Raw genomic sequence first — 144179 nt, 5'->3', positions numbered from 1 at the left:
CTCGCTAAGATCGCCAGAATGCATGGAGTCTTATAGGAAAATTTTTTAATAAATTAAAAAGAAGGTCATTGAGAGTGAATTGACCAACTGAATCAGTGATTTGAGTAAGTCTTATGTTAGTGTACAGTAATAAATTTTGTTTGGTGTTGCCATGTGTACTACAAGATTGGAAAAAATGAAAATATGGATTGCGACTATGAAAACACAGCATATTTGAGTGCATATACATGCTTAAACTTGTGTAAAGCTAAAAAAACACAAGTAATCCATGGAAACGTAGTATAAATGTGTAAAAGTTAACCTAACCTGTCATTAGTATTAATTTTTATTGAACACTGTGTTGTGAGAAATAGATAAATGTAAGCAGTACTTGTGTTTATCAAGCTCCATACAAGTGCAAGCATGTGTATACACATATATATGTTGTGTTAGCACAGTCACAATCCATGTTTTTATTTTTTCCAATCTTGTAGTACATATGACAACACCAACCAAAACTTGTTACTGTACATTAACATAATACACACTTAAACCACTGATTCATTTGGTCAATCCATTCTTTACACACTTTTTTTTAACTTATTAAAAAGTTTCCCTACAAGGCTGCATGCATTCTGGCAATTTTAGCGAGGGACAATTTCTCTCACTCGACGGCGCCACCTGACCTAGGCGCATAGCGAATATACAAACTAAGCACTGTGTGTGCTATAAAAAATCTTTAAATCACAGAAAAAACTGTTTAACAAGAGATAATGATTTGCTCTCAAACCACATACAGTGGGTCGAGGGACAGTGTGGCGGATAGGGTCACGCGGTGCTGATTGGCTCCACCATTTTCAGCACCTCCCACTATTTTCCATTGTATATAGTGTGACGTGGCGAAGCGAAGGTGTGTACAAGCACGTCACAGAGCCCTTATCATCGCGAATAAACGGCGAGAGTCTCAAAGATAGCTCTCTCTTTCCCTCGTGTATGTGGCTTACTAAGTATAACACGCGGAATTTCGATACAAGGCCCGGAGGCCGTAATAATACAAACAATCTAAGAGCTCGGCTTGACTCTCCCTCCCGTGGTCCTACAAAGGCACCTTAGTAATGTGTACATGAGAAATATCATGAAAGTAGGCTGTATGTCCGTGAGCGATAGCTGTCAGTGTATTGGGAGATAGCTTGGTAGCGGTGGTCGACCGGTGAGGCCGTGTTGGGTGGTGTGTGTGGCAGACCGTAGAGAGTACGTTGCGCCTGCGCGGCGAGACAAGGATAGACACTTGGGCTCGCTGCGAGGCAGCGATGGGATATAGTTCCGGCCAGATTTGGGAATTCTCTAGGACCCAACCTCTCTGACGTGGGAAATCACTAGATCAAAAAAAAAATAGTACCAAAGGTGACGCGCTAGATTCAAATAAGGTCCAATAACACAAGCATCCATCACCTGATGACCCAGGGCGCTTACTGGTAACTCTGTTAAATAAATAATTATTAATAACCCAAGCGCCTATCACCCAATAACCCGGGGCGCTTACTGGCCACTCTGTTAAATAAATAATTATTAGTAAATAACACAAGCGCCTATCACCTGATGACCCAGGGCGCTTACTGGCCACTCTGTTAAATAAATAATTATTAGTAAATAACACAAGCGCCTATCACCCAATGACCCGGGGCGCTTACTGGCCACTCTTTTAAATAAACAGTTATTAATAAATAACACAAGCGCCTATCACCTGATGACCCGGGGTGCTTACTAGCCACTCTTTTAAATAAATAATTATTCGTAAATAACACAAGCGCCTATCACCCAATGACCCGGGGTGCTTACTGGCCACTCTGTTAAATAAATAATTAATAATAACACAAGCGCCTATCACCTATTGACCCGGGGCGCTTACTGGCAACTCTGTTAAATAAATAATTATTAGTAAATAACACAAGCGCCTATCACCTGATGACCCACGGCGCTTACTGGCCACTCTTTTAAATAAATAATTATTAATAACACAAGCGCCTATCACCTAATAACCCGGGGCGCTTACTGGCCACTCTTTTAAATAAATAATTATTAGTAAATAACACAAGCGCCTATCACCTGATGACCCACGGCGCTTACTGGCCACTCTTTTAAATAAATAATTATTAATAACACAAGTGCCTATCACCTAATGACCCGGGGTACTTACTGGCTACTATTGAATAATAAGTTATCAAGTAATTACAAGAGCGCCAATTAAAAAGATCTTTGTTGTACTAGATAGGCAATCAAAATAAATTGTGATATGTTTAATATGTTATCGATCAACTTTTTATCATTTAATAGTGTTGCAAACAAGTGTCCTGGATCATCAGGAAGAAGGTGCTTGACATACTTATGAATAATTATTTATTCACTAGATTTGCAATCAGCGCCCCAGGTAATACGGTGATAGGCGCTTGTGTTATTTATTAATAATTATTTATTTAACAGTGTTGCCAGTAAGCGCCCTGGGTCATCAGGTGATAGGCGCTTGTGTTATTTACTAATAATTATTTATTTAACAGAGTGGCCAGTAAGCGCCCCGGGTTATTGGGTGATAGGCGCTTGGGTTATTAATAATTATTTATTTAACAGAGTTACCAGTAAGCGCCCTGGGTCATCAGGTGATGGATGCTTGTGTTATTGGACCTTATTTGAATCTAGCGCGTCACCTTTGGTACTATTTTTTTTTTGATCTAGTGATTTCCCACGTCAGAGAGGTTGGGTCCTAGAGAATTCCCAAATCTGGCCGGAACTATATCCCATCGCTGCTGCGAGGCTGGTACTGGTGCTGCACGACGTGGCATCGTTAGACTCTAGCCTGCCGAGCCACTAAGTAGTCGCAACACTGCAAGCTAGTGCCAACACACAACCTCGACGACGTTAACCAGGTCGCCCAAGCTCTTCGCTGCCCGTGACGCACGCAGCATCGCCGGGAACAAGACGATTAGTCCGGCCGAAATATTGAACTGGTAGGTGACGCCAGGTTATCTTAGCGTTGTGCATACAGTGAGTGAAAGTGGTCCTCCCATAACTACCCATCCCTAAACGTTTAAATAGAGTCAACCCGAAGCACCCCTACGGAAGTTAGTAACGTATAGCAACACATAGACTAGTAAGCCACATCAGAGGGAGCATCCTCGTGGTGTGCCAATCGAATCTTATATTTTAGTAACTAGGTGGATTTTAATAAACGCTCAGTTCACAACCAGACGCAAAGTGTTATTTCTAATTGGAGGTGCGCTGTGCTGATTGTAGTGGCAGCAGACTAGTGCCGTTACATTGGTCATAAAAAGCTAGTCCACAATACTTGCTATATTGCACTACATGCTGCTGCAATCAGCACTGTACACTGCCAGCTGAATCCCGGTCCCTTTCCCTAGTAGAATCTAAATATAATATTGTACTGAGTGTTGCTATAACTAATTAAAAAGATTAAGGTAAAAACCACACACAGACACGCTAGTCGTAATCCCCGGCTACCGTATCACAATAGATATATAATTCCATGCCTAATTCATTGCAGGGCCTCTTCTATAATTGCGCTGCCCCCACGCACTTGCACACTGCAGCAAAAGCGCGATTGTAGAATGGCATTGTGAAGTGGTGTGATGTGAAATGTTATTTACCATTTTAAATTGGCCGCCACTGACGTGTGCTATAAATGGCGGCTATCCGCTGCACTATCCCTCTCGACCCACTGTAAAAGCACACAAGTAAGGGAACCCTCTAGTGATCTAAAAAAAAAAAAAAAAATCACATAATATATTTTTTACGTGGAACGAGAAGAAAGAACACATATTAACCATTTCGTTAGATAGAATCTAAGTCTGTGTAGAACGAATCGGAACTTGTGTAGAACCTGTTTGTGCTCGTATACAACTAGCAATAATTGTGTACACAAATACCAAGTCGACGCATACTGTTTTTTGTGCAATCCCAACTTTTCAACGTAAATCCTATTTCTACAATGTATAGAACTTAATTGTACTTGTACACAATAGACTATAAATGTGTTGAGTAATTTATATTGATGTTAAACTAATGTTGTGTTCAACTTTTTTGTGCAAGATATGTTGTTGTCTCTGTTTCAGTGTGTTGAGCCTAAAACTGTGTTCAAAAACATGTGTTGACTGCAGTGTGTAAAAATTTTAGGTGCAGATCTGGACCCCTACCCAAACTGAATTACAGTAGATTTCAGTACTTTGAGTTGATGTTAAGTTAGATACTTTTTTCAACTCCTCAGCAGCTGGGACAGATTTATTAAAAAATGTAACAATATCTTTAATTTTACTTTTAATATTTTTTACATCATCATCTGTATCTACGATTTTTGAAGGCACGAGATTAAAAGTATGAGCAAGGCAAAAAAGTTGAGCCTCTCGTCCAAAGTCTTGAGCCACAGTACATTTAATGTTGACAGCATTGTCCGTAACGACTGCAACTATACTTTCTTTTTTTATTTGCCAAGTATAGACCAACTCCTATGGCCACTGTAAAATATTTTCACCAGTGTGTGATTCATTTAAATCTAATACACCTAGATTCACCGTCAAATGTTTATAATCTTGAATGTAGTGGCAAGTCATGCCTAAATAACTCTTAGTGTTTAAAAAATCTGTTCAAATATCAGCTGTCAGAGATGTACAATTTGAGTGCGAATGTTTATTTCTGATAATCGTCGACAACACTTTATACTTGTCTTCCATAAGTTTAGTCACAGTATTCCTATAAGGAATATTGTACAACAGAGCTGCGCACTTCATAAAGACATTAAAACTTTCGTTGGTTACAGTTTCAAAAGGCAAGCCATCTTTTGCCAACATAAATAATAATTTTTGTGTAAGCTCGTTGTGCTTTGATCCACCATCTAAAATAAGTAAAAATTGTGTATAATTAAAGTATTTAGATAATAGTGTAGTCAGAATGATGATAACTACGTATAAATAAAAAAATGTACCTTGAAAAGATTTTTGGTAAGAAAAAGGTTTGGACTAAAAGAAGAAAATACAAAATAATTATCTTTTATTTAGTTTTGTTATTAGAAATCATATACTTACTAAACTTTGATCATTTGTTAAATTGTAGGAATCAAGTTTCACGTTTTTGTGTTTAGATCGTAGGTGTACTTTTAGATTAGTTGTGTTTCCTGCAGTTTTTATGTGATTACAACATAATTGACACTTAGCTCCATCAGGCGTTCTTTTGAAAAATTTCCAAACAGCACTCTTAGGCACTGTAAAATCAAAACAATAGTTTTTAGACTCAATCATTTTAATAATAATTCAGTAAGAAGCATCTTTAGTTGATAAATGGAAAATAATAAATATGTACTGATCCTGTAGGCTAATGCGATAAGTATTCAAAAAAGGTATGTGAGATACTGGAGTCAACAAAACTTTGTTACAAACTTTTACACACTTACACTCGCAAAAAGTAAGTACGGTAGAGTTTTCACGCCAATAGTGAACTTTTAACGTACTGTCTTTATTTCTAACTTCTTCTTTTATAACTCGCTAAATCTAATTGTTCGATTTCCTAGAATTGTATTGACTGTAACTTTGCCTTACTATCTAAAATTATTATATCAATTTTGTACGTAAAAACGTCGATTCGGGGCTGAAAATGCAACGTTACAGATTGTGAAATGAAAATGACACGTGACAAAGTTATTACAGTCGCAAGGCACAAGGTAACGATATGTGAGGTGCTTGGGGATGTCTGATGGTCAACCACACCAGGCTGCACGTATCGCCTAAGGTCCAGGCGGAGGAGCTGTTGGTGTTATTATTCCCTCACGCTCCACACGTTCGTTCCACTCGTTCCTATCGTGTTGTATAAGTGTGTCATGAAGCATAGCTTTAAAAGACTGGTATGTAAAATTGGCAAGGTGATGGGGATGAGAGAGTTGGGAAGGTCTGAGGCTTGGATAAAGAAGGCGTCATCACGTGCTCGAGTGCGAGAGGGGGGGACTATGAGAATAGGATATGGACGGCGCAAAGTACGGTGATTTAAGGTTGATTGAGATGTGGAACGGAATCGATTGGCGAGGTAAGCGAGGCATTAATGACGAATAATGTTAAACGCAAGACATCCCAGGTGGTACTCGCGCCTGCAACGAGCTGAGAGCCATCCCAGTTCCAGCCAGAATGGTGTAACATGTGCTTTTCTCGGGATAGTACCTATTACGAAACGGACGCAAGCGTTGATGGCTTTTTGCATCTTGAGATCCCAAGTGGCATCAAGCCTGAAGAAAACAGACGAAGCATAGTCCAAGTGGGGGAAAGCCAGGCTCTAGACAAGGGATTTTTTCAGGCCACGTGATAGGATGTGTCTGTGGAAACGAAGAGAGCGCAAGGTATGATGCACGCTCTGGTTTATTCTGTTGATTTGGGGAGCCCAATGAAGTGTGGGGGTAAAGACGACGCCCAGATAAATTGCCTTCTCCACAACGGGAATTCTGACGCCATGGATGTGTATGGGGATAAGTGATGATGAATCTAGTTGAGTGATGTAAGCGAAGCTGCCGAAAATCATGGCTTTGGACTTGCTTGAGTTTAATTTGAGACCATTACGACAGGACGAAGATTCTATCGACTCAAGTTCACGATTTAGGCAGGCAACACCTTGGTTGATGGAGGCGTAAGGGCAGTGCAGGTATAGTTGTGTATCGTCGGCATAAATCATATGATTGGAATGAGAGTGGGAGCCCGGGAGATAATTGATATAAAGTGAGGAGAGAAGAGGGCCGAAGACACTGCCCTGCGGGACGCCTGCGGAAGCAGCGTGCCAATCAAAGATGGCATCCCCATTCCTTCCCCCCCCACCCCTATGGCCTGATGACGGTTGAGAAGGTAGCTATAAAGGAGATTTATGGCACTATTGGAGAGGTTGAATTGTTTGAGTTTCTTTAGTGTCCTCAGATGGGGGACTGTATCGAAGGCTTTTGAAAACTCAAATAGGATCATTATGGTGACTTTCTGATGGTTTATCGCCTCCCGTATGTTCTCAGTCATGCCATCTGAGTGCTGTGTCCCTTCCTGAAGCCTGATTAACGTGGGTCTAGTAAGTTATTGTCTGAGATATGATCTGAGAGTTGACGAAACTGGATTCGTTCAAAGGCTTTAAAAATTTCACATAAAGAGGCTATGGGGCGAGTGTCTGTGGGGGAGGTAATTTGGCGAACTTCGGCCAGAGGGAGAAGGAGGGTCCTCTTCCACAATGAAGGAAAGTGTGAATACTGTATGAAACTGTTGAATAAAAAAGTGAGGAATGATAAGATGACGAGGAGAGAAATACGTAGCGTTGGAAATACCATCATGCCCTATTGCCTTTGACGTGGGTGAGATGACTGCTTGATGGATTTCTTCTGAAGAAGTAGGCTTGAAGCTAAAAGGGGAGGGAGATGGGTTGGGTGGAGATGTTCTATTGAGTACCAGATTAATGTCGTTGAAGGTGAGCGGTGATGCTGAGGTAGTAACAAAAGTATATGCGTTTATGAAAGTGTCTGAGGGGGAATAACTGTGTAGGTGATGGTGGTGTGAAATCGGTGAGATTTAGTTTGCGGAGAACAGACCATTTGTCTTCGGGGTTTATGGATGAGTCAATGAGTTGAGCGAAGTATGAATTTTTAGCGGTGAAAAGGCGGTTTGAGACTCGGTTGCGGAGAAGGCGATGACGCTCTATATCTATCTGCAGTCCGGAAAGCCGGGCGTCACGATAGGCTCTGTCTCTATCCAACATCATGTCTCTGATCTGGGGGGTTACCCATGGTTTTCTACGGGATGACAAGGTGATTTGTTTCAGTGGGGCAAGGATGTCAAATGCTTTTAGCAGCGACATTGAGAAACTAGTTGTGAGGGTGTCTAGCGATTGTGGATCTATATCAGAAATGGATGTAGCAAGAGATGAAAGTGAAGCGGAGATGTGAGATGAGAGTAGTTCACTGTTGATGTGCTTGAGATTGCGTGATAAGATGATTTTAGAGGTGCGTGGAACCAGTATGAAACGGAAGACAACCTCAATCCAGGCGTGCCCCGCGATGAAGGGTGTAGTAGACTGTTTGTAACGGATGAGCGCAGAGGGGTCATTTAAGATGAAGATGTCGATCCAAGTATGCGATGGGTTATTGCGGTAAAAGGCGTGATGAGTCGGATGGGAGGGAACGAGGTAAAGTGAATTTTCAGAGATTTTAGTGAAGAGAAATTGCGATGAAAAGGATGAAGTAAATATGTTGATGTTGAAGTCGCCTATGATGATAATCTTTAAATAATCAGGAAGATGATCTGAAAGGGCGTTAAAGAATTGGTGAGGGAGGGTAGCAGAAGGGCGACGGTAAATTATGGCTAATTAGGGCTCTGTGAAATGCTGTTGATGTTTCAAGGATGAGAAATTCTGGTGTGTTGTCAAAGTCTGGGTCCGAGCTTGTAAGAATGATAGTTTTAAAGGAGTCGCGTATGTAGGCACCAACGCCACCCCCCTCGTTTCCCACTCTATCAACACGAAATAAAGAATAACCTTGGAGGCCAATTACTGCATCCAGGGTGTCGGGAGTAAGGAAAGTTTCGGTGATGACGATGACATCAGGGGACGTGTTCGCGACCAAGAGTTTAAGTTGTGCGTGGTAAGGATGATTGAGTTGGTTTATGTTGGCATGTATGATGTTAATGGAGTTGATGGTCTGACGAGAGAGATTGTGTGGGTGGGATGGCGTAATTAGTCATTGTCTAAGTTAAGGGGTTTGAGGTGATAGGTGGGCGAGGTCTTCCTCAGTTGAGAGAGAGAGACAGAGAGAGAAAGAGAGAGAGAGATGCAGGAGACTAAGATAGCTTTTATCATAATTCTTTGAACAAATCAAAATTCAGATTATCTTTGTTGATAGTATACATTGTTATACATTGTTGACAGGTATGTACGTACCCTAAGAATCAATCTAGTATGATCGAAAGGAATCTGAACAAAAAGATATCATGCTTTCAGAGTAAAAAACTAACTAAATCTTACTAATATATAAAGCAAAGTCGTACTAAATATAATAAAAAACAGATTATACCTTACTTTTCCTCTTGATAATTAATCTATCAATATGAAGAAAGAGTTACATTAGCCGTAAAATCCAATATCACAAAAAAATTACCTGAATACAATAGTTACTCTTAGAACACTTTCATCAGTTCTTGTTATTCTGGACAAGGGCACCGGTGAAATTATTATGCAATATCATATTGCAACAATTCACTTAAACTTGGTAAACAAAAATGCTAAGGGTAAAAAATAAAGTTCATATAAAGAATTGTAACATTGATTAGAGTACAATGAAAAACACTGGGTGAAAAAAAAAATTATTCTTGGAGTACTACCATCTCGGTACGTACGTTGTAACAGGTCCGATTGTTGGAAAGTACAGACATATGCAAAAATAAAATTTTTTTATATTTTATAATACAAAAATTGATGGCTTTAATTAATTAATAAATCGAATACTAACCCGAATAGAAATACACATTTTGGCAGGTAGCAGGACCAGCTCCGGTGCCTTAAGCTTGGTCTCCAGACCTCTTCCGGCAGTCTTTCCAGGCAGTATGCAAACTGTTACCAGGTACGTTTCTAGGCAGGTTCAGGCTTCCTTAGGTTCCGGTTGCCAGAAATGGACCGTGGAGTGCCCGTAAGGTACCAAGTATAAATTAAACAAATAATATATTAAACAAAGGTCGGTGACATGAAAAAAGCGTAGCTAATAAAAATAAAACCATGCAAAAACAATGTAAGGTAAATACAAAAGTTTTATTTCCAAATATATACAAGTTAAACATTATCATTATATTTTGTGTGACATGGGTAAAGTAGGATCATACTTTTTCAACTCCTTAAATAAAAAATTCATGTGTCCATTAGCTGGCTTGCACAACCTTGCATAGTATATCAGGACCTTTGCAATAAATGATTGTTCGCATTTTTTTCCATCACTATATTCATTAACATATTCCCTGGCACAGCTGCTGTCATATTTTCGATCATCATTATCATTATCATCACTGCCATTATCATTATTGTCATCATCATCACTATCATCAGCAGGAGCAAAGCGATACTTGTCAGCAAACATTTCCCGTTCATCCTCAACACTTTCACTCAACTCTGATTCATCAATGAATAAATCATAATTTTTATGATTAAAGCAGTGTATTTCATCGGAATAATTATCCACTTCAATACTTTTTTCATTTTCAATAACCAAATTCTGAATGTGTATTGCATCACTCACATTAGTGGTTTTCACAATTTTTTTGTTATTTTCGAATTCTTCGGCTTTCCGTTTTCTTATACTCGCATTTGAACTTTCTTACAGTACAAACGAGATTCAAACTTTTTATCAATAGTATACGTTTATTTGTTACTTTTAAAATACTTATTTGTATACAACGATGATTTGGAGTAATCGGAGCAGAAGCTGTAACCTCAAAGTTGAAGATGTACCTTCAGGGCCAAGCATGGTCAGTACATGGTAACCGTACCTTCAGGTTGCCTGAACCTGCCCGGACAAGCACCTGGTAACGCTACCTACGGGGGCCATAGAAATTAGTGTCCGGTAGCAAGAGATGGCCCTGAAGAAGCCTTGAGGTAAACGGAAAACATTTCTATTCGGGAAGTCAGTGATGGTTAAGTCAAGATGTAGAAATAAATGCATTTCACTTATCTAATTTTATAGCTTTTACCATACTTCATACCAGGCTATCATCCTCTGTTTGATTTACTTTTATTTATTGGCGGAATGAATAATCGGTACAGAACGCTGATGCGTGACTGCTAAGTTCAGCAGAGTTTACAACGTAAAAGTAATACACGAGGATCGTGCTGTCGAGTCAAAAGATATGATGGCGGCTGAGCTGGCCTAACTCGGCGGTTTTCTTCTACTCTCCCTTTTTGACCGTTGATGAGCAGCCGCGCCCGCATGCCAGGTCACCGTACAAGCGGCTGAGAGGGCGAGACGGTAGCAGCCGCGAAATACAAATCAACATCCTCCATTTGGTACACCCATTTCTTGATGTCTTAATAGGATAAATAGTGATGGGTTTAATTAAAAAATTGACAATAATTCTAAGATTTCATTATTTATGTACCTAAACATAAGTGTAAGGTATGCTTTCCACTATTATGTTTGATGAGCTGTGTGCTTAAAAGATTCTGCCAACTTTTAAGTAAGAAGCTTATGATTGTGCGTATGTATAGATATGATAGCATACATTTACTTTGATAAGATCAAAGTTTGTTAGTAAACTAATTATCTCAAAGTCACGCCAGATCACCTGCCACTTTTTAGAGCACTGCACGGATGATCTGTTCGTCTGTTTCTTTTCCCCCCTCTCTCTCTCTCTCTTTCTCTCCCTCTTGCATGCACACAATGGTTCGATGTAGTTACTATACCTATGTATAATAAAAAGTATAACCTTGCTCTAAACCATCTTTTTAAATTTATATTGTAGTGATATAGGTCCGACTCCTATTAAGGGTACCACCCTGGGCACTGAGCACTTGAGAGATGGAAGGGAAGAGGGATACTGGGAGGGAAGTTGGGGGAAATTAGTTAGTTTTACTGCAAGAAGGTCGCCCATCTTCTCCTTCAATACAATTACGTGGTGAAAAAGAACATGTGAATATTCACAGATGTACTTGCCCGAAAAAGTCGCATCGACTGGGAATCGAACCTTTCTTCTTCTTTTTTTTTTTTTTAAGTTTTTATTTGCAGATTAAGACAAATATTGTACATTTTTTGGCGCAAACAAAAATACAAACAAAGACCATAATATATGACGTACAACTATGCAGATACTTGTCCTATTACAAGGCTAGTTCGCGTCTGAAAGATAGCGGGTTTAAACAAATAATCAAGCAGAGTGTATGAGTGACGGAGATAAATTCGTCGATATTCAAACGGATTAACTGAGTATATGACGCGGGAAAAAGATGATATAAAAATCCATGTACAGTAGCTATTGCAAGGAACGAGTGAAGGGGGGAGGATATATATACATATATATATATAGAGGGGGGTGACGTCTTAGAGACAGTGACATTATCGTATGAGTTTAAGTCGCTGCGCGGAAAGCTTACAAAAATGTAGATATATGTAAAGTATATGATAATAGAATTAGCGAGTATGGAGATACACGGTAGTATGTATGACAGACCCAATACTTAGGGCAACAATAGCGCGTACTTAAATAATTAGTTTTTCAAGTTTAATCTGATTTTCTAACGTCTTATCTCGTCTAAGAATATGACGTCATCTGCGAGCCACCAGTACTTAATGCTAAGACGATGAAAGTCCTGTGTGTCGTTTTTTGATATGGTTCGTGAGTATTTAAACGAGGCTGGGTTCAAATCAGTTGGGTTAAATGAGATAAACTTATTGGCTTGGTGCCTTGAGATGATACAGGATAGGGGTATTAAGTTCATCCTGTAGGTAACCGTTCTTGTCAAAGAAGGCAAAGGAATGGGGAGTCAGATAGCCCGATTGGGCCTCATTTAAAAAATCTCTAGCGGCGTCTGTGATGAAACTAACGCAGTAGCAGTTCTCAATTTTGGCAAGATTCGCAAAGTAGTCTCGGTTGATTTTTAGGAGAAAATTATCAATTCGTGGGATTTGAGCCAGATTATAAATGACTTCGTTACTCACGAAATGATCAGAGTCTCTTTCTCTAAAGATGTACAGACAAACACGTAAACAATGACGCTCAAATTTGCGAAGTTTTTCAACTATAGAGGCGCTTAAGTTCCACCAAACAGGTGAGGCGCATGTAATTATGGGACGAGTAAGTAAAAGATAACAAATAATTTTGGCCTTTAGAGAAAGCGTCTTATTGAAGAAGAGCCTGGAATAGGCTTAAAAAGCTGTTTTAGTTTCATCTAGTTGCGTTAAAACGTGTGGGGTGAGTTTAAGTAAATAGTCAAGGCAAAGGCCGAGATGTTTAACCAAATTTTTGCTGTCGATCATGTGAGAGGTTTCATTATCGCTGATCGTAATCTTGAATGCTTTTATTTCGTTTCTAATTCGATTGCGCCCAGACACGCAGATGAGTCTGAGAGACAAATAGAAGAGAGCTACTTCGGTTTTAGGGAGGTTTGTTTTTAAGTTTCGTTGAGTATACCAGTCTTTGATGTGTACTATTACTCTGTTGATCTTGTGTTGAATAACCGGGGGGAATCTATCCGCGATCAGCACAAAAAAATCATCGGCGAAGCAAGCAGAATAAGTTTTGTTGGAGGAATTAAGGCCGGAGAGCATAGGAAGAGAACAAGTGTAAATATTAAACAGCTCTGGAGAGTTAATGGTCCCTTGCATGAGTCCTTCTGGGATGGAGAACGTGAGGGAGGAAGTTTGGGTACCATTTCAAGTAATGAACTCTCTTTCTTTAGTCATAGCCCAAACAAGCTGGATAAAATCAGACGGAAATTTGAGGTCAAAGAGCGTGTAGAGCAAACCCTTAATCTACGCCGAGTCAAATGCTCTTTCAAGGTCAATGAGGCATGCTCCGATTGACTCTTCTGCATGGAGGTGCTTATTAATTTCTGTTATAACCTTGTGAATTGCATGCGTTGTGGAGAGGTGTTGCCTGAATCCAAACTGTTGTTTGGGATGATTTTGAGCTCACGGGTGTAGAACTTCATCGAGTAATTGATGACAGCTTCATAGACCTTACTGATGGCTGGTGTGAAACTAGTGGGGCGATAGCTTGACACACAGTTGCTAGGCTTGTTTTTCTTCAATAGGAAGAGGACTTTTTTCCATTCTTTGGGGTAGTAACTATTGTTTAGACAATTATTGAATAGAATGGTGTAGTCCTTGATGACCTTGGTGAGAAGATGTTTGAGAACGATCGGCGGGATTTTGTCAAAGCCTGAAGAAGTTTTATTGGGCAGATTGTAAAATATAAGGGCCACTTGGGGTACGCTGTGGAAAAATAGTGAGAAAAGGTCAATTGGCGTTGAGTTGGCGTGGCATATTTACCATTTCAAGGAATGCGCCAAGTACGTTAAGAGTGTCTTGGGGCGAAAGAATCTAATATTTATTGTCGATTATATTAAGCTCATCTATATTTGCATTACAGCGTTCTAGAAGGAACAGCTGATCGACATCAAGGAGTATACTATCGATTTTGGGGGCTCCTTTGGACCTGAAAAGCCTGTTAATAGTTGGAAAAAATGAATTAGGCTTCGTATGATCTATGGATTTTAGCTGGGAGCTCCAATACTTATTATAAGAGCCCTTATATTCGTTTTGAAGGTAGTAGTCGATCAAAAACACTTTTCTTACGATTTTTCTAAAATTTTGTGTATTCCTTAAGATTGCTATTATTTATCATGAGCCAAAGTTTGAAGAGGCTTAGCGGTATAGTTTTGGAGATATTAAAGTTTTAATGTTGAACTTTTAACATAGGAGGTATAGGAAAGCGCCAGATTGGGGGTTGATTTGTGAACGAAATTGCTTATATCTCTAAAACGCTTCTTACAATGTTTCGTAAAAAATAGTATGATATAATTTATATTATAAAGCAACTGTGGTTCCAATGTAAAAGGGCTCAGCGGTATAGTTTTGTTGTTCGAGCTTTGCAAAGTTGATAAATTCAGTGAAATTTCAGTAGAACGAGGAGCGTTATGAAAAGCCGGCAACACTGCTTTCGTCGATCTCTACATGTATTCATGAATCTGTATGTATATTCCTTCCAGTACATTGTACGCAAGCTACAGCTGATAGTATAGATGAAAATTAACAATATTTTATTTTGAATCAATAAATTTTATTTAAATCATAATTATTTAACAAACATAGACGAAAATTTAAGAAATAAATTATTTATGCATATGCAAGTAGTAAAATTCAGAATTTTACAACGAACATTTATAAAATATTGTTGTGTTATAAATATTGACTTAATCATTGACTATTTGAGGGACTTGTACATGATTTCAAGTAATCAATAACTTTTTGTAATATCTTCTTGTCTTTAGTAATAAATGGCTTATTATTTTCATCTAATTTACAAAATAAGGTCTTAATATCATATTCTCCTCCAGAACAATAATTATTTTGTAAATAGATAAACGTAATTTTTCGTTTTGCAATCTTTTTTAACATTCCAGAGGAAATATTTTTCTTTAATTTGTTTAATTTTGGTAAAGTATCATCCATATCTTGCGATTCGTTAATGTCGTTCAAAGTTTGTTTGAAAGTTTTTATAGATACAAGTAATATTTCTTCTTTTGCAATCTTAATAACTAATTCTTTTAGAGTCCTTATGTCGAATTCAGCATCGTGCCAGTTATTCTCGATTTTTTCTGGTAAAAAATCTCTAGATAAACTTTGCAACTAAAACGCACCCGGTCCCTTACGCTCAGGCAAACATTTTTAAAAAAAAATTAGAGTATCAGAGAAACCACTGATTAAAGAGAACTCATTTATCAAATTGTTATTCAAGATTGCTCTAACTAATTTACTGCGATCGAATTGAGCGTTATGAGCAACTAGTACACATGATTTTCCTACAGCAACTAAATATTGATGAAAGGCATGTAGCGCTTCAGAAATATTCAAGGTAACTAATTTTTTATTATTGATGTACAATTCTCCGTCCACCGATGTCAAGCCTGTCACTTTAGTTGCATTAGGGTTGATTGTTTGAGTCAGAGTAACGTAACAATTAAAAATAGTCTGTTCATGTAAAGCTGCTATTTGTAAAATATCGGCACATTTTTCGAAACCTGACGTTTCAACATCGAAGTATACAATCGCGTTATTGGACGATAGTGCAGTGGTATTAACGTTAAAAGGAAAATTACTTTCGATGTGGTGACAAGACCTTAACATCATATTACTACATTTAATATCTTTCAGTTACATGTGCTGAGTCAGGATGTGACCTTTATTGTAGATAACTTAACTGTATATACATTTTGACTGATAAAGTTTATAATATTAAGATGATTTAATTATTAATACTCCATTGCCGTAGTTATGACTGACTAGTCTTTATCAGTCATGCTGCGTTTGGCATTTTCATGTTCGCATCTGCATAGTTCCCTGAAGAGGGAGTCAGGATGACTCCGAAATATTGGATCACATTGTCCAACTAATATATGAAATGAATAGCCATGCTCCAAGATTCCACGTTTTTTCATTTAAATTTCCTTAATCATGGTAAAAGAGCAAGAAGACAGTAGTTTTATTATCAAATTGAAAATTACTTTTTTTTGGCAGTTTTGTTTCTGTACTCATTCCGCAGTTTGGTTTATTTCGCACACCCTCAGATTTTTCTTTCTGTTTTCGGAGTAACTCTCGTTTTTTAGACAAGGTTTTTCGGCATAATTTTTGAAAATGAGATCGTGCAAGAACGGATCTTTTGAATCTTAGAGAGTCCGTTTTCAAAGCGTGCTTGGAGGTGTGTGTGCCAGGTGACAAGGTCATATTTTCTTTAATTTCAAGTAGCGAAGCCTCACCATCATTTTTTGTGCAGACGGCACTGGCAACTCGATAATCGCACGACACACTTGTACTTAGACACACATTTTTCAGTGCTTTGTGCACGATCGTATTATTCACGCTCTCATTTGCTTGGCTGGAAGCTGCCACGGAAAATTTGTGTGCATTTACAGCATATTTATCAAATACATCGCGCAGCGGTTGCAATAACGCTTCATTCAAAAAAATAACAGTTTGTTTTTCTATTTTTGATGCACGGCAACACCAACTTCCGCACTTCTCATGTTCATTAAAAAAGTGAAAAGGTAAAGCCCTTAAAATTTTTGCAAGATCATCAGCCTGTCCCGTGTTTTGAGATATAGCGTTAGTAAAGCACTTTTTAATGTGACCTATAACACCTTGTCTACTAACTTCTCTGAACGTTTTTGCCAATTCGTATAAATCGTTGACAAAGTGCTTCACTAAATGATTTTTGTCGGCTAACTTAAAAATTTCCAGGTGACTTTCTTTACGTATTGCAGCAATCGTCGAGCTATCTTCGTCTCCAATAACGACCCTCACTTGAAGATTACTCTCTTTTAAAATCGGTGAATTGTTGACAAAAGCAGCACCAGCGTCCGCCTCCATAGCTTTTGCACTGCCTTCGTAGTTGCAGCGACAATCGTGATCGGTTTTGGCACGTCCCATATCGCATGCTTTGCATTTTCTGTTCCTCGTTGTGTAGTCCAAAATTTTGCCTGATAAGAACCCAATTAATGTTCCGTACCCATTTAGACTGTCGTAACTACGACCGTTGCCTCGTTTACTCCACCCCATATCATAGTCACAATAATATTTACAGTATCACCAATAGCTTTGTCGAAGGATTCGGATGGATTGTGAATTCTGTTACTGTAAGATTGGAGGGTTTGATTGTGTGGATAGATGGCTTGGACTATGTCTGTGGGCCTACAAAAATATATAAAGAGATTGTAAAGACAAGAAACTTATCTAAAATTGTGTTTTTTTTTATTTGTAAAACATAACTGTATAACCCATTGAATTCAGCTATTTATTTGATGTATGATTTGATTACTTATGTAATAATAAAGGCTGACAAAAAGATTTATAAGATTAATTCGAGAATAAATCGTGATTATCTGTTCGTACAATCAATCTTGTCTTTCACCAAGCACTGTACTCACGGTTGAGGGTGGTGATAAGAAACGACTTGTATTTGTGAAGTTTTTTTATCTTTGTTGTGACATAGTTAAGAACATTGTCTTTTGGTTTGTATTTGGGTACGACGCTCTCAATTGAGCTGATTATCGCATTATTAATGTCGACAATGAACTTGTCTATCTCGTCGTTAGATAGATTAGTGTTAGTTGGAATTGAAGAGATGTAGTTTGTTTAGAGATTTTTTGAGAATTGTAACCACTTCGTTTTTTTAAACATGTACCTATTGGAGGCGAGTGGGCTTATTCTAGGAATGTCCTCTTGTAAATTCAGATCAATAATTAGGGCTTTGTGGTTGCTGTTATAGGCAGCGGTAGTAATTTTATTAAATAATAGGTTTGAGATGTTTAGCCTATTGTCTGATATACATAGGTCAAGGTAGGAATTGGTACTGGGGAAAGTGGGGGTGGCAAGGGGGATGACCTTAGCCCTGTAGCGGATACCTTTGGTTTGCTCCCAGCGCTTCAGCAGCGCGCCCTTGAGCTTGATCGTGGAGTCACCCCAACATGCATTACGAGCGTGTAGGTCACCAGCCATTATAAAATAGTTGGAATTTTTGTGGAGTTTGAGGGACGAAAAGTTGTTGGAAATTTTGTTATAAAATACTTTTTGTTGTCGTTGTTAGCATATAGTGCTAGGACGAAGAGATTTTTGTTGTTGGGGAGGGAAATTTTGATAATAGTATTCTCCAGTATGGAGTTGCTCGCAGATGACGAATAGTAAATAGCTTCGTGCTCTATTGAGTTTTTAATCCATATAGCTGTGCCACCTCCCTTGAGGCTATTAAGTCTGTCAGTGCGTATAATTTTATGATTAGCAAATTGTATAGAGTGCCTGGCATTAAGTTAGATTTCGCTTATTAGTGCTAAGTCGCAGTCTGAATCCGTGAGATAATTACATAGATCGAATCTCTTGTCCAGCGAGACTAAAGAATTAACATTAATGGCTATTATTTTAAGTGACTTAACAGCTCTTGAAGAATTATCGTTTATACTATTATGAGGATTAAAAGCTATTTTTATTCATTGGAACGATTTTCAGCTTTTCGTAAAGTTTGTTAATCCACTGAGTATTATTTTCAATTAGGTTTTGTATTATATTGAATCTGTTATTAATCGATTCATTGATTTGTTGTTCGATACAGAGGAGAAAGCTTTGTAAGTTAAAATTATTTACAGGAGAATGTTGGCCATTAGCAAAAAGTTGCTGACTAGCATTGGCGTTAAGGGGCCAAGCGGTATGTGAAGTGAGGGAGTTAGGTGTATATTGCCTTGTGCGAAGGGCGGGGAAATCTTTAGTGTAAGATTTAAAGTTATTCGGATCGTTGCTCCCTTTGGGATTAGCAGAAGCGACGCTATTTACAAATGCATCTACTTTATTGACACGCGCAAATTTTTCAGCTTGAGCATCGTTGCGTCTGTTAGTTTGCATATGCTTAGTGAATTTTAAGAAAGGATAGCCTTTGTAGAAGACTGGATGTCCTGTGCTATTACAGTTTGCGAAGTGCGGTAAATTTTTATCAGTCAAATCTTTAGGTATAGAGCAGTTACTGGGCTCATGGTTCTGCCCACACTTGACGCAACGAAACAACGAAACTCTAGTGAACAGATGCGCTCGCGTGTCCAATGCATTGACACTTCGTACATTGAAAGAGTTCTTTTTTTTAGCGGTTTCCAGTGAATATTTTGATACGCAAGAGTTTTAACTTTAATCAAATTTTGGACGATGCTATCGTTGCTTAAGTGAACAAGAAAAAAGCCGGGGCTATTTTTATTTTTGTTTTTGTTGAGACTAGCCTTTGATAGTTTTAAGATTTCAACGCCGGGAACATTGAGTTCGGTCAGTTCGTCCTTTAATTCTGTATCAGAAAAATCACCTGCTATACCTTGAAGCACGAGGCACTTTGGTTGCGAGTTTTTAGGCGTATACGTAAAAAACTCTATTTTATTGTCTTTAAGTACTAGAAGTATGTTATTAAACGAGCTGATCGAATTCAAACACAAGGTACACTCATTTTTATCCAATTGCTTTAAATAAAAGTCGCTTTTATTGAATTTAACTTTAAATAAATTAACTAACTCTTCAATCTTTTGGTTACGCACAAATATTGGAGGAGGACGGTTCTTGCCTTGGGAATGTTGCGTGGTGACGTACTCTGTCGACATATCTGCATTGTTAGTGGACTTGCGTTGATTGGCAACGTCGCTTCCCTGCGTAAGCGTGCGCTGGCGGCTGCTTCTCTTATTTGCTCGGATGAGTGAGCAGTCAATAAGGCAGGGATGGTAGCACCAGCTGCCTGATGCGATCGGTGTTCAGGAGAGCGTTGACCAGTGCTGTTACGCGGCTCTTTCGGTGGTATAGATCGGAGCTCGCCATCTTCGACGCTTTCGTCGATAAACTTGGGATCAGTTGTACTTCTCAGAAGAGAATCTTCGTTCTCTACCTCTGTGTCTTGCAGCAGGGAGAAACGATTACTGGTGAATAGCGATGGCTGCTGGAGGGGTGCGTTGACGCTGCGCGTTTTGAGTGCGCGCTGCGGCTTATCCCAGCTGGCTTGCGTGTGCGACTGTTGTTTAGTGGCCGCACGCTCTAATGGCAATTTGACACTGGCGTCAGATGGCGATACATGCAAAGGCCTCTTCTTTGCGTTAAGTGTATTGGGAGTAAATTTGGTGTTCGGTTGTGAACGAACGCTGAACTCTTTTTTTGCTTGCCGAAAAAGCTTTTCGAGAGATGCAGAGTTGGGCATTTTTTTGCCACGGTTGAAAATCATACGAGAGATTTTCTTCGTAGGAGGTGGGAGTAATCGTGGTTGGAGTGCCAGTGACACGGATATTCAGAGGTGTGGTGTGTTGGACGAGTCGGCCATATTGATGACGCCGCCCATGCTTATATCCTCCAAGATGCTGGGAGAGGTAGGTAGGCTTGCGTCTGCCATACCGGACTCTGGGCACCCGTCTGGCAGGCTGCTCGATTAGCGATATGCAGAGATCATAGGGGAAACCAGCACTGAAAGTTTGCGGCGAAGCACTACCCGACTGTAGGTTAGGTTACACGGCAATAGCTCGTAGAAGCATGACCGCTCGCCATAAGCGCTCGAAGAAGACTCGGCTGGTAATCGGACCTCGGTCTCCCGCGTGCTAACCCATGACCTCGCCAACTGAGCCACCATGGAAGGTTCATCTCTTCGACGTTGTTTTAAATCATGGTAAAAGTTATTTTTCTTTCCAATTTATCCTATCGTATGTAAACATGTACGTAAATAAACGTGCACAAAGTATTAGATATGTATAACACGACAACCTAACCTTTGAAAACTTAAAAAACTCGATTTGTGACGTCTGTTAGTGAATGACTGACTTTTAAACAACATTTTTCAAAAAAAAAAAAGTGATGAAAAAAAATTGGTTGCCGACATAAATTTATGTTAGATGGCCTTAAAAAACCAATGATAAGATGGATTGGTGGTTTAGTCAACGTAAGGATTTATGATGGCTTTGAAGAGGGCCAGTAGCGATACTTTCAGTTAGAAGCTGATCATATTTCTAGCAGATGTAACTGCCTGACCTACGTAAGGTTGTTCTCCTTAACTTGAAATTGTTGCAAGAGGTGCTTGAACAGCACCAGGTTGGTCAGAAATACGGCCATGATACCCTTAAGCATTGGATGTGGTTATGCCCTAGTCAGACGTCTCCTAGTATTAGCGTTAATAACACTTTTGTTTTCACGACACTTGGTCATCTTTACAATCCAGGTCAGAAATCAGCGTAAGCCGTCAGCCCATTGCAAACTGTCAGTGTCGCTGGTAGCCAGGATACTCAGCTGCACGACTAACAGCTCTGTTCTTGACGGACTGGCAGTGAACAACTAAGATAATCGATTTTCTGTTCAGGATTATTATAACCAAACTCTCTGACTTTAATTACAGGTGGCTTTAATTATACTCTGACACTTATACTATGACTTTTATTGCGAATTCTGAGCTTATTTATTACTATTACTTTTTATCAAGAAAAAAATGTGCTAAAACCATTTAGGAAGTATAAAAAGTCAGTATGCAAAATTTTATCGAAATCAGTTGAATAGTTTTGGTAATTAGAGATTACAGCGGTTTTTGAGACTTTGCTTTATATATATTAATGAGATGAGATATTTACGTGGTAAGATTTTTTAAAATAATGACTGATTCTTATCATGTACACCATCTTTTATAAATAAGTCACACTAATTTATAATCTACTACATTTCCAGTTATAGTTCCTATACTGGGCAATATTTCACCACTATCTGAAAATAATTTTGTAGGTAAAAATCCAATTTACGTACATAGATGTGTTTGTCGTAACGGATGATAATGTTCACATTTTTGTAACTTTTATAAGCATTCGCCAATATTTTCATGAGTAAAATTATGCGCACATGTATTGATGTAGAATAATTATTAATGATCCTGATATGATACATCTAAGTAAGGGCTAGTGGTAACTTATTCCCGGACTCTGACAATAAATAACCAAAGTAGGATCAATTGACCGTTTTAATGTAAAAGAATACATCAAGTCATTGAAAACAAAAACAAACAGGTTCAACGCTTTTCTTGATTATGAAGATAATATTTTTAATTTAATTATACATGAAAATACACTAACTACAGTCTGAAATGTCATTTCATCACTGTATTTCTAATCATTATTTACTTAATTTTTGCTTGGTATTTAATTTATTCATTCAAGCTAAAATTTTGTTCCTATCAGTAGGAATTTCGAATCTTTAAATATTTGATCTAAGAAAATAATCAACAACCAAGTTATGTCTTATCTGATAATTTTATAAATTTGGCAAAGCCGAAAAGAATCGATTTTTCGAAATAATATAAATTATAAAATTTCAAAATAGCATTTACAGTGTTTTAATAACTTACAGTTTTTCTTAACTTAACTTACTTCTATGATCGTTGTTAAGGGAGTTCTCTCGGTTACAGAACTAACAATGAGAAAAAGATGATAATTTATCCACGAATGAATAAAGTCATGAAAATGGCATTGTCAAAATTTAAAGGCATGAGGGTTCTTAGGAGCTGAGTAATTAATATTTATACTTAGTTAATTTTTACATGTAGGCTTATGGGCTGATATCTTTTTAAGCGCTTCTATTGCATTTACCTCGCTTATAAACAATGAACTTTAGATGGTAATTTTATCAATGATAAAAAAAAATGTAATGATCGCATTGATTTTTATTAAACATCTCGACGGTCCTTTTGAGAGAAGAGATTAATTAATAAGCGTGGTAAAAGCTACAATAGGATATGTTTTCACAGTAAAGCGAGAAAGACAAACGACATACCAAACTATAGAGAGCGTTGGATGGACTATAGAGAGAGATTGGACGTTCTTAAGCCGCTGCTTGCTCGCACACAGTCCCAAGATCTTACTAGGTTGACCACAATGATGATTTTTATCCTACACAAGGGTACTCGTGGCGATTATGATAATAAGGCTGCTGCTTTTAACGTCAGAACCCAAGTTGACGGTTCTTTTTTTCTTGTTCCTCTTAGATTCACTTTTTAGGCGAGTCTACAGTGGCCTGGTTTACTCGAGCTTTTCCCACAAGCTTTATCGCCAAACTAAGTATTACATTTGCTTGAAATACACGGTTCTAACACGCAGCTTAATCACCGAATTAAATCTTATATTGGCTTAAGGTGTCTCATTACGAAATCGAAATACCTTAAGTATCAACGAAACTTGGAGGAATTATAGTTGAATGTGAACCGAATCACCTCTAAAATTTTGAAGCTGTGTTGCCAGGCAATTTTTTTAAAACAAATCTCTTAAAAATTAATGTTTAACTTATGCTCTGATGGAAGGTCATACAATATTGATTACAAAATTTTCAAAATATACCTTAACTTTTCGTATAAAACTAGGAATTGAAAGTAGAAATCATAAGCTTCTCAATGATATTAAAAAAATTTGGGTGTGCCAGGTGATATTTTGGTATTAGTTATCAAAAAGGTGATTATGAATGAAAAGACACAGGTTACTTGTGCTATGGCAGCGTCATGATCGGATGTTTGTAGGTGTGATGGACTGATGTCATGCAATCAGATAGTACTCGTGTGATGAACCACCTTAAAATACGCAACAAAACTTACTCTCTCACCTTTATAGTTACTTTAAACTATTTAATGAAAAAGAAAAGGCGAGTATTTATATGTGCAAGGAATTTTTATACTCTTACATTTAAGGAGGACATGTCAGGTTGAGGATCTGAACGATCAATCAGAGCTTTACCTAACTACTCGCGATTGACACGGGCACAGTCGTGGTGCAATAATTATACAGTAACTTATAGTTAAAACTGCTAATCTCTCAGATTTTACATTTGGTGTAATTTACTGTCGAAATTGTGTACAATAATTGTTGTGAATTATACGCAGTAAGGAATGTTAAAATTGTTGATGGTTTACATTCTTGGATGTAAGAGTGTGCGAATGAATGTTGTAAAACAAGTCCTTTATAACATTGTTTGAAGGTTGCATGCATAGTTCAAGTTTTGCGATGGTATTTTGTTTCAAAAGAAGTAAGTTGTACGTGATTGCAGAAGCAGGTATGCAGCTCGATGTTCAATGAATGCTAAGCATTCGATTTTTATAATTCAAGAAGAGGAACTAAGTATTTCGAAATAATGAATGTTAAGTATACATGACATGGGATTTCACAATTCCACTAAATATCATTTCAAAATTCAAAAAAAAAAAAAATTTAGTAACAAATTATTAAAAGGACTATTTTCGCTCATTTATCACAATATTAATGGGCTTTTGTAACGTAAAGGCGGTCGTATACTTACTTTATGACACTGTATATCGTCCATATACTTCTCGTAGAGTATATTTCTTACTCGCCAAGACGATGAATTAATGGTATTAATAAAAAACCAACAAACCAGAGGGTATTAATGGGTCATGGGACCCACGGTAAAAACAAAGTTCTGAAAACGTTAGTACTGCATTCATGTTGTTTACTAAAACAAAAACTTGAAAACGAATGAAAAAAAAAAAACAATAAGTAGTTTAGTACTCACGATGGTTGAACTTCATGAGTACTGTATTTACGCACGACGTTCTCACGAAGTTCAACCATCGTGAGTACTAAACTACTTGTTGTTTTTTTTTTTTTCATTCGTTTTTCAAATTTTTGTTTTAGTAAACAACATGAATGCAGTACTAACGTTTACAGAGCTTCGTTCTTCCTTTGGGTCTGGCGACCCCCTTGTTACCTGAGAAATTGTGTCTATACTCATCTCATATTTAAAGAACTTCGTTCTTACCGTGGGTCCTATGACCCATTAATACCCCCTGGTTTGCTGTTTTAATTTCCTTTATAATTTTTTCATTTGTTTTTTCTTTTTTTTTTTTTTTAATTTCTTGTTTTATTTTTTTCTTTATTTCTTGTTTTATTTTATTTTTTTAATTTCTTGTTTTATTTTTTTCATACTTAATTTTATTACATTTTTTTTTATTGTTTTGTATTTCCTTTATTTAATTTCTTTTTTTATTTTCATATTTAATCTTTTTTTTTCATTCCCTTTTTTATTTTATTTTTTTTCATTCCATTGTATTTATTCATGTTTTTTGTAATTTTATTTCGTTTTGTTTTCATATTTCATTTCATTAATTAAAAAAAAAATTTTTTTTTTTAGTTTTTTTTTTTGCGATTTTATAGCCCATTAATACAATTTTTGTTTTATTTTTATATAATTACTCAATGACATTGTGCCATTATTTGTTCATCAAATTCAAAATAAGTGCCCTTAAAAACCATTAAAATGATATGAAACTCGAAATATATTTATATAACGATCTTACATAATTCATTTATAATTGATGTAATTAATTACTTTATTTATGTAATTATGTGATAATGTTACATAATTTGTTTGTCGAATTCGAAATAAGTGCCTTTAAAAACCATTGATATGTTCTTCAATTGATACGTTCTTCAACTCTATGCTACATGTTTATTTTAATTTTTTTTTTTTTTTTTTTTTTTGGATGTATTATTTAGAAAACAAATACATAATTTATAAAACAAACACGTAATTGAATGTATTATCAGTGAATACACTTAAAAATGGAATGTTGTAGTTATGAACCGCACCATAAGTACAAGAAAGCGAGTTTCTATAGCCGGCAGCGCTCGTAGTAGAGTGGGTAAGGTACTGGACTCATATGCAGGAGGTCGAGGGTTCAAATCTCTCTATTGGAAAATGTTTTTTTTTTTTTTAGAATTGTAAAAGAAAAAAATTTAAAGTGAAAAGAAAATAAAATTAAATCATGTTTAAAAATTAATTGCTTGGGAGCATGAGGGGGAATGGTGGGCAAAGGTGTGGAGAAGAGTAACACGACACGGTTGGCAGATGTATATATATATAATATTATGTAGTGGGGAGAGGGGAAGTGTGTAGAGAACAGTTGGTGAGGGGGACGGGGTAAGGGGGGAAACTTGGGAGGAAGAGACTCCGGGTAAACCACTTTCGTTTTCAAAAAAAAAAAAATCTGTCGGTTTTAAAGTTCCAGACCCCCGAGTAACGCGACATTAAGAACTTCGCTCTGAAAATTTATTTGTTACTTGCCAAAATGTGTAGTACACCAATCAAAACAGTCATAATCAATTTTAACAAATGGATGTGCATGCTATTTGCACTTTATATTGTAGTGCTTTGGAACACAGTGAGACGCATCATAACGAATATGCTTTATTTCAGGAGAGGAACCATAGGGAGGAACCATATACACGATAAACAATTTTCACAATTTTACAACGCTGAACGTTGGAAAAAATCTGACACTCCGATATAAATATAAATAAATGTCAGATTTTTTCTAACGCTGGAAATGCGAATCACTTTTTCGGTGTACCATGTGTGCAATGCGCAACTGCACGTGTTGAAACAGAACGGCACAGGTGTTCTGCATTCCTTGAGGATTCTCGATAGTTAAGGAGGCTTTCCAGATATTTGAATAATAAAATTATATTTGATAATTATAAAAAAAAAAAATTTAATAATTTATTCACCGGAAGTCACAGCTTTTTATATCTTCAAGTTGGGTACATGTAAGTATTGAGTCACTGTATAAGAATTAATGTTAATTCGTAGTGTATTTGTATAATCATCCGTGTAATTACTATCACTTGTATCATAGCGTCAGGAAAAAAGTCATGAATCCAAACAACTAATCATTTAGATATCGATAATGAGAATAGTTATCCTGTACGTAGAAAATGTGCTTAAAATTTTTTGTTTATTTTGACAAACAAGTAAAATCGTTGCAATCTTTTGTAACTTTTATCATTTAAATATCATGTGATATTTATTAGAACAACTCTAAAATTACAAACAAAACTATACATAAGACATTATTTCGTATCTATTTTAAATTAAATAAAATTTTCTATATAATTATTACTTTTGAAAAACAAAAAAAAAGTATCACTCCAGATCAGTTTCACGTAGTAGTCCAACTCTATTTTTAAATATTACTGAGTTTAAAGAGATGAGATTCAAAAAAACTCCGCCAAAGATACCACTTGTATTGTATTGTCTGAATCAATTACTATTAATTACTCAACAAATAAAAATCTTTAATCATGTGATAATCGTCTATGATAGAAAAAAATGCATATGCATTAAAAATCATTACTTGTAAGGTATTTATTACAATTACTTTCCACTTAGTACAATTGATATTTCATAACATACATAAATAATCAAAGAGAATTTTTTAACATTTACTTTACTCAACAAAGTAACTGTTACTATACTTTTTCGGTCACAGTATCTTCTTGCTGTCTTTGAATTAATTAATGATACTAGTACGTTTTCATTTCAGTACTTTCCAGAGTGTTTGACTGATAAACTAATGATAGCATGGTTATAAATATATGACTTCATGCACCTCTAAAGGGGATCCCTAACGTACAATCCGTACCAAAAGTATGTATCAAATGGTGTTCCGTCGAGGGACGGAATTGGAGCGGAATCGCATGCTACTCAGAGTCGAACACACTCTAATTTCCCCTGGAGCCTTGCGCGCGCCTGCACCAGCCACTAATTGGCTCGTGTCCCGTCAGTACGGTGGTGGTAGGGGCGGGGCTTCAGGACTTGACAGTTTTTACTTTTTCCGTTGCACGCTCTCTCTCTTGCTTGGCCTGCCGAATTGGAAGCATCTTCACGCTTAGTGTTTTTTTATCGCTTGCAGTCTGCACCGTCAGCAGGAGATTTCACCGCTGTCATCAAGCCCCAGGACTCAGGACATCGACATCGAGACGCTAAGTCTTTTTATCACAATTCATTTAGTTTGTATTTCATCTTCATCTTTCGTTCATTAACTCGACCTCTCATTCTCTCATGACTTGCTTCTTCATCACATCTCATTAAGCACGCGTCGTGCTAGGTCTGTGCCTCTACAGCCTCCATGCTCATTTGCTCATCGTTCATCCATCGATCCCTTGCTCGTACTCACCGTCATCACAACCTTTTCTCCTCTCGTTCGTGCTACTCTTCTGTTCTCTATCCAACCCTTCTCTACCCGAAATCACCTTCACAACCGCTCTCGGCTTATCTTTTTTCACCCGTCTGCACGCCTACGCTTATCCCATCTGCATCATCTGCGCCCTGCTCAATACATATCTCGCTAATTATTTCACCTTACGTCAACGAACAGCTTATCCATACGTCACGTCACCCTACAACCTCTATCATCATCCGCTCAGTATCTTTGTGTACATATATCCACCATCATTTTAGGTTAACTTCTATCCACGCATCCGCATTCAATCACACCATTACCTGCATCAATCATACGTCTATTACACCAATCACACGTCTGTTGTACCATACTCAGTGCATATCGTCATCCCGCTGTCATCACGCCACGTCTTATCCGTTCAATCGCGTTTCTCGTTCTGGATTCAGGGTCCTCACCCGAATACGCCACTCACATAACATCACTACTGAGCTGCCGCAGGTGGTAGTTAATTTCGACTTTCGGGCGTCGGCCCGCTTTCACCAGCCTTGCGCTGACTCGTGCGACCGTGCAGGGCCCGCCGGTTCGCAGAGGAGATCACTCCTCCCTCATTCGCCTTGAACTCACACACACTGGGAGTCGTCACCACCAAGTCCTCCCGCACATCCTCACACATACCCATACTAACACAACATAGGTTTATTATTGGTCCCATTGTTAATGGTATAATTAGTTTAACTGTTTTTTCTTCAATTGTATTAATTCTGATTCGTTTCTTAATAAATCTGGGTTTTTTATGCCATAGGCTTTTTCCCATTAATTAGTTGTTCTCAATTGTGTTAACCTTCCTCTCCCTTTAATTCTATTTAATTTTTAATCACTATTTGTTTTTTTTTGTATTATTTTTTTATTTAACTTAAACCAACCCTCTATACAGTACAAGCCCCCCCCCCTTTATCTATATCTCATTCCTTTGAATTCGAACCAGGCAATCCATGTGGGATCGGCTGTGTTCACACGCAACAAATGGTAACTGCTCTACTATACTCCCTAGTAAGGAGTCCCTACTCCTTACACATACAACAAACGTCTGAAAGTTACTGTACGCACACACGACCTGCGAGATGTGGCTACGCTGTAATTTGGTTACCTTCACATTATTGCCGCACTCCACTCTTGATATTTTTCTCTTCCTCGCGCCGTGGAAACATGAAAAATATTTTAATCTGAAGATGATTATTTTGATGAATATGTCCGAAACGCAACGGTTAACTAAAATTTTAATATGTCCTTATTGAATGTAAAATAATAAACTTATTTTTTTGGAATTTTCTTCGTAACAGATTCGAATTCATAGTTTAAATCGACTGCATTTCCATAAGAGTATGTGCATAAGAGATGAAGTTTGTGATTCAATATCTTGAAAATGATGCGATAAGCCCTTCGGAAATTTCAGTATGTTGTTGAACGTAAAATGATTTTTGACACGCCGTGCACGGGAACCTCGATTATGAGCCATCTGTTGTGACTCTAAAGACCTAGATTTACACACGCGACTCACAACTCGTGCTGCGCACTTGTCGAGTGCGTGTGTACGTTGAGATCTTTAGAGACACATTATATGGCTCATAATCTCGTTCCCCGCGCACGATGTGTCGAAAAGTTGTGTACACCACACGTGCCAGAGGTTAGGTGATTGACACACGCGTGTCTTTGCACACTCGCTAGCGCTTGTGTGCGTCAATCGCCTTCCTCGCGCAGTCACGCACTAGTATCGTAATGTACTACAATGATAAGTACTATGTCTTAAGAACCCCCTCAACTTACAAAATGTGTTTTCACTCATTATAACCGGTGATCATTATACCCTGTTATATGTTGAAATATCTTCAAAGCAAATAGATAAATTATTTCGATACACTATTCATCAAGAATTTATTTACATTATCAAACAAAAATATGTTATCTCTATACTTACAAAAGCATGTACGATTTACATAGAACTACGTACATTTTATAAAGTTTACATAAAATTCTATACGTAGTACATTATATCACATTGACTTTCTACCTTTTAACCTCCTAATACATTTTTCTGGTCTGCTGCGTGCTGCATTATGTACTTCTGAAATAGTATTTTATTAAAATAAATAAACGTTTGAATTTTATTAAGAAATTTAACTATACAAACATACTTTAAAAGGTTTTATGGCATTTGTCAATTGTAAGCCTAAGCTCCTTGCCAGAACAATGGGTGGTGCAGTTCCTTTATATAATCTATGAAGAGCATCTATGCCAAGCATAGTAGGAATATTATGCCACTGCCTCATGCTTTCATATTTGTATAGATAATTTAAATCTCCAATTAATGCACCATTATGCACAGCATCTTCAAGGACTCGAACCATTGCTGAAATATCTCCGAAACCTAAGTTTACACCTTGACCAGCCAAAGGGTGAACTCGATGAGCTGCATCCCTGAAATTTTTTTAAAAAGTCAAAAAATTAAGAAAAAAAATTGTAGATATGTACAAATTCCCATTTCATTGTAGGGACATAATGGCTATATGAAATATAATGATTACTCTCCAAAAACAGCCATGGCAAACAATGTCTTTGAACAATTCTTAAAATAGTACATTACTCACCTACGGAGGAAAAATAGAGAATGTCTCAGATCGCAAGCAATAAACTATGATGCGAAAGATAAACATGCGATCTTAGGGATTCTTTGTTTTTTTCCATGGGTTGTATACGATTTTTCACTAATCCTGCGCTATCAAAAGGAATTTTCATTCTGCGAAGCGGGACGAAAGTTCCTTCTTTCAGCGCAGTCTGGTAAAAAGTTCAGTTTATTCATTTAATTCACTAATTTCTCACATTCTTTACTTTGCTGTTTACTACATTGGCTTAAGGAGCTTATACATTATAAATTATAGGTGTGACATGATTAAAATTAAAATAAAAACCCTATTAATCATAGGGTATATATTTATATTTATAGTAGAGTTGCTAAAATAGCCCTGGTCGTAGAGCTCCTTCTGATATACATTTTTAATAAAAGGTATACATGGTTATAATGTAGTATCATGGCCTATATTATAATATAGTATCATAGCCTATGTTATAATATAGCAAACAAGTTATAATATAGTATCATGATACTATATTATAACCATGCCTACCTTTCATTCAAAATGTATGAATAAAATGCTTTTCAGAAGGAGCTCTACGACCAGGGCTATTTTCGCAACTCTAATTTAACTATACACAACCCTTTTATAAAATGATATTATGTACAAAGGTGGTGCAATTATCGTAGAAATGAGTATACCTACGTTAATTCGGTGTAATATCAATAAATATTTCAATATTTTTCATCAATTAAAGATTATAAATAACATATTACGATACAATAAAAAAAAACACACTATATAATATGCTGGTCAGTATGAGAGTGTGCGCTTTCATTGAATTTTCCGATGATTTCAGAACAACTTTCTACCACCTACGCTAATTAATAACGTCATGCACACATTTGTCACATATGCTCACAAACTTATTCCTAGTCCACATTGAATACCCAAAATATAATTGTATCTAAAACCGTAAGAAAAACTATCTTACTGTAGTACCGATTTCTTCAATAAAGTAGTATTATATGCCAGTGCAGTTACGGGTCAGCAGCTGCAAGGCTAACATACGTCTTATGTTCCTCTGTGTATAACTGTGTCAGACTGTGTTTTGAGGTGTAGTTTTTTACTATGGGTATGGCCCTTTCGGCTATGTGCCCTCCAAATCCATAATTTCATTATTTTATCGAAGTATAAGTGCTCTTTGGCTCTGTAATAAGCCGAATACTAGGGAGCCCTGCTTAAGGGCTTTCATACCTAACCTCTACATGTCTGTACAGGCATCTAGCGGCATCATATGGAAAACCTTAGTCACAAAACTTATGTCAACAACAGCAGTTCAGCCTCAAATGATACTACAAAGAACACAACTGCCGAGCGAGTTGTTTTCACTCATAGTGGACAGAATGCAAATAGGAAAAAGCGTTCATACGTCAATGTCACTGAAAAAAGTTATAAAGAAAAACAAGCAGTAATAATGGATGCCATTGATAATATCCCTATTGCAGGGTACTGCTATGCAATTGTTCAAACCATCGATCCTTTGAAAATCACCCATTTGTAACAAATATTTCAAGCTAGAGTTTGTATGTACCTTAAAACTTTCGATGACGCCAAGTTTTTTTATGACTCAGTCAAACCTATCAAAATTCAAAATCTTATACTACCCATCAGATCTCTAATGTCAAGAGCTCGAAGGATAAGTATTTCCAACAAAAACTTCTGCCCAGCTATATCGGACCACGTGGTCTCACAAGAATTTAAAAAAACTAGGAACCAATCCAGCAAGCAAAATAAATAATATAAAGGCTAGTATTCCTGGTTCTCAGTTTGCACATATACCTAGCTTCAGGAAACAAGTTTACATTTTAGAAAATGAAGTTAAAAAGCTTCCAGCTGTACTAACACTACCCTCTGGCCACACTGCCCGACACATTTAGTTCTCTTCTAGTAAACTTACTTGTTTTATATGCAAAGAGGAAGGTCATATTGCAAGAATCTATCAAGCCAGACATGAACTGCCTTTCATTGAAAGTCAGATACCTCCACTAAAAAAATTTTGGTGATCTCCTGCTAACCCTCAAATTCAAATTTGTAATCACGTAATCAAATCCTCAAAAAACGTTCGCTTATCAAGAGCTACATTTAATTACAGAATGTTCTTTTGTCCTCATTCTGTTAAAATTTATTCCAGATTCTCTCAAGCTCTGAGAATAATTAAATATCTCTGTGGAACCTGGTATGGCTCTGATCTACAAACTTTATTGATACTTTACAAAAGTTATAACCGTTCTATTATTGATTATTGTAGCTTTATCCATCTTGTTGATCAAAAATATGTACACAACAATCTTGCCAAAATTCAAAATCAGGCAATCAGAGCCGCACTAGGCTACAGAAAAACAACAGTTCTCAAAGTCATCTTTGCCGAATCAACATTACTCCTTAGGGGGTTATCGTTTATATCGTATATTTCATTTTCTATAAAATTAAAAAAAAAATTTATTATTTATCACTACACATAACATATTAAAATTTTAGAGGAACTAGTTTTGTAGTTTTCGAGAAAAAAAATCTTAAAGTTTTTCTGTTATACACGGGCTCTTATGGAGAGGTCGTCACGAGCTCGCTGATAAAGATATGCATTCTAATAGAACTCGTTTGATTTTTTATAGATTTTTGTAAAAAACTAATATGTTGAAGCTGACTATATTAAGAAGCGTTGTCCTAAATTTCAGAAGGCCTAGCTTTACAGTTTATGAGATGTTGTAATGTAAAACAGCACATTTTGCCAAAAATTTGATGAAAACAAAGCAAACAGATGACTAGACTCGAACTGCGCATGCGCGAGTCCATTCGTTTATAAAAATTCATCGTTACGAGAAGAGAAGCGTGTACATTAACTCTTGAATCAATAAAATCTTTTAGTAATATCCAATCTAAACATGATTTCAAATCTTTGAATCCCCTTCAATAAGCTATCAAAGAAACTTCTGAATTACTTAGTCAAATAGCTAGCTTTAAACTTTTATAATGGTTTATCTTTGACTAAGAAGATTTGTGTACTTTTTGTCAACATAACATCAAACTTGGCCAAATTTTTAAAAATTCTGAATCTCTCAATTGAGATTTTAAACACTACACTAATAATGCTAACAACACAAACTATCTTGACTTTTTTACTGACGGAAGTAAAACTAACAACTCGGAGCAAATCAACGATTTCAGATTAGTGACCTTGAGAAAAAGTGTAACACAAGTGAATTTTGCTTGATTCTCCCCTTCACCCAGCCCCTCTTGACGTAGTTCCGGTCCCAACATCATCATCCCACCACACATCATTGCACCGCACTATATTACTTCATTTTCTCTTACAGTTAGTAACTTATTTTCAATGTCAATTTTTAGAACGAAGTTCTTTATGTCGCGTACTCGGGGGGCTGGAATTTTAAAACCAACAGATTTTTTGAAACAGAAGTGGTTTACCCGAAGTCTTTTCCTCTCAAGTTTCCCCCCTTACCCCGTCGCCCTCACCATCAGTTCCCTACACACTTCCCCTCACCCCACCATGTATCTTCCAACCGTGCCGCGCTACTCTCCTGCACACCTTTGGCCACCATTCCTCCTCACACTCCCAAACAATTAATTTTTAAACACATTTCAATTTTATTTTCTCACAATAATTTTTCTTTAACTTGCGAATTTTTTCTTTTACAATTCTTAAAAAAAAAAAAACACTTTCCACTTCAGAGATTTGAAGCCTCGACCTCCTGAATTTGAGTCCAGTACCTTATCCACTCTGCTACGAGCGCTGCCGACGATAGAAATTCGGTTTCTTGTAGTTATCGTGTGGTTCATAACTATAATACTCCATTTTTATATGCATTCACTGATAATACATTAAATTCATGATAAATTATGTATTTGTCTAAATAATACATCTAAAAAAAAAAAAAGTAATGAAATATGAAAAAAAATAATAATGAAATGAAATGAAATATAAACAAATAAAATGTAATATTAAAAAATAATGAAATGAAATAAAATTAAATATAAAAAAAACGAGAAATGACAAAAACAAAAAAAGGGAATGAAAAATATAAGATTAAATAGAAAAATAAACAAAGAAATGAAATAAAGGAAATACAAAAGAATGAAAATAAATAGAAAAATAAGAAAAAATGAAGTAACGGAAATACAAAAGAATGAAAAAAAAAAGGTAATGAAAATAAATATGAAAAAAAAAAATTTATAATATAAAAAAAAAATAAAAAAAAAAGGAAATTAAATAAAATAAAAGCTAACAAGAAATAAAAACAAAAAAATTAAATAAATGAGTGAAATATAAAGGAAATTGAAACAACAAACCAGGGGGGATAAATGGGTCATGGCCCACAATGGGACCCACGGTAAGAACAAAGTTGTTTGAACATGACATGAGTATAGAAACACAATTTCTCAGGTAACAAGGAGGTCGCCAGACCCAAAGGAAGAATAAAGCTCTATAAACGTTAGTACTGCATTCATGTAGTTCACTAAACAAAAACTTGAAGAACAAATAAAACAAAAAAAAAATAGTTCAGCACTCACGATAGTTTAACTTCGTGAGTACTGTACTTATGCACAACGTGCTCACGAAGTTCAACCATCGTGAGTAATGAACTATTTTTTATTTACTTTTTTTTATTCGTTTTTCAAGTTTTTGTTTAGTGAACTACATGAATGCAGTACTAACGTTTATAGAACTTTCTTCTTTCTACGGGTCTAGCGACCCCCTTGTTATCTTAGAAATTGTGTTTTTATACTCATGTCATGTTTAATTATTTATTGTGGATTTCTTCATTTGGTTTTATTTTACATGAAAAAAACAAGTTATTTATTAAAATATATTTTTTTGGTACATTTTTTTGTCAAAAATTTAGAACATTCATTTATTTATCATTAATTTGTTACTTTCAAAATAAATAAATTATTGTTTAGACAATTTTTTCACATTTTTTAGAAGTTTCATAAATGAAAAACAAACAGTTCCGTACTGTATAAATACAATAACTGATATTTATTGCGGTTTCTTCTTTCACAATTTTTCCTTTGGAATTAAAAATAAAATTTCTTTGTGTTAATTAAAAAAAATAAAAATATAAATCTATTTGAAAATAAAACAGGTTTATTTAATATTAATCTTTCATACAAACAAAAAATGAGAGCTTTAAATAGATTGTCACGTACGATATCTTCTAAATACAATTTAAAGTGATTTTTCCGTAAGGTTACATGTTAAATTGCAAATTCTTTAAATTAAACATGTGAAAAAGGGTACAGTTGAACGATCTGCTATTGTATAAGGGTATAACTTATTTTCTTTAGAAGTTTTTTTGAAACCATCGGAAGATTCAATGAAATAGCACAATCTTGTACTGGCCAGCCACCATATTGTTTATATTCTACTGTACCATGAAATTTTATTTATAATTGTTCTGTTATTAGATTTTACAATATTTATTTAAACCACACCTAACTAACGTTGGTATACTCTTTCCAACGATAATTGCACTATTATCTTACATAATATCGTTTTATACGAGGTATACTTATATTTATAATTATATTATTTGCCATATAATTTTATAGAAGTATAACTTCTTACTTGGGTACCCAAGCACCCACTGTCCACTGGATTCTTTTATGTTTGATTTTAAGATTTTCTGGCTTAAGGATGTTCATCACAGTTATCGGGGGAAAAGTTCAGAGAGGTGAGATGAGTGCAAATATATGCAGCAACGTTGACAATTGTTTTTCTTGTATGGATGTACTTACATACACACTTGTTCGAATACTCCACACCTTTTCTCTTGGGTTATTAAAGAAAATAACTCGTAAATCTATTTAAAAATTTAATAGGTTTGTATAAAAGGAAACCTATCACACAAACCAGTGGACAGTGGGTGCTAGGGTACCCAAGTAAAAAGTTATACTGCTATAAAGTTATATGACAGATGATATAATTATAAAAATAAATATACCTTCTATGAAACGATATTATGTAGAAAGGTAGTGCAATTATCGTTGAAATGAGTATACCTACGTTAGTCGGGTGTGATTCCAATAAGTATTCTAATATTTAGTAACTGAACAATGATAAACAATATATTATGGTACAATACAATACAAATGATATGGAGGCTGACCAGTAGGGGAGGGTGGGGCGAACGTCGGTATTTTTTTTTTAATAATGCATATTGCGATGTCATTTTTGTTTAAATAGGTTCTTAAATGCATTTACTTAAATCGTCTCAAAAATTTATACGAAAAAACTATTTTAACTTTTAATAAAATCAAATTGAAAATTTGAGCAAAAAATGATGTTCGGACAAATATTTTTCAGCACTGGCTGAATTAACAATGATAAGTTTACCTGTTTTCTATCATAGATGTTTGAAAGCTTGATTGCTGAACTTTCAAATGCATTTTTTTTGTGATGAGATAAATATTAACAAAGTTATTGCAAATTTAAAAAAAAGTGTAACGTGGGGCATAGTTCGTCACTTGTGAAGGGGCATAGTTTGTCACCGGCAAGCGCAGCAGTAGGTACTGATAGGTTAAGTTCTCGTTTTGTTTACTATAATGTGTAATTATAAAAAAAAGTTGCATTCTCATGATTGGACCGATGAGAATATGAATTTAGCGATACAAAGTGTTCGTGATGGAAAATCGATCAAATCTACTGCTGCAGAGTTTGGAATCCCGAGGACAACTCTTCAGTATAAAGTGCAAAACACAATCACAACTGAAGAGCAAACACGTAATTTCGCGTTGATATATTAAGTGTAAAAGTACATAATTTGTTACAAGTGTTCATCAGTATAGTGATAAGTTTAAGTAAGACTAATTTATTTTATTAGTATTAAAAAACTTCATACTGTGATTGAGACTACAGAAAATAAATCTATTTATAAAAAAAAGAAAATTTTTTCATTTTAAGTCAATAAACCTTTCTCTATTTATCTGACGCACGCTCGCCTGCATTTTAAGAGCAATTGAACTCATTATTTGTATTTGAAAAATATTATTTAACAAGTAATTTCAATACAAATAATTGTTTATCACTTGAAATCATAGAAATAAGTGCACTGTACCTAACCTTACCAGCAGTCAGATCCATGCCTAGCGAGTGTATGACGAACTCTTCCCCCCCCTCCTTATGACGAACTATACCCCGCCATGACGAATTAGGCCCCGCTCGAAGATCATTTGATTTTACTTAATGAAAAGATAATTGTATGATTTTTTTTTTTTTTAAGCGGAATTGCTTTCTTGAGATATTTACCTTTAAAATGCGTGTGTGTAAATAATCTCATCAACCATAAGTTCTCTCTAATAAACGAGAACAAAATGGGTGACGACAGGCTCTACCTTCCCTTACAAGCCTGTGCACTTTCATTGAATCGTCCGACAGTTTCAAAAAATCTTCCTACTAAAAGAATAAATACCCCTAGAAAATAGCAGATAGTTCTACTGTACCCTTTTTCACACGTTTAATTTAAAAAAATTGCAATTTAACATGTAACCTTATGGAAGAATCACTTTTAATTGGGTTTATAAGATCTACATGAAGCTTCCATTTTTTGTTAGTATGGAAGAATACTATTACATAAACCTGTTTTATTTTCAAACAGATCTATATATATATTTAATAACAAAAAAGAGAAGGGGTCAAGTATGCGTAAAAGTGTGTTTGTGTGGCGTCTCACATCTCTCGCGCTTCAGGCTCTACTCACCAGGTGGCCAAGCCCCTAATAGTTCTCTCCCATCAAGCGGCGAAATTCCCGCACGATTAATATATAAGCGCGATCGAGTCAATTTGAGCCCACACCTCTCCTATATCTAAGACAGGGAGTACGTCATCAGCCTTACTGATGAGTCCTGGCGTGCTCTCGGGACGAAACACCCTTTTCTCTCTCAAGTAGTTGATATTGATTCCTACATATGTAAGTTCATCCTCATAAGGAAAATAATTTCCAGCGTTGTAGCATATATATTTGCGCTCCTCCCACTTCTCTGAATGTTGTTCTCAATCACAAAGGAAAAGTTGTGGAGAAAGAAAACGCAATTAAAATCAATTATTTTATTTAAACAGTACGGAAATTTAATTTTGTATTTATGAAAATTCTGAAAAATATGAAAAAATTGTATAAACAATATTTTATTTATTTTAAAAGTAACAAATAAATGATAAATAAATGAATGTTTCAAATTTTTGAAAAAAATATATTTTATTAAATAACTTATTTATTTAATGTAAAATAAAACCAAATGAATGAATACACAATAAATAAAAATTAACATTGAAAATAAGTTACAAACTGTAGGATACAATGAAGTAATCGGTTTTCCATTATCGGGCCTGCTCATAGCAGAGTGGGTAAGGGGCTCGCCCTGTGCCCAGAAAAAGAAATAAATTCAAAATGTGTACTGTAGTGAGTGCGGTGCTATGACGTTGTGTTGTGTGGTACATAGGGGACTGGAAATACGTCATGAGGGGCGGCGGAAAGTGGAGAATGAAGGAAAATCCACTTTCGTTACACTTTTTCTCAAGGCCACCAATCTGAAATCATTGATTTACTCCGTAGGGCAGAACGCGCCTATAGAAGTTTACCTTCAAAAATTTTGGAGATTTCTACAGATCATATAAATGAAATTTCACGTGATTGTTCCATAAGATTACACGTTAAGTTGAGATGTTTTAAAATCGAATAAGAAAAAGGTACAGATAAGCGATGTTCCATTTCCCGTAGGTATTTTTCATGCTATTTTGAATACACGTTTGATGTTTACGAACATGTGTGACAAATGTGAGCGTGATGTTATGAATGTAATCAGCAGAGGTGGTAAGACGTTATTCTGAAATCATCGGAAGATTAGATGAAAGCGCCAGTCTCGTACTGGTCAGCCTATATATTTTTCATATTTTATTGTGTCGTAATATATTGTTTATAATTTTTTATTGATAAAAAATAGTAAAATATTAATTAAAACAACACCCAATTAATGTAGGCTTACTCATTTCAACGACAATCCCACCACCTTCATTATACACACATCGGTTTACAGAAAGTATATTTATATATAATTATACTATCTGCCATATAATTTTAAAAAAGTATTACTTCATACTTGAATACACGAGAACTTACTGTCCACTGTTTAATTTTCGCGTTTTACAAGTTTGGTGTTTATTTTCTATTGTAATAACAAGTTTTTTAATTTTTAAAACGTTGTATCCTCACACCGTCCATATTTTGGACTACCCTCTTTTACGTGTGATAAATGTCTTATAATATATGACATTACGAGTAAAATGAGCCGGGTTTCAACGGTGTACCTCAAAAATTTTTTTTTATTTAAATGAGGGACAAAAATGAGATATTTTTTGTTGACTACCTCGTACAGCACTTGAATTAAAGACATAACTAAGAATAATCTTTTTATAAACTTTAAATCTGAGAATTATGTATATTTAACCTAATAACTTGTTTAACAAAATACGAACAGCAAATAACAGTAGTTATTGTACCATAGACGCAAAGTACAGTTAACACGTTTGAAGTACTTTGAAGGGCGTGGTCGATTGTATGTTTATGCTCGAGTTGCGAAAGACATTTTTCTGTCGAGGGTATAAAGTGCTGATTAGCGCTCAAGGGCTCATTTGTCACCCAGAAAGCCAAAAAGTGCTTTTTTACTCTCCAGGCGTTAAAGTCAAGGGCTTGCCATACTTTACGCCTATAGTAAAAAAAAAAAAAATAGTTGTCAACTCAGAATTATTTTGCAACCGTATGGTAGCCCTAGTTAGATGGAACTTATGTGGCGAGTACTATTTGTTCTACCAAAGATGCAGTTAACGCCCAAATATCATGAAAAATTGTATACAATCTATGGGATAAAACAATAGAATCCTCAGATCACTTTCTTGTTACTCTCAGCCCCTCCTTACGTTTGATATGCCTGTAATCTGTGACTTTCTTTATGTCAGTTACCTAGGTGAGTAATGTACTGTTCTACCATATTTATACTAAAAGTTCGTTACAAATTTGTCATTTTAAAAAGTAAAATTAGCCGTTATTCTCTATTATTTGGCTAAGTGAAGCATACTACATAAATTTCGTCGTTTCTCCATTGCAAAAACCAAAGTAGTTATTATAATACGATCAATGAATGAAAATTACATATTAACACTATAAGCAGTAAAAAATAGTGTAGAAAAGAACTCAAAGTTACGTAATAGTATACGTTCATAGTGTCCCACGGTAAAACATACGATAAGTACACTGAAAAAAATTCTCTACAATTTTGGCTGAACCGTTTCAGCGGTGGTGTGTTCAGCCAAAATCGTAGAGAATTTTCATCAGTGTACGTAAGATACGGGATGCTACTACTTACGACTGAGCTATTCGCTGTGAGAATAGCAAGTGATGCCCTCAGCTCATGGCCAGTGCTTGTACCACGGGGGGACGCCAGTGGCATTAAATCCACGTAGTTCATGGATATCTTTGAATGTCTTAAAAGTTAAGCATTTTATGCTAAGATATGAAGCGTAAAAGTTATGGGAAATTCAGTTATGAGTAAGTACCTTTTTCTTTCATGTATTTCAAAGCAGGCGTTTTCGCAATGCTCCTATATATATTATATGATTAAGCAGACACAATGTATAGTTCTTGCTTGAGTTCATCAAACTTTTAACGGTTATAATGACAGAATGCCAGCACTGATTGACATAAGATAAAAAGGCACTTTCTAATAATTCAATTCACTATATGTTTGACGCTTTATGTATCACCATTAAATGCTTACTTTTTTAGATATTTAAAGATATCTACAAATTACGTGCATTTGCTGCCCTGGTAGCCCCCTGTGTTTCACTCAATCGACACCATGGGCGCTGGTGCATATCGTTTTATCTCCTTCAGATATATTATCAGAACGAATAAGAAAACTGACTTTAATTTATTGCACATATTGTTGTAATGGCCTCTGGTAATAGTTGGGAGGATATGTCAAATAAATTAAAGCTGTATCTAAATTATGTTGCATAATAGATAGCTTTGAAAAAAATCAGTACTTAATACAGAAGACTCTGAATTGACTTTTACAAAATATACTAATAAAATATCTGGTAATTTTATAATAAATATCTATCAATTTATTTCTAGTGCGAATGATGATAAAACTTAAGAATAACAATAGACTAGTATTTTACGTGAAGTCAGCACACTGAGAGAAAAAAACTATAATTTTTATCGTTATTGTCCCTACAAAAATTGCCACGTTCACCGTTAAAGTGGGGCAAAGCGACATCACGGGTGCCCAACAAAGTTTTCTTCTACTTCTCTTATCTATAGATAAATGATTGCAATGTAGTATATGTTCATCTCACCTGTAGCTGGAGATAAAATCATGAAACGATTTAAAGAAAACTACACACGTTCCTTATTGTTCTTTGTACAGCATTGTTTAATCAGGTCTCAAGAATATGTACATACATTTTCAGGTCATAATATTGAACGAAAAACATTTGAGAAGCTATTTTGCTTAAGATGCATACAACCAAGTCCGCGTATTTTACGAAGTAGCTTCCAAAATGTTTTGGAATCGATATGAAAATATATGCAAGTGTTTTTGAGACCTGATTGAGAAATGATTTACGAAGAAAATTATAAATTTCGAAAATTCACAAGAGACTTTCATTGACTGAATACGGAAAATGTGTAATTTTTTTCAAATCATTTAATGATTTTATCTTCGAGCGCAGACGAATTAAGCGTAAGGTAAAAGCACCACTACGTGAACACTTTTTCCATAAAGTCTTTGTTTTCTCATTTTTGTTAAATTTCTGATTTGCATAACAACAAAGCATTCATTGCGCCAGTAAGTTTATATCTTTTCCTTTAAAAAAAAAAAACAAAAAAGTTTTTCTAGGTCATGTGTACAATTAATAAATTAATTTTAAAGTTTTTTTACCAATGACCCAGTAGATGAACAGCGTGTGCAGGTATTGGTACCGATACGTATTTTTGACCGAGTACTTGAACATCCCATGTTAATTAAATGGGAGAGAGGTTATGTTAGCTGCCTTCTGCTGATTTCTATTTTTATTATGTATTGCAAATAACCAAATCGAAAAATTTCTTTCTAATTTCATTGGTAACATATTATGAAAACTATAACGACTGGCTTGACATACTATCATTATTGATTAACAGGGATTTCAATCGTTTTTATGTGTTCGAGTACTGGGCATAGGTAAAACCTAATAGTACCAGTACCTGAATAGTCTCACAAGCCACCTCATACAAGTTGCACGAATAAATAATTTTTTTTTCGTTGAGTATAAAGACTTACTGAAATATAAATTTTGTTTTATCTGAGGAGCGATCAAAGGATATCAGAAATTTTTTTTTTTTTATCCACTTGAATTGAAAATAGTTTATTCAAGATGTTCAATCTACTGGTGCAATTTTAGGAAGTGTTCACGTACTGGTGCTTTTACCTTATGCCACATTGCAATAATCTATCTATGTATGTAAGTGGCAGGGAAAATTTTTTTGGGTACCCCACAATTTTTTATGTCATTTTGTTCCCCGATTACAGTTAGTATGGTCATTTTTGTAAGGACACTAACGATAAATATTATAATTTAATAAAAACTTAAGTGATCTCGCTATCCATTTATTTATTAATTGCACAATTAATAAACATATGGATAGCGAGACTACTTGAGTTTTTATTAAATTGAAACTTACAGCTATCAATAAAGCCATTATATGATTAGATAAATATTACAGTTTTTTTCGCTCAGTGTGTGTGTTCAAACTAGTTAAAAACCAGCCGTATTTTAATTTTTTCTTTAAGAAATAAAAAAAAGTTTTACATTTCACATCGCTCATGCGTATTTTTTGTGGTAAATTAGTGCATGGAGTACCGCTGTTAAAAGCGTGCTGAGACCTGCTAAATATTTACCCGAATTTAAAAAATGACAAATATAACAACGTTTCACTCTCACTTTAGTATAATTGCATTGTTCGGTAAACTACTTAATGTTGCAAAGAATGTTCTACTAAAAATCATAACCCAAAGCTTTCAAAAGTATATTAATGAATTATGTAAATACTACTACTTACGAAAAATAAAGTGAGTTAATTAACTTGACTGTTGTACATTATTTTTTAATAATTCTCACAGTTTTTTCTACATATTGTAATGTGTCTTATGCTACAAGAACTCTTATTAATAAAATTTGTTAATTATCACAGCTCCACAAAAAAAATCGAAAGTCTTAGTGCAGAGACCTGACATACCCTCCTATATGTAATCTATCACGCTGAATTCGAATGCGAGGTCAATTTTTCTCTATCACGTCAGGATTTTTCATAACCTCAAAATTTGAGCCCAAAAACCCCATAACACATAAACCATTTAATGCCCGAGTATCTTAACCTAAGTAACGCTATAACCTTATGATTCGATCATCCCTAAACTCCATTAACCCCAAAACCATAAAACCCAATGACGCCATAACCTCTAAACCAGATGAGTAACAGAGGTTTGAGTCTCTAGTGCTGAGATGTCAAGGTCAATGTTGTGTTTCTCCACGTATAGCGAATCTCCTGATTCGTCAGGCCCCTTTACTACATAATTGCTTAAAACATTAACTGTATGACCGTATTACCTCATAACTAACTAGCCCATTAACCCTAAAACGTGATTACCATGAAACCTTAAAAACCAGAAAAATTAGCCCAATAACTCCCAAATCCTTAAGTCGTCAGTCACCGTAACCTTATCACTTATTAAAATATGAACTGTACACCCCCACAACCCTATATAACCCAGTATCTCTGTTTATAAAATATTTGGTTGGAGGGCTAAAAGTTATGATTTATTTTGAAAAGTTAATGATTAGAATAAATAAACATAAATAGATTGATACTGTCAAACAGTCCATCAAACTTACATTCCTGTACTTAGTGTCGTACGCGCTTATTACTCTTTTGGATTTGAGGTTGTTTAACTATAGTGTTATGAGTGAATTGGATCCTACAGTTATTGTTTTATGCAATTATGTAGTTAAATGGCCTGACGAGTTGGGAGATTCGCTATACGTCAAGAAACACAACAATGACTTAGACATCTCAGCACTGAAGACTCAAAACTCTGTTACTGATCGGACTTAGAGGTTACGTTTTAGAGTTAATGGGTTAGTTGGTTAAGAGTGAATAGGGTCATACAGTTATTGTTTAAAATAATTATGTAGTTAAGGGGCCTGGCGAATTAGGAGATTCGCTATACGTGGAGAAACACAACATTGACCTAGACATCTCAGCACTAGAGACTCAAACCTCTGTTACTCATCTGGTTTAGAGGTTATGGGGTCATTGGGTTTTAGGGTTTTGGGGTTAATGGAGTTTAGGGATGATCGAATCATAAGGTTATAGCGTTACTTAGGTTAAGATACTCGGGCATTAAATGGTTTATGTGTTATGGGGTTTTTGGGCTCAAATTTTGAGGTTATGAAAAATCCTGACGTGATAGAGAAAAATTGACCTCGCATTCGAATTCAGTGTGGTCGATTACACATAGGAGGGTATGTCAGGTCTCTGCACTAAGACTTTCGATTTTTTTTGTGGAGCTGTGTTATATTTGTTATTTATTATACCGTGATGGTACTTATGTGGAATGCATTTCCGCCTACCAAGATGATGTTATATTCATACTATATTCTTGTGTTATCTCTTGTTTTCTATTGTACTATCTTATGCAGCTGAATACATTCCGTTGAATTAAGTTAAAAATAGAATTAAATTAATCTGAAAATTTAATTTTTTTTTAAAGAAGACTAGGCACACCTAAGTGAAAAAAATAAACTAAGACTAACTATTTATTACTATTTTTCATGTAAATGCATTAAAAATTTTTTTTTTAAATCAGCCTCTATAGATAAATAAAGTCAGTCCTCGAGTCAGTCTTTATTCATTATTACTCCACATTCTAAGTTATGAAACATCACAAGTTTTTTAGAACTTTAGATAAAAATATGAAATTTGTAGTTTTACTTTATTTTAAAAGTTGTGGAAGACCTTATAAAGAAATATAGCGTAAGTGCAGTTTAGATGTGGTGTAAATTTTAATGCTTGTTAAAAACTATACAAAAAAAATATAAAAAGTCAAGCAAAATAACGAGCTGAGCTTTTAAGAATGAATTAAGAAATTTATCATTTATGTACTCAACAACCCCTTACACTACAATTTTTTTACTTACCCAATCAAAGCAACTCCAGGCTGTACATAATGTACCGCGTGACCAAACCCAAGTGGAAACGCTGCACGTGATCCTTCAATAAGCCCAGCTATTGATGGTTGCAACTGTCTACAGACTCCAGCATGTAGTTGAAAACTTTCAAGCAATTGTTGTAAAGCTTTCATCCCACCTTCTACGATACCATCTTTTGGATACACTTTCCACAAAGCATCATTTAAATTGTCAATAAACTCTTCTTCAGGAACTTCTAATAATCGTTTTGCTTCATCCGTTTTCATAGACCATACAAGAGAACTTTGCGAGTCTGATAACTGCAAATATTATATATTCACTCAGTGTGATTCATCATTAAATAAAATTTTACTTTAACATAACACTTTAATGGAAAAAAAAAATACTAATAACTTAGTAAATTAAAATAATAATAAAAATAATATATATATTAATGTTATTAATCAATGGATGAATAAAAATAATAGAGAAATTCCAGTAAAAATTACCATTTTGCACAATAAATTGGATGCGAGCTGGTAACAAAAAAAAATTATAATTTTTAACAGTAAAGATTATTGTTTTAACAGTAAAAACTATAGTTTAAATAGTTAGAATTATGGTTGGAACAGTAAAAATTATCATGCTGGAACAGTAAATCTTAAAAGAATTGATTAATAAATGTTACTTTCCTGCATGAAAATTTTTACTGTTCTTGCCTTAATTTTTACTATTTAAACCATAATTTTAACGGATTAAGCAATAATAATTATTTTAATATACAATATTAGAATGATGTATTATTATTTAATGTACAATAATAAATAATAATCTTTACTGTTAAAAACAATGATATTTTTTTTCCACTTGCATTCAATTTACTGTGCAGAATGGTAATTTTTGCTGGAATTTCTTAGGATTAGGATCTAATGTCTTCTTAAAATCTTTAATTTTTTGTATTTAATAAATCCTGAAAAGCATTGCATGCATTCAAATATCACTTATTATTTTAAAATATTTTGAGTGATTGTCTAATATTTAAATGAAGTCTTTTCGTTTATTAGTGAGAAAATAGTGTATCAATAACGTTCATTAGTTTTAAACATTATTACAATGAGTAATATTTGGCTTGACTTCGAGTTCGACTATCGAATCAATCTATATCTCTGATGACTCACGATTGACTCAAAAGTCTGAACTTTTTGGTCTTGAAGAATTTTGTTATAAATTATTAGTGTAAAGCCACAGAGATTTGATAACTTTAAAAATTTGAAAAAAAGCGTCATCTGCTGCTCAAACTTGCATGTCATGTGGCTATGTCACGCAACTTGATACCAAATAAATGCGCAATCAGCACTAGTAAGTGCATCCTATTGTCACGCCGTAAGAACTTACCTACTTTAAAGAAACACAGAACTGAAATTTTTATATAAAAAAATAAGTGTTGACAGATGCAACATAATCTTCTAATCGTAGCAAACATCAGTGCGCTCACTTCATAATATATGCATAACTAGAGATAAAAACATACTTTTAGTAAAATGAGTTTTCAACTTACTGGTAAAAGAGCAACAGGTCCACCAGGTAAGAATCTCTGCCATGCAACAACGTTTTCAGTTGACTGAAAAAAAAAATTTGATAAAGAATTACGTTAGAAGTTTGAAAATATTCAGACAAAAAAACAGTTACATTAATAATGTTGAGCATAATAACTTGTATGAACGAAAAATGTTAATTTTTTTCAAACTATTCTGGTAGTAAATATTCACATAAATGGCGTCAGATCTATGAAGAATTTCAGTGCATGAAAATAATTATATTGAACTTATTACATATAATTTAAGTAGAAAACTAGCGATTTTTATTGCACTTGAAAGCATTCATTTATCAGTTGTGATATTTTGAGGAATAAAAAACTAATAATACTGATTTTACATAAAAGTAAAAGGTCGTGGAATTTTGAAGTGTTTAATTCATAATTTCTTGATAACTATTTAAGTCTTTATATTGTTGCAATAAAATGTTTTAGTTGTAGGTATTAGTGCATTATTATCAAGTAAAATCAGAATCTTTAAAGGGTCAAGTTATATTTTGTTTTGGCACAGCATAGTTTTTGTCTGCCACTCGTAGTGTTACAATTCTGAGTACTCGTACGGTAATGGAATCAAACTCACTAATTTTTATTTCAAATTTGAACTAAGTATAAGTGAATCTTCCATTTAATACATTGAAAAATGCCCTAACATTGTTGTATGCATATAATAAAAATTGGTATTAATGTATTTAATGCAAGTAGTACAAATCAAAAGTACACACAGCACAATTTCATCCTGTCAATGTACGAGTACTAAACGATATAATACTACGTGTGTTATACAAAAAGTGCCGATACAAAAGCATACTTTACCTTTTCTAGACTTAAATTTCACAAATTTTCTTGTGATTTGTTTAAAAAAACAGTTTATTGCAACTGTATAAAGACTTCAGGAGTTATTAAAAAATTTTTAATTTAAGACATCAGATATACCTGAACTATTGTTTTTGTTGAAAGTTGAATTTTTGAGGGATATAACTTTTGAGGAAAAAACCTTTTATTGATATTTATACACTGAGAGAAAAATTTGTTTACGATCAACGAACACGTCACTTAATAGAAAATTAATTTACAAGTACTCTATAAGTTTTTAAATTTTAAATGCACACATACGGCATATTCATATCACTGTAAAAAATAACCTGAAATTTTATGTGAATGTAATGTACAATTATTGAAATAATTTAATGTTTTTGAGTACAAAATTTATTATTATTATTATTTATTATAACACAAAATTTTATGTGCGTAGATAAAAATTTCATAAATTAGTACTCTAATTATACTTAATGGAAAAAATTAAAAAATATGTTGATTTGGCAATCAATTTAATAAAAATAAAAGCCAATTTTATGTTTTTATACATTAAGTAATAAGAAAAAAATAAAATTTAATTTTTCAGCATAAAAAATAGACAGATGGACCTGTACATTATGTATTTTGTGACACTCTTAAAAAGTTTAATAAAATACCATAAACATAAAAATTAATTTCTTGAAGTGTTCTGATTTACGAATCAATTCCATATCTTTGCATAAAATGTAAAACGTTTTTTTATCACATTTCATAATTAATATTTGAAATTTTTTATAGATTTCTAAATTTTACAACAATGCACATATGTATTAGTTTTTGTTAACAATCGTATTAAAAATCATCAAAGTAAACATTAAATTTAGTCTTCATTCGATAATATTTTATTAGAAGTTAAAAAAAATAATTATTCAAACCTGCGTATCAAATTTTATGTTAGCATGTATTAAATATTTAGTAAAATAACACGAATTTTTTTTATGATTATTAGCAGAAAATTTTCTTTTTGCAAACAAGTTTCATTTAATTTTCTGGAATTTAAGTCACTTTTTTAATCACTTTTTACGAATGATAGTTGCAAAAAAATTTTATGCAAATCTGATTTAAATTTTATTAAATATTTTATAATTTCTTACATTATAAATTTTTAATGTGATATAAAAAAATACAACTGTATGTACTACTACTGAATTTCATTTAATTAAACGAATTTCAAAAAAAATTTAATGCATTTCACATACTAAAAATGTACTTTAAAACGTAACAAAATATTACAGAAATATTATAAGATTTCCTTATCAATACACTAAAAATAACGTTAATGTTCATAAAATCATGATAAAAAGAACATGAAATATTATGTTCTGCATTTAATTAATTAAATCGAGGATACGTATATTAATATTATACTTACAGTATCTTGAATATAAAAAAAACCAAACCACGAAGTACATTTTTCATATGTGCATTGAATTAATAGCATTTCACTTCATGACAGAAATAAATTTAATATAAGAACTCGGGAAATACTTATCGCATTAAATATTGAATGCATAAATAATACAACTGTATCTGCACATGGCAAAAATGATAAGTAAATGTTATTCAAATTCTTTCACTTTAAAAAAATTAATAATTAAGTCAAAATGTCTTGTAACCTTTACGTAAATTTGCTTGTAATAGGCAAGTACAAGTTCTTAAATTGGGATGGTCATGGTTGGCGATAGCTCAATGGTTAGGGTGATGAACTTCTACCCAGGAGGACCAAGGTTCAAATCTTGAGCGGTGCAGAATTTTTATAATATAACTTTTCTGTTACAGCTCGTCTATGATATTCCAGTGTCTTTTATACTAAAGTAGTTGTAAATTAAAGAACTTAAGTATTATTTCATAATTAAATAATTCATTCTATAGTAAAACAAGATTTTAACCATAGAAACTCTGTGACCATACACCAAAATAAGACCTATAACTCGTAATGAACAGAAGAGATGTAGTTATGACTCCTGATTTACTGCACTACAATAAAACGTTGTTAGTTTACGTTCCTAAAAATTTTGATTACAGGCATCGAAACGATGTGATGTGCAGTCATGAAACTTGTTTCCAGTTTGCATTAAATTTTATGTAAAATGTAATAAAAAGGTCATATGGATAGTGTAATATTTATCTTTATTAAATTTATTATATGACATGATATTTTAGGCATAAACCACAAAAAAATTTTAATGAACGATTATGAAAGTTGTTTCCAGTGCAATTTCATGAAATTTACTGTAAATATTTTTAACAGTGTAGTTAACATGTCATAGTTACGTTAAACCTGCGCCATGTCAGATGGCATCATGCGACGGAGCGAAAAGCTGAATTTTTGATATTATTACATCAATCGCAATTCATAAAAACGGTATGAATTTTTTTTTATACAAGGAATGTATTATGATATTTTTTAATATGCTTATCAATAGTTATGAAATTTTTTCTCTTTTTTCGACGAAAAACGCTATTTTTGCGTGATTTCAGGGAAAAAAGTGCAATATAACATTAATGCACAAATAATTATAACATAAAAACATGCAACATGCACATTCGATCGAAGAAAATCTTATATAAAATGTCGAAATTTACATTTTTGTTTGTACAACATTGTTCAATTAGGTCTGAAGAATACGTGTAGGAGTTTTGAGGTTATAATATTGAGTGAAAGACATTTGGGGAGCTACTTAGAAAAATACACTGGCTCCGTTATTTACAACTTAAGCAAAGTATCTCCCCAAATGTTTTTCGTACAATATTATAACCTTAAAATTCATACACGTATTTTTGAGACCTTATTGAACAATGTTGTACGAACAAAAATGTAAATTTCGAAAATTCATAACAGACTTACTATGATCGAATGTGCGTATTGCATGTTTTTAGGTTAGAATTATTTGTGCATTAAAGATAATATTTTAGATTATCAGATAAATACTCTTGTGACATAGACACTATGAGGAATGTATGTGATTTTTTTCCGAACCATTTTATGTTTTCATGTCAGAGTACGGACGAGTTGAATATATAATGCCACTTTGGCATTATTAAATAAAGTATTATGACGTATCGATAAAAATAATGAACCGTATCCATACCTCTGACAACTTAACAGTGGCTACGATGGCCATCTGGTCATAGTCCCAGTCAACATATTTGACGCCCATTGCCTGGCGAACTATTGATCTCTGCCCATCAGCACCAATCTAGAAAAAGGAAATGAAAATGTAGTATTAATGATGTACTTTAAAACATTATGTAAAATAGTTTAACCAATTATAAAAATAACAGTAATATTGACGAAAAAAAAACTACAACAACGAGGAATTCTCTGGAAGTGCGGAAATACAACACAAAAAAGTCACCGAGAACAACGATGTCAAACAAAAAACCAAAGTAGGCCTAGGAAGAATGCCATGGTGGGCTGTCTATCACAGCTCGATCAAGAATACTATACAGCCAGAATCGAGAATGCTGCACATAAAAACTATTAAAAAACAACTGCAATCATCATAATGGTCCGTAATGCATAATTTAAAATACAAAAGTTACACCAATATTTTAATGTTTATTATAATTAATTAAACACGCCAAAGCCAGTAACATAATTTTGTCCATGACAAAGCAGAACGATAAGCTAGTCGGTACAATAACACAAGTATGACGCAAGTGACTGTTAATGACGTTTTTATGGGGTCATGTAAGCATATTACTCTCTTCTTTATTAATAAATTGTATATATCTGACAATTCGAACAGAATAAAACACTGAATATTCTATTGTCAATCGTACATTGAGTCCTTGTTAATCCAGCAAGCCTGTACTTTTCTCTCACCATGGGCTGTACGATCGCTTTTTTCATCACCACCAACGACTTGTACACAATAAATACGTAGTACAAAAACAAAAAAGTAAAACTGGAAGTACAATCAATACCAGAAAGGATGACGCACATCTAAAAATAGCTGATTTTGTCAGTATAGAATCTAGAATGAGCGTCTTACCTTAAATCCATAACTTAAAAGAAAAATACCAAACATCGTTTTCTATGTTAACATATTATTAACCAATACATAGGGCAAAATGTATGTATTAGTAAGTTGAGTAAGCAATAATACCATACCATTTTTGCTGCTTAGGTACCGCAACTAAGTCTTGCCAAAGATTTGCTACCCAAGAATTGCTAAAGTACCGCACATGTGTTGCCGATGTCTTCCCAAGTACTATCTAAGTACCATCAAAGTTTCAGTCTAGTACCACTGATGTACTGCCCAAGTATTGCTGCTCAAGTGCTACCTAAGTGCCGCTAAAGTTATTTTTAAGTACCACTACAGAAGTGCCGACTAAGTACCGTCGAAGTGCCACCGAAGTACCACCCAAATACTGCTCAAGTACCGCTTCTTTTATGCCACTTAAGTACCGATGCTCAAAGGTTGCCAACGTGCCACTGCACTAGTACCACTTTAGTACCATCGATGTCCCGTTCAAATACTGCTCAAGTACAGTCCATGTGCCACTTAAGTCCGCTGCAAGTTTATTTTACGTGATACAGGTAAAATGAACTCATAAGAACATCTTTAACATTGTCCAACCAACGACAAATTTTTTTGTGATTGTTTCCGTAATCAGCAACCCAAAATACTTCTAATGCAAAAAGCATCTTTGGACCATCAATTGTCTACTACAGAGCTCCGTCGACTGGCTGATCGCGACGTCACGCCACCGCCGCTTATGCAAAAAGTACCCTTTTAGAACGAAGTTCTTTATGTCGCGTTACTCGGGGGGCTGGAATTTTAAAACCGACAGATTTTTTTTTTTGAATCAGAAATCTCTTCCTCTCAAGTTTCCCTTCTTACCCCGTCCCCCTCACCTATATACACTTCCCCTCTCCCCACTATATATGTATATCTGCCAACCGTGCCGTGTTACACTTCTGCACACGTTTACCCACTATTCCCCCTCACACTCCCAAGTAATGAATTTTTTAACAAATTTTAATTTTATTTTCCCACAGTAATTTTTCTTTCACTTTAAACTTTCTTCTTTTACAATTCTGAAAAAAAAAAAAAAAAAAAAAAAAAAAAAAAAAAAAAAAACATTTTCCATTAAAGAGATTTGAATCTCTCCACCTCCTGCATATGAGTCCTGTACCTTACCCACTCTGCTACGAGCGCTGCTGGCTATAGAAACTCGGTTTCTTGTACTTATCGTGTGGTTCGTAACTATAATATTCCATTTTTATATGCATTCACTGATACTACATTTAATTCCTGATAAATTATGAATTTGTTTTCTAAATAATCCATCTAAAAAAAAAAAAAAAAAAAAAAAAAAAATTTAAATAGCATAAATATGGTTATGTAGATTAAATATAATAAGGCGCGTTATTACGCATCCAATATTTGTATGTAATGCATTTGATGCATAAAATACCGACCGATTTTTATTAAACCTGAGGTTTTTTTGGCATTACAGTAATGCTAATAATTACTGTTATAAATAAAAAAAAGTAATGAAATTAAATATGAAAAAAAAGAAACGGAATATGAAAAAATGAAATATGAAAAAAAATTATAATAAAATTAAATGATATTTGGACAAATAAAATGTTATATTAAAAAATAATGAAATGAAATATGAAAAAAGAAATGAAATAAAGAAAATACAAAAGAATGAATATAAATAGAAAAACAAAAAAAAAGAAATAAAGGAAATACAAAAAATGGATAAAAAAAGTAATGAAATTAAATATGAAAAAAAATAAAACAAGAAATAAAAAAAAAAAAAAAAAAAAAAAAATAACAAACCAGGGGGGATAAATGGGTCATGGGACCCACGGTAAGAACGAAGTTCTTTAAACATGACATGAGTATAAAAACACAATTTCTCAGGTGACAAGGGGGTCGCCAAACCCATAGAAAGAACGAAGCTCTCTAAACGTTAGTACTGCATTCATGTAGTTCACTAAACAAAAACTTGAAAAACGAATAAAAAAATAAAATAAAAAAAATAGTTCAGTACTCACGATGGTTTAACTTCGTGAGTACTGTATTCATGCACGACGTTCTCACGAAGTTCAACCATCGTGAGTACTGAACTATTTTTTTTATTTTTTTTTCTTATTCGTTTTTCAAGTTTTTGTTTAGTGAACTACATGAATGCAGTACTAACGTTTAGAGAGCTTCGTTCTTTCTATGGGTTTGGCGACCCCCTTGTCACCTGAGAAATTGTGTTTTTATACTCATGTCATGTTTAAAGAACTTCGTTCTTACCGTGGGTCCCATGACCCATTTATCCCCCCTGGTTTGTTATTTTTTTTTTTATTGATTGATGAAACAGGTGGACATGTTAACGATCTGAAAATTTGGATATTGGCAATTTAACTCCCTCTTAACACGTTGGAACCCAAATTATAACCTTTTTTAAAAATTTAACCCCCCTCCCAGTCTTAGTAACAAAAGGTCACTTTTTTCAAATGTCGACGGTTTGCAAAAATTTACAACATTTCAATCTGTAAATTTAACTGTAGTTTTAAGACCATAATACTGACAACATATTATAATTTTACCTCTGTAGCATTATCAGAACGCGAGATATCAAATAACAAAGTTTTGCAAAAAAAAGGTTTTCTTGCAATTTGCGAGCAATCCGCTAGTCCGATACTTTTTATTTAGGGCCCATTCTCTTCATTCTTTTATCGTGCAGTCAGGGGTCAATAAACACCAGTATAATGTGTGCAATAAACTATTTTGTAAAATGCTTTTCTGTTTTTATAGTAACTCCTAGATGTCATTGTCAACATGAAAAAAAAAAACAGTTTCTCTGAATGATTGCACAACGAAAAAAAGTGAAACAACAAAGACACTTAAAATTTGACATCGAAGACACTCACTGGTGTGGTATTCGTAATCAGCAAACTCAAAACCCTATACAAAAGTACCTATATCGGCCCATTATCCTGCATCTCCAGGAGATGGCATAGATACTGTCTTTCCTGGGCTGCAGATACCCCGAAAACACTCGGTGCTGTGGTATTCGTGACCAGATACCTTATAAACCCCACGAGAAATTATCTATATCTGGCATTGTTCTGCAACTCCAGTACATTACGTAGATACTGTCCACTCTGAGCTCCAGGTACCTCGGAGACACTTGCTGGCGTGGTATTCCTGATCGCCAACCCAAAAACCCCGGAGAAAGTACTTATGTCGGGTATTGTCCTGCAACTCCAGGTTAATACTATCTACCCTGGCCTCTAGGTGACCCAGAGACACTCGCTAACGTGGTATTCGTGATTAGCGATCTTATAAGCTTTCGAGCAATGACAATCGCCTCATTTGCTTCATTATTCATCGATTTGTATTGTCATTGCATTTTGCTTTAAGATGAACTTCGAAACTAATAAACATGAATTACTGCACCCTATAAGACGGTACTGCCATATTACAAAGCATGGCGAATTACGGCGTAGGTACGGCTTACCCTATTGATCGATAATTTGGTTATGGTACGACTGCAGCTAGTCGTCATTATGACTCGATGTTTGGAGCATTACAAGTTTATTTAACTGATTCCTTGCAAAAGCCTATTCATTTTAATAGCTATGATAAAGTGTATTCCGCGTTAAAACTCAACGAAAAACACGAAAAACATAATCAATTTAATATTTAGACAATATTCGTGAAAATTATTTTTTTATTTTTTTAACTACGATCCTCACATTATTTGTATTAATTTCATTGAAAAAAGCATCCTCAAATTACTCTAAAACGACATTTCTGATAGAATATTATTGCTTACTTAATTTACCATAGGCTGTCCATATTTCTTATATATAATGTTTTTTTTAAGTATTATAATCACGTTTATTTTTTACCTACTTTAATGCTGCATACATATTTAAAAAGTTATCTCTAATGTAAATATACCGAGTGACCAGTTTGGAGCGAAACAACTTTGAAAGGTAATATCTCTGGACAGGGTTATTGGATTGAGCCTAAATTAGGTTTCTATGGCTAATGATGCCTTAAAAATCGATTGGTACCATTAAAATTCAATTTGATGTGTAAACGGAAAAAATAAATTTTTTATTTTTTGAATTACGAGATAGAGTGAGGTTATCCGTAGTTTTAATGAAAGCCCTGAACACGACTATCGATATTCAACAGTTTTTATTATGAGTAGTTTTTTAGAAATAAAGTAATGAGCAGTTGAATACCTTTGTAATATCTCAGCGTTTGGTTAAGTTTACGGTATACACTACCGTGTAGATGTCTGACTCGTTCGTTATCGCTATCACTGAAAAAATTCTATTGCCGTATTCAGCGCCATGAGTGGTGCGATAAACGTATTGTGCACATTCAGCGCATGTACTAAAAAATATACAGGGACATTCATAAGGACTTTAGGAGCCGGTAGGGTTTTATAGATTAAAAAATTACGAATTTGATGCCGTTCGTAGAATCTTTTTAAGTCAATTCGTTTTAAAACTGGACGAGATCGAAAATGGACTATTTTGTCCCATAAAGAACACTCGATCTGATTGTTGTGGCGACAAGGCGGCAACTGCTACATAGGTATAGGCTTAGTGGTGGCGCGACCTAAGTGTTTTAAATATTTTTATCATCTGCATGTTTACTGCGCGTGACAGCTGTTGCAATGCAGCCAGCCGCATGCACTAACATCGTTGTTCTTACAAAAAACTAATTGTTTTTCTACTGCTGTCTTCGAATCTTTGAGGAGAAACTTGGTCCCTTGTTAGTTGCATGCTCAGAAAAATTTATGAATGTAGAACAGTTACAATTTTCAGCAGTATCATGTTCTGTTGTTGTTTTTTTTCCTGTTTTTTAAATGATGTTCTTTATTTATACATGATAATACACAAATTTGAGCGCTGCAATTTCAGTACATTCAAACTAACGTTAGTCTGCATTCACTAAACTGTCACAAATTGTCAAAAAATTTAACTCATTACATCATTACAAGTTTAAAGTCCAACATTACAAGCTTAAATACAATATTTTATTCGTGATTAATATTTGTGAAAATGGATTTTTGTTTGGTGTTTTGGGACGGGCCATCAGGAGAATATAGCGTCTTACCCAGTGATCATACGAAATTTGTAAATAACAAATGGTTTGGAAAATGGGGAGAAAAATATTTTCCGATGAAAATATTGATGCGGAGCAGTAAGTGATTCGTAGTTTTTATAAATCAATAGTTTTTATAAATCAAATTTAACATAAAATCTCGCAGAAGATGAAAAGTATCTTGATGGCCTGGAAGTTACGAAAGACCGGTGTATTATTGATACCCAAACTAATAAAGGTAAATAAAAATCAATTTAATAAATTATGTTTTAATAATATCAACGTAAGAGTTTAAGAGGACTTCGCAGTAACAAATTAAAGAGGTTAAAGTCACTTCGCGGTTTTACTTTTTTCTCCCAAAGCCAAGAGTGTCGTGTGTTTCTTCCAATTAAAATTTATTAGAATTAAAATTAAAATTTATTTACATGCTCATAATGCTGCAACATGCCCGTAATGTGTACACCGCTCAATAGGGTGTGGTGTAAGCCTCTCTCTCTCTCTCTCTCTCTCTCTCTTTTTTGCGACGTGTGCTCGATGATTATCAACCGAGGCGTGCACATACTATGTATTAGTGAGTCTTGGCTCAAGCCATCTAGGAGCTCTCAGCGATTCGGAATTGCGGGTTATAATTTGCTGCGTGTTGATCGGATCGGTAAGGGGGGTGGCGGAGTCGCTGTGTATGTGCACGAGTCTATTCAATGCCGAATTGTGGCGCGGTCGCTTCAGCCGGACGTCTATCGTAAGAGACCCGAGTTCCTCTTTGTGTCGATGCGCGTCGGTGCCGTGAAGTTTCTCGCGGCTGCGATGAACCGCACGACTTTACCGTGCTGCTGGGTGATTAAAATATTGACTAGACATGCTCTGCGCCGTCTACACCGCGTATTATACTCCCGAAATTTTTGTCCGAGTATTCGCTGGAGCCGCTGCCCTTTGGCCCTACATATCGTTCCTTGTTGTTGCGCTCAACGATCGACTACTTATGCGTCAGCGACTCCTCTCAAGTGTTATCCTTCGAACAAGTACACTACCCAAGCATCTTCAGGTACGACGCCTTGTTTGCGACTCTCACTTTCGCGGTTTTCGGTGGCAGCGGTACGGTAACTTTTCGCTCTTATCGCAGCTTTAATAGTGAGGAGTTTAAACACGACGTCACGAGTCACGAGAGGCCACTGTCTGTCAACCCTAATGAACTCAATAAATTTTTTGTGGGCTCGATTGCCGCACTCCCCTTGTCTGACGTGCTTCTTACTGTCCGGATTTGCTTCGGTGAGCGGTTCTTTTTCCAACATATAACTGTTTTTTCAGACCTGATCAACGCGATCTGTGCAGCGCATTCTAATGCTCGTGAAGTTGATAATATTCCGCTCGCGGCTCTTCGCCGTTGCCTGCTAGCCATTTTTGCTCAACATTTTCAAATGTTCCCTGCAGTCCAGGGTCTTTTTATCGCTATGGAAGCAGGCAATCGTCAGTCCAATACCAAAATGCTCACGCCCTGGCACCCACAGCGACTACAGGTCGATCATACTCTGCGTCGCATCGAAATTGCTTTAGTCTGTGGCATGGCAGCAGATTACCGGGTTCGTCGAGCGGAATCATATTTTGCATAAGTTGCAGTCGGGCTTTCGTAAGCAGCACAGTGAACACACTGCTCTCGTGAAGATAATCGAGGATGTGCGGCGGGCTGCGGACGTGGGCTGCGTCACGCTGCTATGTGTTTTAAGTTTCAAACGTTGGAGCCCAACAAAAATCCAAAAAAAAAAAAAAAATTGTTTTTGTCGTAAATAACCCAATAAATCAACGGCAAAAGGTGTATAATACCATGAAAAAAAAAAAAGAAATTGACATCTAACCAGTTTAAACATAATTATTAACAATCAGAGTAACATACGTATAAAACGTACACTAAGCACTACACCTCTCAGTAATACATGGTGAAAAAAATCCAAAATAAATATTTCTGCATACCTATGGTTGTAAAAAATAAATAAAGTACTTTATAGGGATCGAAAACATAACCTCAAAGAGTAATAAACTCCTGAAATTAAAAAAAAGTCAGAAAACAGACGTTTTTACGCTACCTACCCTCATTAGGGGCTGCAATAAATAAAAAAAGAACGGATATCCTTACATAGTACTCAAACTAGTTGCTCTGATTTTTTTTAGAATTAGGATACCTAACCTCACCGTGCAAAATGTCAGGAAATTCAAGAAAATAGCCTTTTTTTCTGCCATTTTCGGTCATAGTCAGCCATTAAGTGCCCGTACAGAGTCTGAATGATTTTTATTACTGTCTTTGTATCACATTTGGCACAAACAGTCATTTTTGGCTCTCGGAAACATAACCTCGTTTAGTTATGTGATCTCAATGATAGAAAAAATTTGAAAAAAAGACGTTTTTACGCTACCTACGTCCATAAGGGGCTGTGATGATTGTAAAACGTATAAGTATACTTATAAGGTACTGGAACTAGTTGCCCTGATTTTTTTCAGAATTAGGAAACCTAACCTTACCGTGCAAAATGTCAAGAAATTCAAGAAAATAGCCTTTTTTCTGCCATTTTCGGTCATAGTCAGCCATTAAGTGCCCGTACTGAGTCTAAATGATTTTTGTTGCTGTCTTTGTATCACATTTGGCACTAACAGTCATTTTTAGCTCTCGGAAACATAACCCCGTTTGCATATGTGATCTCAATGTTAGAAAAAATTCGGAAGAACGACGTTTTTACGCTACCTACGTCCATTAGGGGCTGCAATAAATGAAAAAAGTAAAGATATCCTAACAAGGTACTAAAACTAGTTGCCCTGATTTTTTTCAGAATTAGGATACCTAACCTCACCGTGCAAAATGTCAAGAAATTCAAGAAAATAGCCTTTTTTCTCCCATTTTCGGTCATAGTCAGCCATTAAGTGTCCGTACAGAGTCTAAATAATTTTCATTACTATCTTTGTATCACATTTGGTACTAACAGTCATTTTTAGCTCTCGGAAACATAACCCCGTTTAGTTCTGTGATCTAAATGTTAGACAAAATTCGAAAAAAAGACGTTTTCACGCTACCTACGTACATTAGGGGCTGCAATAAATGAAAAAAGTGAATATATCCTTACAAGGTACTAAAACTAGTTGCCCTCATTTTTTTTAAAATTAGGATACCTAACCTCACCGTGCAAAATTTCAATAAATTCAAGAAAATAGCCTTTTTTCTGCCATTTTCGGTCATAGTCAGCCATTAAGTGCCCGTACAGAGTCTGAATGATTTTTATTACTGTCTTTGTATTACATTTGGCACTAACAGTCATTTTTAGCTCTCGGAAACATAACCTCGTTTAGTTATGTGATCTCAATGTTAGAAAAAATTCGAAAAAAAGACGTTTTTACGCTACCTACGTCTATAAGGGGCTGCAATAAATAAAAAAAGTAAAGATATCCTTACAAGGTACTAAAACTAGTTGCCCTGATTTTTTTCAGAATTAGGATACCTAACCTCACCGTGCAAAATGTCAAGAAATTAAAGAAAATAGCCTTTTTTCTGCCATTTTTGGTCATAGTCAGCCATTAAGTGTCCGTACAGAGTCTAAATGATTTTTATTACTATCTTTGTATAACATTTGGTACTAACAGTCATTTTGAGCTCTCGGAAACATAACCCCGTATGGATAAGTGATCTCAATGTTAGAAAAAATTCGAAAGAGTTACGTTTTTACGCTGCCTACGTCCATTAGGGGCTGCGATGATTGTAAAGCGTATATATATTTTTATAAGGTACTAAAACTAAATGCTCTGATTTTTTTTATAATTAGGATACCTAACCTCACCGTGCAAAATGTCAATAAATTCAAGAAAACAGCCTTTTTTCTGCTATTTTCGGTCATAGTCAGCCATTAAGTGCCCGTACAGAGTCTGAATGATTTTTATTACTATCTTTGTATCACATTTGGTACTAACAGTCATTTTTAGCTCTCGGAAACATAACCCCGTTTAGTTCTGTGATCTAAATGTTAGACAAAATTCAAAAAAAAGACGTTTTTACGCTACCTCCGTACATTAGTTGCTGCGATGATTGTAAAACGTATATATATTTTTATAAGGTACTAAAACTAGTTGCTCTGATTTTTTTTATAATTAGGATACCTAACCTCACCGTGCAAAATGTCAATAAATTCAAGAAAATAGCCTTTTTTCTGCCATTTTCGGTCATAGTCAGCCATTAAGTGCCCGTACAGAGTCTGAATGATTTTTATTACTGTCTTTGTATTACATTTGGCACTAACAGTCATTTTTAGCTCTCGGAAACATAACCCCGTTTGCATATGTGATCTCAATGTTAGAAAAAATTCGGAAGAACGACGTTTTTACGCTACCTACGTCCATTAGGGGCTGCAATAAATGAAAAAAGTAAAGATATCCTTACAAGGTACTAAAACTAGTTGCCCTGATTTTTTTAAGAATTAGGATACCTAACCTCACCGTGCAAAATGTCAAGAAATTCAAGAAAATAGCCTTTTTTCTCCCATTTTCGGTCATAGTCAGCCATTAAGTGTCCGTACAGAGTCTAAATGATTTTTATTACTATCTTTGTATCACATTTGGTACTAACAGTCATTTTTAGCTCTCGGAAACATAACCCCGTTTAGTTCTGTGATCTAAATGTTAGACAAAATTCAAAAAAAAGACGTTTTTACGCTACCTCCGTACATTAGGGGCTGCAATAAATAAAAAAAGTAAAGATATCCTTACAAGGTACTAAAACTAGTTGCCCTAATTTTTTTCAGAATCAGAAAACCTAACCTCACCTCGCAAAATGTCAAATAATTCAAGAAAAAAGCCTTTTTTTGCCATTTTCGGTCATATTTAGCCATTAGAAGCCCATACAGGGTCTGAATGATTTTTATTACTGTCTTTGTATCACATTTGGTACTAACAGTCATTTTTATTTCTCGCAAACATCGATATTTTGTAATTTAACTATCTTTTCGTATGCCACTTGATGCTAGCTACTGTTTAATTTAACTTGCATAAAATTATTACGTATATCAAAGTGGTTCATATCATCCTTTACTTCTGCGTGGATGCACCAAGCATATGTCATACATCATAGGAAATTTGTTTAATGCTCACTCCTTTTTTTCATTAAATATGCATGCATACACATTCTTTTATTCGCTAATTACGACTTTTATAATATTTTTGGAGATTTCTATATTTTTATTACGATTATTTTAATATGGCACTGAACACAGAAACATTTTTTGTTGATATTTGCCGATTTACGTGTAATTGTGTCATAACAATTTCTTCATTAATATGTCTATTCATCAGCAAGTTCATTACGTTGGCAAAGTCTACAAATAAATTTCTTTGCAGTTTGTTCAACGTTTTTTGTATCATTCGATAATACTACTTTTTTTTAATTACATGTTTGCGATTTCTAATACTGCTTGTGACTACATTCTTTTCATCATCGGTTGCTCCATCGATTTTCTTTAAGCAGGACTTATGACAATATCTATCACAGGTTTCACATTGCACTTTGTTCGATACCGTCTCAGAAAAGCATACCAAGCATCTCTTTTCCATATTTATCGATTTCAACAGTAATGTACGCGCAACTTTTAATCGGTAACTATTTACATTAAAGTTGCTTGGGAAAGATGCATCGAATCCGATATGATACATGTATAAAAGCACAAAAACTCCGCAGTTATACACATCTCCATCTTGTTGAGTGGGCCTGGCGGGTGGTTCTACAAATGTTAAGTCTTTTCCCTGCAATGTTTTGAAAGAGGAATTGGTAAATTTTATAAATCTATCAAGACATTCACGTACACTGTCCTTGTCAGCGCCGTTTCCATAAGGAACAAAATGCATTATCGTTCCATCTTCAGTGTTCAGTAAAACAAGCTGCCAGTGGTTATGAATTAGATATAGCATGAATATCCGTTTCTTCAAACAAAATTGGACTTTATTAACGTGCCGAAAATTACAGTGTCTTGCATAAGCGTGTTCTCCTTATATATACGATGTACTATCTGTTGATATGCATATGTTACATCCTGCCGTTCGTCAACATAAACTGCTGCATATGCGTCCAGAACTACTCCAGAAAGCCACGAAGTTACTTTTCAAGTTGTTAACTGTTTAGCGGATAATTCACAAGTTTTGGACGTAGGTAGCGTAAAAACGTCGTTCTTTCGAATTTTTTCTAACATTGAGATCACATAACTAAACGAGGTTATGTTTCCGAGAGCTAAAAATGACTGTTAGTGCCAAATGTAATACAAAGACAGTAATAAAAATCATTCAGACTCTGTACGGGCACTTAATGGCTGACTATGACCGAAAATGGCAGAAAAAAGGCTATTTTCTTGAATTTATTGACATTTTGCACGGTGAGGTTAGGTATCCTAATTATAAAAAAAATCAGAGCAACTAGTTTTAGTACCTTATAAAAATATATATACGTTTTACAATCATCGCAGTCCCTACTGGACGTAGGTAGCATAAAAACGTCTGTTTTCCGATTTTTTTTTAATTTCAGGAGTTTATTACTATTTGAGGTTATGTTTTCGAGGCCTGTAAAGTACTTTATTTATTTTTTACAACCATAGGTATGCAGAAATATTTATTTCGGATTCTTTTCACCACGTATCACTGAGAGGTGTAGTGCTTAATGTTCGTTTTATACGTATGTTACTCTGATGGTTAATAATTATGTTTAAACTGGTTAGATGTTGATTTTTTTTTTTTTACGGTATTATACACCTCTTGCTGTTGGTTTATTGGGTTATTTACGACAAAAACAAAAAAAATTTTTTTTTGGATTTTCGTTGGGCTCCAACGTTTGAAACTTCAAACACATACGCTGCTTGTGGCGGTCGACTTCTTGCAAGCATTCGACACGATCGATATTGGCCACCTTTGCTGCAAGCTGGGACGCATGGGCTTCTCCCAGCCATGCTGCCATTGGATTGGCTCGTTTTTGTCCGAGAGATCGCAAACGGTCGTCACGCCAATGGGCGAGCGATCATCCTCGCTCCCTAGAGTGTCCGGCGTCCCGCAGGGCAGTCTCCTCGGTCCGTTGCTCTTCTTGCTGTATATCAACAACGTGTTTGATGTGCTGCGGCACTGTAAGGTCGTGTTTTATGCCGATGACCTGACCATGTACTGCTCCGGCCCCTTCGATGGTGCCCACCTTACTGTTGACCGTGTAAACGAAGATCTTGCACGTCTTGTCGCTTGGGTGAAAGCAAACGGCCTGTATGTTAATGCAGACAAAACCCACGTGATCTGGTTCGGAGTGCGAAATTTTACGAGCCACTTGCGTGATAGCCCCCCCCCCTTGCGTCTTTTTGGGAGACCAGCCCCTGATGTATTGTGGCTCTGTGAGGATACTGGGCGTTGAACTTGACGGGACGCTGTCTTGGGGTGCGCAGTGTGTATCGGTCTCTCGCAAGTGTAAAACTGCACTCTCGAGCCTGCGAAGGTGCGGAGACTCTATCCCGTGCGATACTCGATTGCTTCTTGTCAAAGCATTAATTTTTCCCTACCTAGAGTACTGCATTGGGCTATTCTTTGACATATCAGCTGAGCTAGTAAATCTTAATAAATCTCTCAGCGAGGCTACATACCCGGCGCTCTGGAAACGTGCGTTAATCACGCCACTGCCCAAAATTAGGACCCCGGCGTCTCCTTCGGACACTAGACCGATCTCTAAGCTGTGTGAAGTCTCGAAGATAGCGGAGCGGTTGGTGCATCGGTAGTTTATGGGCTTTATGGAGACCAATAAGCTCTTTGATCAGCACTAAGCAGGTTTTCGTGTGAAATATATTTATACATAACAACCAGAGCAATCGTAGAGGACTGTATAAAAAAAAATTGTTGTTCCATATAAATGGACTCATAAAGATCAAATGAATCACTTTAAATTGGCTGGTTTTAATCTCAAAGTTAACAACTGGGATTCAATCGATGATAATAATTGGTTATCAGAAGGTAAAAATTTCACTACCTAGTCCGTACTTAAGCTTGAAGTAAGAGTGAAATCTTGGGACTAAAATCATCCTTGACTATGAATGTTATAAATTTAACAATTTTAATTTCACAAGAGAATGGAAAAAATCAATTTATTCAGTAACACAATAAATATGTATTTCCTTTTAACACACTGAAATAACATTACATACTCATTTAGTACATGGTAACAAATACAACTTTCTTATTATTATATTAATTGCGTTTGAATAATGTATACAAAAAGTTACTCTTTAATCTTGTATGTAACAGTTAAAGGGTTTTGAAGTAATTATACCGCAATGAAGAAAAGTTCAGAAGATATTCTTTTGTTTCTTGTAAGTGGTTCACCCTTTTTGTTTATACGGAAAACAAAATTATGTCAAGTGTTTAAATTTAGTGATGCGATAATTTTTTAACAGTGACGAAGGTGTATTTTTTCGTAGAACGTGCAAGACTGCAAAAAAACAGTATCTGACACACCTTGCATCATTTTCATTTTAGTTAGTTACTTTAGTCTTTAGTGACTTTATCACAATCTAAGGTTGACAATACTGCACGCTTAGTGTCTCAAGTTACTCCGACGTCCTCTTACTATTTTTCATAAGCTTAAATGAGGTTTATTTATTCTATCACGTATAATTTGTGTCCAGATTTTTTTCCCTACTTGGGCCTTTTTTACCTTGTTCTGTGTCCTCTGTAGGAAAAATAGTATCCGTCACATTAGCGCGATCCAACCAGGGCTACCCTACAGACCCTCGGCCCCTGCTTCGCAGGTCCATTGGGCCGCAAAATAACCCCGGTGGGATGGCACTCATCCGACGAAAACTACTATTAACACTATCTCTTAAGTAATAGTAAATTACACTACTAGAGCACAAAGTACAATTTTGCGCCCTAGGGCCCAAAGTAGTCAAAGGGCGGAAAGTGTGCACAATGGCCCAAAGGCTTACGCTTGAGTTGCGTATATCATTTTTCCTACCTCGGGCGTTTTTGACCTTGTGCTGTGCCCTCAGTAAGAAAAATAGGATCCGTCACATAAGCGTGATCCAAGCGGGGCTACCCTACGGAAAACAGCTGCAAAATAGCCCTGGTGGGATGGCACTTACCCGACGAAAACTACTATTTTCTACCACCTAAGGGTGCAAAGTGAGTTCAACATTCACCATCCGCATGTGTGCAGTGACTAAGGCCGTGTTTAGATAGAGCGGAACAAAGCTATTATTTCAAAAGATTCTTTTACAACATAGCCTAAAAAAATATAAAAAACAGCTATATTTTGAAAGGAAAGCGTGATGGGTCAAACATAATAATTTTTACGGGTTCCCCCGAAGGGGAGAGGAATACAAGGTGCACAAATATAATTAGAATAAGAATTAACTTTATTAATTTAAGCCTTGTGGTAAACCACGTCTGGCTTTCAGTGATAAATTCAAGAAAAAAGAAAAGAAAGGATAGAGAGGTTAGTTAATACAATAACGATTACTTTCTTACTTTGGGCCCTCACTTTGCGCCCGAGAGGTAGAAATAGGGTAGCCCCGGTTACATCGCGCTTATGTGACGAATCCTTCTTTTCCTGCCAAGGGTACAGTATAAGGTCAAAAACGCCCGAAGTAGTAAATAGTAGACTGTGTGCTGTGCCCAGCACAAAGTCAAAAACGCCAAAGGTAGAAAAAAAATTTTTTTTTTTGTTTTTTTACGTAACACCGGCTGTGGTAGTATCATTATTTAAATATATGGGCTTCGGCACTCAGAAAATTTTGTTAACCCTATATAATATAAAAATAAAATAAATTAAATATTGTATAGCTAATGAAAATGATGATGCGGCATCGAGTTTACCTCAGGATCCCGACATACAGGAAGACCATAGAAATATTCAGGCTCAAAATTCAAATCAAGACCATCATTTCGTAGCACCATTTAATAACTCTAGAATCAAATCCCTTGTGTCAAGGACTAAGTTGACATCGATTGTTCAAAAAAACAAAAAAAAGGGGACGTTAATGGCTCGGCGTCTTATGGTGGAAATTGTTGGAAAAGAAACTCTAAAAACCATGACACCTACCGGAAAAATGAAAACAAACAAAATTCCTAAAGATATCTATGATGATGTACTAGGTAAGATTACTATTATTTATTGTAATTAAGTATACCGCCTTACATTCGTAATTAGTGAGAATACATTTCAAGATTTGATTGTTACACGGAGAGCTGCTCTATAATTCTGACAGCATTATAACTAATAAAATAAACTACACTAATCTACATTTCTCCTAACTAACTTTTGGTTTTGCACAGCTGCACCCTTCACCACCTGTGTGAGGCTTACTACTAACATCACTTCTTCATTTGCTATAAAATAACTCATATGCTCAGAGTCATGTCCGTGCAGCAAAAAAAAACATTTATTAATTTATAAAACAATTATTTTCTGTTTCTTTTGAACAACATTATTATATATTATTCTTATGTTATCTATAAAATTTTTTTAGAATTCGTTAACCAAGAAGTGGATGAAGGTTGTCAGGTTTCGGAAGAAGATTACCGCCGAGCTATGACTCTGCTGTGCAACTCTTTGAAAAATAAATGATTATGTTTGATATATGTTGAAATTATTAATTTACAGTCAAAATAATTGTTTAAATGAAATTTTGATACAACTTAAATAAAAAATGTTTGTTGTTTGAAATAAAAGTAATTTCCTTTTTATCGCTAAATTTTCATTCGTCGCAACAAAGTTAATCTAGTCTTAAAATTGTCCACATAAAGTATCAATTTAGTCTCAAAAAAGTCTCAAATTCGTCGCAAAAAAGTCTCAAAAAAGTATCATTTTAGTCTCAAATTCGTCGCAAAAAAATCTCAAAAAAGTATTAATTTAGTCTCAAAAAAGTCTCGAATTCGTCGCAAAAAAGTCTTAAAAAAGTCTTAAATTTGTCGCAAAAAAAATCTCAAAAAGTATCAATTTAGTCTCAAAAAAGTATCAATTTTGTCTCAAAAAAGTCTCAAATTCATCGCAAAAAAATCTCAAAAAAGTATCAATTTAGTCTCAAAAAAGTATCAATTTGGTCTCAAAAAAGTCTCAAATTCGTCGCAAAAAAATCTCAAAAAAGTATCAATTTAGTCTCAAAAAAGTCTCGAATTCGTCGCAAAAAAGTTTAAAAAAAGTCTAAAATTCGTCGCAAAAAAAAATCTTAATAAGTATCAATTTAGTTTCAAAAAAAGTATCAATTTTGTCTCAAAAAAGTCTCAAATTCGTCGCAATAAAGTCCCAAAAAAAGTATCAATTTTGTCTCAAAAAAAGTCTCAATTCGTCGCAATAAAGTCCCAAAAAAAGTATCAATTTTGTTTAAAAAAAGTCTCAAATTCGTCGCAAAAAAAATCTCAAAAAAGTATCAATTTAGTCTCAAAAAAGTCTCGAATTCGTCGCAATAAAGTCTTAAAAAAGTATCAATTTAGTCTCAAAAAAGTATCAATTTTGTCTCAAAAAAGTCTCAAATTCGTCGCAAAAAAATCTCAAAAAAAGTATCAATTTTGTCTTAAAAAAGTCTCAAATTCGTCGCAAAAAAATCTCAAAAAAGTATCATTTTAGTCTCAAATTTGTCGCAAAAAAATCTCAAAAAAGTATCAATTTAGTCTCAAAAAAAGTATCAACTTTGTCTCAAAAAAGTCTCGAATTCGTCGCAAAAAAGTCTCAAAAAAGTATCATTTTAGTCTCAAATTCGTTGCAAAAAAATCTCAAAAAAGTATCAATTTAGTCTCAAAAAAAGTATCAATTTTTTCTCAAAAAAGTCTCAAATTTGTCTCCAAAAAGTATCAATTTTGTCTCAAAAAAGTCTCAAATTCGTCGCAAAAAAATCTTAAAAAAGTATCAATTTAGTCTCAAAAAAGTCTCGAATTCGTCGCAAAAAAGTCTCAAAAAAGTATCAATTTAGTCTCAAATTCGTCGCAAAAAATCTCAAAAAAGTATCAATTTAGTCTCAAGAAAGTATCAATTTTGTCTTAAAAATGTCTTAAATTCGTCGCAAAAAAATCTCAAAAAAGTATCAATTTAGTCTCAAAAAAGTCTCGAATTCGTCGCAACAAAGCGAAAATCTTTTAAAATACGAGTGAACATAGCTTCTGATCGCAGTTGAAACATAAACTCGTATAAAACAAAATGTTATACAATTTCTCTTTTATATAATCATAGACATTTTGATTTCTTGCACAATAGAAAATTTTCTGCTATGATTTATACTGATTTTTAGTAGAGTAATAAAACATCGATTTTTGAAGTGCTTAAGGTGAATTTGCAGAGTATAATCGATCAGAGCACCCTTTTAAATATCGTACATGCTGCATATATACACATCTATACGATATATTATGTGCGTTATAAATATACAAATTACTACTCTACCACCTTGTGATAGAGAACGATATTCTTAACCCTGTTCCTCCATTACCTGTCAAAGGCCGGTATCTTTTTGTTCTTTGACGCAAAAGCCAGGGATAGCTCGGAACACGCACCCTCGTCGTAATTCTCCTGAGCGAAGCGAGAATCATAATCAGCCGAGTCAATATTACCTTGACGCACGTGTATCGTACGATATTTTTCATCTCAATGAGCGGAAAGAGCGATTAAACGCATGCAAAGCATGCAAGAGAAAATTTTATATCTGTATGTAAATTTTTTACATATCTTTAACTAATTTATTGCCTGAATTGTTTAAGGTGTAGCTCTCTTTATTTTTAAAATGACTTGTTAAATATTCTTTAGTGTACGTGCGCCGAATGTGCTAGTACGTTTATCGCACCACTAATGGTGCTGAATACGGCAATAGAATTTTTTCAGTGATAGCGATAACGAACGAGTCAGACATCTACACGGTAGTGTATACCGTAAACTTAACCAAACGCTGAGATATTACAAAGGTATTCAACTGCTCATTACTTTATTTCTAAAAAACTACTCATAATAAAAACTGTTGAATATCGATAGTCGTGTTCAGGGCTTTCATTAAAACTACGGATAACCTCACTCTATCTCGTAATTCAAAAAATAAAAAATTTATTTTTTCCGTTTACACATCAAATTGAATTTTAATGGTACCAATCGATTTTTAAGGCATCATTAGCCATAGAAACCTAATTTAGGCTCAATCCAATAACCCTGTCCAGAGATATTACCTTTCAAAGTTGTTTCGCTCCAAACTGGTCACTCGGTACTAATTATTAAACCATTACTATTATTTCAAAATCAAAATGTTAAAAAAAAAAGATATTCAATGAGTCAGGAATACATGAGTATAATTATTATTTCACTCTGTACATTCTTGTTAAAACTATATTTTTATGGAAGAATTCTGTGTTCCTTTTTTCACACAATATTTTCATTGCTAATTCTTAGTCTATAAGGGTTCTAAAACTGTAATTGGCAGGTTCTTAAGTCCGTTTTTTCGAAGGCATTGATTAAAGCGTATTACACACACACGTACATGCGCACGTGCACAAACACACACGTGGGTACTTACAACTTGATTCATACGAAGGGTATTTAAATTTATATAAAGTAATAAAAAGATTTTTAAGAGTTATATACTTTTCAAAAAAAATTTGCAAAGTGTTAGCTTGTGTTTATTCGCTGGGTATATATCACGCAGCGCCTTCAGTGTAGCGTCGACAAAGTGAAACATGGATGCCAAAATGTGCAAACAACAGACGATAGCTGAGAGAGAAAACTTAAAAAACTTTGCAGGTCCGAAGAATTTTGAGGTTACTTATTAGTATATGTATATATTTATTGTTTTCCTACATAATACACATCCAATTTAATAATTGACACAGATCTTATAATAGTGTAAAATCATATGGGATAAAATATGTTGAATTATGCATGCATAATATATTACCTAGCGAAATACAATATACTATAGTCATCGTAGTGAATAAATTATATTCGTTAGTATAATTATTTAGGTAATATAGAGGTCCTATGAAAGCTTTTGCAGGTTAGATAGACTGACGCAAAACGTATATACGTAAGATAGAAAATACCATTTATTCAATGTCAAGCAGGCCACCTAATACCTAATTTTAATTCAAATTAAATGAAGCACAGATGATCTGTGGGTTATGTGCCCTAAACGTGGAAATTTTTATAAAGTAATTTTTTTTTTATTTTAGACTGTGCAAGTTTTCACTTATTTGTTGTGAATGAAACAGTTGCATACTTCATATAAATACGGTAACGATAGTCCTTGAAACGATGGGGCACAAATTTAACATAAAAGTAAGAAATTTCAAACAGTAAATTCAAATTAGCGATTTGCAATGGATTCTCTACACTAAAACTGTTAGATAACCAGTTCTCGATTTTTTTTTTTTTTTTTTTTTTTTTTTTTTTTTTTTTTTTTTTTTTTGATACTGTTGCTTTTCAGATCGCACGAAGGGCATTTAACATAACTAGTGAAGTAAAAAAAAAAAAAAATTGGCAGCTATAAACTATATAAATTATAACAGCAAAAAAAAATTTTCCCACCCGAGTGCATAAATACAAAGGACATTTTTTCTAAACATGATGATCTTATATTTTTAAACTATATAATAATATATTGCTCATACATTTTAAGTAAAACTTCATTTTTTATTTATATAAAGCTTCTTTGATAAGAAAGTAGAAGCATATATACTATTTAATTATGAAAATTATACCGATTCTTGTTCATATCAACATGTTCGACAGGTCATTTTTCAGATATCTTTGGAATAAAGAAACCTATAAATGAGTCTCTAATTATATTTAAGGTAGCTAAAAAAAAGTTTATAGATGTCACATAAACAATTCACGCGATATACTTATGGTAAGCGGAATAATAACAAATGAAAAAAAAGGGTCAAAGTTTGTGTTTAATAGCAGTAATAGTTAACGACAAATATCTTGATGAGTGTTCTGTATTTTTTTTATAGCCAAGAGAAATCAAAATAAATACATCAAAAATAAAAAGGGATATAATATAGTTCCCAAGCGATTTTACGGAAACGTGGAAAAGTTTGTCGACGGCTGCTATATGCTAAATGCTTATAGGACAAGCGAGCATCTTCTATAGTTGTCTTGTCTTTTCACGGAGTACGAAATACTCTATAAAATCTATTATATTCAAAAGTATTATCCAAAGCTATTAAGTGTCCCTTGATAAAATCTCATACAATCATGCTACCGGCGAAAAGCAAACGTTGACTTATGATTTTCTATTTGAAGTTTTTTTTTTTACCTTAACGTTCATACGTCTGACTACAGAATTTTTTATCCATTTTGTATAATAATGATAGTATTGAAAGTTTGTAAGCTTAAAACTTATTTTTAGGATTTACTGTATCACGATAATCCTTTTTAGAGAAGTCCAGAAAAAGATCAAATTTAAATATTATCGTACGATTTCAGAATAACAGATACATCCATACGGCCTCTTTTTCATTTCTGACTTCACTAGAGCGCGTGCGTTTGGTATGATTTCAATTCATTACTTAGCACCAATTAGAAAGTAAGGATACTGTAAATCACGACTGCTTGTAGTTGAGAACAATCTAATGGACGTATGTTCGGCAAGCAGAAGGTTTTGTGTTAAAATTATACTCCAAGATTTGTTTATCATCGCAAATGATTATTTATTATTTTTAACATCGATATAATTGTAATTAATTCTTAGATTTTTTTCATCGATATGATACTTATTTTTTTGAATTTGTATACAAATAAATGGCATTTATCAATGATAACAAGAGGCTAAATTTATAAAAAAAATTTAGGTCTTGCATTTGAGGCACGACCGATCTACAGCTTGACAACAGAAAGTGTACTTTTAGTTATAGGAATTTAGTTAGAGATTATTCTTACCGTTTAATATAATTTCCAAGTTAACTTTTAATTTTTTCACCAAACGTCAAATAATAAGCTAGTAATACATACTACAAATCAATTTGTCAGCCATTTCAAAATGCTTTTTGTTGTATCTTATGTTAAGAAAACACTGAAGACGTAAATGCCTAACACAGATAAGTATTTTAATGAGATCCAAAAATTTTATATTAAACATTGGGTGAGCAAATGACACATAAAAAAGTTAAATGCTATCTAACTAACTCAGATCACCATTATACTTTGTTAAAAAATATTTTCATACAAAAAAAAATTATGCAAAAGTGGTTACACTTTCTGCTCAGACAAGCATATAAGTCACTCGAATGCAGGTTTACACAAATATTCAATTTTTTTGCTGACAAATATTATAAAAATTATAATAAGAGAGCCTGCTTGAAACACATCAACTTTAATTTTTGAAAAAATGTTTTGTTGATTAATCTGTCTCTTGTAGTTTTGTTTACATGTTATAGTTATAAGACAAAATCATCCGCAAAAATAAGTGCAGGTAGCTTGTTTCAACACTCGAAAATCACTCGTACCATAAAATATCAATAAAAAATACCACAACAAATTGTATAAACTGTAACTTTTTTTTATTTCACTTACACTCTAATCTCCTCTTCCTGTTTGTGTTCCTCTTTTCCAGTTTCATGGGTAAGTATTTAGAAGAGATGCCGAAAGTGTGGTTCGCTAAAAATACATCTGATCTGGTTTATAAACATCTGAGAAGAGAAGCAAAGTTAAGAGAGTATACAAAAACTGGAGGAATACAACTTCATCAGAAATGTAAAGAGTAGAGTAGAGAAAGAGCTGAGAAGAAAGAAAGTCAAGTATAGACATTAGTATCGTGTTGTATTAAAAAATATTTATGACCATAAAAACATCTACACCTTCCTTTTTTTATTTTCTCTTTCGTTCTCTCTTGTCCAATTACATAATTTACTGATTTTAAGCATCCCAGTGGCGAAATTAATTAAAAGGCATCTGTCAGGCCACTACTACGCAATTTACTATATAAAAAATCGTAAAGAAGTAAGTGTTAACTGTTTGATAAATCAACAAATTTAAGCTGTTCGATGCTTCAGTCAAAAAAAAACAGTGATCAAGATTCATCACCAACCAATTACATTCAGTATATTCAGGTAATTGATACTAGTCAGTTAATTAATAATAATGTATACTTAAATTTATCAAAAATACTTTAGTGATAGAAATTTCGTAAAAAAGGAATTTTACTGTTACAAAGAATATTCATAATTATTTTAATGTTGTTACTTTTACCTAGCGTTTGTAAAAGTATCTGAATTTTGAGAAACTTTTATAAAAAAATTTTTTGTAGATTCATTCGTACGAAGTGATTATTCAACATTCTCTCATATATTAAAATAAGTTTGTGAAGTTGATATTTAAATAATTCATTCAAAAAACTTAAATAAAATTACATTGGCCACTTTTAGTGAAACTAACGACCTGGACTCAAAAACAATTTCCTCACTAAAACATATTGATGTTGATTCACTTTTTTTCTCACCCGTTAAACGAATAAAAAATGTGGAATCTTGAGAATAAAATTGAAAAATAATATTACAGTAATTAAGGCTGCCTAATTTTACTAAACCATATCCATATTTTTTACAGATATACATTAAAATATAGCATTTTAAAAAAAATTTGAATGATTGAGTTATAAGTATAAGCTAAGTTTTCATTCCATTTTAATAACAATCAAACACGCTTTCTATCAAAATTTTAAATCCTTTATTGAATGTTAAAATTTTTAAATCTTATAACAATAATTTATTTTCGTTTATGGAGGTTTGGGAATTTTTCGGGAGATTACATCTTTAAAAAACTATATGCTGCACTTGAACACAGTAGAATAAATAAGAACTTTTTTAATACATGTTTATAGACGTTTTTTGATAAATATTTATTCAAGAGAGTACTACTGGATAAGTGCATAATTAAAATGTTTTGATAATATGTACTTGTAATATACTTCTCATAACTTTAAACTGTAATATTGTGCTGAAATTGGGTATTCCAAAACTTCAATCAAACTTTTGTCACCAAATTTAATATTTTACGTACTTTTTTTAGGTTCCTTTTTTTCACTACAATATTTTCATGTTTTTTTACTTAGACCATTGACAACTAGTATAGTCTTAAAATAGGTACCGTAATTTTTGCGTGACACTGAACCTTGAAATCTTTGAATATTGACCAGTCAAATGCAACTTAATTTTCTGTGATAGTCCAGGTGGATGCTTTTAAGTATAGTTAGTACAACTCACTTAAACACACCAGCGCGCGCGCTCTATGGCAGCTTTCACTCTTTTGTTGAGCACTCACATACTGGAAAAGGTTTTAAAACTCTTGAATGAATTTCAAGCAGTTTTTACCACAATCCTTCTACTTCGTTAGAATATTTAACAAGCTAGCTTCATTTTTTAACAAAGTTTAATACGGCAGATAACAGATAGTGTCTTATTTTTAGCAATTTTTTGGACTTGTCGTACAAAATCTTTTCATTTTTTCATGGAGAAAACTTTGTAGAGGTCGAAAACAAAGTTTTTTTAAAAACAAGTCAAAAATATTTTTTATAGCGCAGACGATCAAAATAGGTCACTTAGGAAAATGTCTGCGTGTGCGTCTGTGATCGTGCGTGCATGTCTGGAATAATTTAGATCTCATGAACTTTTAGATATAGTTGAATTTGATTTTCAAATTAATTTTAGCTAAGAACATTAAAAAATGTTCGTTTTGGTTAATTTTTCAGTAAAAGTTGAATCAATAAGAAAGTACAACTTTTATTGAAAAATTACTACGAAAATATGCATAACAGTTTAAAAAATGTGATATGTTTTACATCAGATAAAGACTTTAGTTTTCATTTATTGCTGTAACTGAATTTTTTTTTTCATGAAAAAAAAATTATTTTTGTTTTTTACGGTTACTTGGTGAATACAAAGATAATCATTTAAAATTTAAAACAATATAGTTTTCTTAGTCGAAAAAAAATGAATTCAGAGCCTAACTCAATCGCTCGTCAATCTTCAAAGATATTTTAACTTTCAATTACATCGTATGTATTGTCGAGACAAACTCAATTTACTTAATTTTAAGACCAAATTAGAAATTCCTACTATGATCTTAGGCCAATCAATTTTTTCCTAACTAGATTTAGGCAGAAGTCAATATCTATCTTTATTGGTTGATAAATAATAAAAATATATACTTATCAATAATTTGAATACCTAATGAATTTTATACTGTTTACGTAGAAAGTCTAGTTGTTTTTGTTTCAACTGTAATATTGATACTGTTTTAAGTTTTATATGAACTGTGATTCATACTACAGAGTGAAACGCTTATTTTTTTGTAAGCTAAATATATGTCGATTCCTCTAACTATTCAATTCTCTGATTATTTCTATCAAACATGCTGACTTAAATAACATTAAAACTTTAATATTTCTACCAAGTTTATGAATGGAACTTATTCTTAATTTAGGCTATGATGATCATGTACCTGATATTGCTTTTTCCAGAATTATCGGCCATTATTTAAATGTTGAATCGACGATGCCCCAAAAATAGAAAAGAAAGCTTTTTTTGTTGACCCGTTTTACATAGATTTATAGGTACTGTAATCATCTCTGTAGTAATTAGCATGTTTTTTTCCAGTTTTATAAATTATGCGTTTATAGCCACCGTGCCCCGTGTACGTATATGTGTTGATTGTACAAACATCAAAAATTTCATGAAATAGGAGATATTACTTTATTTTGTTATTATTTGACTTCGTTGTGAGCCATTATCCGCTACTAATATCAAACATATCAAATCCCTTTAAACGTTAATCCAACTAAAATTTTGTTGTCAATGTTATGTTTATACCATCACTTATAATTTCTTACAATATGTTTATGCATAAGCCTTGTACGGAATAATTTATTTAATCATAACCCATACATTACAAGCCACTAGACTACTGTTATTACTCATTTTGGTTCCTAATAATTAAAAATATAGAAATTTCAAAAAAGATCTAGTAACATTAATGAACTCATTCATGAACTAGTAAGTAACATTCATATATATATATATATTTTTTTTTAGTAAAAGATGGTTTTTATAACTTCACCCTGGAATAATGAATATAAAAAAGACATAAACTGCAGCGTTTACATCACTATAAAGTACTTAAAAAGTCTTAAGCTAAAGAATAATAAATCTACAATCTAAATTCTGAAATGTAGTAATCATATTTAGAAATAAACGTATGTAAGAAACATGAAAAAGGTTTTCATATCTTTGAAAATTATAAAAAAATTTAGTTGGGCTTATAACTCATTACATTATTCTCTTCATGCAGAAACTTAAAACAACGCCATTTTTAGGGGGAACGATGTCGGTACTAACCAACTACAATACACAGCATCTTATAGATAATGATATATTACAAGTGTTTATTTCAACAATAATATATATTTAACAACTAAAATAAGTTTTTTCAGTCCCTATGTATCATATTAACAGGAAATAAAACTTTTTTTTAATAATTTCATGATAAATAAGTCCATTTCTCGTATGAAATCAGTATATTATATGAGTGAGCATAATTAATATTACTTTCTAATAAGCTAATGGGAAAATACTCCACGAAATGAATTTATATTCGAGAAAAACTACAATACACACTCACGAAATATAAGCGTATGAGGAGAAAAAAAATTTGTTTCTTAATGCACTCTTAAATCGGTATTTTTTGACTCGAAAGTAAACTCAACCCTTAAAGAAATTACGTCAGTTGTGCAAAGTACATTATTGTTGAGATATACGCTTATAACATATCATTGTCCATAAAATTCTGTCTATTCTTGTTAGTTAGTATCGAAAACTTTTCCCCTGCAGGTGGCGTGTTACACGAAGCGAATCACGAAACACAATATCTCTTAATTTTAAATGCTTTTTTTACTTCTCTTCGTACTTTTTCAATTTTCTTAAAAACAATCTTCTATTGACTTTACAAAGATGTATGTTTATTCAAGAATGAAGATAGTACACATAGTAGAATCAAAAATATGGATGCAGAAAGTATTTCATCAGAAGGAAGCGTTGGAAAGGCTTTCTGTGGTAACAGTCAACCAGTTGTACGAGAACTGCTTTGGGAAAAAGAGAATATCGCTTTGGCCTTAGAAAATTTACCAGCTGGTAAAGCGGCACTAACTATTTTACCGACTGTGGACAGAAATCAATTATCTAGTGTTATTGAGAGAATAAAATACAAAAATTTTCCTCCAAAGGTCGATTCATTAGAATTAATACCAAAATTTGCTAATGGGTATGTAAACTAAAAAAATATTTTCTACAGCATTACTTCGGTCATCAGTTTTGATCAATAATACATATTTAAAACCTCGTTTTTGATATGAACATATAATACGAACAACTTGTGAAATTATGAGATATTTAAGGATTTATATGTTACAGCAGGGATAAGCTTCAGTTTGTGAAATGCAACTTTCATTTCAAGGGTGCAAAATTAGAGAGATGCAACAAATCCAATTGCATTTACAATAGCGCTTTAATAACTTCTTATATAGCTTTAAAAGCATGAAGGAGAACCTCTTTGTTATTTTTTTTTCAGACACCATTGATCGTGTATGATACCATGTATCACATATGGTCAACTGATAAGAAATTTCTAAGAAAAAACTAATTTTCAAACATAAAAAAAGAGAAACTTACAAATAAGTATTTTGATTCGACAATCCTTTCAGGTGTTTTTGAAAAATGAAACTTCAATCTCAACGCTTTACTACGTCTCATTTTAATTATTTTTTCTTCAAACCAACAAACCAAACAACAACGTTTTTATTCATTTTGTTACTTGTACGATAAAAATATATTTTGAAACAAACTTTTTAGTGGGAATAGTTGTTAACTGTTGGCACATCCACGCTTTTAGAGTCTTCGGCACTTTACGAAGTCGCGTGACTTTTTTGAGTATTTCGCACTCATTTAAAATATTTGTACATTTTTTTGTACACTTCTGAACTTACTTGAAACGTCTTCAGCACAAAATTTCAGAGATATTTATAAAAACGTTTACAAAGTCGTGAGACGCTCTAATATTCTAAATACATGGAAGACAAGTGAGCGCCATCTGCTGTCAGCTTATCTTTTCAAGTGGCACGATGGCTTTTCCCAAAATCACTTTTAAAGTTACAATCTGAAACTTGGTGTAGTCCTTTACGAAATCTTGTACTTTGATATTATACCATTAAAATTTTTATTTTCAAAAATTCATGACACACTTTTATCGCAAACATATTATTCGTGTATCATTGAGTACTGATGAGTTAAACCTCCTTAAGCTAGATGGTAACGCATCTTTTATTTTTGTTAGCTTTATGTGTGATTTAGAGGTTATCATGACAATCAGACTAAGTTATTAATTTATTAAAACAGAGCTTTAGACAGGCTAGACGGTATGTTTTGAGCTGTAATGGTCACAATGTTTTATAGCACCACATACACAAATCTTTGCTGAGGATAGAGTTGACAAATGATGAGATAATCAAATTAATTACAATAAAAATAATTGTCTGAAATATACAGGGGACATCAAGTTTTTAAAGTTTTGTGCAAGGGCCATTTTTCTTAAATCTGTATCTTTCCATCTATGATTCAAATATAAAACACCTCTCTGCGGATTGTGGTGTGTGGTTTATAAATCTTTAAAAAAACGAGGTTATTATTTAAATACATGACATTTAAATTTTGTAAAGTACTCCTTTACAGCAATATTGATAATTATGAGACAAAAGTATCGATCGTAATATTATATCAATGATTTCAGTTGTTTACGAAAAGATTCATTCATAGCAGAAAATGAAGAAGCTCTAGCCTCCACACCAGATGAACTACTGATGAAATGGCCAAATACATGTCTTTTGGTCTCTTGCTGGTTTGGACAAATTGATATTGTTAAGCTTCTTCTGCAGAAAGGTGCGCAAGTCAGTTATTGTGACTGTGATGGTAGGTACGTAAGTATAAGATCAGTACTATTTAAAAAGGTAGTGCTTAAATGGAAAAAAAAATTATCATATTTACAACATACTCTTTATTGTAATAACTATTATGAAATTAGGAAGACATGCGTCATACAAAAATGTATCTCGACATTTTTTGCAAATGCAATCAAAAATTACAATAGTTATCTAAAAGTATAATTAAGAGATCTTTTTTTGCTATAAAAGTAAAATATTTCTTTTCATCATCAAAATATTCAATAGCAAAAAGACCATTGAAGTAGATAGTACAGACACACAGATAAGTAGCTGTCTACTGCGCAAGGCGTATTTAATATAAACTTTCTTATTACCAAGAGATCGTTAACAGTAGCGGTGCTAGCTGCAGCTCGTCACTGCAAACAGTCTCTACTTAAGCTCAAAAGTTCTGAGTAGGTGTTTTTAAGTATGGCCAATGTTTTTTGGATTTTGAATGGATTGTAACTTTAACAAAAAGTCTTACAGTTAATTTTTGTCAAGTATTTTTTTCTAAAATTTACTGTTTTAAACGTGAAAAAATGAAAATGTACATAATTTTTACTCATGAACTTTATAAAAAATATTAATGAGTCTTCTTTGAACGGTTTTCTACTAGTACAATAAATTTTATCAAAATCTGAATAATAATTCTATAACTCATTTTATTTTATAAATCAACGTATTGTCTTAACGGTAGTCCGGAAAAAATTGAAGTTTCCTACCTAATCGATGAGGTAGATGTGATTTTTTAGCGCATAACGTTATATATTAAATAACTAGTTATTTCATGAGAAAAAGAGGAGTTGATGCACATTATTGACATTTCTAAGAATAAGTTAAGCCCAGACTCAATAGGATTCATTAAACATTGAATAAAAAAGCCGTAAATTCAGATGTAAAATGAACGACGCATAATTTGAATTTTCGCTTCATTTCCTTAGACTGCAATGTATTGACTAAAATTAATTTTGAATTGTTCTATGGTGTTAAAATGATATACTCTGATCCTTCTTTTGGCATAAAAATGAGCAGAATAAATTAATTACAGTAGATAAAATTAATTAGTTAAAGATCGGTAGAGTATCAAACTGATAGCTCTAACGGATACTAATTTAAAAAATTAACAAAAACAGATAATATTTTTAGAATAACCATTTTTGATGCGAATTTTCTAAAAAAGATGAATTTTCACACATTCTGGTCTCAAGATAATATGAAGCCTGATTTTAGTGCGATAAATCGTGACTTGGAAAAGAAATACGAAAAATCAGATCATGCATCGGTTTTTGGACACCTGATTTTACGTTTCAATTTTTAATGAATCCTACCAAGTCTATACTCAAATTGTTCTGAGAAACGTCAAGAATGTGCATTAACTATTCTCTTCATAATATAACTAGATAATATAATATAACTTTTCATAATATAACTTCATAATATAACTAGTTTTTAAATGAATAATGTTGTAAGGCTAAACAATTACATCTACCTCGTCGATAAGCTAGGAGACTTTAATTTTCTTGAGACTACCCGTATTTTAATCAAAATATTTTGTTAGTTAAAAAATTACTGTAGTATAACAGTTTTACGAAAAAAGTACTACACTTATGTTGAAAGCATCACTGCAGAATGTCGAAGCATTCAAGTGAAACCTACGAAGAATAACAGCAAAAATAAATGCAAAGAATACGATACCCCAACTTTATTTTGATTTAGATTGTAAAGATTAGCATTGTTTTCTCTTTTCAATTTACAAGAGAAAAGTAATGCCAGTCTTGAAGTATAATATATTAAAACTCATATTAAATGATAGCAGAAGAAATATAATTAATGAAAAGGAATTTTTTTATCAGAACATCGCTACACCTTGCAGCAAGCATAGGAGCTGTGGAGATAGTGGAAGAAATACTTAAGTACAATGCAGATCCTAATACCTGTGAATTTGAAAAAAATTACACTCCACTGCACTGTGCAGCTGCAGCAGGTAATGCAGATACAGTTCGGTGTCTTCTGAAAGCTGGCGCAGATATTAATATTGGCTTATCAGGTAAAAGCCCATTGTATTATGCTGTCCAGAATGCTGGACAAAACAAAGACGTCAGCTGCGTTAGGATATTACTAGAAGCAGGTGCATCGCCTAACAATCCACAGGTAAAAATAAAATTTGTTGCTATTAGGTAATAACGTGACACAGTATTTTAAATACTAAATATGAGTAACAACAATCAGTTGATCTAATTTCCACGACCTATTTCCATTCAACATGGCTTTTTGACAAAAACAATTTAGTTATAAAATCGTGTTTTTTTTGCGATTTTTCCAAAATAGTTGCTTTTCCTGCTTGTTATTGTCATTATAGAATATTTTATTATGCAATTTTACAAAAATCTTTCAAGCCGAACCGTGACAGTGGATCTTCCTGTTCGGTGCTTCTCTTACACTTAAACTGGACTGTAACGTACGGAAGAGTACGAAAGTTTGAATGTGTAGGGGTGTATGTGTGTGAATATGCGAGCGTTGCGAGGATAGGCACCATCGCTAACGCAAAATACACTGGTGTACTCCTCTATCGTAAATAAACGAATTAGTGATATGTGAGAATGAGTACTACACATATATTTTATTTCATCATTTTGAATGTGTGATCCTGGTAATTTTCCTCCAGAGCTACCAACTTCCCGATGGGCAGTCTACAGCAGAACCTCCTCTAGGTTTAGAATCATCACCTTTAAAATGCCGTCACATGCAGAGTACGGAATTCACAATACGCAATACGGACTTTTCTAATAGCCAAGAAAACTAATTCTGTGATAAAAACTCTATTCACGTACAGACGGGTTTGTGTATAGAATAGGATCATATAATAGATCATATCACATCATATATTCTATGTATAGGGACACGTTCATAACTTTTATTATCCATTACAAAGTGTCAACAACGACTACTAATGTCTGCATTCATGCTCATTTTTTTTTTTTTTGTTGCTGCTTTGAAATAAATCTTATGCAATTTCTTTATTTACTTGGATGAGACTGTAGAAATAACCTTTTTGAAAGTATAAGGTGATTTTTTCATGGTCAGAAAGAATGTGTAAGAATTGCGTAAAACTCACGCTGTCCAGGCTACCAGGAGAAACATTAATAATTATTATTAAAGAACTAAGCTTTATTTACTAATATCTTCCACATTTAAATCTTTTAAATATATACTTGTTTGCATTGACTCATGTAAGGTTTTATTTTAACACATTAAGGTGGTTCTTCACGATGGTGCCGTATCAAAGCGACACGGGACCCTGGTGGTTTTCTAACTTTCGATTAGCGTATTATTTGCAACATAAAATATGTTGTACTGGCACTTGACCATAATATCATTGCATTTACATACAAATAAAGCTAATAAAGTCATAGTAAGAGTTATAAAAAATTTCTTTTTTGACGCAAGGTTCTGAAAATGGCATGTACGCTCCTACTCAAGCAGACGTTGCCACCGATTTCTGCATGTACATATATATATAATTTTATACAATCGTCGAGCGTCGTCTGCCGCACAAACGTAACCCCTTCACTTTTGTTTTTATTATCCGATGTATCCGAAATATTGATATGCTTCTTGTTATGATTACCTTATGTACGTTTTTAACACAAAAATAAACTCTAATTTTCATTTTCAACAAATATTAATCATAAAATAATTTTACTGATTGTCTTATTACCATATTAGTAAGTGAGTCATTTTAAATTTGCGCGCGCAATCCGAGCGTCTGCTCGTTTACACGGCAGACATTTCGCTCTCGCTGATCAATAACTGATTACGTTTACGATTAAATATCGTATACTATTTCTCTGATTAGCCCAAACTTTTGTTATATTATTAGAAAGCTGAAAAATTCTTCTTTTACTACAATTTTTTTTCTATTACGATCTTAAGTCTACTTTACGGGATATTACATGATATCGTAGTATGGAAAAGTAATCTACATAAGAATACATGTTAAAAGTGCATTTTTTTAATGACTTGTTTTCAAAAATTTGCCTGATAAAGGGACTTAAAATTTTAAGAGAAGATGCCTTATAACTTTAATAACAATCCATCCAAGTTTCCCTGTAAGTTTAAGTAAATGGGTTAGGTGAAGAACCACCTTAAACAACAAAAACGTTTTAAAACGGCGCAAAAAGCAATTTGTAACGTAAACGTTTATAATTTTGCGTCCAAAAATAGAATATTACTATAATGCAAGACATCTGTAAAAGCGGTTGGTTATTGTTTCTTCGAAATTTATTGTATTCCACATCAAAACTGTAATTTTTTTATCCATTATAATCAAATCTAACTAATGCCCAAACATGCACTTAATACTTGTATTAGAATAATCGATGGTTAAAGTGATCGTATTTGGGGTTTAATTTGATTGAATTTTTTTACGAGTACCCTTCGCATATCTAAAACCAATAGTTCGGCAATGCTTGGTTCATTCAAACTTGAGGTTCTGCCAAATCAGTGTATAGACACTACCCTGATATGGAAGACATATTTACGTCGATTCATTTTTTAAATATTTGGTACTTTTTGTACACAGCCCATGAAATAATTTACTTTTGGAAACTGGTGTTGAATAATAAAAAAACAAAAAATTTTTAACTAGATGTCTTTTAGTTTGTTTTATCATACAATTGTTTACAGGTAGTTTAGAGGAGAAAAACTAATTACAGTATTTTTTTTTTTTTAACTAGTAACAACCTGATTTTTTTTTCACCTGAATACACGTATGGGCCAACTTTTTTTTTGTCCTGTTTTAGCACGTAGGGAATCCACAATGTTTAAAAAATTACACATTTCCTTATAAAAGTCATCCTGGTTAAAAATTTCACCACTGGGTAATTCAATAGTAAAATCCTCGAGTGGATTAGCATACACTGGGCACGTAAGACTATCAAAAAATGTATCCAGCAGCGATCGTTTCTCTTGATTGGGCCTGCTCATTGCTGTGATCCTGGTTGGAGGATAAGTTGCTGCTGGGGCGGTTACTTTTGCTGCTACTTTTGAATTTGTTGCTCTTGTTATAGTACATTTACTTGGCCACTATAGTTAGTGCAAATTGCTCTATGACTTTCGATGTTGCAATATAAAAAAAAAAAAAAAAGAAAAAAAAATTGAAATTGAAATTAATGCTTATCTTTTTTTACATTTTTGAAGATAACTAATTGATATCGACATATAAAGAAGTTGTTACACACGAGTTGAAACCACAAACTATTTTTAGTACCAACTATTGTCGAGTTGTCGTCATTATTTCATGTTGAGAGTTAGCACATTGGGAAACATTCAAAATAACATCTTAGAAAGAATTTTTTATAAATAAGATAACGTCATGAAATTTAGAGCAGAAAATGATCATGTAAATCGAAAGATTGTAACTTCAGTGCTTTTTTCTTTGGAGAAATTTATAAATTAAAGTAATAATAAAATATTGTTATAACTAGAGTAATAAGCAGCAACAAAAACATTATGGTGAACCTTGTCGATCGAAGTTAAAGATACCATAGCTCTAGAGCTTGTCAGGTATGACATCTGCTCTGTAACTTCCAGTTGTTGTGTAGCTAAATCAGATAGACGCACAAATGGTCGCTGCTGGATTCCAGAACCGTAGATTGGCTTTAAAGGCATCCACGACTGTTGTCCCTGTGGACAATTCGGAAACAATGGAGGCTGGACATGCAGGGATCTGTAGCTGCTCGCAGATTCTACTGGATTCAGCATATTATGAGCTACCCGTGCTTTTTTAACGATGTTTTCCTTATTTTGTTTCTTCAATTGTATTCGCTGATTTTGAAATCAAATTGTCACTTGATTTTCCGTGAGATTCATCTCTTTCGCCAAACGTAATCGGCCAGCCAGGGACAAGTAATTATTCATGTTAAATACTCTTTCGAGCTCCACAATCTGCGCTGAGCTATACGACGTCCTTTTTTGTTTTCTATTTAATTGGCCTGGAAAATATGAAGATACATATTATATTAGGTACATTTACGTATTAGATACAGTGTGTGACAACCCACTCGAGGATTTTACTATTGAATTACCCAGTGGTGAAATTTTTAACCAGGATGACTTTTATAAGGAAATGTGTAATTTTTTAAACATTGTGGATTCCCTACGTGCTAAAACAGGACAAAAAAAAAGTTGGCCCATACGTGTATTCAGGTGAAAAAAAAATCAGGTTGTTACTAGTTAAAAAAAAAAAAATACTGTAATTAGTTTTTCTCCTCTAAACTACCTGTAAACAATTGTATGATAAAACAAACTAAAAGACATCTAGTTAAAATTTTTTTGTTTTTTTATTATTCAACACCAGTTTCCAAAAGTAAATTATTTCATGGGCTGTGTACAAAAAGTACCAAATATTTTAAAAATGAATCGACGTAAATATGTCTTTCATATCAGGGTAGTGTCTATACACTGATTTGGCAGAACCTCAAGTTTGAATGAACCAAGCATTGCCGAACTATTGGTTTTAGATATGCGAAGGGTACTCGTAAAAAAATTCAATCAAATTAAACCCCAAATACGACCACTTTAACCATCGATTATTCTAATACAAGTATTAAGTGCATGTTTGGGCATTAGTTAGATTTGATTATAATGGATAAAAAAATTACAGTTTTGATGTGGAATACAATAAGTTTCGAAGAAACAATAAAAATCGGCTTTTACAGATGTCTTGCACTATATTAATATTCTATTTTTGGACGTAAAATTATAAATTTTCACGTTACAAAACGCTTTTTCCACCGTTTTAAAACATTTTTGTTGTTTAGTGTGTTAAAATAATACCTTACATGAGTCAATGCAAACAAGTCTATAATATTTAAAAGATTTATATGTGGAAGATATTAGTAACATATAGAGGAATATCAACACAAGTTGAGTTATGCACTTAATTTTATTTAATTTTCTTAATTTTTATAATATCTGTAAAATCTGTACTGGTATAGTTGATGTAGTTAATGGAATTATGATGTTTATAATTGTTATATGGCAAAATACACTTTTTACAACACAAGTTGTTAAATTTTTTTGCCAAGTTATTTTTGACGATGTTAGTTACACTTTCTGCATTTATTATATAAGAAACGTTCAAATACCTCATACGTATCAATTCCTAAATCAGAGATAAGTGATCTTTCTCAAAAGTGATATATTGTTTTTTCTAAAAATCATATAAGTTTCTTCTCAATTAGAAGTAAATAATCTGAAAGACGTGACATTATTTTAAGATAAAAGTACAAAATATTATTATTATTTTTAATAACACAGTATAGAAGTCAAAATTCTTTCAATACTCTTATCTCACTACTGTATGAAGCCTATTCTTAAAAACCTTTAAAAAAAATTTTAGATTTTAAATCGTGTCAGCTAACGGCCCCAGAAAATGGTAACAATGGCCAAAAATTGCTTTTCGCGTCTAGAAAAAACTAAAGAACCAGACAAAAAAGTTACACTAGCGAATAAGACGCACAATTTCAAGATCTTTTAAGTTTTTTAATCTTGCTAAGTAACTCTTGACGAGTACAATGCCATTTAACAAATGGCAATATATTGAAAAACTAACTACGTCTAACTTTTTTGTGGAGGGTTCATTTTTTGCTTCTTGCAACGGATTGGAAAAAGTTTACAACCGATTATCTTTAAATTTGATGATTATGTTAAGGGACACAAAATCTACCTTGTATTCAATTTTGAAGTCACAGTATTTACAGGAAGGCGAGCTATAGATTTTTTTAAAAACGATCCAAAGTAGCACTTTTTTTCCAAATCGCGAAAAACGGCTGGACCGACTTTATCCCACCAGAGCTCATTTTCTTTGTCTTAAAATTACGCATTTTTTTCACCAGTGTAACTTTTTTGTCCGGCTCTACAGTCTTTTTTTCTAGACGCGAAAAACCATTTCCAGCCATTGTTACCATAATTTTGGATTGTTAGCCGATACAATTTGAAGTCTAAAATTATTTAGATTTTTTCGGAAACCATCAAAATTTTTTTCACGTTAGAAGCAATTTTCTGAGAATTACCATGCTTTTTTGCTGAATCCATTTCAACTAAAACGCTCAAAAGCGGCCACAGATGACAGTTAGTGTACATTTTTAGACGTTTCAGACAATTTTTTTTTTTCATCGCAAATTTTAAATACTGTCGTTTCAACGGTTATTTAATTTTTGCAACTGAACCAATGATCTGATTGTTAGCCATTACGAAAAATTTGAAGGTCTTTTGACTATCCACATGTTTTTCTATGGGATTTTTTAATAATTCTCAAAAGAAAAACTCTACAGTCAGAATAATACATTACGCTAAAAGGGACGAAAGTACAATATTATCTTCTGGGTGCGTGATTGCCTCCCAAGCAAAAGGCAAGGATGGCTAACACACAGATTATGGCAAAATACTTTTCTATAAGCAGAGAATGCGAGTTTTTACCTGGGAGGAATATTTCACTTTCACCTCTAAAATCAAGGAAGAAACGTTGTCTGTGCGGAGGGTATGGTAAAAAAGTATTTTTTCTGCATTCTAACCTTAAAATAGCACCTATACCGCTTGATTTTGGGTTTTTAGACGGAAAAATAGTATACATAACTGGTTTGGAAAGGCTTCTTTACAAACTTCGTTACGGCCTTCGCCTTTGATTAGTGCCGTAAATAGAAGCGTTTACAAGCTCGTACGTAATATACTATTAAGAGCCATAATTGGGTAACCATAACACTTTTTAAATAAATTCCGTTGTCCAAAATGATTTATTATGTATAGATACTACTAAAGACTTCCAAAAAAAGGCAAACTACTATTTAACTTTCTATTTAAAAACTAGGGATGAATTAAATCAGTTAACTTATACAAAAATCAAAAAAAATAATGGAAGTTTTATGCCTCTATGTTTGTACAAAAAAGATTAAAATAGTCTAATATTAATTGTCAGGAAACATTTTACATCGATATTAAATTTCTGTTAGGTGTACACGGAAACACCACTACACGTGGCAGCAAGCTTGGGTTTGGCGGAATGCATCGAGCTACTGCTAAAATATGGAGCCGATGTACGAGTACAATTTGGAAACGAGCGATCCACGCCTCTACACCTGGCAGCCGAGGAAGGGAATCTAGAGTGCACACGGCTTCTGCTTCAAGCCGGTGCTTTTCCAGACGTTACCAATTCCCGGGGTCAGACAGCATTACATCTAGCAGCTCTATCGCAATCAGCTGAAACCCTAGATATTCTCATAGGAGCTGGAGCAAATGTCAATGCTGGAGACGACAACGGAAGGTCTCCACTGCACACAGCAGTTGCCAAGGCTGTCCGGGGTAGCGACTTGATTCGAATTTTGATTAGCGTTAGTACAACAAATATATTGTTTGTCGCTGGCTGTACTTCGCAAAAGCTTCCATGGCTAATACAGTGTGAAAGTAGTAAACAACGTTTTCGTGTAATATGGAAAATCATTTTTTATGCAAAGTATGCAAAATTAAGGGCGGTAATTAAATCAATTGAGCTCAAATTCAATATAACGCATTACGCATTCAAAGATAAAAGTCCCATCCTACAATAGTACAAAATTATGGTACTGTTTATGATTGCAGAATGGACCTTTTTTTATTTAATATATGCAATAAATTGTACAAGACCTTGACGGCTTTAATCATTCCTCAAAATACTAGCTTAGTGGTTCTTCTCATCATTTTACGGCAAAACAGTTGTAAAATTTATAAACAATGTAAATTCATTAAAGTGGATCGATCGGTTGACTTGAAACTTTGAAATATACTCTGAGTACCTTTCAACCATACAAAACTGATCAAATATTTACTATTCCGTGAGATATTTCAAAATATTAAAAGAAATGAAAGGTAACGCTCCAAAATCAAATAAGTGCGATGCTTTATTCTTAAACGTACTACACAGATATATCAAAGTATATCACTGAGCAACCCAATTCTTTGAATCAAAGAAAATTTCTTTACCCTCATTCCGTTAAATATTTTCTTGTGAGTAAAAAAATTTAAGTTAATTAAAAATAATATTTTATTAAATCAAAATTTTCTTTTTTTAATTACGAATTTCTCATTTAGTTGTACGAAATGTTTTTTTGAATCAACTAAATTTGTTTCAATTAAAAGAAAATATTTAACGGAATGAGGGTAAAGAAATTTTCTTTGATTCAAAGAATTGGGTTGCTCAGTTATAACGTTTGAAGTAAAATATCATAAAAACAGCACCGCTAGACTTTCCCAAATTCCAATATCACATATTTATTATGATTACAAGTAATAATTAAGTGTTTCAAGAGTTTCCTAATTATACTTTATTTATACACAATTTATTACTAAAGCGATCGTAAAAATAGTGTGCTTTTCAGCGAAAGTCTCACAAAAATGTTTAAGGAAACCACCAATATTGCCAAATGATTTCTCGAGAACTATACCACTAGTCCCTCTGAAATTCGGGTGCGTTATAAATAAAACTAAAATTTTCTTACTTTGTTTTTTTAAAGAAATTATTTATGAAGTTCAATTTCGTCAACACCCCCTTAAAAAAAATTGTAACTCATTCACATATTTTTTTTCTCACAAGTATGTCTTCGATTTAATTGACTCCAACAATAAACACGGTATTATTACTGGCGTCAAAAGTTCATCGGTAGCAGTTTATTTTAATTGTACTCGCATTAGTATAAAAGTAATGACCATATCAATTTAACGCCAATTAACAGGACACGACAGGATACAGGCACGACAATTAACAGGACAATTAACATGTATAGCAGAAAATATTTCTCATAAAAAAGTTGCAAACAAGAATATAAATGTAGTTACTAAAAAAACAGAATTTACTTATTTTATTTTATTTATTTTCTTTCCTGAAATAAAATATAGAAATAGCAGCAGTAGCAAAATAAAACACAATTTTATAATATTGGCTCTTTCCGTATTGCAGTCTATTTCGCAAGGAAGTTCCAGCGCTCACGTATCTAAACATATACTATTCAAAAGTTAAAATTACAGTAAATTCAGTGATTTCTTTTTTTTATATCCGTAACTGGTTAAAATTTCAAGATATTTAAGCTTACTCTTTTAACATGCATTCTCATGGTAAACACAGTAAGATCAACGAATCAGAATTTAAAACAAAAGTTTCAATACATAATGAGTTAATAGGTATTAAAGATTAAAACTTCATCTTTCCAACACCATAGTCAAAAAATGGGTAGTCAGACTTTAAATTGAGAAAATTACAGAAGAAAGGACTGGGTACAAAAAATACTCCATACGACAGACGATTCGCACGCAGCAGACTACGTTTACCATACCATACTCAATCGTCACGCGGCGTACTCGCTCTGTGCACAAACGGCAAAAACTGAGCCTTCGACACCCAATTCGTATTTAAAGTACATGTATTAGTCGACACTAGTGTGTCCACTATCATCAATTCATCTTCGATTATCTTGTTCAGGATTCTTAAAATCAGCGCAAATGGGGGGAACACGTAGAATTCTAAATCAGCCTATAGCTTGTAGTGGACGGGTCCACCAGGCTGGCTTCTGCCTGGCTTCCATGCAAAGAACTTTTGGCAGTTCTCGTCCCACGGACTCGCGAAAAGGTCTACCTCCAGCATGCCTAACTCTCTTGTTATCGACCAAAATACTTTGTTGTTTGGACTCCATTCGGTATCCACGTTATTTATACACAGAAGGTCGTCGGCTACTTTAGTGTCAGACAACGGATGTATGACACGAACAGTCAATTTCTCCGACTTTCAGCCCATTGCCAAATTTTTTAGGCTAGCTGATTGATATGCGGATAGGCTACTCTCTCCTTTTTTTAACGTAGGAGAGGGTTGTCGTATTATCTATGAGCATTATATGCAATAAGACAGCGACTTCCTTGGCTCGATACGCAAGGGTTCTTAAAGTAAGTTTGACTGCAAACAGTTCTTTTCTATTTATTTGATAGCTAGGTGCCGTTGGGTTCTAACCTCGGTTCTAACGACCACACGCGTTACATAAACCAGCAGTAGCTCCCCAGCCTATATCTGACGCGTCTGTATGAAGCGTGATGTCGAACCTATGGGACGTAATATATTTTTTGGCGTTTGGTATCGCGTACAGCCATCATGTCAGGCCGGCTTTGGCTTACTCTGAAATAGTCATAGTGAATTTGTAATCTAAGTCATTACATAGCAGGGCTGTGAGTTTCTCTCTCTCTCTCTCTCTCTCTTACAGCCATGCCGTGTGTACATGCCGTATTCGAATGCGGGTAACGTCACCATTGGTGATCCCAATAGTTTTGCCAGATCTCTTATGATTAGTTTTTTCTTATTACAATTAATTACAAAGTTGACCTGATATTTTTAACCTGATATCTTTTTTTTTTTCTTCTAATAAATAAAAAAAAATTTTAAATAATTAATGGAATGTTTTTTTGAACATCATTTTTTGTTCGTTTTTTATAAATCAGCAAAGAAAATTTCGACTGTCAAAAGTGTCCAACTACTGGGTAATTTACCTTAAAGCTAGCAATTCTTTTTTTTATGTTGATGTACTCATATACATGCTTTCACGCACACCTCATCCCCTCTTTCTAAATTTATTTAAAATTGAAGTTGTGAGTCTATTTTCAAATTTCTAAAAGTAATCTTTTGTACCCAAAAAGTTGGGAGATGCCTACAAATCATATAAATGCCATTTAACATGATTTTTTCATAAGATTACATGTTAAGTATAGACTTTTTTAAACATATATAAAATAATGGTGCAGTGAAACGAGCTGCAACTTTTAATGGTATTTTTTATGCTGTTTTAATATATCTTTATCATATGCATAATATCTTTCAAAAAAAAACCTATGCGTGATAAACATCCTTAAGAGACATTCACTGGTATACAATACTACCATATTAAAGAAAACTATACTACAGGGTGGTTTTTCTTAATTTTCTATATACAATTATATTTTGGGTATTAAATATAGACGAGAAATAAGTGTGGGATCGTACATGATAAATGTGAGCGTGACGTTACAGACGTAATCAGCGTAGGCTGTAGAATGTTGTTCTAAAATCACCGGAAGATTCAATGACAGTGCCCAGTCTTGGACTGGCCAGCCTATATATTATTCTATTGTATTGTGTCGTAATATATTGTTTATGATCGTTAACTCATTAAATATTAGTTAAAATCACACCCAATCAACCTAGGTATACTCATTCCCATGATAATTATACCACCTTCGTACACAATATTGTTTTATAGAAGGTATTTATATACTCAAAATTATATTATTTGCCACATAATTTTATAGAAATATAAATTTTTTACTTGGGTACCCAAGCACCCACTGTCCACTAGTTTTTTTTTTTTTTTATGAGGCAGTATTTTACTTACTTCCTGGTTTTTCTGCATGTATAAGTCTCGTGTCTTTGAGCGTTTTGGTAAGGTAAAAGCTATCTCCAGGTTGAGCTTGGACACCTGAAGAAATTTCAAGTAGCACTTGTACGCCTCAAGGAGAGAATTTTTTTCCTCCTTAGGTAGGCCGTGTTCTACAAAGTAATCTAGTGTAAACATAACAAAATTTGTGAGGAATAAAAACTTACAAGTCAGTTACTTTGTCAACAATGTTACAGGGATGTTTAAAATATACTTTTAATTAACCCATCTTTTACACACGCCTTCAAATTAGTTAATTAATCTTGATTAAGAATAAATTCATTACATTTGGAAGCACTGATTGAGTTTTGAGTCTGTCAAAAAGCCTTCTCTCGCTGCTTCCAAATTCACCAACAGATGGCACAACCGATAGGTTGACGATCCCAATAGGTGTTGTCCCAATATACACACAATAGATGACGACAATACCGACGTAGTTTTTTGAAACATTTACGCAAGTTCACTTTTACAGAATATCTTCTACTTTTTGACAAAATAACATTGAAAAAGAATCGCTTTGAATCCTTGTGATGTAGATGACATGTGAGATCAAAATACCATGTGTAAAAATTTTTATGAATTTTTTTTTTTTAAATCATTTTGAGTCAGTTAAGGCAGAATCACCCTATGTATATATGTGAATAAACCCACGAAAAAAATCTCAAATTCTTACCCCATTAAAAAGTAGTGTATTGTTTACCAGGGGAAGAAAAATAAAGAATATTTCAAATCACATGCAATTGATACGTATGCAATCTGAGGGATTTTTTATGTCTTCCTGTGGATTGTATACAATTTTAAACCAATCTTGTGCAAGGAGATGGAATTTTCGTTTCACGAAAAAAGGAACGGTACTTCCGTTTTCCGGCGCAGTGTGGTATAAACATTTTTTTACCATACTGCGCTGGAAGAAGGCGAACTTAGACTATTTTTTACAATATTGATGCAAAAACTATATACTCATAAATGACACATGTGTTATTATACGAAAAATGGTTTATTTTATACCCCAGTCGATTACAACGTCGTGTAAGGAGATATCGATCTGAAAACTTTTTCAAATAATCAAGGGATGTTTACAAGTGGAAGTACAGCATAATTCAGAGCCTTAAAAAGTATTAATATAGTTTAAGGTACAAAAAAGGCAGTTCTACAGGCTCGCTAATTAATAAATTCGATCTTTCTAAAATAAAAACTAAGAGCGTGTAAGTGCTACAGAATATAAAGTATTTTTAATACTTCTTTTTAAAAATTTTAAATTTTTAAAAATCGGTGTGTAGCAACCTGTTGAAATTCGATCGGGAAGGTGCCAAAAACCACTTTTTTGCTCTAAAAGGGCTTAAAAAATGTCAAAATCAAAAACACAAAATATTGTCATGTAGACCTTATGAAGATAAAAAAAAGAGTTTGAACAATCAAAATCAAACAACAACTTTTTACGTAAAAAAATAAAAACAGCGAAAACTCGCTATTTTCCAATATTTAATATTTAATTTTATATATCCAAGATGTATCCTTCAAAGCTTAAACTATTGGTTTTTGTGTCCTTTATCTGTGGTTATTTTTAAATATGTGCTCTCTCGTCACCTATAGAAGCCGAGTAATTAATTACTGAAATTGGCGATTTTGCACTGTTTTTGATTTTAACGTAAAAAGTTGTTCGATCTTGATTTTTAAAAACTCATTTTTTTAGTCTTTTTTAAGCTCTGCATGACAATATTTTTTTGTTTTTGGTTTATACATTTTTTTAAGCCTTTTTAGTGCAAAAAAGTGGTTTTTGGCACCTTCCCGATCGAATTTTAACAGGTTTCTACATACCGATTTTTTCTAAGTTATTTTTCCCGAAATCCCATTATTTTTTTCCTATTTATCACAGTGAGAAACATCTCTGGAACGAGATTTTAAAAAATCACTTATTTTTCGCTCCGGGCCCTGTACTACAGTTTATATAATAAGCGTTCCTGTGCATGGGCGTCTTAGGGTACCTGTACATGGAAGACTTGCAGTCTGGAGAATGCCAGCCAAAGCTTCGGCAGGTGATTCAATTCAAATTGATAAAGATCAAATTTTATTTATTTTTTGCTTTCAGTGCAATAAATACCTTATTTGCAATGACACTATATTCTGAAGTCGTATTTGGATGTCAGAAACTAATTTTGGTAAAAAGTTATGAAAATTTTATTATTAAATGAAAATATCGTTTTCTATCATACAGTCTCAAAGTGACAAGGAGATTATCGCTAACTCCTTGAATTATTCTATTAAATTCTGTAAAAACTACCTAAGCTGGCTTTATTTTCTTTTTATTTGTTTTATTATGCAACATCGCTCTGTAAATTGCATACAATTTTTTTATTTTGACCTCTATCAATACTTTATCATTCCAAATACTTTTTCTCTTTTTGTGTAAACATAAAATGTGTTTGAGGTTAGATTATGTAACTGGCATGTTATTTAATGAAATACTTTTTTTTACAATAAAAAAAGTTGTTGTGACTTGATTATCATTTGATCTCTAAGTTGGTAGATAAGTGCACCAAAACGTGATCAGCTTATTCACTTTTGTTTACATGGGCGAACACACGGTCGGTTAGTTAAGCCGGATGGGGGTAGGTACCAACCTTATATTTAGCCAACGCATCATTTCCGAACAGAGCCCCAGATTGCAGGTTTCCCATGTACAGGCACCCTAAAAAGTCTTAAGGGCATGCATATGCTCTACTGTACCGGCTTACCTCTATTGCAGATTTTCATTTTACTCTCTGGAAACCGATCCGAGTTGATTTTCCATTTGGGTATGGCTTAATTGATTGAAAATGAAGGGCGCTCTGGTCCCTTTGTCGCGAAATTCAATAATTAGCAAGTGCACTTTTGTGGGTAATAAAGTCGGAAGAAGCACCTATATATAGATGCTTTGTTGTTAATGTTATCTGCTGTTCACTGTCTATATGTATTCCCGCGTCCAGCTGTCCCCCGTTCCGTTCGTTCCTCGATTCCGCATCGTGCATTAGGGCTATTGTGTCGGCGCTGAATTTGAATATTTTGCTGGATAGTTTCGAGGCGTAATAAAAAAGACTAACGTGTTGTATAACGGATAGCATAAAAAAGTGACAGCTATCGATAAACCATCGGTTGTAGGTAATCAGTAGTAATATGTTATAAAAGCTATGCATTATTTTGTAATGCAGATTTAGAAAAAGTGATGTAAAATTAAATTCGTTGGTAAAAAGTCTAATAAAATATAATGAGGAAACAAAAGTCTTGTGCATGATTATGAATATTTACCATTTATCTTTATTGCTTACTTACTCTTTGATGTACTGTGTTCAAAACCATGTGAACGTCTTTTGCAATTAATTAACGCAGATGTGAACATCGAGAGTATTAAAACTAATGTTTTAACTCCAACAACTTTTTTAAACGATACATCTGTAGCCTTCTAAAAAATAATTACCGAAAAAACAAACTTCGAAACATCAAGTACTCTATGGTTAAGTCATCTCAACTTTGTTGATCAGTGCAGTAACGTAAACTTAACCGTTCATACACTAGGAGGAAACACATTCCGTCACTGGCGAGAATATTATTTTGATTTAAAAAATCTGTACGTTTACGATAGCATAAGATGTAATAACTACGACGACTTGAGAGATGAGGAAAAAGATTTCATATCTTTACGTTTCCCAAAAGTTAAAAAACGCAATATCTGCTTTCCACCAGTACAAAACCAAAAAGATAATTCTAGTTGTGGACTTTTTGCAGCGGCCCAAATTACGTATGTGGTTTTGGGTGATGATCCCTCCTTTGAAACTTATAATGAAAATGAAATCCCACTAAGGGAACATTTTTATAATATAATACAAACTAAATCCATATTAAGATTTCCACGGTAGTTAACATTATTAACGTGATAGAAATTGTTCACAAACTTATAACTAACGTAATGAATGAAGTATACTGCAAGATATATGATAAGTTTAAACTATTGGAACAATATTTTTGTAATTTATAGTACATCAGAGAGTAAGTAAGCAATAAAGATAAATGGTAAATATTCATAATCATGCACAAGACTTTTGTTTCCTCATTATATTTTATTAGACTTTTTACCAACGAATTTAATTTTACATCACTTTTTCTAAATCTGCATTACAAAATAATGCATAGCTTTTATAACATATTACTACTGATTACCTACAACCGATGGTTTATCGATAGCTGTCACTTTTTTATGCTATCCGTTATACAACACGTTAGTCTTTTTTATTACGCCTCGAAACTATCCAGCAAAATATTCAAATTCAGCGCCGACACAATAGCCCTAATGCACGATGCGGAATCGAGGAACGAACGGAACGGGGGACAGCTGGACGCGGGAATACATATAGACAGTGAACAGCAGATAACATTAACAACAAAGCATCTATATATAGGTGCTTCTTCCGACTTTATTACCCACAAAAGTGCACTTGCTAATTATTGAATTTCGCGACAAAGGGACCAGAGCGCCCTTCATTTTCAATCAATTAAGCCATACCCAAATGGAAAATCAACTCGGATCGGTTTCCAGAGAGTAAAATGAAAATCTGCAATAGAGGTAAGCCGGTACAGTAGAGCATATGCATGCCCTTAAGCCTATAAGCCACACCTATGGCGGGTGATTTAATTCAAACTGATGTTAACTAAATACCGATATAATTTGTTTTAAACAAGGAAACACACTCTATTTATGATCAAACTATGTAACGTGAATGCATCATAAGATTAGAACGTCTTTAAGTCATCAAATGAAAAGTTTTAATTCATGTTCATACAATAGTTTTGTCAACATAACCTCTATTGTTAACGACTAAGCGTTAACGAAATTTTTTTTAGTTGTGGTGGCTAAATGTCTTTCCAATATTATAATGCAATCACATAACACAGTTTTATTATGAATAGGATGCGTATTATCTTGTTTAAGAAAAATTATATCAGTACTTAGTTAATGTCAGTTTGTATTGAATCACCCATACCATAGGTTTGGCTTACAGTATTAAAACTATAAAATGTTCATGCACAGGCACCCAAAAAATTCATATGAGCCTGTAACGTTCGTAGTTTTTTAAAACGAACTTAGCAAGTCATTAAAATTTTTCTCGAGCAGATCCAGTAGGGTCGAGAAGAATTTAGTTTCTTTTGGCTCGTCTTTTGGAGACAGACAATACAAAAAAAACATTTTACCAATTAAAAAGCTATTTTAAGTGTTTGTCTATTCATGCCCTTGAAATATGCTAGTTTTTTTAGAATGACTCCCATATGGATATGAGAATTGCATTAAAAATCAACAAAAGATTATCACCTCGAATGAAATCCGCGTTCACGATGGGTACCACATAGTTCATGACATTGTGATCAAAATGAGCTCCGTCTCAAGGATATTCTTAAAACAGAATTTTATTAAAACGCGGGGAAAAAAGTTACGATATTTTTTTGGATTTACTTACATGTCTATGCACGCAACTCGAGCGAAAATTGCTTTTTTTATACTTGTTACCTAAGTAATTATTGGTATTTGGTACTATAGTTTGAATTTCTAATGCAAATTATTCAATACGTCTTTTAATTATTGGAATTTCAGGGAGGAGCATTGGTCAACAAGCCTGACAAGTTTGGTTACACACCGCTTCATATTGCAGCCCTGAATGAAAACTCATCGATAGTAACATATTTATTAGAAAAGGGTGCAGACGTGACAGCTCGTACAAAGGGAGACGTATCAGCACTCAGTTTCATCGTCCGTCGGACCCCGGATGTGCTCACGGACTTTGTCACTCGACTGGACCAGGCAGTAGCTCTACATGACCATGAGCTTGGAGACGTCGACTGCGAGCTTCAACTAGACTTCCGACCACTGGTGCCAGGGGTCCGGAGTGAAAGCGATCTAATGATATGCCTTGTGGAAGTTGGCCAGAGGCACATACTGAAGCATCCACTTTGCGAGAGTTTTCTCTACCTAAAGTGGCTGAAAATCCGCAAATTCTTGCTGTTTAGCCTGATATTCCACTCGGTCTTCGTCACAATATTCACAAGCTATGTCGCAGTCACCTACCTATGGGAGATTGCCAGATTGAGTCGTATCCTTTTTTGGTTCGTTCTACTCTTTACATTGATGCTTGCCTCAAAGGAGCTCTTTCAGGTCGCCCACGGCGTATGTTTATACGCAAAGGGCTGGGAAAACGTGCTACAGTGGAGCGTTATTCTGTTGACGGCGACGGTATTGGCCGAGCCACCGGACGATTGGGAGCAACATGTCGTCGCTTTGAGTAGTCTTTTTGTCTGGCTGGAGTTAATGATGGTCGTCGGCAGATTTCCAATGTTCGGCCTCTACGTCCAGATGTTCACACAGGTGGCAATAAACTTCTTCAAGTTTCTCGGTGCCTACTTGTGCGTTATCGTCGGCTTTTCTTTGGCATTTAGCGTCTTACATAAGAACCGCGAATCCTTTTCAAATCCATTTGTAAGCTTTTTGAAAACCGTAGTAATGTTGTCAGGTGAGCTGGAGTTTGAGGACGTGTTCTATGATAATGATGCACCAATACTTTATCCAGGAACGGCACACCTGATGTGGCTTGTTTTCATTATTCTCATCACCGTCATTTTAGCTAATCTTATGATGGGTCTCGCGGTGTCGGACATACAGGAGCTTCGTCAAAGTGCGGGTCTCGACAGATTGGTCAGACGGGCCGAGTTAGTTACCCACTTGGAGAGCTTGCTATTTTCTAAGTTGCTCGATTATGCGCCTAAAAGGGTTGTCCAAGCCTGCCGGAGCAGCGCCTTGTTGTTGCACCGGCCGCATCACTGCGCCTTCCATATTCGGCCCAATGATCCGAGAGAAAAGAGGTTACCTAGGGAGCTCGTTAAAGCGATTTATCGTCTAGTAATAGAGAGAAAGTCCAATAACAAACTTTCTGCTAACTCGTTGACACGCAATCTCAATAGCGACGAATTCAAATCACATCAAATGAGAAGATTTTACAGTAATTCCTCTTTTAACGGCAATAATGGACAAATAGGGGATCTGGAAACTGAGCTGAAGAAATTTGCTCTAACAATTGAGTCAAAATTGAATGAATTAGTGTTTCAGGTAAACAACCTTACAAAGAATAATAATGTTGTAAATGTAAAAAAGTAAAGTCATGATTGTTTGCAGCAATGGAGTTTTCTCGCAAAAATTATTTACTCAAAAAAAGGCTACTTAATAAAATTGTTTTGTTAAATGTACCAAGAAAAAAATACATAAATGTTGTACTTACCAAAAGTTGAGCTTTGAATTTTTCTCCACTTTTTAAATGAATAACTGAGTCAGAACCAAAGGAATTTGGTAAAGCAACGTCTTCAATTATTGCATCATTGATAACTTTCACAGATTTTTTCTCTGCCAACTGAGTACTGACTGCATGCAAGAGTAAGTCATTTTCAACAATGTAAGCTAATTCATCGGTCAAATAATCTTCATTGAATGTAATCATAGCATCTGAGCAAGCATCCCACACCTACGAAAATGAATTATTACAGATATTGGTAATTTCAAATTTTTTTAATTACACAGCTTATGCATTTCATAGTCAAGTTAACTTTTTTGTCAATTTCATGAATAATAATTTGTACAAATAAGAGTTTATAACTTAAGCGTGAATGATAGTAATACATGAGGTAAATGAATTTTTCAAGTTCAAGTACTTACAGTAATTTAAAAAGTATTAAAAATAATGAGATTACCAAGACATTGAAACTTATGTTGAACAAAAACATTATAAGAGTGTTTTTCTATAAACATACCTGTAAATATTAGTTACTTCATTATTACCTGCATTTTTTTGACTGGAGTGAATCGTACTGCCTGTATGTGTCTCCATGCACCGATACTGGACAGTAATATGCGGGTATGTTTATTTAATGCAACCACTCGATTGGAATACCGCTCCTTAGGTACAAACGTTTGATTCTTTCCTCGTTCAAGTAAGAGTATCTTTTTATCTTGAAGCCGTTTATTGTTGGCTGCAGAAATATCACAAGAACACACAGAGTAATATGAAAATTGTAAAATATAAAGTAAAGTAACGTCAGATTAAAAATTTATTTCTTTAATAAATATAGTAGTCATAACATAGACAACATGAAGTTTAGATAAAAAATAATTTTATTTAAGTTAGACAATTATCTGCCAGCCTTGCACGATTTGTTGCAACAATAATAACTCGACTGAACAAAGATCCTAACCTAGAGCGCAGGCCAAAGTGGTGCCGACCATACCACCACCAGCTATTACAATGTCATACTCATCATCAACGATGCTATGGCAACTTCTGGTCATCTGACTGTACCCGATAAACGGCACATTTTCGTTGCTTTTTGAAATCAACGATAAAACACCGCGAAAAAGTGAGCGAGACCCGACAGGAGCAGTCATTTTTGACAGTTTAAATTTCGGACTGAGATCTAGCTGTCTGCTCTGTGCTTGCAATATTAAGCAGTTTTCACGAATCACGATAGTCCCTAGTCCGTTATTGCAACCAAGAGAGCTAGGGCTAGGGTACGTTTTTTTTTGTCGTCGGTCTGTCCAATTCCTCCAGAAAGTATCCGGATTATCTGGAAGTACAAGTCCCGCTAGATGGCGCTGTACTACTACCACAGTGTACTGTTTTCAAAATAAACAAAACATGTATTATATGTATAAAAAATTACTGTTCTCGTCTACGGTGCTAAGTATTTTGGACGATTGCAAACACAGAGCAAAGTATTTATGTAATCCCGTTTTAAAGTTTTTATAGCGACCATATGATAAAACATGATTCAAATTTAAAATTACGCTTCCTTCTTTAAAAGGCTTTACTCCACCATTAGAATATTTTATTTACTTAAATATTTTTATTGTAGGACACGAAATTTTGGTAAACATTACCAATAATATAATAATAATCTACCAACATTGTGAAAAAGTTTTGTACTTGCCACTCTGTATCACGTGCTCTTAGTATAACTTTGAGATCAGCATTAGCGCCATCTAACGGGACTTACCACCGCTCGTCCGCTCTATTCGTATCCCGCAATCCGCAAGGACCGCAAGATCTTGCTTGAGCGTTGTCTTTTTTGTCTTTGTCTTTGTGGTTGGCCTTTGAGGCACCGACAGTGTCGGTTAGTACACTTTACTAAAAAAAACAATTTAAAAAAATTTCCCTACTGATTGATATTTTGTAATCACAAATGTAGTTTCATCTGTATTTACACTTGTAGAGTCACTTGGAATTTTACTTGGAATTCCACTTGGAATTCCACATAGGATTTTGGATTGGAAACTTCAAGAGTCATTCCAAGTGGCATTTCAAGTGGAATTACAAATGACCACTGAAGATACATTTTTTCCTTTTTTAAAATAGTTAAAATTAAAATTTCAAGCAGTATAATCACTGTTGGGTGAGAAGGATATGATTTTGCATTTTTATCACTAGGACCTGTATATAGCTACAGATCCTAGTGAGAAAAATGCTAAAGCTGAATAGGAGGAGGAAGGAGGCCAGTGGTTCTCCCCAAATGTGACTGGCAAACTTGTGGGAAATTCAAATTGGCAATGTGGTGCAAGACGCAAATACCCAGATAACTCGACACAATTACATGCACAATAACTTAATTAACTAATCCCAAGCCATTTAACCCAATAACCCAATGGGCCAATAAGCAGCCTCATGAGTTTGAATAAATAATAAAATTTATTAGTTAACAAAGCAAGCACCAATCCCCACACAACCAGGGGAGCTTACTGGTTGCTTTAATTATTTGTGATTAAAAGAATAATACTGCAAGCGCCTATCCCAACACAACCAGGGGAGCTTACTGGTTGCTTTAATTATTTATGATTAATAAATTAATACCGCAAGCGCCTATCTCCATACAACCAGGGGAGCTTACTGGTTTCTTTAATTATTTATGATTAATAAAATAATATCGCAAGCACCTATCCCCAAACAAGAAGGGGCACTGACTGGTTGCTTTAATTATTTATGACTAATAAAATAATACCGCAAGCGCCTATCCCCACACAACCAGGGGAGCTTACTGGTTGCTTTAATTATTTATGATTAATAGAATAATACTGCAAGCGCCTATCCCCACACAACCGGGGTGGCTTTATACTGGTCGCTTACTAAAATTACTATAAATAAAATAATAATGCAAGCGCCTATCCCCACACAACCGGGGGAGCTTACTGGTCGCTTACTTAATTAACTATCAATAAAATTATGATGCAAGCGCCTATTCCCACATGACCCGGGGCACCTACTGGTTGCTTTGATTATTTGCAATGAATAGAATAATGTGAACGCTAATCCCCACATGACCCGAGAGGCTTGCATTATTCAATTGATTTTAAATATTTATAGTAACCAGTAACCACCCCTGGTTGTGTGGGGATAGTCACTTGCATTATTATTTTATTATTGCATTATTATAGTAATTTAAGTAAGCGACCAGTAAGTGCCCCTTCTTGTGTGGGGGTAGGCGCTTGCGGTATTATTTTATTAATCATAAATAATTAAAGCAACCAGTAAGCTCCCCTGGTTGTGTGGGGATAGGCGCTTGCGGTATTATTTTATTAATCATAAATAATTAAAGCAACCAGTCAGTGCCCCTTCTTGTTTGGGGATAGGTGCTCGCGATATTATTTTATTAATCATAAATAATTAAAGAAACCAGTAAGCTCCCCTGGTTGTATGGAGATAGGCGCTTGTGGTATTAATTTATTAATCATAAATAATTAAAGCAACCAGTAAGCTCCCCTGGTTGTGTGGGGATAGGCGCTTGCAGTATTATTCTATTAATCACAAATAATTAAAGCAACCAGTAAGCTCCCCTGGTTGTGTGGGGATTGGTGCTTGCTTTGTTAACTAATAAATTTTATTATTTATTCAACTCATGAGGCTGCTTATTGGCCCATTGGGTTATTGGGTTAAATGGCTTGGGATTAGTTAATTAAGTTATTGTGCATGTAATTGTGTCGAGTTATCTGGGTATTTGCGTCTTGCACCACATTGCCAATTTGAATTTCCCACAAGTTTGCCAGTCACATTTGGGGAGAACCACTGGCCTTCTCCCCCCTCCTATTCAGCTTTTGCATTTTTCTTTCTAGGATATGTAGTAGCTGTATATAGGTCCTAGTGATAAAAATGCAAAATCATATCCTCCTTATCCAACACTGAGTATAATGGCCAAGTTAGGTGTTATCATCCATATAGTAACACCAAATCAGATGGGTTCAAGTATTTGTTCTCAGATTTCGAAAAATTAAATTTTTTTATTTTTCGTTCAAATTTTCTTGAAATGACTTGAGCCCCTCTGCTTTGGTGTTACTATATGGATGATAACCTTAACCGGGGCCATTAAACCGCTTGAAATTTCAATTTCAACTATTTTAAAAAAGGAAAAAATGTACCTTTAGTGGTCACATGTTATTCCACTGGGAATGCCACTTAGAATGACACTTGGAGTTTTCAATCCAAAATCCCATGTGGAATTCCAAGTAGAATTCCAATTGATTTTACAAGTGTAAATACAGATGGAATTACATATGTGATTACAAAATATTAATCAGAAGGGTTAATAATTGATATGGAATGCATTACATCGAATGTTAGCCTCTGAAACGCCACGCCCTCATTGGCTGCTGTCATGACGCAGCCTTTCTGTTCTCCTCCATGTGCACCATGGATATTTTTCCCTGTGGGAGCGGAATGCAGAATGCGTAGCTTATTAAAAGCGTTGGGGACTGGGGTACTCTTTTATCCTTCATCTGTGACGACCCCAAGTAGAAATTGAAAGTGTGCGAAAACTGGGCCCAAGCTTGGCTGCCATGCCACCCACCTTGGCCGCAACTTGGCACCTGACTTGGTCTCCAGTGTGTTTGTAATGAGGGCCCTACAATCCAACAGATGGCATACTGTAGCTAAGAGTGTGGGGACCCTCATCCGAACCAGGGTTGTAAAGATACCATGAGTATCAGCTAAGGCGCCTTCAGCGTTGGGTTAGGCGGATTCAATATCGGAACTTTTTCCCTAGATCGTATATATAGCTATACGATCTAGGGAGAATGTTCCGTCGAGCAGACAACTCAGCAGTGAAGGGGCATTGCCAAAGACACGCGAAAATTCAAAATTGTAATATTAATAACACAAGTGCCTATCACCCAATGACCCGGGGCACTTACTGGCCACTCTTTTAAATAAATAATTATTAAAATAACACAAGCGCCTATCACCCAATGACCCGGGGCACTTACTGGCCATTTTGTTAAATAAATAATAATTAAAATAACACAAGCGCTTATCACTCAGTGACTTCGAGCGCTTACTGGCAACTCTGTTAAATAAATAATTTTTAATAACACAAGCGCCTATCACCCAATGACCCGGGGCGCTTACTGGCCACTCTTTTAAATAAATAATTATTAAAATAACACAAGCGCCTATCACCTCATGACCCGAGGCGCTAACTGGCCACTCTTTTAAATAAATAATTATTAATAACACAAGCGCCTATCACCCAATGACCCGGGGCGCTTACTGGCCACTCTTTTAAATAAATAATTATTAAAATAACACAAGCGCCTATCACCGTATAACCTGGGGCGCTAATTGCAAATCTAGTAAATAAATAATTATCAATAAATATGTCAAGCACCTTTTTCCTGATGATCCAGGACACTTATTTGCAACACTATTAAATAATAAAAAGTTGATCGATAACATATGTAAACATATCACAATTTTGATTGCCTATCTAGTACGACAAAGATCTTTTTAAATGGCGCTCTTATAATTTCTTGATAATTTATTATTCAATAGTAGCCAGTAAGCGCCCTGGGTCATAAGGTGATAGGCGCTTGTGTTATTAATAATTATTTATTTAAAAGAGTGGCCAGTAAGCGCCCCATGTCATTAGGTGATAGGCGCTTGTGTTATTTTAATAATTAATTATTTAAAAGAGTGGCCAGTAAGCGCCCCGGGTCATTGGGTGATAGGCGCTTGTGTTATTAAAAATTATTTATTTAACAGAGTTGCCAGTAAGCGCTCGAAGTCACTGAGTGATAAGCGCTTGTGTTATTTTAATAATTATTTATTTAAAAGAGTGGCCAGTAAGTGCCCCGGGTCATTGGGTGATAGGCGCTTGTGTTATTAATAATTATTTATTTAAAAGAGTGGCCAGTAAGCGCCCCGTGTCATTAGGTGATAGGCGCTTGTGTTATTTTAATAATTAATTATTTAAAAGAGTGGCCAGTAAGTGCCCCGTGTCATGAGGTGATAGGCGCTTGTGTTATTTATTAATAATTATTTATTTAACAGAGTTGTCAGTAAGCGCCCCGGGTCATGAGGTGATAGGCGCTTGTGTTATTTTAATTATTATTTATTTTAAAGAGTGGCCAGTAAGCGCCCCGGGTCATGAGGTGATAGGCGCTTGTGTTATTTTAATAATTATTTATTTAAAAGAGTGGCCAGTAAGCGCCCCGGGTCATTAGGTGATAGGCGCTTGTGTTATTTTAATAATTAATTATTTAAAAAAGTGACCAGTAAGCGCCCCGTGTCATGAGGTGATAGGCGCTTGTGTTATTTTAATAATTATTTATTTAAAAGAGTGGCCAGTAAGTGCCCCGGGTCATTGGGTGATAGGCACTTGTGTTATTAATATTACAATTTTGAATTTTCGCGTGTCTTTGGCAATGCCCCTTCACTGCTGAATTGTCTGCTCAACGGAACATTCTCCCTAGATCGTATAGCTTTATATACGATCTAGGGAAAAAGTTCCGATATTGAATCCGCCTAACCATAGAGGTATAAGAATAGAGGGGAAAAGCGCTATACTAACCCATTAGCGGCAGCGACAGCATAACTAAGTGAAACGGGGCATCAATCTCATGTATGACTCGACCAATAACACAACTGCCAGACAAAGACAGATGCCCCGTTACGTAGCGAATTCTGCTGTCGCATATCACGTCCCCTTTTCTCCTCTATTCTTATACCTCTATGCGCCTAACCCAACACTGGGCGCGTTTCATCCCGTTTAAACGGCGCTGTTTGGGCTGTCTGCTGGCAAGGTGTTTCAGTTCGTTTAATACCGTTGCAGCGCCCTGTTTACGTTGTTAGCCTTCATGCAGTTTTAGACTCCGAATTCTCTAACCGCTCCGACTGCCCGAACCGCCATAAGTGAATGAATTTTGTGTTACCATATTGTTGTTAATATATTATTATATAGTGAATGTACAAACAGCTAAGCTCTGTTGACGTAAGCTCGGTGCTGTGGTTGCAGGATACAAAGTTTCTTTTAATCCAACTATTAAGTTTCCGCTAAGTCATTTGAGTTACTAACGTTGAAAACAAATATGTCAGATTATTCAAACCAAGATAATTTTTGGACACCACCTCCGCAGAATGTGCAATACAATTTCGATAACACATCGTTTGGTCAACCTAACCAACAGTTCGAATTTGCAAATTATACCGACTCTCAAGCAAACGATTATGAATCCTATCCACCGCAAGATTTTTATAATCCCAATCAGAGCCCATACACTGGTGAACTTTACACTCCGGATAATTACAACAACCAAAGTACTGAGTAATTTTACGATTGATAATCACTTATCTAAGTTTAAACAACTATTCATTCAATTTTTCTACTGCATTTTCATACAGGAACAGCAGCTTTCACAGATGAAGAAGATGAGCCACCTCTACTGGAGGAGCTTGGCATAGATCCAGACAGAATTTTACAAAAAACATTAGCCGTTTTAAATCCGTTTCACCGTCATGGCCAAACAGATGATGCAAACTATCTTTTGCAAGATTCAGATCTAGCAGGACCCCTGGCATTTTGTTTGACACTTGCTGCGTTCTTACTTTTGGCTGGATCAAAAGCACACTTTGGATACGTATACGGGCTAGCTGCAACTTCTTGTATACTGATGTACATTTTACATTCCCTTATGACTAGTAGTGGGAATGTTACATTAGTATCAGTGGCGTCTGTGCTTGGCTACTGCATACTACCAGTAGTTGCCTTAGCAGGATTAGGCATTTTTACAAGCTTGCAAAACACAGGTGGTATGCTTCTTTCTGGCTTTGCTGTTTTGTGGGCAACCACATCTGCTTCTCGACTGTTTTGTGCTATGTCTGGTGAAGAAAAACAAAGACTTTTAATAGCCTATCCTTGTCTTCTATTGTACGGAGTATTCACGTTAATTGTTATTTTTTGATTGAACTCCTTTATAATTGTAATTCTTGAAATAAATTGTACTGAGGAAAAATAAACAGAGGTAAAATTATAGTTACGTTATTAATAATATTTTTAAAGTAGTTTTTTTGTGGTATAATTATGTATACAATCTGGCTTTGTATTTAGAATAAGATGTAGCTGAAAATAAAATATGCTGTTAAAATAGATGCATTTAGTAATATTTACATATTACGACCTCCCTTTCTGTGAGTCTGACCCTGACTATACAGTGTTATTAGAATCGGCTAAGAATTTTGTTTTTCTTTACTAGGGAAAAGTGGTTTTCATTAAATTTTATGTAATCTTGTCGAATAATCTACTTATCCCTGCAATAATTACATTGATTCTGTCCAATTATAACTTTATTAATATTTTGATTTGATAAAAGTAGAGTATACTAATTTCTTTTATTTGTTCTGTCACTCTATATTATTAAAAGAAAATTTTTTAACACCTCTTTGTCTGCCAAGACAGAATTCTTAGCCTCTTTATATGACTTACTTTTGTGGCCGATTTTAGCTCAAAGTAAAAATCTTTCAGTATGAATTTCGATTATTAATTTACAATAAACAACAAGATAATAAATTATCTTATGAAGTAGCCTTTCAATTTTTAAATAAACTCAAAGAATCTAAGGACTCGCGATCACCTGTGGAGGGGCAGGTATATCAAATAAATATCACTAATTCTCTCTTTCGTGCAATTATTCACTTTTATTTTATAAGGAAATTGTATTTCAATCACTATATAGTTCACTAATATTAATCAAACAATAACCTCAATTTTAAATTGATAATCTAGATTCTTTTATTTTAAAACAACGTATTGTAGTCACGGTGGAACATTGTGAATCTCAAGCTTAAATTATATTATAGTTTTAATTTTTATTTTATGTATCTATCAATAAAGACATTTAACGGGTCAGGGTCAACGTGCACAAAACTAGACTAGTAATTTTTTGCCGGAAGGTTACTCATAGAGATATTCTATAATATCTCTATGAGGTTACTACCAACTACCAACCAGTCTGATCGTCTGATGAGAGACAAGGTACATATAGATTTATAGATAGGAATCAGTCAATAAAACGTAACCGTACCTCTCTCTCTCTCTTGAACTAATAGATGGTGCTAGATGTACTAACCACAGGTAAATGCGTCCGCTGTATGATTCCTTGTGCACGATGTTGAAGCTGCGTCCGCAATGGGACTCGCCGTACTTTTATTTTATTTTTAAAGCTGTGTCCGCAGATCAATATGTGGCGGCTCGGCCCAGCGCGCCAACGACATGCCAACGTCGTAAGCAGACGCTGATGCCGAGAGAGGATTTCGACTAGCGCAGTCGGCCTCTTTCTCTCTCACACGCGCTAAGGAACGGGAAGGGCGCCGCGCTTGATCACCGTGGTGCTGTGACCGTCCTGCTCGCTCGCACACGCCAGGGCTTTACCACCACAGCTGAGGCGGGAGAAGAGAGGCCGGAGGAGAAGTCGGAAACTCGGTAACAAAAGGAAGGTCTGTCTGAGCACGGGACGCCGCCTAGCTTGACGCAGAGATGAGTAGAGAGATTGCTAACGCCAATGCTACGGCGTGAGACAACTTTTTTCCACTGATCGGGGCGACCCGCCGCGGCCAGCCGTCGAACCAAGGCGCACATTTTTCGAGAGTGCGAGACTCGTATCGAAGAGCGTGCGCCTACAAGAAGAGAAGTGGATTCGCGTGGAAATGAGCATATAGGCGCACATTTTGGCGACACGTAGAAGGGGTATACCGAATGTGTGCCTACGAGGAGAGGAGTGGAAATGTTGACTATAGCTATATATCTGAACGCACAGCCAAAGCAAGCGACGACACTAGTTTTTCTCTTTTGACTGCAACCGAGTATATGCTATATATATTTAACTGACTCTTGCTCTCTCGCTCTTGCTTGAATGTTATCTATCAATCTTACATTCGATTAATCGTGAAACTAAATGCTCATAATTATATGCACAGAATTTGATATCAAAACATTTTTTTTTTTCCGTACGTTAATACTTAATTCGAAATCTAGTATTATTTTGAAAAAATGTTCAGCTAATTTTTTTAAGGATGACAGTTCAGCTATAATCACTGGTTAATTATTTTTTCTTATCACAATTGTTATGAACTGTAGGACAAGCCCCGGAGGTTATCGATGAACATATGTGACTTTAAGATCTCATACCCTCGAAGTCTCGATAGCTAAGGTAGTAAGGGCTTATGCCACTACTGTTCTCGTTTTGCTATCTGAGGATCGATTCCAACTGTCTGCAAATTTTTTTTTTTAACGTGATTCATCATTCTAGTTTATTTTCTTTTTATTTATGTTTTATTTATGTTTTATAAATAATATTAACAAACCCTTTTTTCCCTATACATCGAAATACATTTTTTTAATACAAATTATATTAAATAATTTCATAAGCTGATACTTATCGTTAGCATGGCCATTTCAGAATTTCATATAAATTCTTATAAATTATCGAAAATTATGTTCAAGGTTAAACTTTTACTTTTTTGAAATTCATAATGTAAGTGACAAGTGGTTGTAACTACCAGGTAAAAATTTTAAGTAACGTAACAGTTAACTTGATAAATAAGATCTGTTTTTCATTACTGTTCAGATTTTTGTTGCATAATTTTCAAAGGTATTAGGTTTTGATATTCACATACGCTAATTAAAAGTTTGGTCTAGAACCAACATTATGTAATTGACATTGAAATTACATATTTAATCAATACAATAAGTATAGCTGCTATACCTAAAATTTTTTTACAACAAAAGACGGAAAATAAATGTTTAGGGAGTTTTATGTAAGTTTTCTTGTGCCTTCGAAGATTATGATTATTGTATAGATAGATAAAAATATCAATCAGAACAGCTTAATCATTTCTTGGAAAAAAAAAATTAAAATTAATGAAAATTATGTATAAGGATTTTTTGTCTCTTACTTTGAATGTTAATAATTTCTTGGAGTTTTAAATGTAAGAATTATACTCATATTCTAAGAAATTATTTTATTATTGTGAAATTCCGAAATGGCCATGCTAACGATAAGTATCAGCTTATGAAATTATTTAATATAATTAGTATTAAAAAAATGTATTTCGATGTATAGGAAAAAAAGGGTTTGTTAATATTATTTATAAAACATAAATAAAACATAAATAAAAAGAAAATAAACTAGAATGATGAATCACGTTAAAAAAAAAATTTGCCGACAGTTGGAATCGATCCTCAGATAGCAAAACGAGAACAGTAGTGGCATAAGCCCTTACTACCTTAGCTATCGAGACTTCGAGGGTAGGAGATCTTAAAGTCACATATGTTCATCGATAACCTTCGGGGCTTGTCCTACAGTTCATAACAATTGTGATGAGAAAAAATAATTAACCAGTGATTATAGCTGAACTGTCATCCTTAAAAAAATTAGCTGAACATTTTTTCAAAATAATACTAGATTTCGAATTAAGTATTAACGTACGGAAAAAAAAAATGTTTTGATATCAAATTCTGTGCATATAATTATGAGCATTTAGTTTCACGATTAATCGAATGTAAGATTAATAGATAACATTCAAGCAAGAGCGAGAGAGCAAGAGTCAGTTAAATATATATAGCATATACTCGGTTGCAGTCAAAAGAGAAAAACTAGTGTCGTCGCTTGCTTTGGCTGTGCGTTTAGATATATAGCTATAGTCAACATTTCCACTCCTCTCCTCGTAGGCACACATTCGGTATACCCCTTCTACGTGTCGCCAAAATGTGCGCCTATATGCTCATTTCCACGCGAATCCACTTCTCTTCTTGTAGGCGCACGCTCTTCGATACGAGTCTCGCACTCTCGAAAAATGTGCGCCTTGGTTCGACGGCTGGCCGCGGCGGGTCGCCCCGATCAGTGGAAAAAAGTTGTCTCACGCCGTAGCATTGGCGTTAGCAATCTCTCTACTCATCTCTGCTTGACGGCCTGTGCGTGTTCTCTGGCCAAGAGTGCGTACCCAAGAAGAATCTAGTTCCTTTATATACATAAACACCTTTTTAAGCAATTACTTTTTATATCTAAATTAAGTCAAAATAAAGTTTACGTAAAGCTCAACGTTGTGGCATTAAAGATACTTTAAGTTACTTGTGTGTTCCCCCTTTTTTTTACATGATCCTTCGCCCACGTGCTCGCGCAAAAGCTCTCTTTTGCGAGGCCCGTACAATGACCTCCAAAGTGGTGACCCCGATCAGTGAACAGTGAAGCACCATACGAACCCGAACACTGACTTTTTCCCTTGTGTATGTGTGTGACCTTAGTCTCCTCGAGCGCCAAGGTGCCCTAGAGTGCGAGACAGTGCGTAGCGTGGCGAACAACATAACCTAAAAATAAAAACTGAATTTCTCTCTTCCGTGCGTGGGTGTTTGCCCAGCCTATGCCAGTAGAAATCCGCAGTTTAGGGCTGGGGCATTCACGCGGCCGTGGGTCTTCTCAACCTGGGAACGAGCGGCGGCTCACAGCCGAAGCAAACAACCAGTCCGTGGTGGCATTGCCTTTCCAGGTTTCTCCTGCGCGCCCAAGGCCAAGGCTGCCGACCAACATTACAGTGCGGCACCCCGACACTTATTGGGACGAGGAAAACCTTGCCGGATTTGACCTGCTGCCGTTTCCTCTGGCACCCGGAGGGCCCCTCTACGGTTTTGAAACCCAGGCCGTTCCGTACAACGTCGGCACGCCGTGGGAGGTTCCAGAAAGCAACACGCACGAGGGGGAGGAGGCCGAAAATACCGCGCCCCCCCCCCGCATATACAAGGTAATCCGATAATTTCCGATCCAACAGACTCACAAAACGAAGCTGAGATGAGCAACAAGCTCAGCATGCTGCCGTTCTGGCGCGACCAGCCACACATCTGGTTTATTCAAATAGAAGGCATTTTCGCTGCCAACGGCGTAACAGACGACGCCCAAAAGTTCTACCAGGTGCTGGGCGTGTTGGACAACCAGACGGTGAGCGAGGTGTCTGACCTGTTGGAGCACCCACCAGATACAGATAAATACAATGCATTAAAAGAGCAGATACTTAAACGTACCACGGACTCCGATGAGACAAAGCTTCATAATCTACTCACAAACTTACAGCTAGGGGATATGAAGCCCTCACAGCTCTGGTACAAGATGAAGTCCCTTGCAGGCTCTCGCATGCAGGACGACACTCTGCTAGTCAAATGGAAATCCTTGCTCCCAATAAACGCTCAAAATCTCTTAAAGATTTTTAGGTCCGATAACACAGAAGAGCTTCTTACAGCGGCTGATGAAATCGTGGCTAACAGCATCGGAGGCGTCATGGCAGTAAGCAGATCACCCCCCGAGAGCGGGCTGGTCGAACGCCTAAGAGCGGTGGAAGCTGCTCTATCCCAGCTGGCCCTCAAAGTCCGCCCAAGCAACATCCAACAGGCTGGATGCCAAGGTCGCAGCCGCTCTCGCACCCGTTTACAGTCCAACAACCGCAGGCGCAGCCGATCAGCCGCGCCAAACCGGGATTGGCGTTGGTACCACAGAAGGTTTAAAGCCAAGGCGCGCAACTGCGAGTTGCCTTGCACGTACTCGGACAACTCAGGGCAGCAGGGAAACCAGTAGGCTCCCCTCCGCCGCAGATGTCGGAGGCAGGGTCTCATCAGGATAAACGTCTGCAAATCCGCGACAGGCGCAGCAACGTCACATTCCTCGTGGACACCGGCTCTGTGGTTTCTCTCCTGCCACTGCATACGGTCAAAGAGCCCCCCCCCCCACAACAGAGTCTCGTGCTACACGCCGCAAACACAACAACAATCAACACCTTTGGCCATAAACAGTTCTCGCTCAATCTTGGCATGAGGCGAGACTACATCTGCGACACCATCATCGCTGATGTGCCGTACGCCATTCTGGGTGCTGATTTCTTGCTGAGGTATGGTCTTTTGGTGGATCTAAAGAATGGCCGCCTCATGGACCCAACAACTGGGCTGACGACTGATGGCACGCTTGCACCGGCTCAGCTACACTCCGTGTCGACCATTGCACCCGTGCTACCAACCAACGACAGCGAGTTGGCACGTGAGTATGACGCTCTGTTCAAGGAATTCGCCGACGTCTTCAGTCCCAACACCAGCCCAATCCAGGTTCCCGGCTTGCCAATTAAGCACACCATCTCTACCACCGGGCCACCCGTATTTGAGGGCCCTCGCAGGTTGATCGGCGACAAGCTGGTTGCGGCCAGGAAAGATTTGCCGAGCTGCTGGACAAGGGAATAGTTCAGCCTTCTTCGGGCCAATGGGCCAGCCCCCTGCACATGGTCCCAAAGAAGGATGGCACGTGGCGTTTTACCGGCGACTATCGCCGCCTGAACGCCATCACCATCCCGGACCGATACCCGCTGCCAGTGATCGAAGACTTGCTGCGGGAGAGCGAAGGCGAAATTTTTTTGACGATAGACTTGCGCAAGGCCTTTTATCAAATTCCGATAGCCAAGTAAGATGTGGAGAAAACAGCAGTAACCACACCCTTCGGCCTGTTTGAATTTTTAGGTACTTCTCTCGGCCTCAGGAATGCCGCACAATCGATGCAGAGAACAATCGACCATGTCCTGCGGAAGCTGCCGTTTGCCAAGAAGTACATCGATGACATACTCATTGTATCCAAGGACCACAAGCAACATCTGGACTATCTGCGTCAGCTGTTGAGGACTCTGCAGGAGGCTAAACTACACATCAACCCAGATAAATGTTCCATAGGACAGCCGCAGGTAGTTTACCTCGGTTACAAGGTTTCGAAGGAGGGTTTTCAGCCTCCGGCTGCCAAAGTGGAGGCCGTTCAGGCCTTTCCCAAGCCCGACACTACATCCGAGCTGCGACGTTTCCTCGGCGTCATCAATTACTACAGGCGTTGCACGCCTCATGCTGCCGAGTTACAAGCGCCACTCCACGACCTACTCAAGGGTCTTCCTAAGAAGGCCAAGCTGTCGTGGACACGTGAAGCAGATGTAGCCTTTCAAAAATGCAAGGACGGCATACCAAATGCCGCGTGCACGACTTTCTACCTTCCCAAAGCGCCGCTGGCGCTCAGAACAGACGCGTCAGATGCCGCAATTGGGGCGGCACTAGAGCAGCAACAGCGAAACGGCATCTGGCGTCCTCTAGGTTTTTTTCTCAGAAGCTGACCGACACCCAACGCCGATACAGCACGTACGACAGGGAACTGTTGGCGATTTACGAAGCTGTCAAGTACTTTGAGAGGATCCTAGAGGGACGCCACTTTACCATCTACACAGACCATACGCAACAACGCTCCGATACAGCGCTCGGAGACAAAATATTTTTTCCGAGGATGCAAGGTTTAAGTTGGTAGCACCTTGCATCTCCGATTCCAGTTCCCAAGTCCAAACCGCTCCCGTTCTAAAGCGCGAGAATTTGAATTACAATTTATAGACACTTGAAAAAAAAAAAAATGTATAATCATAGGGAAGCCAGTGCAAATTGCATTAGAGAGCAGTAATGTATAATTTATAAATATATTTGTATTATTACTAATACATAACCTAATATTTGATTTCAATGAGGCTCTTTTACCGTCAAGCTTGAATCAGATGAAATCAGATATATTTATATTGTTACCTACGACGTTGTATCAAAGTTATTGTTGATTCTGTTAATTTCAAGTAATATTTTTATACTCTGGTGTAAAATGTTTTGCCTTTACTCAAAAAAACCCAACTTGTAGCGATTAATTTAAAACTTATGTGTGTTTAATAACCACACTTGTTTTCTTGGATGACAAATGGATTGATTGTACGTTTGTATATTAAAGCATATATATTTTTGTTATCAGTACAACAGTCACTGTACCAAATTATACGAAAAATTAAATAGCACAGCATGAAATTTTTATCAGATGTGAAACAAAAACCAAAATCATAAGTAAAGTGGTGTAAAATTTATTTTAAAAAAATATATACATATATAAATATTAGACTGTTACAGGATACGTATTCATGACAAACTGTATCGATTGTAGAACTTAATTGGTTTTAAAATTTTGCAAAGACTACTTGTGTTACTAAAGATGTACATCATTTTGGAGCAAAAAACAAATTGCACCAAATCTTACATGTAACGATATACTTTTCAAAGAGTCTTACAATACAATTCAATTATATGACATAGAAAATCACATATTCTGTTTTACAAAAAAAATATATACATATATTAAGTACATCGATCTGTACCGATTTAGTTCTCTTATATTTACATACTATACAAGTCACGCACAACGGGTAAAACATAAAATGTCCATTTTTGGCAACGTGGTCAACAACATTGGGAGACCACTGCCTTGAAAATATCAAAAAAAATCGGATGCTGGGTCGACATTAAATCTACAAAATCCGGCTTATTGATGATATTCTTCGCATTAGTCGCGATAAACCGAAGAGCCCTGTGCCTCAACCTGTCGACGTCGTGTCTATCCGCGAGGACCATGTACTCGACAACGTTGTCGGCGCTCACTTTTTTCACGAGTTTGTCCACACACATCTTTTTCAGCTGCTCGATCTGGTACTTGTCCGCCGCGTACAAAAGGTCAACGGCCACGTCACCCAAACCCTTGACCTCCCCGGTGTACATGAACCGCAGCATTTCCCGCAGAGTTTTGTACTCAATGTCATCGACGTGGATGGTGCTTGTCTTCTGCTCCACCATCAAAGTGCGGAACATGCTGGCGAACACCGGACTCTTCACCGCCAGGACGCACCGGTGGGCGTACATCATTTTACCACCAGCCACGACAACCACGTCGCTGAACTGCTCGTTGTCCAGGAGCATCTTGTAGTCGTCGAACGCCTTGGCTTTTTGCCGCAACAGAGCGTACTTCTTCGGGTGTTCGTCCAACTCCTCCCAGTCGCTTCCCGAATCGTCGTCCTCCTCGACATCCGTCGTCAGATAAACGTCGACCTTGTGGAACCAAAACTCCACCATGAACACCTGTGGCCCGGCCCTCGTGTCGAAGCAATCGCACTCCAGCATCGTGGACTCGCTCGACCATTCGGTCCGTGAGAATTGGAAGCTCCGCGTGCCCGTGTTGATGAGGAACCGCACTTCCACGTCGCCCTCGATTTTTTCCTCGTTTTTCAAATTACTATGCAATATCTGGTCGTATTCCGTTTTTTCGGAAGACTGTGCAAACGGGAACGATTGGGTGGTCAGTTGGAGCTGCTACTTGTAGCCCAGACAAGGGTCCTTAAACACTGGCGACACTACTCTCCCGTTTTGGCTGATGTCGCTCAGGAATACCGTCCACCGGTAGTGCTTTAGTTTCTGACCGATCACGCCGGACGTGCAATCGGTGTCCAAGTTGAATGATGCCATTTTCTTTCTTGTATTGAAATCGCACTGCACAACCAGTCCTTGGTCAACTGTTTGTTTTGGTATTCTTTGACTGATGCCTTTGCGATGATTTTCAAAAAGTGAATATTCGAGGTGATACTCGTGGAACAGATAACTATTCTTTGACACTAACTTATTGTGGAGAACATAAGCTACGACTGACGCCTTTGCAATGATTTTCAACGTACAAATGTAACGAAGTGAAAATGGATATTTATCATCGTTCATTTAGTTGGTCGTTAATAGCCAAGTCGGTCTTGGGATTGGTCAGCTACCTGATAAGCGCTTAATGAATTTGGCCCCGGGGCCTTTCTTTTAGACCTCCGCGTGCGCTTTCGCTATGAGGTGGCGTACAAACTTCATGCGAAAAATTACGTCAACTATTAGTCCGAATTCGCTTCTCGACTTTCTATGCGTTCATCGACAACTTTCTTCATGGCTATACTGATAAATGCACATACGATGCAAACAGCCCAATGCGCCTATCTTCGAATATCTTGTATTCACCAATATTTCAAACTTTTCGCAAGAATATTGAATCTAACGGCCTTTATTTGTACAACTTGGTACAACTGATGGAGTAGTCGACAAAAGATTGGTCTGGTTACTTGCAGGAAACACTACAAAGTATTTATGGAAAAAGATATTAATATAAACTAGAGTTTTACCAATGTGCAAGCTTATAAGGACCATAATATGACTATATTATATAGTCATATTATGGTCCTTATAAGCTTGCACATTGGTAAAACTCTAGTTTATATTAATATCTTTTTCCATAAATACTTTGTAGTGTTTCCTGCAAGTAACCAGACCAATCTTTTGTCGACTACTCCATCAGTTGTACCAAGTTGTACAAATAAAGGCCGTTAGATTCAATATTCTTGCGAAAAGTTTGAAATATTGGTGAATACAAGATATTCGAAGATAGGCGCATTGGGCTGTTTGCATCGTATGTGCATTTATCAGTATAGCCATGAAGAAAGTTGTCGATGAACGCATAGAAAGTCGAGAAGCGAATTCGGACTAATAGTTGACGTAATTTTTCGCATGAAGTTTGTACGCCACCTCATAGCGAAAGCGCACGCGGAGGTCTAAAAGAAAGGCCCCGGGGCCAAATTCATTAAGCGCTTATCAGGTAGCTGACCAATCCCAAGACCGACTTGGCTATTAACGACCAACTAAATGAACGATGATAAATATCCATTTTCACTTCGTTACATTTGTACGTTGAAAATCATTGCAAAGGCGTCAGTCGTAGCTTATGTTCTCCACAATAAGTTAGTGTCAAAGAATAGTTATCTGTTCCACGAGTATCACCTCGAATATTCACTTTTTGAAAATCATCGCAAAGGCATCAGTCAAAGAATACCAAAACAAACAGTTGACCAAGGACTGGTTGTGCAGTGCGATTTCAATACAAGAAAGAAAATGGCATCATTCAACTTGGACACCGATTGCACGTCCGGCGTGATCGGTCAGAAACTAAAGCACTACCGGTGGACGGTATTCCTGAGCGACATCAGCCAAAACGGGAGAGTAGTGTCGCCAGTGTTTAAGGACCCTTGTCTGGGCTACAAGTGGCAGCTCCAACTGACCACCCAATCGTTCCCGTTTGCACAGTCTTCCGAAAAAACGGAATACGACCAGATATTGCATAGTAATTTGAAAAACGAGGAAAAAATCGAGGGCGACGTGGAAGTGCGGTTCCTCAACAACACGGGCACGCGGAGCTTCCAATTCTCATGGACCGAATGGTCGAGCGAGTCCACGATGCTGGAGTGCGATTGCTTCGACACGAGGGCCGGGCCACAGGTGTTCATGGTGGAGTTTTGGTTCCACAAGGTCGACGTTTATCTGACGACGGATGTCGAGGAGGACGACGATTCGGGAAGCGACTGGGAGGAGTTGGACGAACACCCGAAGAAGTACGCTCTGTTGCGGCAAAAAGCCAAGGCGTTCGACGACTACAAGATGCTCCTGGACAACGAGCAGTTCAGCGACGTGGTTGTCGTGGCTGGTGGTAAAATGATGTACGCCCACCGGTGCGTCCTGGCGGTGAAGAGTCCGGTGTTCGCCAGCATGTTCCGCACTTTGATGGTGGAGCAGAAGACAAGCACCATCCACGTCGATGACATTGAGTACAAAACTCTGCGGGAAATGCTGCGGTTCATGTACACCGGGGAGGTCAAGGGTTTGGGTGACGTGGCCGTTGACCTTTTGTACGCGGCGGACAAGTACCAGATCGAGCAGCTGAAAAAGATGTGTGTGGACAAACTCGTGAAAAAAGTGAGCGCCGACAACGTTGTCGAGTACATGGTCCTCGCGGATAGACACGACGTCGACAGGTTGAGGCACAGGGCTCTTCGGTTTATCGCGACTAATGCGAAGAATATCATCAATAAGCCGGATTTTGTAGATTTAATGTCGACCCAGCATCCGATTTTTTTTGATATTTTCAAGGCAGTGGTCTCCCAATGTTGTTGACCACGTTGCCAAAAATGGACATTTTATGTTTTACCCGTTGTGCGTGACTTGTATAGTATGTAAATATAAGAGAACTAAATCGGTACAGATCGATGTACTTAATATATGTATATATTTTTTTTGTAAAACAGAATATGTGATTTTCTATGTCATATAATTGAATTGTATTGTAAGACTCTTTGAAAAGTATATCGTTACATGTAAGATTTGGTGCAATTTGTTTTTTGCTCCAAAATGATGTACATCTTTAGTAACACAAGTAGTCTTTGCAAAATTTTAAAACCAATTAAGTTCTACAATCGATACAGTTTGTCATGAATACGTATCCTGTAACAGTCTAATATTTATATATGTATATATTTTTTTAAAATAAATTTTACACCACTTTACTTATGATTTTGGTTTTTGTTTCACATCTGATAAAAATTTCATGCTGTGCTATTTAATTTTTCGTATAATTTGGTACAGTGACTGTTGTACTGATAACAAAAATATATATGCTTTAATATACAAACGTACAATCAATCCATTTGTCATCCAAGAAAACAAGTGTGGTTATTAAACACACATAAGTTTTAAATTAATCGCTACAAGTTGGGTTTTTTTGAGTAAAGGCAAAACATTTTACACCAGAGTATAAAAATATTACTTGAAATTAACAGAATCAACAATAACTTTGATACAACGTCGTAGGTAACAATATAAATATATCTGATTTCATCTGATTCAAGCTTGACGGTAAAAGAGCCTCATTGAAATCAAATATTAGGTTATGTATTAGTAATAATACAAATATATTTATAAATTATACATTACTGCTCTCTAATGCAATTTGCACTGGCTTCCCTATGATTATACATTTTTTTTTTTTTCAAGTGTCTATAAATTGTAATTCAAATTCTCGCGCTTTAGAACGGGAGCGGTTTGGACTTGGGAACTGGAATCGGAGATGCAAGGTGCTACCAACTTAAACCTTGCATCCTCGGAAAAAATATTTTGTCTCCGAGCGCTGCTCCGATAAGGCATCGCCCCGGCAAGCTCGACATCTGTAGTATATCCTTAGATTCAATACCACTCTGCGTCATGCCCGCGGTAGGGACAATGTTGTGGCCGACGCTCTGTCCAGGATATGCGCCGCCTCATTGACAGCTGTCTCGGACGCGCCAAGCGTCAAGGATGAGGTTGCGGCTCCCAGGTTGGAAACGGCAACAATCTCCATGCCGAGTTCTTTGGACGCAGCCACTATTGCTGAGGCCCAGACCATCGACCCTGAACTGGAGACGCTTGAGGATTTGGCTTTGCGGCTGCTGCGGCTCAAGATGGACGGACACGATGTTTTTTGCGACATCAAGGATAACATCGTCCGGCCGTACCTTCCGGCCCCCCTACGCCGACTGGCTTTCGATGCAGTTCACGGCCTTGCGCACCCGGGAGGCAGAGCCACAGCAAGTGGCTCTGGCAAGTAAGTTTGTCTGGCCTGGCCTGCGCAGGAACGCCATTGCCTGGGCTCGATCCTGCGAACCCTGCCAGCGCTCTAAAGTCGGACGCCACAATCGAGCAGTGCTCGGACGTTTCACGGAGCCCAATAATCGCTTTGAGCACGTCCACATGGATTTGATCAAGCTGCCGGTTGTTGTAGGAATGCAGTACTGCTTGACGATTATTGACAGATTTACCAGATGGCCAGTTGCAGTTCCCCTGTCAAACGTGCAAGCGAACACCGTGGCAAAAGCGTTTTTGGACAACTGGGTCAGTCTGTACGGCACTCCACTCTACATCACGTCCGACCGAGGGGCGCAATTTGAGTCTGAGCTCTTTGTCGGACTCGCCAAGGCCATAGGCGCACAGCTTATACGCACGACTTCGTACCACCCCCAGTCAAACGGCATGGTGGAGAGGTTCCATCGCACCTTGAAGGCTGCGCTCCGGTGCTGCCCACAGTCCTGGCTGAACTGCCTTCCCACGGTCATGCTGGGGCTGAGAACGGCTTTTAAGGAGGACCTCGAGGCTTCCCCTGCAGAAATGCTATATGGCACTACCCTGCGCATACCAGGCGAATTTTTCGTGTCGGAATCAGTGCGGGCAGACAAGTCCAGTTTTGTCGCAAGTCTTCGCAGACTCTTCAGGGCCATCCAGCCGGTTCCAGCAACCAGACACACCACCGCACGCCCTTTCGTGCACAAAGACCTGGAGAAGTGTTCGCATGTGTTCAAGCGAGTGGATAGTATTAAAAAGCCGCTTGAACTGCCTTATACAGGCCCGCACCGAGTCATTAAAAGGACGGAAAATATAACTTATGTGATCGAGGTCAATGGGCTGGAGAAGGTCGTGTCGGTCGACCAACTGAAGCCCGCGTATCTGGAACCTGCGGAGTCCAGCTGTGCGGACCAGACTGCTCAGCAACAACCTCCAGCAACGGGACCGTCTCAACAAATCAACGAGCAACCTCCAGCGACGGAACCGTCTCAACAAACCAACGAGCAACAACAACAGCAACTCCCAGATCCGGAACCAACATCAGAAGCCACCAGCCCGGAGCCTCCAGTGCATACCATACCAAAGCACGTAACATTCCCTTCGCTTCCTGCGAAGGTCACTGGAAGGAGAGTGGTTGTGGCGGCTCGGCCCAGCGCGCCAACGACGTGCCAACGTCGCAAGCAGACGCTGATGCCGAGAGAGGATTTCGACTAGCGCAGTCGGCCTCTTTCTCTCTCACACGCGCTAAGAAACGGGAAGGGCGCCGCGCTTGATCACCGTGGTGCTGTGACCGACCTGCTCGCTCGCACACGCCAGGGCTTTACCACCACAGCTGAGGCGGGAGAAGAGAGGCCGGAGGAGAAGTCGGCAACTCGGGAACAAAAGGAAGGTCTGTCTGCGCGCGAGACGCCACCTAGCTTGACGGCCTGTGCGTGCTCTCTGGCCAAGAGTGCGTACCCAAGAAGAATCTAGTTCCGTTATATACATAAACACCTTTTTAGGCAATTACTCTTTATATCTAAATTAAGTCAAAATCAAGTTCATGTAAAGCTCAACGTTGTGGCATTAAAGATACTTTAAGTTACTTGTGTGTTCCCCCTTTTCTTTACATGATCCTCCGCCCACGTGCTTGCGCAAAAGCTCTCTTTTGCGAGGCCCGTACAATGACCTCCAAAAATATGCGTCCGAAATGGGACTCGCCGTACTTTTATTGTATTTTTAAACCTGCGTCCGCAGATCAATGCGTCTGAAATGAGACTCGCCGTACTTTTATTTTATTTATAAAGCTGCGTTCTCAGATCAATGCGTCCGAAATGGGACTCACCGTACTTTTATTTTATTTTTAAAGCTGCGTCCGCAATGGGACTCGCCGTACTTTTATTTTATTTTTAAAGCTGCGTCCGCAGATCAATGCGTCCGATATGGGATTCACCGTACTTTTATTTTATTTTTAAAGCTGCGTCCGCAATGGGACTCGCCGTACTTTTATTTTATTTTTGAAGCTGCGTCCGCAATGGGACTTGCCGTACTTTTATTTTATTTTTAAACCTGCGTCCGCAGATCAATGCGTCTGAAATGAGACTCGCCGTACTTTTATTTTATTTATAAAGCTGCGTTCTCAGATCAATGCGTCCGAAATGGGACTCACCGTACTTTTATTTTATTTTTAAAGCTGCGTCCGCAATGGGACTCGCCGTACTTTTATTTTATTTTTAAAGCTGCGTCCGCAGATCAATGCGTCCGATATGGGATTCACCGTGCTTTTATTTTATTTTTAAAGCTGCGTCCGCAATGGGACTCGCCGTACTTTTATTTTATTTTTAAAGCTGCGTCCGCAGATCAATGCGTCCGCAATGGGACTCGCCGTACTTTTATTTTATTTTTGAAGCTGCGTCCGCAAATCAATGCATCCGAAATGGGACTCGCCATACTTTTATTTTATTTTTGAAGCTGCGTTCTCAGATCAATGCGTACGCAATGGGATGGGACTCACTGTACTTTTATTTTATTTCTAAAGTTGCGTCCGCAATGGGACTCGTCATACTTTTATTTTATTTTTTAAGCTGCGTCCGCAATGGGACTCGTCATACTTTTATTTTATTTTTTAAGCTGCGTCCGCAGATCTATGCGTTCGCAATGGGACTCACTGTACTTTTATTTCATTTTTGAATTTGCGTCCGCAGATCAGATGCAGAAGATTTCGTAGCTTATATCCTTTTAGGTCCTGGGTGCACAGCGTACGACAAACGAGTTCTTTCAGATAAAAATCAATCAATCGAGAAATTTCAAAGAACTCTCTGTTGCATGGATTGAAAAAAAGGGACAGGCTGTAGCGCTCGATCTCTACTGTAAATGTCTGTCTGCTTCACCGATGTCTATTGCTTGGAGCTTCTACTAATTATCTTCTAGCATAAAAAGTAAGTATCCGATTTTCCTGACAATTTACGCTTATGTTAATCACCTTTGAGCCTGTCTCTTTTACCGATCAGTACAGCTCAGATCGAGCGCATACAGCCCGTCTCCTTCGCAGATCCATTTAGCAGAGATCGAGCGCTGCAGCCTGTCTCTTCTTCCAATATCTGCTGCTTGGCGCTTCCGATATTCATCTTCTAGCATAAAAAGTAAGTTCTCCGTATTCCTTGGTGATTAATGCTTCTGTTAATCATCTACGGGAGCAGAGAGTCAAGTAGTTCTTTAAACTAGAACCTTTTGCGGAATAGAAAATATAATTCTATAATTGTATAAGAAGCATCAGCTTAAGCAGCAACATAAATATGTGAGAATTCTTTAAAATTTCTCGGTTGATTGATTTTTGTATGAAAGAACTCGTTTGTCGTACGCTGTGCGCCCGGGACATAATAGGATAGGCCACGAAATCTTACCTGGTCTACGGATTAACATGTTTTAGTAATACAAATCCCTTTAAACCACCCAAATGTTTAATATTTTTTAAAAAGATGTTACTGCAGTATTATATAATCGTTGAACATAATTTACCTACCTTTAAATAGTTTTGTACGGTACCAAAATTGTATAAAACCTAATATTTGTATGTAAGAAACACTCTTGCTTAATAATCAATTAAGGTGGTTCTTCACCTAACCCATTTACTTAAACTTACAGGGAAACTTAGAGGGATTGTAATTAAAGTTATAAGGCATCTGCTCTTAAAATTTTAAGTCCCTCTATCAGGCAAATTTTTAAAAACAAGTCAGTCAAAAATGCACTTTTAACATGTATTCTTATGTAGGTTACTTTTCCATACTACGATATCATGTAATATATCGTAAAGTAGACTTAAGATCGTAATAGAAAAAATTTGTAGTGAAAGAAAAACTTTTCAGCTTTCTAATAATATAACAAAAGTTTGGGCTAATCAGGGATATAGTATACGATATTTAATCGTAAACGTAATCAGTTATTGATCAGCGAGAGCGAAATGTCTGCCGTGTAAACGAGCAGACGCTCGGATGGCACGCGCAAATTTCAAATCACTCACTTACTAATATGGCAATACGACAATCAGTAAAATTATTTTATGATTAATATTTGTTGAAAATAAAAATACTTACACAAGCTGCAGCTTGGAGAGCTCGTGTTTTGGCCGCCGATGCCAATATTTTATCTCGCCTTAATTGTACTTTCTTTTTAACAAATTTTCCTTTCATTTTCCCGCTCGTACAGCGGGCAGGATATTGAGGTGGCATCACTATTTTCTACGATTACAATTATTTAACTATTTCACTGACTGATAAGAGATACATCGGATAATAAAAACAAAAGTGAAGGGGTTACGTTTGTGCGGCAGACGACGCTCAAAGATTGTATATATATATAGGTACATGCAGAAATCGGCGGCAACGTCTGCTTTAGTAGGAGCGTATACATGCCATTTTCAGAACCTTGCGTCAAAAAAACAATTTCTTATAACTCTTACTCTGACTTTATTAGCTTGTTTATTTGTATGTAAACCACCTTAAAAAATAGTGTAACTGTAATAAACAACAATTTACTTAATTTTTATGATTACCACAGGACATACGAGATATGTAGAATGTTTTTATACTCTAAATAGAATAGTTCATGAAAAAAAGGATTTCAAGATAATCTCATAAATTTTTCCATATTCTTCATGATGCCTTATAGATTTTATAAGAAATTATAATAATCTTGAACAATAATCGATAATATTTAATAATTTATAATAAAAAAGTTCATAAAACAACAATAATTATCATAAATTATTGCATTTTATTTAAAAAAACCTAAAATTTATTACATAATATCGGACGTTATCGAAGTGTAACATCGGTGTATCCACATTAATTTTTTTTTTCCTCTTGCTTCAAAACTTTCCGCGCCGATTTTAGAATACTAAATGCAGAGGCCAATGTGCATCTGCAACGAGGTGAATCACCTGCAAGAATGCTCCTAGCTAAGGTACTACGACCATGCATGACTCACATACATGCACGCTGGCCTATGCTGACCGGAAACAACGAGCAAAGTAAAAACGAAATAATTATGAAAATCAATTGATGCAATAATCCAACTGGGAACAGCTGCGCTTAAGTTTAATATTAGATATTAGTATGATGTTAAGAACTAGAATAACTTAGAGTTAAAACTCATAGGCTAAGCGAAGATAGTAGCAAATGGTAAAATTATTACATATTGCTAATACAACCTGTACACGCTGCACCATTAAACCTGTACACCATTAGCCAGCAACAATATTACATAAACCTACGAAAGCAATCTTATCGACTTTCAAAGAATTATCCGATTTTTACCATTCATGTTCGCAGGCTCATGGTTTACTGTACAACCCTTTTGTATCACGTCAACAATTTCATAAGCATACTGCAATAGCCCAAATTGTAATCTTGTTAAAAACTGTCACTGTTTCAAATGTAAAGGAAAACGGGAAAGTCATGGCACTTCCCACTTTTCCTGACGCAGAGATGTCGAGAGAGAGTCCGCACTCTTGCCCCCAACACGGGTAACGGAATTTCCGATTCCCTAGGGCACCCTGAGCCGACTTCCTCTCCTACGACAAGCAGAAAAACCCATAGTTGACGAAATACTACCAACATTTGGAAATACATTTACAACTAACAATGAATGGAAACTATTGGTAAATTTAAGTAAATTAACAATATAATAGTTCGCAACGACCCCCTACTACTGTTTCTATAGATGTCCGTGTTTTAACCAAAGAAACCGCTGCTGTTAAATAATCATTCATGATAATTTATCAGTCCAATTAATGCTCACGTGTACAGCGGAAAAGCTAGCAATTATTACAATTATTTACTACTACTAAAACTATTATCAATATTATAAAGTACCGAACACTTATTCAATCAAACCTGAATATTAAGCGATTTTCACCGCTCTTTTTGCATTGGGTTCGATTGAATGGGTGAACAACGGTTACTATTAGTTAATACTTATTAATACTACATCTTAACATTAATATTAAGTTATGATAAAATCTTGTAACTTTTGATGTAAAAGGGAAAGGAAGGGCATGAGTAGGTGAATCACCTCCCCTTCTCTTGACGCACAGAGGAGAACAAGCCGGATGTGGGATGTGCCAATTTCTGAGTGGCTAAACTAGAGTAGTTCTAGCCAATTAGATTTTCGGCTATTATCTTTTCTCTAAAATTTTCCCCCGGCAAGTTTTCCTGCGTTTTTCGAGCCAGCGCGTGACCGAGGTCCGCTTCTCGCAATAAAAAGGCCCGTGCGGCCCAGAGAAAAAATCAATTCAGTTTGGCACGCGAAATTCGACGATACCCTTCAAAGTGGACTGAGTAGTGAGAGCCCGACTCTGCTACAACCCAGTCTACTACGAAGCGAGGACACAGTCGAATTTTGTTACCACCCTCGAACGATCAACTGGTTACCAGAGTCCGTCTCTAATGCCACTTGATCTTCTTCGAGCATGGCTTACATCCGCGCTCGTTCAACGCCTGTAGCAACTTTCACGTTTAAATAAAAGTAAGTGACCAAATATCATATTTCTAAAGATTCTTTCTTTTGATCAAGTGTTTCCTTTTGCGCGAATACCATTACTCGCCATAGTATTGGTACCCGTGGATCACCGGGAACTATAAAGTGTTTTGATTGCGCGAACACCATTACTCGCTATAGTATTGGCACCCGTGGATCACCGGGAAGTATAAAGTGTTTTGTTTGCGCGAATGACATATTAGTACCCGCGGATCACCGGGAAGTATAAAGTGTTCGTTTGCGCGAACGCCGTATTAGGACCCGTGGATCACCGGGAATCATAAAGTGTTTTTGTTTGTGCGAACGCCGTATTCGTACCCGTGGATCACCGGGAATTATAAAGTGTTTTGTTTGCGCGAACGCCATTACTCGCTATAGTATTGGCACCCGTGGATCACCGGGAAGTATAAAGTGTTTTGTTTGCGCGAATGCCATATTAGTACCCGCGGATCACCGGGAAGTATAAGGTGTTCGTTTGCGCGAACGCCGTATTAGGACCCGTGGATCACCGGGAATCATAAAGTGTTTTTGTTTGTGCGAACGCCGTATTCGTACCCGTGGATCACCGGAAATCATAAAGTGTTTTGTTTGCGTGAACACCATTACTCGCTATAATATTGGTACCCGTGGATCACCGGGGAAGTATAAAGTGTTTTTCGCGAACGCCATTACTCGCCACAGTATTGGCACCCGTCGGTCACCGGTAATAGCAAATTAGCCACGCACAATCTGTTGCTCTCCGCGGTAATAATACCATCAGAATAACAACGAACGATCGGATTAAGGCAAATACCCACCGTGATATTAGTGTGTCGAGGTCAAATTACGTACGATATCCTTACTCGTGACGGTGTTAACAGTTTTTAGATCGTTAACGAGGTATACACCGCTCTTGACAAAAGAAAGCCGCGAGCAAGTGCATCGGAATATTGCACAGCAGTCAGTCTTAGTCGCGTGAAAGCAATTGTATCCCTTTTTTGAGTAACGCGTCGTTAAGCTGAATTACCCTTTTAACCTCGTGTCCCACCTACGCGCCCAGTGTGAATCCCGAGCTATTGAGCGAAAGCTTAGGCTCAAATAATACGTTGCACCGACGTAACAGAAGATTATCGAACATTACTGGAGATTTTTCGAAGATTATTATTCCCCTTTTAAAGAAACTTTTTCCAAGGTACCCTTTAATGAAAAATAATTTTATCCTTTCTAAATTGTGGATTTGCCTGAACTATCTAAAAATATTCCATATCTGAAAAATCGACCATTTGCCACCTCTGATTTCATAAAGCCTTTTTTTCAATTTTGATGTGCAAAATTTAAGCAACAAAATTTTGTGAAAGGACTTCCCAAAAAAGTATTGTCACTATCTTGTGTACTTATCAACCATTTTTAAGTGTCTAGTACGTGTACTTTCGTAAGTGATCAATAATCGCTGAATACGCAGCTTAAACATGTAAAAAAGTTCTAGAGCTTACTGGCCACTTTAATAACTAATAAACTGTTAATCAACATCACAAGCTCCTAAAGCTCGATGACCTCATATTGCTTTAAAAAATGGCCAGCGAGCGCCCCAAGTCATCTGATGATAGGCACTTGCGTTGCTGATTAACATTTTATTATTTAATAGAGTTGCCAGTAAGCGCCCTTGGTCATCAGGTGATAAGCGCTGGGGTAATTAATTTTTCTTTTATTAATTAATACAGTGGCCAGTAAACACCCCGGGTCATGTAATGATAGGAGCTTGTGTTATTAATGAAGGTTTTAATAATTAACAAAGTGGCCAGTAAGCTCCCCGGGTTACTTAGTGTGATAGGCGCTTGTGTTATATGTTAAAAAATTTGAATTTCGCGCCAGGTTGGGTACCGGTTTTGGGAGCACTAGAGAGAGTATATAAAAACTCCGTGACGGCGTGACTGCATATGTGTGACGACGTTTGTGACATATATATGTGTAATCTTCCATGCTTTACGGCTGTTTCCCCCCCCCCTGATGTACCTGTCATTTGAAGCGCTGTGAGGCCTGTGAGAGACAATGACGAATAAGTACAACGAACATCAAGTGCCGTCTGAACTGATGCAGCAGTGTATACAAATATTATATATAGATACATAAATTTTTCTCACTCTATGTAAAGAGAAAACACAAAGAGACTACGTCTATTTGAGCGACACTTAAAGAAAATTAGAAATTTTTTGTGCAAGTTTGTTTTGTGTAGTGTTGCAAAGAGATATAGTGAAGAAGAGTTTGTAATATCACACGATGGATTTACTTGATCCACGTCGGGAGTTTGCATCCAAGCAAGAACTTGATTCCCTGATTCAAGTGTTAAAAGAACGTTGTATCGTCAATTTCAAAAAACAACACGGGTGTAGTCAAAAAGATTTTGCGCTTTTTTATACATATTTGGAATTGATTTACAAAAGATTTGGAATTTTTAAAAGTAGGGGCAATAATATCCAAAAAACCCGAAGTGGCAAATGTGACTGCACATTTATTCTTATTATAAAATGAAATAACACAAACAATAGGCTAATTTTCAGCGACAAATCAGTTTGGCAGCATAATGCGGCTTGCATTAATTTGCAAGCTGGTTTACGCGAGAATAATGAAGATCGAGAGGCAGTCCACGAAAATGATAATATTGTCAATGAACGTGTGTAGCAGGTAGAAAAAGCCGATGTGAATGTTGACAATGAAGAAGCAGCGAAGGAGGTAATGGATGCTAATGAAAATAAAAACAATGTGGATGATGTATTGCAGATAGACCAGCCAGAGGGTAGCGTAGAATATGTGTCAAAAAAGAAAAATTTAGATGGTAAGCTTCTACAAACATACTTGTATTATAATCTGATTGTTTTGTTTACATTCAGTCGCAATAAAGTGAACGTTTTTAAAAATTACGATGGCTGCATTTATTTAACTATAACTGCGCGTAAAAACTCTCATAATAATCACACAACTACACCGCACACACAATTTGTTTGTCAGACTTACGTATGTGACTGATTTTATTTTATTGTCATAGCATTATTGGTTCAAAAAATCGTGTGATTTGTTTGGTAGTTTTATTTCATATTGTTTATTCATTGTATTGCAAAATTTATTTAAATTATTATATTAAAAAATTAAAGTTGCTATTATGTTAATTTTTCTATTAAAAAAAAAACATGCTTGCAGTAAATCAATCATACTTAACAATATTTAATGAGAGTTTATAAAACAAAGAGTTTTCGTATGTATTTATTGCAAGCCTACGCGAAATGGCCCGTGATACGCGTAGTAAGCCCAAATTAAAAGTGCAGGCAGATTTGCTCGCTTCGCCTGTTTAGCCACGTTGAAATATGGAATGTATTAAGTAGAGTAGTAGTAGTAGTAGTACCACTACGACAAGAAAAAGAAAAATCTGACAATTAAATTAATAATCGTTTGTCATTCAAGAGATTTTAAAAAATGATATAAAAATGTTTTATTTTATTTTTTTAAAGATGTCATGACAGAGAAAAACCTCCAAAAACCTCTCGAGTCTAGCACTGACATTGACGATCTTCCATTGAGTGAACGTCTACTACAGGAAGTATCGGTACAACCTCCTTGCGAGATTTTTGCCAACATCGATTATGATGACGATGAAAATATGAAGAAAGATGACATCAATGTTAATGGTAAATTACTATTTCATTTTTAATCTGAAAGTATAATTTATTGAATAAGTATATAATAGTAAACAAATTTACTTACTCGTTTTTCATTATTACACAAAAATTAATAGCGAAAAAACTAAACACCCATAAAAATTATTTCTTCAAGTAAACTAGTGATTCAAGTCAGTGTTGGTTCATCCGTTATTCACGACCATGTAATACACATGTTACTTATTATCGATATATTTTGTAGGAATTATTCATGATAGAATGCTTCAGCACAAAATATATAAATAATTATGTAAAAATATGTTCTTGGCTTTTTTTAGAAGAGAAAAAAGCCAATGAGGGTTGTCATTTATACGTCAAAAATTTTATGGAGGGCCAATGTAAGACAGCGCACACTTCAAAGGATGAGACTGATTTGCTTCCAATGGTGAAAAAGGTAATTTATGCAGTCTAATGTTATAACATATACATTAAAACATATCTTACAACTTCAAATTTTCTAAACAAAAAATATGAAAATTAAAAAAAAGCACTCATTATTCATAAATCAAAGCAAAACTTTTTTAAACATGCTGTTTTCCAGAAAAATACTAATCATCGTGAGCTGTGATCTCTAAATGTTTGAATGTATTTAAGCAATTAATTGAAACAAATGGCATCTATATTGTAACATTTGGATATTTTTTCGCGGTTCACATCTTCTTAGTATTAATTATAAGACATTCAAAATTACTGATACGATTTTTCAACTCTATATCACTATTTATAAATTCAGTAGCAAGGGGAATATTTTAGCATAAACCGAAAATTTGTAAAGTTTCTGAGATGTTTTTTTTGTTTAGCACTTGGTGTAATGACATTTCTTACGATAATAATTTTTTCTTTCATTTTTTTCAGAAGCGACTTCATTTACATGAAGTTGATACCAACATTGAGCAAGAAAAGAAAATTCTACAGATATTGCAAAATGACGATGTTGGTAACTCACGGAAACTCCCCCTTCTGAACTTTCCCAAAAAATTTATGGATGCTACTGCAATCGAGAAATCTTGTATATTATAAAGTTCTTGGGGAATAGACAAAGGAAAAATTCAGGCCGCTTTAACTGGAGAACGTTTATCATTACCTGACTTTATGCACACTCGAGAAGTAAAAAATACTTTTCTCGATGATTCGGTGGATCCAATAGAATCGCTGGCTTCTTCTGTGGATGAGGCAGCTCTTACACATTTATTAAATTTGATTAACGAAAAAGATAAAGAGAAGTACACTTGCGGGTCTTGCAATGGATTACTGAAAACAGGAATTTCCTGTGACTGTTGTATGTTGTGGTTTCATGCAAAATGCGTGAGAATTAATTTAAAAGATGTAAAATATTAAAAAAATGATTGGTTTTGTGAAACATGCAAAATTTTTCACTATAATTTATTACAACATTATCATTATTTTTCTACTTACATTACTTTTATCAAAAACTGTTATTTTTAAATAAATAAAGTATATTTCATAATATTTCACGGGGAGTATTTAAACTAAAATTTGATGTGAAAGCCCATCCTTTAATAACACGAATTAAAAAAAAAAAAAAAAAAAAAACACTGCATTATCAATAACAATAAACACCGTTTTCGTAAACGAAATATATTTTTAACCAAACATTTTTTTTTAGATATTAATATAATTTTCAAACGAAAAAAAGGATTACACCCGTCTATCTTAACACCTCGATCGCGCTTTTTTTCCTGTAGACGTTTGCTGCGCCCTCGGTAGGGAAAGTAGCGTTCGCCACTGGTGTGTGCATTCATCCAGGGCGATCACGAGGGTCCCTCGGGCATTGCTTCGCAAGCGTCCTAGGGCCCAGTAATCGCCTTGGAGAGGATGACAAACAGTGACGAAAAATACGATATTTGAAATGTTTGGTTTTAGAAAAAAAAACTGTTTTTCGTAAAATTATCGTACTATTTTCTTTGTTTAGAAAACTTGAACACTTATAGATATAACTACTATAGACTTATACATATATATGTTTTATTTACACTTATATTACATTATTATGAATGATGTTTATATGCTTTACAAGTTCAACAAGTTAAAATAATCTTAATTATTTACTATCATTTTAATAGAATTAAGATATGCTTATAAACAATTATACGTCTCATGTATGTTACCATGAGACATACACATTTTTCTTTGGTAAAAAATGAGGCAGTCATGCCTTACATGCAAAAGTTTAGCTTTTTGCATAAAGGACAATGTTAAAAATCGACCGATTTTTGCCCCTTGTGTGTAATGTTTTTCTGCTTTAGGAATAGTTTATTAATTTTCCCCGCAGAAGGAAGGTTTTGCACATTAGTTGGGTAGAATATCAGCAAATCTGTCACATGCAATTGCAAACGTCGATTTTAAAATTTTTTTCGTTAGATTATACGAATATAAGTAACGTATTAAGTTTAAACGCCAATCGGAGCACCGCACGGTGGTTAAAAAAAATGGCAAAAATCGGCCATTCCACTTTTTGGCGATTTACGGGAAAACTATGCATTTGACAAATTAAGTCTGCAGATATAAAAAATGTGCAATAAAAAGACAAATCGAATGAGCTTTTGTGAGTTCCGATCGGTCCAGTAGTTTTTTAGTAAATTGCAAAAAACCGCTTTTTTGGGCCATTTTTTCGAAATTCCATAACTTCCGTTCTATTAAATATGGAGACTTAAAACTTTAATAGAATACGTATTTTAGAGCTTCGATGCGCATACAAAATTTCAGCAAGATCGATATTATACTTTTTGAGAAACTTTGAAAAAACTGAAAAAAGGCCCTTCCGAAAATGGTCCCTAAAAAAGTTTTGGGCCAGCGTAGACCAATTTTTCAAACGTACTTTAGTTCATCGAGAGTTGATCTACAGCATCCTGCAATGCCGTACCATTACACCTAGCGAAAGTGCGAAAAAAATTGATTTAAAAAAAGGGAGCTTCCGCGGCCCGATGGTGGGGGGCCGCCGAGCTGGAAATGCGGCTATATGATAAATTCTGCAAATTTTTGACTAAAAATTTTTTTTTGCTTTCTTTGCGTTTTAAAGCGAAAATTTTTAATGTATTTTATCTGTCTTGATCGAACTTATTATTTTAATAAACATATTTTCAAAAATACTGTCTAATTAATGCTGTTATTTGTATCCATACGACACATATTAACAATTGTACGTAAATGTATAATGATATCATTATTATTATTGCCATTTTCGCTTTAAAACGCAAAGAAAGCAAAAAAAAATTTTCAATCAAAAATTTGCAGAATTTGCCATATAGCCGCATTTCCAGCTCGGCGGCCCCCCACCATCAGGCCGTGGAAGCTCCCTTTTTAAAGTCCAATTTTTTTCGCACTTTCGCTAGGTGTAATGGTACGGCATTGCAGGATGTTGTAGAGCAACTCTCGATGAACAAAAGCACGTTTGAAAAATTGGTCTACACTGGCCCATTTTATCTAGGTAGGGAACGTTCCGGAGCGGGGCCAAAATCGGTCGATTTTTAACGTTGTCCTTTATCAACTTGTTTCACATATATTTTGTAAGGTATAACACACACAATGCACATGATTAATATGGAGTATGAGAGATATATACACTTATACAAAAAACACATAGAGAGTGATTGGGTGTATGGCGGTAGAGCAGAGAGAGAAAGAGAAAAAAAAGAGAAACCGTACGTACATTTTTAGTTTTCAAAATATAAACCACTTGTTGCGCATTTTTTGATTGCTTACGCAAAATAAAAAAAATTTATGGTATCTTTGTAATGCCTCATTGTGGTGCGCGCGTGCGTGCGAGTGTGCCTCTTTTTTTTATGTGTGTTAGATATCTCTTTCTTTCTCTCTTTTGCATCGATGATAAATGCATCAAAGATATGTCACACATTTTATTTCTCTCTTTTTCTCATACCACGCGCTTCTAAATAACTGCACTCTCTCTTTAAACTGGAAAATGAATAGCTGATTTTGTTCTTTTATTAATAGTAGTGTGTGAAATTGGGCTAGAACATGTCCCGTAAAAAAGAGGAGACTCGCCATGGAGTTTTAATGGATTTTCATATCATATTACTCAGACCTATAAGGACACGAAGTAAGTGTGAAATAATGTTTTTATACTTATGTTAAAGTACGTATAAGTATTGTTGCAGAAATTTGTTGTAAAATACATTTATTTTGGTGTGCTTTTTTGTTTATGAAAAATTACAAAATTTATGCAACTGTGCACATACAATACATGTACATTGTATTTGGTTAAATACGCGTACTTGCGGATGCAAAAATGTTTTTCTTTACGCAGTATTCGCTGGGTTCGTCAACATTTATGTAATACAGCACGTTGAATTTTAGATGTTAAAATAACTATTTTACTTTGCTTCTCACTTATATTTATTGTTAAATCGTTGCTTGAACTTGCGAACGCGGATTCTTGCGAACGCGGGCTCTCGCGAACGCAACTGAACTTTGGTGAATACGTGGAGAGAGCAAGAGTTTGAGTGCGTAATTTCTTGTACTCATTTGTATTGCTAGTACAATTAATTTTTGTTGAGTTGTAATAAATACAAGTATTACAAATAATACATCACGCGTATAAATGCAGTTGTACCAAAAGATAACTTTACAATATTGCAAACATACTGGTTACATTCAAAAATTTTCGTAGCCTTTTTACGTCATGAATATTATAACAGATATAATATAAATTCTTTGAGATACTTGGCATGCATGAAAAAAGGATGCAAAGCCCGCGAAAATATAAAGATAAGTTTCTTCCTTCCTTTGGTTCTAATTCGGCAAATGGGCATAATCATTTACAAGACAAAGTCAAGGCCGAAGTAGACGTTTTTTATTGACACATGCGGTCGAATGCAGGCGTACACAACGTCCAACCGAAACAATTATGGATCTCAGCGGCACTAAAGTAAAGTATTCATAGTATTCGTGGGTCAACGTAAAAATTATACATATATAAATGCAAATGTGTATTGTTAAATAATAATTTGTATATTTCCAAACATCGCTCCAAGAATTCCCTATATGTTGGTGTTCGAAAAACGCTGCAACAAACTATTGTACAGGAAAATCCTAATAGGACAAAGTTAAATTTTGCTGGTAAAAGTTTAAGGGAGCTTGGTCAATACCTTTCAATTGACGTACGTAATGGTGATTGGTTAAGGGGGCTCCTTCGCGAAAGTTCCCAAACAGAGATATATTATTTCTTGTAAATAAAAGTCTACTGAATTTAATGGTGGTCTAAATTATATTTCGAATGGGTCAAAATTTTGAGAAATCCGAGCTCAAAGTTGTAACTATTAGCACGTGTTCCTATGGGGAAGCGTGAAAAACAATTTGTTTTCGTTTATAATAAACCTAAATCAAAAGTCCCAGCAGACTGAATGTATACGTTTTGTAGATGAAGTCTTCCTCTGTAATATGCTGTATTAAAAATTATGGATAAAGGACCATTTTAGCGAGATATTTGTGATGGAAATAAATAAATAGTGTCCGGGAGGTCAGGAGGTCACGTGGGTAGCAGACGTACTTGTTCACGACATATATATACCATATACCTATATATTACATCGCTATACTACACCAACACAGGTAGTCTGGTCTGGTGGTGTACCCTCGTATGCACTAGACTGGTCAAAACAATAATTAATTTTTCGTACAAAGTTAAACTGCACACATAAATATCATTTTTCCCACTTCATACGTTATTAAAAATATCATAATGATTTTCAGACACATTTGTTTATTGAAAAACAAAACTTTATTTTTTGTTTGTCTTTGACCTCAGCAGTAGTCGTAGGAGCCCCCTTAAGGTATGGTACATACAAAGGTTTTTCATTGACAGTAGAATCCGAAAATTTCGACGTTGAAATGAAGAATATAATCTCGGCTGATAATGTTTATATATTTGACGCAGAATTTCTTCAAAGTTTTCTTCCACATGTCACCAAATTCTTTATAGATGCGACTTTTCACATCACACCCCAATTACAAGACGTGTATCAATTGGCAACAGTCATGTTCAAAATCCAAAATGGAACGTGTAGTACGGTAAATTACTTTTTGTTTTGAATATTTTTAGTAATATGATCATCCAATATATACAATAATAAAGATAATAGATATGAAACGGCATCGTAAGCTTAGTAAAAAAAACCGAATTAATTAAATATTACAAAAAATATTTTGAGCCTGACGATTGTATTTTATATAATAATGTTTATTACCTTAAACGACTTGAAATCAAAACCAAACTTTTATTTAAATTAGTGCACAATCGTATAATAATTATTTTATGAATAGAAATTTATTATATACCTACGTAGTATCGCGAAATATGTAATTGATTGTTATATTTTACACAATGAATAATTTTAATTTTTTTTTAGTTATGATTAATTGAATTTTCTATTTTGAATAACTTATTTGCAGATTTCATAACTTTCTTTGTATCATTACTTCAATAAGTTGTAATATTACTGTAGATACTTTTTTTCCTTGTTTTTTAAACGAGTTATGACATTTAATTTACTAGGCGATTCCTGTATTGTTTTATTTAATGAGCAATAAAGCTGAGGAATGTTACGTACGGCTTTTCACGTTCCTAAAAAATCGATTTCCCATGTTTACTCCAAAAGAAGCAATGTGCGACTTCGAAATCGCAATAAGAAATGGAATAGAAAAAGTTTATGATGGAGTAATAGTCAAAGAGTGTCTGTTCCGCCATTGCCAGGTGTGTTAAATATAAAAAAGGATTTTAAATCTGTATAGTTGAAGATTTGAGCTTATAGAAAATATTATTTAAAAAAAAAAATATATAGGAATGTGTTTCAGAGTTAAGGTTATTCTGCTGTATGGAAAAATAATAAACATCTCTGTGTATGGGTGTTGTGTTTGCGTACGTACTCTGGCCGGAAATATTCGCTACATCCTTGGAACGCTGTAACACATTTAGAGAGGGTAGCGAATATATTTCCAGCCAGTTTTCTACATGAGTTCGTGTGTGTGCATAAATAATTGCAACTCATTGTAAGTTTCATAACTGCTACTAAATTATTTAAAAAAATTTATTAAACTATTATGTGTGTGGGTGTCAAATATTTATTGCATTGTTCTTATACTAACATATCTAAAAATTCATTTTTAATAAGAATAATCACTTTACGCTTTTTTTTTTGCACACAGATACAAATTTTACAGGCATTTTTACTGTGAAAGTAATAGTAAAGCTCGGACGCTGTGATAATCACTAAAAAAAAATTTGTTCTGTGAGGGTGACGGTAATTTTTATCTCAGTAAATATTATCTTGAAATCACTATAATTTGTACTGTAGAGTTATGGTAATTTTTATCACGACAAAAGAGAAAATTTACTCTTTGGTCAGACTAGCGCACAACTCTAAGTAAAACAACTTTCATACGTAGTTATTACCATGGTGCAATGATTCGGAAGTCGTGTTAAACGTCGATTCTGATTGCTGTGTGACTGATTGGTAATTAATCGGAGGTTGTTTTTCTTCATCCAATGATTATGACGTAAATATATAGAGCCATAGTATTCCCAATGGCTGTAGAAATAAAAAAAAAACAAAAAAATTGTGCTTGTATTCTATAAACATATTTATTTTCCATTTTGGAGTATCTTGGTACGTTATTTTGTTAAATTCTTACTAACAAAATATTATTGTGTTTAAAATATCATATCTTAAGATTTACATACTATAAAAAAAATAATTTCTAATAAATAAATAATATTTAAATCATTTAAAAAAAAAAAAAATTTTAAACGATTTTCTCCATTAACAAAAATAAAATGTTAATATTTAATAATAATAAAAAATTTTTATTACCAAAGATGTATAGTTAAAATTTCTGAATTTGTGTTGAAAAAATTTCAGAAGTGTAAATATGATATTAAAAATATTTCAAAAGAAAAAGCAGACGGATAGAGCTTAAGGAAGCATTGTGTGAATTGATTATGCAGGGTTTTTTTATTACATCAAGATTTGAAGAGTAGAATAGAGTTTCAAATTTTTAAAAGAAGAAACCTTACATAGGAAAATAATGTGCCCTAACTCATGCATATAAATTCATGTATGAACATACTACTTGTCTATGCATTATTTGTTTGCTGCTATAAGGTGTGTGTATAATTTTACGCACTGCATGGTGAATGAAAATAAAGAATTTGTGTGCATACCTTACAAACATTCTCAATTTATACAGTTACAAATTCATACATAATATAAAACTTTTTAGTATCCTTAACTAATTTAATTGAATGTACTGATTGTGTAGAAAATATCAAGGTCATTAAGCAACTAGCACGTGTGGATGCAGTAGCTGTTGGATTGGGAACCTTCAGAACTCGAGAACCAAAAAAGAAGACCATTGATAATGATGAAGAATTAACAGTATTGTGGGAAGAGTTGCGGGAAGACGTATCCTTAAATGATGCAAAATCCATAAAGAACGGCTTGCACTATCTTATGAGCTTATCTTCGATACAAGCATTATTTACAAGGGAAAAAGATTTAGCTATAGAATGGGCCAAAAGAATTAACTACGTAGAGAAAAAACGTATTATACATTTAATTATAGTGAAATATGCATAGAAAAAGTTTCTGAGTCTAAAATTGAGTATTTGGAAAATGCTTTATTAAAAATTAGAAGACACCATAAATATAGAAAAGTTGAAATATCTATGATTACAGAAAATGAAATAGTATCATTTTTCAAAAACCATATGTAAAGATAAAATATTGGGATTAAAGCTAAAACTGCAGTAGAATATTTTTAAAACGAATAAAAACGGTATGCTGGTATTACCGTGGTTGTGTATCTATTACCGTGTACGTATTACCGCGGATGTCCCAATCACCGTGTTCGTATTACAGTGGGTGAAGAAAGTTGTATTTGCGGAATATAAAAAAAAAATGCAAATTTCACCTACATTTTCTACATGACTTATTTGTTGTTTTAAAAAAATATTACTTTTTTTGTACTTGCTTATTCATTTAGTAAGAATCTTATACATTTTCGAGCACTCAGCAATAAATTTTCCAGAATAGATACTTTTCAAAGCTAATTTTAATGTCTCTGGAAAGTAACACTTTTTGTTTTTCTTTATTTCGATCGATTTCTTGCCTTTCTTGCCTTTCTGGCCTTTTTTGCCTTTTTTAGTTTTCTTCATCTTGGTTACATTAGATCGACGTGATTACCTAATAATTGTTTACGTGTTAACTGTCGTGCGTTCTGTAAGTATAGGGTTATGTTTACGTACGCTCACCGCGGAAATACGTACACAATCAGTTAATGAGGGCGTTGTACCGAATATCGTAGAAAATAATTATTTACTCAAAATATACACAAATATTTCAGTTTGAATTGCATCTACATTAACGTCATTTTAGATTATTAAAATTGAAAAATTATTTTATATGAAACATTTCTTATTTTGAGCAAGTAATCATCAGTTTTTCAAAATCCACGGTAATAGGGCAGGGCACGGAGATAGGTACACTTACCCCTATAAAGTCACCCGGTTTCTTAAAGATGAGAGTGTCAGGGTTACGATAAGTAAATTTTTTTGCTTGTACATTCCATTTTAGTAGTTTAATTGATAGTCAAAAGTTTGCTTCAGGCCTTCGGCCATAAGAGAATGTGTTAAGAGAGCTCGAAAAGTGCTGACTTTGTTTTGAATTATCTCCGGATTTTTATCGCCAACCCATAAAAATAAAGATACCATTGGATTCAGCGCAATCTCAGTTTTAATAATATATCAGTCAAAGTTCTTGTACATTTCGTGACGGAGCCTTATTAAGGATTTTCAAGCTCTCTTAACATAGTCTCTTATGGCCGAAGGCCTAAAGCAAACTTTTAACTATCAATTAAACTACTAAAATGGAATGTACAAGCAAAAAAATATACTTATTGTAACCCTGACATTCTCATCTTTAAGAAACCGGGTGACTTTATAGGCGTTGGCGATGAAAAAATTGATAAAATAGCTAAAATATTATTTTGGTCTGCTGTTACGTTCGGAGAGTGCGGTGACAAACACTGCCGGCCATATTAGTTTAGGGAGCGCGCGCAATGAAAAAAATTTGAATTTGTATAATAACATGAAAACTTTAATGATTTTTCAATTTTTATTTGTTGGGTAATAACACAGTAAATTATGGCAATCATTAATATTAAATTATTCGACAGCTGACTGTACAAATATGTAGTAAACTATAAAGAATAGCAGGTGGATTCAGTTGAAAATAAAACAAACTTCATTACCAACATACTACTAGTATAAAAGGAAGCTTTGGTCTAGTGACATCGCATCGATCGTCACTGAATTGACTACCGCAGTAGGCGATGGAGCCTCCTTAACAAAGCGGCCAGAGAGCGCTCCCAGTTGTGTGGTGATTGGCGCTTGTGTTATTGTATGTATTTTATTAATCAAGAAAGCGACCAGTAAGTGCCCTGAGTTGTGTGGTGATTAGCGCTTGTATCTTTGAATTTCTTAAATTAATTAACAAAGCGACCAGTAAGCGCCCCGGGTTGTGTGGGGATTGGTGCTTGTCTTATTATTATATTTATTATAAATAATCAAATGGTCCAGTAAGCGTCCCGGGTTATCTGGGTGATTGGCGCTTGTGTTTTTTCTTACACGTTTGCCAGTCACATTTGGGAGCACTGGTGAGAACCTCTGGAATTCCCCCTCCTTCTCTGCCTATTCGCTTCTCCAACACTCTATAGGTTGGTATGTCAGTGACAGAAACTTTTATGTGACTGACCGTAATTTTCACTGCGTGAATCCTCTTAAGGTGGTTCTTCACGATGGTGCCGTATCAAAGCGACACGGGACCCTGGTGGTTTTCTAATTTTCGATTAGCGTATTATTTGCAACATAAAATATGTTGTACTGGCACTTGACCATAATATCATTGCATTTACATACAAATAAAGCTAATAAAGTCATAGTAAGAGTTATAAAAAATTTCTTTTTTGACGCAAGGTTCTGAAAATGGCATGTACGCTCCTACTCAAGCAGACGTTGCCACCGATTTCTGCATGTACATGTATATATAATTTTATACAATCGTCGAGCGTCGTCTGCCGCACAAACGTAACCCCTTC

The 144179-nt window shown here is 35.3% G+C and overlaps 4 protein-coding genes across 7 annotated transcripts; 2 read left to right on the top strand and 2 right to left on the bottom strand.

Annotated features, from left to right (window-relative positions):
• Nucleotides 1-12415: 12415 nt before the first annotated feature.
• On the bottom strand, nucleotides 12416-18241 carry LOC149374143 (uncharacterized). The gene is given in 5 exon segments (XM_089594747.1): nucleotides 12416-12707; nucleotides 13589-13907; nucleotides 16252-17310; nucleotides 17313-17434; nucleotides 17928-18241. Coding segments are annotated over 5 exon segments (2106 nt in total).
• An 11969-nt stretch (nucleotides 18242-30210) lies between these two features.
• Coq6 (ubiquinone biosynthesis protein COQ6, mitochondrial) lies at nucleotides 30211-102650 on the bottom strand. The gene is made up of 8 exons (XM_023390980.2): nucleotides 102424-102650; nucleotides 102011-102201; nucleotides 101457-101696; nucleotides 51717-51824; nucleotides 47734-47796; nucleotides 46185-46495; nucleotides 30434-30716; nucleotides 30211-30363 (listed from the first exon to the last, which is right to left on the bottom strand). Exons 1-8 carry the CDS (start codon nucleotides 102611-102613, stop codon nucleotides 30313-30315), a joined length of 1437 nt encoding a protein of 478 aa, XP_023246748.2. The 5' UTR covers nucleotides 102614-102650; the 3' UTR covers nucleotides 30211-30312.
• On the top strand, nucleotides 78710-101335 carry pyx (transient receptor potential channel pyrexia). Its single transcript, XM_023390982.2, has 5 exons — nucleotides 78710-78969; nucleotides 80491-80673; nucleotides 82534-82831; nucleotides 89692-90069; nucleotides 99782-101335. The coding sequence occupies exons 1-5, from the start codon at nucleotides 78710-78712 to the stop codon at nucleotides 101333-101335; spliced, it is 2673 nt and encodes an 890-aa protein (XP_023246750.2).
• A 5586-nt stretch (nucleotides 102651-108236) lies between the features above and the next one.
• Nucleotides 108237-109518, top strand: Yip1d1 (Yip1 domain-containing 1). Of its 4 annotated transcripts, none has more exons than XM_089594379.1 (2): nucleotides 108237-108798; nucleotides 108886-109518. In XM_089594379.1, exons 1-2 carry the CDS (start codon nucleotides 108575-108577, stop codon nucleotides 109445-109447), a joined length of 786 nt encoding a protein of 261 aa, XP_089450505.1. In that variant the 5' UTR covers nucleotides 108237-108574; the 3' UTR covers nucleotides 109448-109518. The 4 variants fall into 4 exon arrangements, with proteins under 4 accessions (XP_089450505.1, XP_089450507.1, XP_089450506.1 ...); XM_089594381.1 differs by having other exon boundaries at nucleotides 108237-108803; nucleotides 108897-109518; XM_089594380.1 differs by having other exon boundaries at nucleotides 108237-108803; nucleotides 108894-109518.
• The last annotated feature ends 34661 nt before the right edge of the window (nucleotides 109519-144179 follow it).

This window comes from Copidosoma floridanum, unplaced genomic scaffold (assembly GCF_036245765.1).
Source record: "Copidosoma floridanum isolate Cflo_tuat_1 unplaced genomic scaffold, Cflo_Japanese_pri ptg000021l, whole genome shotgun sequence".
NCBI lineage: Eukaryota > Metazoa > Arthropoda > Insecta > Hymenoptera > Encyrtidae > Copidosoma > Copidosoma floridanum.
This window is presented reverse-complemented; position numbering and strand designations above follow the sequence as displayed.

Excerpts from the sequence above, each read along its gene's own strand:
- Coq6 (XM_023390980.2), bottom strand. The coding sequence starts at position 102,613 with ATGACTGCTCCTGTCGGGTCTCGCTCACTTTTTCGCGGTGTTTTATCG. Across the intron at positions 102,202-102,423 it reads CACTTTGGCCTGCGCTCTAG|CCAACAATAAACGGCTTCAA; the intron begins GTTAGGATCTTT and ends ATATTTCTGCAG. Across the intron at positions 46,496-47,733 it reads GACCTGTTGCTCTTTTACCA|TTATCAGACTCGCAAAGTTC; the intron begins GTAAGTTGAAAA and ends TAATATTTGCAG.
- Yip1d1 (XM_014356609.2), top strand. The coding sequence starts at position 108,575 with ATGTCAGATTATTCAAACCAAGATAATTTTTGGACACCACCTCCGCAG. Across the intron at positions 108,804-108,887 it reads GGATAATTACAACAACCAAA|GAACAGCAGCTTTCACAGAT; the intron begins GTACTGAGTAAT and ends ATTTTCATACAG.
- pyx (XM_023390982.2), top strand. The coding sequence starts at position 78,710 with ATGGATGCAGAAAGTATTTCATCAGAAGGAAGCGTTGGAAAGGCTTTC. Across the intron at positions 80,674-82,533 it reads TATTGTGACTGTGATGGTAG|AACATCGCTACACCTTGCAG; the intron begins GTACGTAAGTAT and ends TTTTTTTATCAG. Across the intron at positions 90,070-99,781 it reads TGATTCGAATTTTGATTAGC|GGAGGAGCATTGGTCAACAA; the intron begins GTTAGTACAACA and ends TTGGAATTTCAG.